The sequence below is a fragment of the Saccopteryx leptura genome, chromosome 6 (genome assembly GCF_036850995.1).
Source record: "Saccopteryx leptura isolate mSacLep1 chromosome 6, mSacLep1_pri_phased_curated, whole genome shotgun sequence".
Classification (NCBI taxonomy): Eukaryota; Metazoa; Chordata; class Mammalia; order Chiroptera; family Emballonuridae; genus Saccopteryx; species Saccopteryx leptura.
In genome coordinates, this window is record NC_089508.1 from 18,092,431 (window position 1) to 18,236,609 (window position 144,179).

Consider the following 144,179-nt stretch of genomic DNA (forward strand, 5'->3'; position numbering starts at 1 on the left):
TTTTTTGTTTTTTTACAGAGATAGAGAGTCAGAGAGAGGGATAGACAGGGCAGAGAGATGAGAAGCATCAGTCAGTTTTTCGTTGCGTGTTGCAACACCTTAGTTGTTCATTGATTGCTTTCTCATATATGCCTTGACCGTGGGCCCTCAACAGACCAAGCAACCCCTTGCTGGAGACAGCAACCTTGGGTCCAAGCTGGTGAGCTTTTGCTCAAACAAGATGAGCCCGTGCTCAAGCTGGCGACCTCAGGGTCTCGAACCTGGATCCTCGGCATCCCAGTCTGATGCTCTATCCACTGCGCCACCTCCTGGTCAAATAAGACAGTGTTGTTTTAAAATTCATAATCTACATAATTCTATTCTTGGCAAGGACGTATGTAGCATTGAGATAATTCCTGAAACAATGTGACTATGGGAATTTTCTTTATTTAGCTATAAACACAACTGAACTTGATAACATTCTGGCAGAATACAAACATTGAGAACAGAAAATATTTCACATTATTTTTTGCATTGATATACAAAGTCAAATGATCCAAATATGAATAGATGTGAAGAAATAAATCATATTGAATTAAGAAATACTATATATTACTCAATTATTATAGTCCCGATGTAAGTCACACAGAAAAGATAATTATTATATACATTCTACATATGAATATATTTAGAGAAATTTTGTTCATTACTTGACTGAAGAAAACATATACAAACTGTTATTATGTCATTAAGGCGAACTAAAGCCATACAAAATTAAATTCAAATAAGATATGGTTTTCCAACTCATTTTATGAGGCTTATAATATCTTGTTTTCCAAACCATATAAAGATTTCATGAGAAAGGAAAAAAATGGTAGACCAACCACATTCATAATATTATATGCATCCTAAACAAAATATTGGTAAAACAAATACAGAAATAAAAATATGATATAATGTATTATAAGCAGGTTAGTTTTCTGGTTTTTCTCCATTGTAATTATGACTGTGCAACATACTAATTATTCCATGTAAAGTATTTACATGTGGTGATTTTCTCTAACTACAATGTGAGCTCTTTTAAGGTATGTCTGTTTTGTTTGTTGCTAAACACCCATGTCTAGACCAGGACCATATAAAGAAAGGATAACTGCCTACCCCCAAATCAATAGTATGATATAGAGTAAGTTATCAATTAGTACATATTGAGTAAACTTATCCTAGAAATGAATGTGAATTAACTTCAAAAACTATTGTAGAAACATAATTCATCAAATTAAGTGATTAAAGGAGAAAACACATATAAGTCTTAATAGATGCAAATAAATTAGTTAAATTCTACATTTAAGTATTATAAAATGAAGAACTCTTTGAAAATTAAATTTATTAGAGTGACACAGGATAACCAAAATTATACAGGTTTCCGGTGTCCAATTCTATAACACATCTCTGTACACCACATTGTGTGTTCACCTTCCCCAAGTCAAGTCTTCACTGTCACCATTCATCTACCCCACCCTGGACCCTCCTCCAGCTCCCCACTCTCCCCAGCAATCACCACACTGTTGTCATCTTCATGAGTTTTCTTCTCTCTTTTGACCTTTTCTTTGCTCAATCCTGCCACCACCCCTCATTTAGCCCCTGAATCCTGACAGCTGTCAGCCTGCTCTCTACGAGTCTGTCTTCATTATACTTTCTAGTTCATTTTGTCCATTATATTCTACATATGAGTGAAATCATGTGGTACCTGTCTTTCTCTGTCTGCCTTGTTTCACTTAGCCTAATGCTCTCCAGGTTCATCCATGCTGCCACAGAAGGTATGATTTCTTTCTTCTTTATGGCAGCATAGTATTCATTGTGAAACTATACCACAGCATTTTTATTCACTCATCTAGAGGTGAGTATTTGGGTTGCTTCCAAATCTTGGCTATTGTAAATAATTTATCAGTGAACAAATGGCAGAACATATTTGTCAATACATAGGATAAGAGATTAATATTCAAATTGTATGAGGGACTTATAAAATTTAATACCCAAAAAACAAATAATCCAAATAAAAATTGGGCAAAGGACCTGAATAGACACTTCTACAAAAAGGACACAAAGAAGTCCAATAAACAAGAAAAGATACTTAACATCACTTATCATGAGAGAAATGCAAATTAAAACCATGATGAGATATCACTTCATACCTGTCAGATGGCTATTATCAATAAATCAGCAAACACCAAGTGTTGGTGAGGATGTGGATAAAAGAAATTTTGTTAACCAGACTATCTACCAACCCATATTCATACATAATGGTGAAATCATGGAATTTTCTCTTAAATTTAGAAAAAAGAAAAGTATGCTCACTATATATTCCTATTCAAAAATTTTACTCAACATTCTAATTATTGCAGAAACTATAACTGCCTACCCAAAAACCAATAATAATCTATACATAGTTTTATTTAGAATTAATGGCAGAATTTTTTATATTTTTGTATCCTGGCAACAAAAAGGAAAACTAATTTTACGAATTACCTTTAGCAAAATAAAAAAAAAGAATAGCATAATCTTTAATAAATTGATGCTCTAAGTATTATTAGAAGGTTTACAAGAATATGTATGTGTATATATTTATTAATACCTATGAATCTGCATATATATATATATATAATAAGTAACATTATAACATTTCCCAGGTTTTGTTATTAAAGTTCCCTCATGAAAAACAAGGTTTATAATGCATATATATATATATATATATATATATATATATATACACACACACACACACACACACACACACAAACATATTGAAATGAATAGAAAATAATACCATTATAATGGAAAGGAAGAATCAAAATGCAAAAGATGACAATTGTACAAAATTGACTTACAGAGTCTAAATTTTCAATATAAATAGCAACGAGATTCTTCACAGAATTTGACAGAAGTAAAATCTAACATATATGCAGAAGATTAAATGGGCTTATAAGAGCCAACACACTTATTAAAACAAACCAAGACAATGAGAGGATTTGGATAATTAGCTCTCAAATATTCTTATAAAACTATGATAATACAGTGTTTTTGGACACAGGCCAGAAACAGACCCTCACATGTAGAGAAACTCATAAATGATAGCAATGTCTCTGTAAAATTGTAGCAATAAACATTTCATAACAGTTGGCTAACTGGTGCTTGATGAGAGGAAGTATATTATATGCTATTTTAAAAATTACACCGTAAATGATTATAGCTAAGCTGTGTAGAGCATTTGCCTGCAGCCAGGAGTTGTGTTAAGCCCCTCGTCTCCTTTTATTTCCGGACGTACCCATTAGCTACTATTTAGGTTCCATTTAAAAAATTAGACCACTACTCACAGTTGCGAAGTTCAGGCGTGTCTGACCAGGATCTAAACATTGCTCTACTCTTTGACATCTATGCACTCAACCCCCTGCCTGATTTTACATTTTTCTCCATGAGGAGCATTAATATAAATATAATGAAAGAAAGAAACAACAATATGTGGCCACTACAAAATAAATGAAAACTAAAAAGGCAGCATGTTCAGAATTTCAACTCAATGCAAACACTAAAGACTCGTATTACAACTGAAACAAAATGTGGAAAACTAGCAAGATAAGGGATATTTTATAAAAACACTCATTTTTAAAAGATCTTGTAAACATCTCACCTGCATCAAAAGGATTTGTGTACTATCTCAATAAATGCTTTCCTGATGCCTATTGGGTGTATAGGCATCCTTTTAAATAGAGGTCTACCTTCCAAAAATACATAATCTAATATTTTGAAACTTGCAAAAAGAAACTAACAGTATAGAAACAAAAGAGGAATCATGTTTTATTGCAATGGAAAATTGGCCGAATTTTGACTTTTTATCTTATAAGCAAACTTTTCTTGGAGAAACTTTATAAAGCCTGTTTGCCATGAGGGGCGTTTAATAACAAAACCTGGAAAATGTTACCTCTGATTAGCGTAAATGATTGTTTGTACCTGTGATCCTTATAGCACTGCCAGGATAAAGAGTCTGTCTGTGTTTTCATTTCATTTAAGAATCAGCTATGACACTTTGCTCTGGGCTAAAACCTGGCATGTGAGTCTAAAGTCAGTTTTATTCTCCCTTAAATAAATTTTAAAATACTTTTCAGCTAAGCCATTTTAGTTAGAATAGAACATAAATAAATGTAACTGACTCCAGATGCTTCTGGTGCCCACAGAGAAACAACAGAAAGAATATCTGTTTTCTTAAAAAGTACAAAATAAATCTGAAAGCAATGGCCAAAGTGTGCCCTCACACCATATGAAGCATGCGTCTTAATTTAAATGTGTGCTTGCTTTTAAATTATTCTAAGAGGAACAGACATCCATCTCTCCCACTCTCCCAGCGTATTTATAGTAACTCACAAACTTTACTTTATGTAACATTTATTTCATTCTAGATTTTAAACAAAACAGATATATCTATAATTCTTGAACTGGGGTAATACAGCGTTATATATGCAGAAAAATGTAAGATCCTAAAGCCATTCTTGCCTAATAATCCTGATAGAACCCACCCCCATCCTCTCTTCTTTCTATATATCATGTAACCATTGCTGCATGCTGACTAAGCCCTGGAGAAAGGCGCCCAGCAGGTGGGCAGGATAAAAGCTTTCCTGTTTATTCAACATTGTGCCTCTGTAGGTTACATAGTGGTAATCGGACTGGCAGGCTGTACACAGTGCATAAATATTTCGTATTCCAAATCCATTGAACACATTTGGCAAAATGGAAAAACTGAGACAGACCACCAGCAGACCTCACACTCACCTTGAAGGGTTTTAGACATAACTGAGACTGTCTGCTCAGATGTCACCCAGCACTTTCACTGGTACGTTTTGCTGGCACTGTTGCAGTCCCCATGACTCCGTTTCCCTGCTAGCCATCTGAGCTGTGTCACAATATGCAGTTATTGGATATACGCATTTGAGCTCCCCTTATGTTTCATCAGCTAGGGGTGCAGTGTTGGGAGCTTGCTAAGAACCCTTATCTTCATGTTCTGTTCAGAATTCCATAGGAACCTGACCTGTGGTGGCACAGTGGATAAAGCCTCCACCTGGAACACTGAGGTCACCAGTTTAAAACGCTGGGTTTGGCCCTGGCCGGTTGGCTCAGTGGTAGAGCGTCGGCCTGGCGTGCAGGAGCCCCTGGTTCGATTCCCGGCCAGGGCACACAGAAGAAGCGCCCATTTGCTTCTCCACCCCCCCCCCCCCATTCCTCTCTGTCTCTCTCTTCCCCTCCCGCAGCCAAGGCTCCATTGGAGCAAAGATGGCCCGGGCGCAGGGGATGGCTCCTTGGCCTCTGCCCCAGGCGCTAGAGTGGCTCTGGTCGCGGCAGAGCATCGCCCCTGGTGGGCGTGCCGGGTGGATCCCAGTCGGGCGCATGCGGGAGTCTGTCTGACTGTCTCTCCCCGTTTCCAGCTTCAGAAAAATACCAAAAAATAAATAAATAAATAAATAAATAAAACGCTGGGCTTGCCTGGTCAAGGCACAAATGGGAGTTGATGCTTTCTGCTCCTCCCTACTCTCTCTCTCTTCTATCTGAAATGAATAAATAATAAAATAAATAAATAAAATAATAATAATAATAAAAGAATTCCATAGGAGTCACTGACACAACCAGCCTGGCATTGGAGCCCCAGAGCTGACTCAGCCTCCTAAACCGATCACTTTCCGGTTCAGAGAGAAAGCCTCACAGGGAAAGAGAGTAAAAGGATCGAACATAGAGTTCACTGCGGAGCTAGGCTGGTACAAGCATTGCATCGGAGTTTAGGTGGCAGAGACAGGTTCTGTCTGTCCTCTTCCTTTCCTTGGGCAGGCTCATCACCTTCTCTGCTCAACTTCTGCAACTACAAAATATGACTCACAAGTTCTTACTTTCATCATAATATTGTGTACTCCGAGTAAGATATCATAGCTCAAATATATTATAGAATTGTAAGACCTACACAAGGAAAAGTATTTTTTAATAGGAAAAAAAAAAACATTCCTTAGTTAATAGGCTTTAAGGAAACCACAGATATTGATATTGAATTGGTAAGGAAATGTGCTGAAGTAAGTGGGGCAAATAATGCCTCTACTGTGAATCATCTGTGGGATCAAGACAGACAGCACCTCCATGGGGCGTCTTAACTTCCTCATCAGGAAAAGTGGATTCCGTCACTTACTCCAATAGGGTCGTGGTGAGATATTGACCAGAGAAGTTGAAGAATTTTGTAGGAAAATGACATGACTCCTACATTAACTTTAATAATGTATTTATCAGTTAGGATTGGATTCAGCTGTCTGATGCTTAACCAAACAGTCAGTTACATTTCCTTACACAATAAGAAATCCAAAGGTAGGTACACCGCAGCTGTGATGGTGGTTTTATGTCACTGGGGTGACAGATTTCTGTGGCTTTTATTCTCCTTTTCGCAGGATGGCAGTTCTATTTTCAGCCATTGTATCCATACTCCAGAAAGGAAGAAGATAGAAGAGCAAATGGCAAAAAGCTGCTGCCAGCAGAATGCATCCCTTTCCATCATTGAAACAATACCTTTCATGGGTACCCATACGGGATCTTTCTGTTTATATCCCAGTGGCTAGACATGTGCCAAATGAGTACTCCCAGGTTTTAGGCCGTCTGAGAAAGTGTATATTTCTACAGGACATATCACTGCACAAAACAAAATTATGAGTCGTTCCAAAAGGCATGCGGGGAGGTCGGTTATTAAGAAGACCACTGTTAGGCATGTGCTTAAACGTTAGGAAAATGCTCCGTTATTTTGAATTTTCAGCTTTCTGTATGGCAGGCTTCCTAAATAAGTTGTTGACTCTCTGCAAGCCGGTCCAGCTTTATTATTTCCATTGAAAGTGTCACAGCATGCTACACAGTGTACACTATACACACAAAAAGCCTGGGTTAAAATGATAAAATACCTATGAATATAACCCTTGGTTAATCAGCCAACTTTCAAACTATTTATTTTCCTTTCTGTCTTCTCAACCCCATGAAAATCCTCCCTAGGTTGTTAAACTATATTCAGGGATAGCACTCAAAGTCAAGGTATGACACTTGTATCTTAGCAGAAACTTCTCCATGGAAGAATTCTTTTTTTTACTGAATAGTTCTCCAAACAGAAAATGGCATTTTAGTGTCACTTCTATAACTAGACCTTCCATGCATCAAAGTGTTTCTTTACAGCTCCCGAAAGGATAATTATTATGGATTTATTCCTGGCCTTTATGAATGTCTAAGAGAACATAGCCCTATTAAACTTCTTTCCATCCCTCAGAACTTTAGCGCAATGAACTAGAAAAATACCTGACCTAGAATATTACTTAGTGGAAATGCCCTCACTTCTTAGGTGGTTCCTATGACTTCTGACATTAATGTGACGTACAGGCAAGAGAATCATAAAGAAGATGTTTATAACGGACCTCCAGTTGTTAAGAGTCTAGGAAATAGGAAGGCATTGGAGCAATACATGAATGGGACTATTTACAATTGAGGTCATTAAGTAGGAATTTGTATAGTGTATGTAGGACATGCTCATATAACTTAGTGTAATGAATAAAGATTTTAAGTCTAATAATTTCCCCTTCCTTTGCCAAGTGACACTCATACAAACTCAGCTTTTTGGAACCAGTCAAGAAGTTGAGCTTTTTTCTTCTTTTGAAACTTTTAGAAAATCGTTTTTATAACTTTTATTTTCAGTCTTTTGCTATAGAAGCTTACAAGGTAGAAAAATTACTAGAGCTAACATTTTTCAGCGTGCTGTTTTTTGGATGAAATAGATAATAGCCTATGACTTGTTCACACACACACACACAGAGAGAGAGAGAGAGAGAGAGAGAGAGAGAGAGAAGAAGGAGAGATTTTGAGATCCTATAATTCAGGAGCTGGTGATATTACCTCAGTTGAGGCAAATTTTACTTCTTCAACATGATTCTTTTAATTTAAGGATTAGCCACCCACCCTACCCATTACCCCGTCAGGTTTCAAACTCATTTAGCACTGATTTCTACCCTCGATAAAATGTATTCACAAGGCATATATGACATCTTGGCTTATTATACATCTAAACTGATTAAATAGGTTTACGGAATGAGGGTTATAATTACAGAACATCATGCTTTTAAATCCAACTTCAAGGTTACTTTGCAGACTAATTCGTTTAGCCTCCTATCATCTCCTAAAATAGCATGTAACTCTTTCCCCCAATGATTTAACAAGGCTGCCCCATGCATGTCTTATGCAATCACATTTTATGCAGGTTAAATTTGTATGTCAGGTGGAGCCAAAGTTTACATCTTTGCCTGTGACATCACATTTAAATTGCATTCATAAATGTCCCAAACTCCAGTATTGCGTGCTTATACTCTCAATAGTGCCTTCTCATTTGATGTGCTATAAAGCCTACTGTGAATCCATTCACTCCTGTCCATCTCACTGCTATCTTATGGACCAGGTCTTCATCAGCCCCTTTTACACATCAGATGACAGTGCTAATCTGGGTTCCCTACTGTATTCTTACTCTACTCTAATCCATTCCCTATGTGGAAGTCAGAACAATCTTTTAAAAACATTAATCAAAAAGAGATCAGAAATCTCTCTAACCCTCAACTTTTGTTTTGTTTTTCTTTTAAGAAAATGACAAGTTCATTTCAAAACCAAGATAAAGCCATCTTCAAAAAAGGCAAAAAAAAAAAAAAAAAAAAAAAAAAAAAGTTGGACTACTGACAGACCTGATTTCAAGACTTATTATAAAGCCAGATGAAATAAAGTCAATAAGGAGATTAATAGAACAGAAAAATAGCCCAAAGATAGTTCCCATTATATATATAGTCATTTGATTTTCTGATATTTTAGAAGAGAATTTCCTCCACTTCTAGTTCCACTGAAAATCTTATTCTCTGAGGTTTCACACTTTCGTAGCTCTGGCTCCCTTCTTATTTATCTAATTCATAACAGTGGCACTTTTTATAAATTCTGAGCTACTCCTTCCATTAGTATGAAAAATTTTCTTCCTTTCTATCTACCAACCTGACTTGTCTCACATTCTTTTTATTTCCTCCTTTTGAAATTCCAAATACATATACGTCATTAAAAGGTTAACATCAGGCTCTGGCTGATAGAGACCTGCTTGATAATGGTCTCTTTGTCCCACAGCATTGCTACTTACAAACAAAAAAATTAACACAATGGTGAATGTTGTGATCCTGCATCTGAATTGAGAGAACTTCAGCATGAAAGTCAGGGGACTGGATGACTAGAATTATATGATATATAGGACTGATGGGAAATAGAGTGTGTAGTTGCTATGTGGTCCTCATGCAACCTTGGGTACTTGGATCGCTATGGTGCCTTATGATTAAACGAAGTTGCATACTTGCTGTACGCTTTACCTCATATCCTTCTATAAAATTAAGTAAACATAATACCAGATTAAAGTCTATGGTTTCTCTTGAGTGTGATCACAAATTCCAAACTAAAAAGTAGCTGTGTCCTTTAAATATATTTTAGAACTTCTCATTCTCATCAACCTCATTCTTAAAGTCTTTCTCATGCTTTTTTACTTTGAATTCCTATACTACATTCTAAATAAATTCTCCAATTCTATTTTCCTATCCATAAATTCCTTCTTCAGCCAAATCTAATGTTAATTTATTGAGTTATTTTCATATGCATCATTTCTATTTCAAAAAATATATTTTTATCTTTTGCACGTTTGATTAATTTTATAGTTATATACAATTTTTTGTTCAAAAAGTTTATTACAGTAGAATCAATGAAAACAAACATGTTAGCCTGAGCTGTGTTGGCACAGTGTATAAACTGTAGACCTAGAACACTGAGGTCGCTGGTTCAAAACCCTGGGCTTGCCTGGTCGAGGCGCATATGGGAGTTGATACTTCCTGCTCCTCCCTTCTTCTCTCTCTCTCCCTAAAATGAATAAATAAAATCTTTAAAAGTATATAAAAAGAAATAAAAACATGTTTATTTTATTAAATGTCATGTATATTGTTATAGTTCATACCTGATGATTTCAATATATAAAACTGATTTTTACTTTTTTAGCTCTCACTTGTGGTAACTAGTATCCTTGTGAGTTGTGTGATCCTCAGGGTGAGCTCATATATTTTGGATACTAATCTCTGACATTCCTGAGGGTCCCAGTGGTAGATGGAATATTTTCTTCATTTAACTCTGTTATCAGCCAAACTATACATTTTTTCTCTACTGATTTTCACATAATTGTCTGACTCTAAAATGGATATAGAAAGTATAATAATAATCTAAAGTACCACTTAGATTAGAGAGCATTACTCTCTTAGCAGACTGAATTTAAAGCCCATTTGTAAGGTGTTCAAAACTTGAAATGCATTGTACCTAGAATCACACGCTCAGAGTATACTGCATAACCTTATTTAAAACACCACATTATATAAAAGCAGTTTATTTGCAGTAATGTAAAAAGCAGTAGAATAATTCTGATTTAATCATTAACCAATAAGAATTGAATTCAACAAACACCTACTCTATACCAAGTTATGTACTAAACAATGGGGATCTCAGTACTGAACAAGGATCGTTATGCCATACATGACATACATGTTTATTCTTCTTTTCTTCCTTCTTTTCTATTTTTCTTCCTAACTATTCTTTCTTCTTTTTATATAACAGTGGCTGTCAATGTTGGTTTCTGTTAGCCATTTCCCATAACCTCAATACAAAAGAATACGAACAAATTTTCCCTTACATGGCAACTTTTTTTAGAAACCAAGCATAGAAACAATCATGCAAGAGTTCTGTAATGTTAAGACATCTATAGATCTATATTATTTGCTGTGTTCTACCCACTTGGCACTAGAGTTTCTTTTGAAGTATTTTTCACATTGGGACATAGTCAATGTTATAACCTGAATTAGAGTCCCTTAAGTTCCTAACAGAATACATGACTTAATAAGGATCACTTCTTAGACACCATTCCTACAGGTGAGAAATAAAATATTTAATAGTTCTAATTTTATACTTATGCAAATTTTTATAAATTATAGGCCAAATATATTTTGTAAACTCCAGTATCTAAAGAAAATAAGTTATATAAATACAGGAATTTTTAAATGCAATATCAAGCACCACAATTTTCATGTTAATTGATGTTTATAAAACTTTGGTGTAGATTAGCTACCATTAGAAATACATTGAAAATGCATCTGTAAAAGAAAAGCATATCAAAGAATATAGAAATGATATAAGAAGTAATTAGATATCTAAAAATGGAAGTATCAGAGTTCAGCAAGAAACCAGAAATTATGGAACACAGAGGATTGGTTAGCCAGGCCATAGAAAATCTTACAAGTCAACAGAAAATAATGCTGGAATAGTAGGAAGTTACCACTGGAAGGACAGAGGAAGGAGAAAGTGTCACCAGGACTGGGAGTTAAGTCCACCCCTTGGTCAGTCCACTAAGAATGGGAACTCTGGGGGAGAAGTATCCACTGGTAGAGTTGTCACCTGAGAAAAACAGGAAGGGAATACATACATACTCTGGTGTGCCCTCCCTCACTCACATCCCTGCACCACCTGGCCAGTCTCCTGCCTCTGCCTTCCATTGGCAGTTGTGGGAATAGTAGCTTGCTGAGAAGAATGAGGGCAAACAGATGCTGGGTTAGACACTCTAATACAGTGAATCCATGTTTCAGTAGGGAGGCTCCCTCGATGACCTAGCCCCTCCCCTACTCCAAAAGAACCATTGTTGTTTGAGATAAGCTTTAGAATGCTGATTTGTTTATTCTTTGTTTTTGTTTCTTTTTTGTTTTGTTCTGTTTTTGTTTTTTTACTGAAAACAGTAATAGTTGTCACAAGCAACAATTAGGAAACTTCTTTAGTCTCTAATTTCTGTTCTGAATTATGCTCCTATCAATGTTAGCACTAGCACTAGCACGATAAATACATTTCCTAGACCTTTCTGATTTGTAAGATGTTGTAGTACATGTCCAGCCTTGCCCACAAGTTACAATTTGAAGAAAACAGACCTTATCTTTCTTTCAAAATGTATAATCGTCTTTAAAAATTTTCATGTGTATACGTTTTCCCTAAGACTCAATGTACATTGGCCAAGGTGAGAGTCTGAGAAGATTTAACTCTCACTTAATTAAAAAATATAGATTTTTAGTACATAAAAATATAAAGTTTTCCAAATTGGAATTTGTGTATGTTAATTATGATGTTCAAAAGCAAAAGTTAGTACTTACAAAATGCTTAACTCTGCTCTAAAAAACTGGGGAAAACAAACACGAAAGATACAAATTTCCAAGATTCTCAAATCACTTTTATAATATTGAAATTATGTACTTGTCATCAAATGGAACTCAATGGAAATACGTAAATTAGCTATGAGTTTGAAATTAAGCATTAAAGCTTGGCCTTTCTCCAAAAAGATGTAAGTTTGGTTTCAAAGAATTAGATACTTAGTAAAACAACTGAAAATAGAAGGGAATTGTTGGTTGATTCTGTCTAGATTTATAGTAATCCTTTTAAGTATATATTACTAAACTATGTCTATAGTCTATGAAAACACTGCTCTCTATTCTGTGAATCACAAAATGGATTTTTCTTATCAAAAAAAAAAAAAGAATTTATAACTAAGGACACAAACATAATCCTTAGCTACTGCAAAAGTTTCATTTTCTGATTTATGTGATAACTAGAAAAATACTAAAATTTCTATACTAAAGTCTTAGAGCATCTATAAAAACAACACAACAAGACTAATTTAAAGTTTTATATGAAGAAAATCTTATATTTTAGTAATATGTGTTTTGCTCTACAATTCAGTAGATTTTAAACAGTAGATGAATCAGTCTGACCAAACAAAGAAGAGCTTGGAGATTTTGCTATCCATGATAGTTTGTTGGTCAACATTTTTATTTTGTTTTTAAAGAGATAAGAAGATGTGTTATCCTTAATTTACCTCTGAAAATGACCAATGGGTCCTTATCATAGTGGCTTAGTTGAATTTATCATAAGTTGTTGTAATTACTTTAAAATGCTTAGAAGTTCTATGCAAAAGACATTATAAACCTTATTCAACCAATCTTCAGATGATGCTACATAGATTTCTCTATAATCATTCGTGCAATACAAAGTTTGACTCTTGTAGAATTGACTTCATTGTCTACACTCTGCCAGATTATTCAATAAATCCCAATTTATGAGCATATTTAAAATACATAAGGAATCCAGATTCAAATAAAGCAAAAAAAGGAAGAAAATGTAAATATTATTATGGAAGCAGTCAGAAAAAAATAATTGAAACTCTGGGTGGTCTGTTAGAACCCATCAAAATTTAACAATACAGTGGACCACACAGAGGATGAGAAAAACTAAAGTATTTTATTATACTTTTAATAATTCTTTTCAATAAAATTTTTTCCCATTTGTTAAAATTTAATTGCCTTTCGTGTGTGTGTATCTTAGGACTTATGTGTCAGAAAGTTACTGTAATTCTTATTAGCAGAACAAAAAGAAAAAAAAACTCTCTGGAAAAGTTGAGGTTAGAAATGATAGTTTCATCTACCACAACTATTCTTGCTAGTTTGTTCTTTTTATTATTTCTATTAGATAACTTAGTATAGGCAACAGCTCAATATTTCATTTTTGATCTACTTCCCCATTGAGATACTGCAGTCTGGGATGCTCCTCTCTGCTATACCCCCCCTTACCTGTTTCTTTCCACATTTGTGCATCTTTTCCTAAGTCAGTTAATTCAATAAAGCCTATTTTGCCAGTGATCACTAGCTTATTTCCTTTTAACACAACACAAAAACCACCAGAAATTTGTATTCAAGCCTTCCAATAGAATGGCCTCAATGTATATTTCTACATGTTCTTCCATCACGCCCTTTTCTATCTCATGCCTGATCTCCTTTACCTACTATGCTCCCCACTGGGGAATTTCTTCCTCTGAAATAACCAGCCTGGTTTTGAATTTGTGTTATATGACTGAGCAACAGATTACAGCTTCAAATCTGATTCTTCACAAAACATAGCTTATTTAGTTCTCAGAGTAAGTCTATATGCTATAGTAATATGCTTGCAATTAGTTTTCATTTTGATTATGAGAAAACTGGGGCTCAATAAGATGAAAGATGCTTACCTATTGATAGCAAAATATATAGTTGTTATATTCTGCAGGGACAAGGAAGCTTGGTAATCCAAGTCAGATGCATGCATGTCCCAATACAGACTGTATACAACTAATTCCTCCTACTACTAGGAAGACTCAAAGGTCATGGTTTTCCCTTAATTGCTCTTTTCCTGCCAATGTTTATTGTAAATATATATGTTTTATAGGCCATTTAGTAAACAATAATGAAATGACAGGAACAATATCAAACATTCTTTACCTAGAATGTTCTGTTGAACCCTAAAAATAAACCATTCAATAAAAAGTTAACGCTTTAATATGTAATATATTATATTGTATTAAAGGTTTTTTTTTTTCACATAAACTACCGCAGTTAGAATTTTGCTTGAAAGTTTTTCTTTTCCTTTCTGACCACCTGTTTCAGTCCTCATTGCATTATGTGACATATATGTTTTTCTTTAGGTATTACCCGGTGATCAGAACGGTTGCTAATGATATATGGCAGAAGAAACCTAGGGCCTGGTTCTCATCTGGAACATGCTGGATTGCAGACCCTTATTTATCCTGATGAATTGACAGTAAAACTCTAGAGACTTGGTTCAATTTCCTGCCCTAGACAAGCCCTGGGATTATTAACCCCTCCTGAAATTGTTTTTCTGAAAGATGGTATATTCCAGGGCTTTACAAGATAAACAAAGTCATTCTCCATATCTATCTCTCTTTTTTTATTTTTTATTTTTGCATTTTATGAAGATAAACAATTATATTTTAACCTTTCTTTGTCTTCGCATTCATTAAAAGTCCACGGTTCATTAAAGTGTTGTACCAAGAAGCAGTCCTTGTCATCAGACATGACACCAGTCTGCACAGAGGTTGAGGAGGACCCCGGTGGCTGAATGACTGTGGACATCTGTTATCATATGCTTTATAAATTATAGAGAGGAAAAGTTCCCTGACAGAATGGCTGCAATTACAATTTTAATATGCTGCTTTAGGGTCTCCCAATGACCCCTAAGCTCATGATGACTTCGTGTTGATAGCAAATGAAGACACTAATTCAAACCAGGGGAGGGCCACATTCGGCATCCCTCAACAGCGCGCTAGGAACTGTCTGATGAAATTTGATTCCCAGCACATAGTTTGTGTGGTAGAAGCATTGTGCATTGCAGAGGGAGAGTGTAACAAAGCAATAAATGCAGATTGTATTTTCTATACAGTCCCCCAGACCTTAATCCTATTACATTATGTAGGCCATCACAGAAAATGCCACAAGCCTAAAAAGATAAAAGGTGAGCTGATTGTTTACAAAAAATCATCCAGGATCCAGGGCCTTACTTTAATCCAGTACTTTGTAAATATTCATTATGTCTGTAATGTGTTCCTTTGTAAAGGAAGAAAAACAAATGAGAACGTTTCACATCCAAAGGTTCATGGTAATATGGGCTGATCTGAGACGTAAGGACCCACTGAGCAAGTTAATAATTTGTGTTATGGAAAGCTAATAAGGTATCTGGAATTCAAAATTATGTTAACTATTTGGTTAACATTTTAGATGAGCAACTGAGTACTGTATGAGGGGGTTTATTGAATGTACCACGGCAAAAATTACTCTATGTGTTCAGTTCCAGCCCCCAAATGATCTGTTCACATACCATATCTATCCTCTAGCCTCCTCTGTTATTAACTTTAGGATTCTTATTTCTTTTTCAAGTGATTTAGCGGGAGTTTCACCTCAAATGAATACAATTTTTTCCCATAGGTATTCTGGTAAATACAATTTTCTCATTTTTATTTATTATTTTTTCCAGCAACACTTTTGTATTGAAATAATATTTCCCTTACATAATGAATCCTGAGAAGTTGATGCCACCACAACCACCTCCACCAAAACCACCACCACTACCAACATTATCACCAGGATACCACCCTCCTTGCCACCACCATCGAAATCACTGCCCTTATAAGTTAAACACAAAAATATTTAGTCCATGTTTCTCAAACTTCAATGAACGTGTGAGTAATAGAAGATCTTTTTAAATGATGAATTCTGCTTTATTAGGTCTTGAGTGTAAATAAAGATTCTGCTTTTTTAACAAGCTTCCAGGAAATGCTATTGCTACGGCATTATGAACCAGTCATGGAGAAACCAGGCTTGGGCTTGATGCTGTAAAGAGGTAATTGCAGGGACCGAATCCCTACCGATGACTAACCTACAATCACATTAGATATCAATCTTAAACACACCCAGTGTGTATAGTCTGAACTGACACACAAGATAAATTCCTGGTAACTTATCCTTCAAAAAGATTTACTGTAACATCCTGCTGAAGAGCAACTCAATTACCATCTTAAATATCATATAAGCTCCATAAAAATAATTAACATAAACCATTCATGGGCAAAGCTTTTTATGAAGGTGGTGTAGACTGAAACACAACAAGCAAATATCCCAACAAAGACACCCATATATAAGAAAGATTGGGGTAATAATAATAATAGAAAATATTGAATAAATGTAAGACAAATATATTGAAGAAATGAATAGAAAATAATCACGTGTGCTTCAGAAAGATCTCAAGGAAACTAGCTTGTTATTCCCACTGGTCTATCGGCAGTTCTATTGCCTTTAAATTTCAAATTCTTAATCCATGTTTCTTATCTTCTCTTTGAAGCAGATAGTTTTTACCCAGACGTTAAGTCTAGGAGAAAGCCTAAAATAGAATTGAGGGTTTTTGCCTCTGCTCCTCTAAGATGTACTTTTCATTCTGTGATGTTTTTTCCTACTCCTCTGATATGCAGAATGCAGAAATGTTTCTCATTGAATTCAGGAGTTAGAAGTCATTGCTATAATTGTGATGTAGTCGAGGACAGGCAAACGTGTTTGATTCTCTCTAGCCAGAGTAGGACATCTTATTCTTATTTGCCTCCCTAAGGTCCCTATTCATTTTTAACCCCACGTCATGGTTGTCTGTAATTTCCTTTTCCCTCTTTTTTTTTTCCTTTTCTGCACCAACTTTGAAAGCTCATTTATGCAAAAATGGAAATACATTATCTCTATTCCTTTATGAGCTATTGTTCCCAAATGGACATCTCTCAGATTTAGTGACTAAGCCTTTAGATTTTTGTATTTCACACATTTTTCTGTATTGGAAGCATGAACCTGAATGACAATTTCTGCATGGTGTGGAAGCTCCACTTCCTAGCTGCAGACAGAACAAATTTGCCAGTTTCCCAAAGGGGTAATCAGAAGTTATCCTCCTCCTGGGACAAAAGAAAATCAAGCAAGCTTATTTAGTTCTGTTTCAAGCACCAGTGTGCTGGTTTTGACAAGACAAGAATGCAGCCAGGTCTCTATCTAACTCTTCTAACAGATGTGTTCAATCCAAGTACATTTCAGCAGATTTAGATGTAAAAATGGGGACGGAGGGTTTTTTTTGTTTTGTTTTTTGTTTTTTAAGTAAACAATGCCTTGTAGTCTGTGAATAACAATTCAAATACAATTGTATATTTCAAGAGTATTGTGGGGTATTTTTTAATAATGAAAGTACACAAAGATTGCATCATTCAAATGGAAAAATTTTTTTTCATCTAATCTTATTTAATGTAATGGTGGCAGTCATTTACCAAAGAATAATTGTGAAAGTTAGGCAAGGTTGCAAGAAATTTTGTACCTTCCTTGGCATCTTTGCAAATATGACAGCTGCTACATTTATTAAATAAAAGGACACTACGGCATCAGAAATTATAGCTCTGCTTTAGGTGGAAGATTAATAAAAAGTGAGCTTATCATAATTGCCCAGCAATAATAAGTAGGTCTGTTATATTGTGATGTTATACGCTATTATCTTATTATGAGGATTATGTCCCTTATGTCTAGTTGTATAAGTGAAAAAATTCTAGTCTGATGTTAGGGTGTTATTTTGATTAATTTGTTATGTTGTGTATGCAAGTAGATGGCATTATATTTCAGTCAGGTTCTGTAGCTTGAATATATGGAATATTCTCCACGTCCTTGGACACTTTATATATAATAAAATTTTGAAGTAATTATTTTATTTTATTAAAGTTTTAAAGCATAGTTTACAGTCAGTATTATTTTTATATTAGTTTCAGGTGTAGAGCGTAGTGGTTAGACAATCATGTACTTTACAGTGTCCCCCCTGATATCTCCAGTACCCACCTGGCACCATGCATAGTCATTACCGTATTATTGACTACATTCCCTAGGCTGTACTTCACATCCCTGTGACTATTCTGTAACTACCAATGTGTACTTCTTAATCCCTTCACCTTTTCACCAGGTCCCCCAACACCCTCCTCTCTCCCAACCATCAGTCTGTTCTCTGTACCTGGGAGCAATGAAATTTTGATGACTTTGTTTGTTAATTATAACGACAGCAAAGCATCCCACTGAGTTTTAGGTGCTTCTTCAGTTACCAGAAGAAAGATTCGAACTCTTAGGACATATTCTATAACAAAACAAGGAAACAGTATGACCACTTTTTAGTTCTAATTGGAACTGTGCATGTGTCCATGCTACTACAATCAGATACTCATGAGACTTCTGTGTTGGATTTGTGGATGAACAAGTCACCCATTCAAGGCACAAATCCAGAAAAACTAAATCAAGCTTGTAATGTATTTACTTATTTACTAGTTTTGTTTACTGTTGCTGTAGTGAGAAGGAATCTCCTGGCCTTTCGATTGGTTTGCTGGCTTCGCCCTCCCTAGTTCTGCTTAGGCCTAATAGGTAAGACGTCCCAATCCAAGTGTTACTTACTAGTCATACTATTTTTCAGACCAATGCTCTCAAGTTTACTTGCTTACTTTTTTCTTGTCCTACAGAAAGTAGCAGAAGCAAGTTGTCCAACACAAACTTAACAGTGTGGACCTTTTACCTCTAACTTTCTCCTCAATACCATTCAGATTTATAAAACAGGCTTAGTCTAGTCTTCAGTTGCAATTAATCTCTGCAGGTCTAACAATTGCACCACTTCTAAAGCATACTGAGTAGGTGTAAGGACGCTAAGCTATAAGAGAGAAAAATAATCTTTCAAGTCCAGTTAAATACTGGTATGTGCTTGGAATGTACTGAAATATAAAAATGGACAACAGTTAATATGCCAAATCCCATTGAGATATACCAGTGACTTTCAACCTTTTTCATCTCATGGCACACATAAACTAATTACTAAAATTCTCCAGCACACCAAAACATGTATAATTTTGATTCATTCACACTGGACAGATAATGTTTTGTTGGCTGTTGTTATTTTTAAAAAATTAACAATCTAAAGAAAAAAAGAGGTCAGTGCCCCTGATTGGATAGTCAGGTATTACATGTTTTACAAATTCTTGTATCACACTAGTTGAAAATCACTAAGATATATTCACATAAAACCATGTATTTCATTAGTACAGTGGATAATTCTTTAAATAACTAGTGCTGTAGATCTTGGATTGGGATGAGTGGGATGAGTTTTACAGACGATGTTGGCATGAGCTAGATTTCTGAAAGTACCTATAAAATGATTAGCCTATGATAATCAATTGGGCATAGTGGATATTCCAAATAGATTGCAGAATGTGGCAGTTATATCACTAGTATATTTAACTTTGTATGGAAGGAATTTAGGTATCCTTAAATTAATATTAAAAGCATTATATCATTTTAACATTTACTTGAAAGTTTCTATTGATATCTATACTGTACATGGATATATATCTATATTAATATTATTTACTTCTCAGGATTTCACTGGATGTCAAATAACTTTTGAGAAATAGAAATAAAACACTAGAAATGGTTAGTATATTTACAGTCAAAACTTGCTAATCTCAATATCTTTAATGAAAGTAAAGTCTATGCAATCCCTAAATGAGAAAATTTAAAATATGTATAATTAAAAATAAAAAGAATTGCTTTGATATTTATAAAAACAACTTCTGTATTATACTGTTCTGGATTCTAAAATATGAAACAGAAAAATGTCTTGCTCATATATTAATCTTAAGTGTTCTTCACTGAGAGGCAGATTTCAGTTTAGCAATGTTTTGGAGACCCAGGTTCCTTCTAAATTGTGGCTCCCCAATCCCGTATAATTTCATTGTTTTGCACATCTATCCGGCAGAATCAGAAAGAGTATAGGAAGAGACATACCCTATCAATAAGAGTGTCTGGAAAATTAGTCTCACACTATGTCCAGGATGAAAAGAGAATGCATTTTGGTGATCAGGTAGCATGTTTTTATTCCTCAAAATTAATCCACTTCAGTAAACCCCATGACCTCTTTACTCAAATATAGATAGATAGATAGATGATAGATAGATAGATAGATAGATAGATAGATAGATAGATAGATAGATGATAGATAGATAATAGATTTGTCTTTGTTTTCTGAAAATGTATATTGCTTCTTTTTCTGGTTTATTTTCTATAGCTCCATTCCATATAAATTAGAACCTGCCCACCTCTTAACTACTAGTTTTCCCTTTACAGAACAGAGTTGTCACAATATCACACATTTATTTGAAACTGTTTTTTGTCTCTTCCCCCTTGAAGGTGAGTTCCATGAGTTCAGGGACTTTGTCCACTATATTTATTACTTTTTAACCATTGCACATATGCACATTCAATTATTTATTCAAAGAATACATGCCCATGTCTCTTTATTTCTTATTTCAACAAATATTTTTATGTACTTTCTACCAAATGGATATCATACAGGTAAAAAGTTTCAGAGAGAAAGAGAGGGAGAGATTCAATGCTAATCCCCTATCAAGTCTAAAGAGAGGGACAGATGAGTGAACAAGCATTGTGGGGTGTAATGTGATATGTGGTATTATAAAGAAAAACAGGATTCTTAATTCACAGGGGAGGCTTCTTACCTGTTAAAGCGGGGTTCAACGTGGAGTTGCTGGTGGACTCTAACACTGAAGAAAACTGAAGGATGAAGAAGAAAGGTGTTGAGAGTGAGGTATTTCAGACAGAGTAAACACATTTACAGGGATATAGAGATGAGATAAATACTTGTCTACTGAGAACATTTCGAGAAATTGGATATAGCTAGAACTTATCAGGCGTCCCCAAACTACAGCCTGCATGCGGCCCCCTGAGGCCATTTATCCTGCCGCAGCACTTCCGGAAGGGGCACCTCTTTCATTGGTGGTCAGTGAGAGGAGCACTGTATGTGGCGGCCCTCCAATGGTCTGAGGGACAGTGAATTGACCCCCTGTGTAAAAAGTTTGGGGACCCCTGACCTAGATAATGAGTGGGAAATATGGAGAGCTGAGTCTACCAGATAACTGAATTTCCTCTCAAGATATGTTGGAAAGGCTGAACTTTACTTGAGGGCAGAAAGGAAACATTAGAATGTGTAAATGAGAGGGCAGCTGGACCTTGGGCTCAGCAAGTTCCCAGTGTGCAGGGGGGGTGGAAGTCTTTCCATATATAAGGGACCACTGCAATGGCCATAGCAGTGAAGGGCCTTTGCTGGGACATTCAGTGCTCTTCTCAAAAGCTCCACAGATATAGTAAAAAGCCTTAAGTGTTCCTTATGCAGATATTTTCCAGATCATGGGAACAGAATGGCTTTAAATGAAATTAAAGGTCATTAAATGTACAACAAACCTAGAAACGATTGTTTCAGATGGAGTTTAGCTTACCTCTTCAAATTTCCTGCATTAGAAGGTCAGAGAATCAAATCTGATGCCTGGATAATTTAAAAGGCTGAGTAGTTTATTCCATTAATCATTAATAATGTTTATATATTTGTCTTAAGATAAGGGTAATCATTTATCATATTCCAGTGCAATAAATGAATTGCCACTGAAACTAAGAAAGAACTTCCTGCCCTCATTCCCTGATGCCATTGTTATTAAAAGGTAGCAAGTAATTGAGGCAATGATCTGGCTCTAGAAAATTTATTCACCTTCTGTCTCACTCTCAACTAAAAATAATATGCTGGTAAAGGTGTGTTTCTGTTTTTAATATTATTCCCCAGAATATGCTTTCTCTTTCCCTAGACCAGGTGTTTTTAGCAAAAGTAAGACATTTTCTCATAAGTGCTGCATGCTTGTCTGAGTGCATTTTTTTTGCCTTTCATCCTGCCTGGATCTTATTCATCTATTCATATAACATTGATTAAAGACCTACTAGATATCAGGCAATATATGCAGCAGGGAGGAATAGCTAAATTAATGATGTGATTCCAACCAGAAAAAAAGTGGAAAAACCATTGTATATTGTTTCCATGTCCAAAAATTTATAATACGTATTATTTTATTAATATCTCTGAGAAGGTTTCTAGAAAAGATATGGATGGAACTTTGTTTAACTCAGCATCCTCCATGCTTTACTATATCTTAAAATTATTTCCTATGTTTAACCCTTGTGTGATTCCAGTATTTGTCAACACAATTTGGGAAAATCTAGTCTGGTGGGGTACTACACCAGTCTTCATCTATTTTAAGAATTTTGTAGTATCATGAGAATGGAAATTAGAAGTCTGTATAGATGGTTCTTTCTTATTTGATGGGGGAAAAACATATTGTAATGTTAATTCCAGGCCCTGGCCGGTTGGCTCAGCAGTAGAGCGTCGGCCTGGCGTGCAGGAGTCCTGGCTTCAATTCCCAGCCAGGGCACACAGGAGAAGCGCCCATCTGCTTCTTCACCCCTCCCCCTCTTCTTCCTCTCTGTCTTTCTCTTCCCCTCCCGCAGGCAAGGCTCCATTGGAGCAAAGATGGCCCAGGCGCTGAGGATGGCTCTGTGGCCTCTGCCTCAGGCACTAGAATGGCTCTGGATGCAACAGAGCGACGCTCCAGAGGGGCAGAGCATCGCGCCCTGGTGGGCATACCGGGTGGATCCCGGTTGGGCGCATGCAGGAGTCTGTCTGATTGCCTCTCAGTTTCCAGCTTCAGAAAAATGAAAAAAAAAAAAAAAAAAAAAAGGAAATGTTAATTCCTTACATTCTAATTTACAGTATTCCTAGTTATGCATGGCTGGTGCATGAAAATTTGGGAAGAAAAATTTATTTATTTAAATCTATGTCAGTGACTAAAATAATATATTATTTTATTTTCAAAACAATGGCATCATTATACTTTCTCAGACTCATGGAACCATTTACTCCTTAATGTCTCCAACATGACCATGTTGCACCATTCCTGCATAGATCGATTTTAAGGTAAGAAATAGATCGAAGGATGACTCCTGCATGGAACTTCTATCACTCCCATGGAAAAAGCTAGTTAGTTGCCTCAAGGATTGGCCGTGACATTGCTCTCCATTTCCAACTTAGTAAGACCATTCAGATTGCAGTATTTTCATTTTTGTTTTTCAGCTGTTAGAATGTTGGCTATGTTTGGGGGGAATAAAATAAAAGACAAACAAGTTGATCAAAAAATGGGCAAATGAGGTGAATGAACGTTTTTCTAAAAAAAATATGCGAATGGTCAATAAGCAAATGACAAGGTTTTCAATACACTAATTAATAAGAAAATGTAAATCCAAACCAAAATGAGATACTGTTTCAACCTATTAAAATGACTATTATAAAAAATACAGATACCAACAAATGCTAGAGAGGCTGTAGAGTAATTGGAGTCCTTGTGAATATTGCAGGTCAGAATATCAAATGGCACAATGTGTAAATGGTACAGAAAATAAAATGGAATACAGGTGGTAGTTCCCCAGAAAGTTTAACATACAGTTACCATATGATCCAGTGATTCCATTTCTGGGTATTTTCCCAAAAGAACTGAAAGCAAAACTTAAATTTGTATACGCATGCTCATAGCAGTATTATTCATAACAGCTAAACTGTGGAAGCAACTCAAGTGTTTATCATTGGATGAATGGACAAAATGTGGCATATACATATAATAGAATCTATTCAGATTTAAAAAGGAAGGAAATTCTGACACATGTTATAAACATGAATGAACCTTGAAGACAGAATTGTAAGTGAAATGAGCCAGTCACTGAGGACAAAGAGAGTATGATTTCATTTCATGTGTGAACCAAGTTCTGGATATAAATGTTGGTCAACATTGCACGACAGTATGAATGTACTTACTGCCCCTGACTGTGAACTTAAAATGGTTCAGATGAATATTTTGTGTTCTGTGTTTTTTGCCACAATATGAAAACTGAATGAATATATGAGTAAATGAAAGAATGCAAGCATTATGACACCTATTTTGCTTTTAAGAGACAGGAAATTGAGCTCAAAATAGAAGTGAATACTCTACCATGATTTTGTTACCAGGCAACCAGAATCAGAGTGTCAGGAAATATACTCTCAGAAAAGTTTTAAATGCTGATGGACAACCTAAAAAATATGATGGAACTTATATAAATAATTGCAATAAATAAAAAGACAGTGTTATTTAATCATATTTAGATCAATGACACTTTGAACCTGAAGATTACCTTCCCTTTTAGACTGTCCAGGACCCAGCTGGGACATTTTGTGAGTTGTAATCAAAATATTGAAATACCTCTATCACGTGGTAATCCCAAAATTTTGAGTGACTCAGTGCTTAGCCAAGCACGATGTGAACTCATCTCTCTTACTCTGGTATAAGTAGTCTATGTATCAAAAATTGCCTTTGTCTAACTCTCCTCTTTTATAAACACTTGTATGAATTAATGAATCTAGGAACTGAGGCCAAAAGACTGTGGTAACTAAATTAACATTGTCTGGTCAGAAAATGGGAAAACCTAAGATTTTAATCTTGTTTCTCTGATTCTTAATGTAGTTTTGCTTTTTTTTTTTTACATCAGCAGACTGAGGCACACCATAAGCCATTGTCTTTGGCTGTAGAAATGTCATATTGCGTGATCACATAGATGCTTATCCTGCAGTTTCTGTGTTTCAAAATACATATTGAAGGAGTTTAAGTATACAGTATTAACTAATATCACTTTAGGGAAGGAGCATTTGTCTCATCTGCTTGCTTTTAAAGTGTTTAATATAGTTGAATGGCAGGTGAATTGGAACATTTTTAGTGTTAAAAGCAAATAGGGTTTCCTAAGATTCTATATTGCGAGACAAAGAATACAGCCAACACTTGTCTCTTTGTTCCACCAGGCTTCACAATGGGCTTATTCCTCTAACAACAATGAATCATTCAGTTTAGTGCAACAACATATAAGAAACCAAAAGATATTTAACAGTGATTGATTAAATCTATTGAAAACATTGTTATGTATGATGAAGTTGAGATCCCAGTATCTGACACGCAAATATCAATCTTGTCCAAGCAGAAATTTCAAAGGAGGCGTGAAGGCTGGTATCGATGTCTCTCAGGAGGTGAGCTTGCTGGTGTCTGCCCACAGTGCTAGAGAATCACGCTTTGAGGATATCCTTTCTGATTGACCCCTTCTTCTTTGTTTTTTCATTAGATGTCTCTTGTCGAAATTTTACTTTTTGTTTAGATTTCCCTCAGTATTTTTAGTCTGATTAATATACCATAAGCTGCTTTGCTTGTCAGTTTAGATTAGAGCATAATTCCTAGGTCCGCATAAGCATTGGTTTCATGTTTTTTGAGAAGTGATTCTTTCAGAGCAATATATGGACTATTTTCACAAGATCAATGGATCATTTACATAGAGAATAACGAAGGGTATGCTAGTAAATAACAAGAATTCCGAGACCAAAAAAAAGGGGGGGTTATTTGTGATGGTTTTCACTTTCCTTGTTGTAAATACTTCTACTTAGACAGATTTTAAGCAACCAGTTTTCCAGCCAACTCATAAAACTCCTGAGAATTTGAAAATTGGCAAGCTGGTATACACCAGCTCCATCACAGGCTGGACTGTATGTACTCCACTGGCAAAAGTGTTGATAAGAAAGGAACTTCAGCCTGACCTGTGGTGGCGCAGTGGATAAAGTGTCGACCTGGAAATGCTGAGGTTGCCGGTTCAAAACCCTGGGCTTGCCTGGTCAAGGCACATATGGGAGTTGATGCTTCCAGCTCCCCCCCCTTCTCTCTCTCTGTCTCTCCCTCTCCTCTCTAAAATTAATAAATAAATAAATTTTTTTAAAAAATAAAGGAACTTCAAAGGTTAGAAAAGCAAGATGGAGGAGCACTTGTTTGTGAGAAAAAAGCTGAAACTTATGCCCACTGACCTCCTCTCCTGGAATTCTGATATTCCTAGATTTTGAACAGCTTTAACTTTCATTTAGTTCTGTCTTCCCTATTGTTAAATTGAGAGATCTCTGGGACATGTCTAGACTTAAAAATAACTACACTTTTCTTGTTCTCTCATTCCTTTTCTCTTAATTTGTTTGTCTCCTGATCACTGCCCTGGTGCATACTTTACAAAGCCAGGAATGTACAGAATAATCACAATTATTGAGTGCTTATCATGTTCAAGGCCTTGCAATACCAGCTGGGCATGTATCATCCTGTTTAATTTTCACAATAATCTCATAAAATACGTCCTTTATCCCCATTTTCCAACTAGGTACCAAACTTGGTGGCATTAAAGAGATAAAGAGTGAAACTGAGTTAGACTCTTTAACACTGAAATCTGCTTTCTTATGTCAATTTGAGCCATAGGTATTACAATTATCATCATGATTTGCAAAGCATTTCTAGTCCACACAATGTGTCTATGTGCTGTATCTTCACAGAAACTCATAGAGGTGAGGCAGTACAGATATGGTATCCTTTCTGCAGAAAAGTTTAGCTGAGAATCTAGACCATATTTACAAAGGGCACCTCCAGTCTACCAAAAGGAACATGAATGGAATGTCTTAAAATGGTCACAGATTTCAAAGGGCTAAAAGAAAGTTAAGAAAGCATCTAGTGCAATGGTCTTATTTCACAGAAAAGTTCTTCTCAGTCTTGCAAAGAGAAACTAAGTCTCTATACTTTGCTTCCACAGAAATTAAACATTTTAACTTGATATCATTTTGTCTTGTTAGTGGTCTTTTTACATATAAAACTATATAGTAAGGGTTTCAGTATCTTAAGATTGTTATCTTGGGACTTGTGTACATAGAAATGAGAACATATCAGAATACAGGGTGGCTAATAATTATTGATCTTTATTGACTGATCTTACCCATCAGTCACATTTCATTTTGCTTATTAATCTTTTACATTAAGCTTAGTATTTAAGGCAAAATGAATGCATTTGGGGATGATCAAATCACCCTTTGTGGTCTTTTTTTTTTTCTGAAGAGCTGTGAAAAGACTATTTTTGCAAATTTTATCAGTGTTGAGACATTGAAAAATAAATAAGTGACAATTTGGACCACAGATTCATTGAAGCAACTGAAGAAAGTCTACACATTGTTGATGGGTTTAGAGAATCAAAATGATTTTGAATGACCAGTGGCCTCCTGAGTGTCATTGGCTGCTGAAATTAAAATTTTTACTAGAGCTCAATGTGAATAGTTTTTAAAAATCTTGCTGAGGCTTGAGGCTGTCTAGAGAGATACACCAGCTTATGAGCATTCGATTTTTTAATTATTTTTAAAAAGCCAATTAATTTTTATTAATTTGCTTGCATGGTCCCTTGCTGCCTTAGAAGTCATCTGCTTATACTTGTGAGTAGGGGATAATTTTTCCAGAATGAAATGTGAACATCTCTTCTCTTCTCCTGGGATGAAGCACCAGACCAAGTTATTTCCAAAGCCCCCAAAACCCCCCTTTTTATAGAAACCAGAACAGTAATTTGTATTGCTGGTGACTTTGTTTTATTATTATGAATAAACAGTCTCTTCTTGATATGCCATTTATGTATATTGAGATAAGAGTAAATTAATAATAATACTAATAATAATAAAAGAAGGAGAAAAAGAAGAAGGAGGAGTAGGAGAGGAGAGTGGCTCAGTGGAGAGGAATAAAAGGATGTGAGACACGCACTGAAAGAGAATGGGGAAGCAAGGGAAGAGCAGAGGGGGAGAGCTGGTGAACTCTCCAGGTGTGCTAATACCTGGGCAGTCTCAGGGATTAGGCTGATTGAAGGATTACTCTAAAGAAAATAGGACAATGTTTGGATGTCCAGAGTGCTTGCCATCTCTCTCCCAGGCTTTCTGGAAAGTGACAGTTTTCCATTTTTGCAGTCGCCATTCAGCCTTCTCGTGAGTGGAGACCCTATATGTGATCCAGCTAGCGGGGTGCTGGAAAATCGCTTGGTTACCCAGCTGGCTACTCTGCAACACTCTCCCTGCAGTATCTCCCAATGCAGGATAACTGTGAGACCAGAGGGAAAACCTGGACACCCAGCAGTGTCATGGAGTGAATGACTGCAGTTTGGGGGACAATGTGACCTCCAGAGCACCCTCAGCTGGGACAGGGCATAGGGAACTTCTCTATTTCATAGCGAAGCATGTTGATTCAGCTTTTGAAACCAATATGAACTATTTGAGTTCCTCATTCTTGAAAAATAGGACATGTGTTTGGTTGAAAATATTTTAACACCGCTGTCACCAATACAGGCTCATCTCCCCTTTGATATTTAGGACTACGGATGGCACTGGAGGGCTAGGGAGAGATGAAAGTGGAGAGAGCAGAATAAACCACAGTTTTGCTTCCAGAAGTTTCACTGCATGGCTGGCAGCATTCTACCCTAAAGGATTTCTAGAAAGCCACAGTGCCTTCCTAGAGGCAAAATGTCTGGGACCCAGCTGACAAAGGGCTAAGATCTCCTCACAAGGGGTTTAGTCGATGGATAAGGTTAGCCTATATGAACTTACTGGCTGACTGCTGATTCTTAACACAAATAAGACATTCTTAAATTGTTTGTTAATATTTTTTAAAATCAATGCAACTGGAAATTTTATCTATTGTGACACTTTCAATCCATTATGTTGTAGAGATTTGTGACATTTTCAATCCATTATGTTGTGGAGATTTGTGACACTTTCAATCCATTATGTTGTAGAGATTTGTGACACTTTCAATCCATTATGTTGTGGAGATTTGATATTTCCTTTTATGAATTCCAGACTTCGTTGTCTTCTGGTTTATTTTGTCTTCACTTTAAAAATAAATATACATTTAAAAATATTTTAGTGTAGTTTTTCTAAAATGAATCTCTAGATACATGAGAGATGATTTCCATCCTGTCTGGGATTTGGAGATTTCAAAGTAAGGACCTGAAACATATAATTGGCCCAAAGGAGTGTATTATCCAAGTTTTTTTTTATGAATCAGAAGTAACTGTCAGTACAGTTGATACCGTATATTATTTTGTGATGCTGTTTGTCCTAGAGGACTAACTAAGGTTTCCTTGAAGCAGTGAATGCCCTTCAGTGTTATAATATGGAGACCAGAAAACACAAACCATAGTCACAAATGGGAGAAAAAGAATGTGCTGTATCAAATGCTGAGCCCATCTTTTATACATATCTTACTTTTGACATGATCAAAGGAAAATTGCTATCATATGCTGGGTACAGCTTTCTCCCCTTCCTCCTCCCCTTCTGTAAGCACAAACTACAATCTTGAGCTGCACATGAGACAACGTATGCATAACTTCAAAAGGCATATTGATCGAGTAATTAAATTAAAGCTGATGTTTGACATTGTGTACAAGAATTATTCCTTGACAGACAGAATATTCTGTTTTCAGCTCACTGCCGTGAAGCTCCTAGAGAAAGTGAAATGAAATCTTAGCTCTGAAAACTCACAGGATGTTCAGAGCATTTTGAAAAGAAGTAAGGCTTAGGTGTTTTCTTGTTAATTGTGTTTAATGACGGTGACATTTTCCATTCTCTATTTGTCTTAGCTCATAATATTCAATATTCATTTACATTTAAAGAAATTACTGGGCCTTGTAAGTAAACTAAATGGGAATAAAAAACATAAAGCAATAATATTTGTTGTAAAATAAAACCCTCTTATAAGAGAATTTAAAAAGCATCAGGCAAATCTGCAGATTTGTCCATTTCCAAGTCTTCTACTCAAACTGTACCAGAAGGAGAAAGAGGAGGAAAACTCCAAACAGACATTAGTTTGTAATTAGCTCTGATCCTTTGTTAGTAGAAAAAAAGGCAGGTATGGTTTCTAAGGGACAAATAATATGGTATAAACTGTTAACAAGAGCAAGTACTTCCTAGAGCAGAAATGAATGTTTAAAATGTGTCACCTGGTGAAGAATTGAGGCTGTTAGTTGTCCAGCCCACAGTAGGTCAATGTCTTCCAAAGGATAAACAAGGGGAAGCCACAATGGTCATGCCACCATGCCTTGTGAAAATCATCAGATAAATCAGATAGCAGCCCAGGTAAAAGAAGTGTAAAAGCATCTTCAGGTGGCACCCTTGCCAGGAGAGCTACAAGAGGCGCCATGTGAATCTTCAACATTGGAGAATGGCCCAGGCACATGGAAAAACAATGGGTAGAGTGTAATCGAACTCAGAACTGGGGACATGTAGAAAGGAGGACATGTTGTTCCATGGAATAGAGTTTCCCCTCCTTTGAGCTGCAGGTTTAACCATTCTTCTAATGAGAACTGAGGCAGAGAAATATTACAAAGAACCCCTTCTGTATTATTTATTTATTTTTCTGTAAGGTAACAGTCACAAGCTACAGGAATTGAGAGGTTAAGATGTATCTTAATATCTCTGTGTGTTTGAATTTGTGCCTGTTATAATATGGACTTGTAACCATGGAAGAATAAGTTATAAAGACTAGGGACAAGAATGGAAGTGAGGAAACCGGTTGAGACCTCTGAAACACTCATGGGTGTGGAAGTAGATGATGATAGTGATGATGGGGAGAAATAAATGAATATATGACGTGATTCTAAGACAAAAACGAGATTTCTTCAGATGAGTTGGATATTGAGGGTGAAGATAGAAAAAAGAAAAAAATTTTGGCTTGTGCAATTTGGTTAGTGATGAGGCAATTTAGAGAATTTAGAGAGAAGCAGAACACAGCATCCAGGGAATATACCTAGAGTAAATGTACCAAGAATTATGTTTCAGTCATTTTAACTTTGAGGCACTGTTTGGAAATACAAATATAAAGGTTAAAGAGGCAGCTGGATATTCAGATCTGAACTTTCAGAGAAAACTGATATTTAAGTATATAAAAACCAAACATTATCAGAGTAAATGCAGCCTTTAAAAACCTAATGGTAATGGCATGTTTATAAATCTACCATAATACCTTGCACCTAGTAGAAACTCAATAAGCATTTCTTAAATGTATTTCCATGTGAAAGTTATATTGTTAAAGGTAAGACATGGAGAAAGTAAAAAAAAAAAAAAATGAATTTAGCCCTGGCCGGTTGGCTCAGTGGTAGAGCGTCGGCCTGGCGTGCAGAAGTCCCGGGTTCGATTCCCAGCCAGGGTACACAGGAGAAGCGCCCATCTGCTCCACCCCCCCCCTCCTTCCTCTCTGTCTCTCTCTTCCCCTCCCGCAGCCGAGGCTCCATTGGAGCAAAGATGGCCCGGGCACTGGGGATGGCTCCTTGGCCTCAGCCGCAGGCACTAGAGTGGCTCTGGTCGCAACAGAGGGACCCCCCCCCAGGGGCAGAGCATTGCCCCCTGGTGGGCAGAGTGTCGCCCCCTGGTGGGCGTGCCGGGTGGATCCCAGTCAGGCGCATGCGGGAATCTGTCTCTCTCCGTTTCCAGCTTCGGAAAAATACAAAAAAAAAAAAAAAAATTATGAATTTAATTTGACAGATAGCACGTTATTTTCCTATGGTCAGTGTAACAAAATACCGCAAACCAGTTGGGTCTCAACAACAGAAATGTATTGTCATAGTTCTAGAGTCCAGAAGTCTGAAGACGGTATTACTGGGATAAAACCAAACTGTTATTGGGATCACGCTCCCCTTGGAGACTCCAGGGGAGAGTCTTTCCTACCTCTTGCATTTTCTGGTGTCTGCTGTTATTCCTTGGATTAGGGCTACATTGTTCTAATCATGAAGATCAGTATTTTCAAAATCTCTGTCTATGCATCACCTACTTTATATCTTTTTCAGATTTCCTTCTGCCTCCCTTTTATAGGATGGATATGGTTGCATTTAGAGCTCACCTGATTAATCTAGGATAATCTTCTCACTTCAAGATTATTAGTCACATCTGCAAAGACCTCCTCCCCTTTTATTCATTTATTTATTTACTTACTTACTTATTTATTTTTCTTTAAGGTAACAGTCACACAGTTTAATTACTGTAAAGGTTAAGAGGTGACTTTTGGGGACCATTTTTTCATCTTCTACAGATAGCACTAAATTTGATAAATTTATAAATGTTAAAATTATAAGGAAATGTAATACTGCTAAGGTGGAGTACTGTGTAAAGCTTTTAGGAGCACCAAAGTAAAACAAATTAATTCTGGAAATGTCTAAGTAGAGATACTTCTATGCCCTGGGTCCTAGAGGAGGAGTAAGAGTCTGTAGAGTTGAAGATGTAGAGAAACACTCTAAGCCTAGATGACCATACACATAATGGCAAGGAATTATGATTGTGTGATATAATAAAAAGATATAAAGATATTTTCATCCCATCTCCTAAGTGAGAGTGTTTATAGAATCTTGACCATTGTCAAGTCTTTGGAGGATATATATTAATTTTAAGCAAGATAGCTGTGAAAGTCTGTACACTCAGATCATATTTGGGGAAATAAATATACATACATAGAAAAATACTAGTCAACATGTGATTATATGCTCATCTTTGTAATATTTACTAGGATTTCAGAAATAAAAAGAAATCACCAGAAAATTTATATTTGAGAAGATGGGTACACATCATAAATGATTGGCAGAATTTGAGGATATAGAGAAGCTAGAATGCTCAAGGTAGTTTAATCAGAAGAAAGAACATAAGTTAGAGAAGGACTGAGAGTTGAATGAGTGAACATGAGGCCAAGAGTACAGCCAGATCCACTGAAGGATATCAAGAAATGAGATTGTATAAACTAAGATGTGTCCTGCTATTGAAAGGTTTAAGAGCACAGAATAGGTAGCTCCTTGAAGCCTTTCTCACATAGTATGGACCACATTGACACATGCGTTTTCTCCATACATGGTGGACTGTGTGTTTAGTATCATATTCAAGCAAGCAATAATTAAAACAGTAAAATAGTTTTGGCATCCCATCAAATTGTGACTCCTTTGAAGCAGAATACATGATTCATACTTTTTAGATTTTCATCAATTCAGAGACAGGAAGTATAGTAGAACGCCATATTGAAAAAGAGATTGGTACAGAGATTGAGAGGGAGATAGAAGTTGTGTCTCTCTAGCATTACACAGAAAGAACACAATGTATGCAACCTGGCAGGAGCATCATTTAAGTGATTACTCCAGATCACTGCCTGATCATCTTGTCAGTGGTGTTCTTTATTTAAACTAGCTAGAAGCTGAGAGAGATAGACTGAGAGGGAGTTAGCATAGTGAGGGCTGATTTTCACCAAACATACATATACATTCCCTTGGCTTCACTTAACTGGAGCATAAATGTATTGTGCTTGGCTTGTCTACCTTAGTTCAGTTGATAAGTTAATATTTACAAATTGCTCTGAAAACCATGGAAGCTGTTCTGTTAATATAAAATATTTTCTCAACATGACATTTGATTTGAAAGTTTTGAGAAATGCCTACATACACTGTAGGGTTACAGTAAGCAAGTGATACAATTTGAGTGCTCAGGCGCTCAGAGGTATAGCTATATTTCTGTCTCCCTCCATATATTCTTTTTGTTGATTTTACAAATATTTCACGTTGATTACAAAACATGCAATATGCAAGGACACGGCATTGAATTTTGTTCTGTTTTTAATTATGGATAAATCCAGGTTACTATCTCTGTGCTTGCATTTATTCATTAAAATGTACACAAATTTTCCTGCTTGATGTTCTTTTTTAAAAAATTCCTTTAATTAATTTTAGAAAGTAAGAGGAAAGAGATAAACATGGATTTGTTCTTCCACTTATTTATGCATTCATTGTTTGATTTTTTAAATCTTTTCATTGATAGAGAGAGAGCAGAAGGGGGCTGTAGGGAAGGGTGAGAGAGAAGTATCAACTCATCTCACTTGGTTATTTCATTTAGTTGTGCACTCATTGATTGCTTCTCATACATGTTCTGACTGGGGGTTGACCTGTGACTACTGGTGCACCGGGTGGATGCTTTATCCATTGAACCACCCAGCCAGGTCTCATTGATTGATTCTTGTATGTACCTTAACCAGAGATGGAACCCACAACCTTGGTGTACCAGGAAAATGCTCCTAGAAACTGAGTACCCGATGCGCTAAACACAATTTTTGCAAGAGCATACCATGCTCCAGACACTATATTAGACTATGGGAATGCACAATTCAGAAGGCTGAGTATTCACTTTTTAGATCACAATATAATGTGAAAATAGATGCAAAGACTCAAAAATATTTCTACAACATATATTGTGTAACACAACAATATAGTACAATACAATAGTTAGTGGCAGTCATTATCAAACACTTCTGATTACTTAGGTTTACTAAGGGGATGAAGAAAGGCTTCACCGAGGACATATGAGTAAGTGTTGATGAAAAAGGAGACCCTTCTGGGAAAATGGAATGATAAGCAGATTTTGGATCAAAGACTAAATATGATAAAAAAAAAAACAACAACTCAGATTCATAGAGTAATAAGACATATTGGCAATCTTTATGTTTTTGATATGGTGAGTAGGTGGGTATAAATCAAGGTAAGAGGGTTATGAGATGAAGGGACTTGTAGAAATTTGAACCTTGTGTACATTGCTTAATGGGGAGCCTCTGAATAACTTTAAGCTTTGGAGAGTAACATGTTCAAATTTGCATTTAAAGGTAATTTGCTGAACAAAATGAACCACATACAACAAGATAATATTTGTCAATGACAACTTAGACAACAGTTTTGGAAAGCATAGATTGCAGTGTGGTAATTAGAACTCATAATTTCCTGCCATTCTTTACTTCAGTATCCAAGTATCGAGAGTTGGTAGAAGGGTAAGGGTTTAAGATTCTTGCTTCTTTTCTTTCTCCTATTTTGAAGGTTTATTCCTCTGGGTCTCCATGCATCACTATTTTTGTGTGTGGTTGTGTTATGTACCACTTTTGATCTGGAAATTTAGAACCAAGAGTGTTGGGTGAGTAGGTTAGGACTCAGTGAAGCTGGAAAATAGTACGTAAAGGAGGAGAAAGCAAGGGAAAAATGATTACTGTAATATAAGATGTCCAAAGAGGGAGCTTGACATTTGAGCACCCTCTGAGCCAAATTGACAGCTCCATATGTTGCCTGCAATAGTGAAGAGATGCATCTCCTCTACCATGCTCAATATCCTTTCAAACAGAACCCCCACTGAGGAATGAAAGGGGGATTTATGTCTTCTGAGTTCATGCAGGGCATGTAGCTGTTTGGGAATCCAGGACTGGATGCCAAGGAGGAGAAAGAGAATTCATAATCCTAAAGGGATCAAACATTTATTCAGATGTATATGACTGGCTAATACATAAGATACTCAAACTGAAATCTTTTGGGAAAGAAGAAATGCCATGAGTCTCTAAACAGAGCTAACAATGAACTTTAAGAATAATCATAGAAGTCCCATAACATTCCTTACCAAGTAAATTTCCTTATAATCATAAGGCTTCCTTCTGTCCCTCTAGGGCCCTCATTTCAATCTGCATTAGGGTCTTATGTGTGAAATTCAAGTCTATTTTTCCTACTATGGGGTTCAAAGCTAATGTTAGTTTCTGGTTTCTATGATAATTCACTGAGCTTACCACTGATCTAAGAGAGAGTAGGTTCTCAATATTAGTCAATAATAGTTACTATTTATAAAGGTCTTATTCTATAGCAGTCTGGTGATTGTCAGAATTTTAACATGCACAAAATCACCTGAAAATTTTACTGTAAGTTGGATTTGATTTAGTGATTTTTGCATGTTGGAGTTGTTAGCCACACTTTGAGGAACAAGGAGGTAGATACTTACGGTTGAACATCTGAGGTCTAGAGAACTTAGGGGTTTGTTTAGTTCATCCAGCAGGTTGGGGAGAGACCATGCATTCTAACGCAGATCAAGCTGACCTATAGTTCTCAAGCATGCTATTTGCTGTCTTAAACAACTCCAGCCATTACTCAATATGGCTACACAGAGTTTTGTCTACCAACCTGCCTCCCTACCCAAAGTACACAACAGAACGTATCTGCAGGGCTTTGTGAACAGGAGGTTGTTGCCTTCTGAGACAGCATGCTTCAGGAAGATGTTCATTACTCTAGACTCAAGCTAAATAAACTAAAGAGCTCCACCAGTCATGAATTATAGTTGGCCTCTCTGAATGCAAAACGGGTCCTTACAAGGTAATAAAGGCGGAGCTCCCTTTTATTACCTTGTAAGGACCCGTTTTGCATTCAGAGAGGCCAACTATAGCTCGCAACTATAACGCCCATAAGTGATAATGTACCTGGAGAAATGATGAGACCAGAGATAAAAGAGTTCAAAAATGAGATTGAAGAAATGGCCAGAAAGGGCTGATTACTTTCAAGTCTCTAGCTTTTCTTGGATGCCAATTATGCTTTGATTCCTAAGAAATTAGTAAAAAGCACTGGAAAAAAATTAACAAATTAACCTGATCAGAAGTTAACCCGTTATTCCTGAAGCAGTTTGTGAGACCGTATACACGCCTGTGCGTGTGCCTCCTCTCAGAACGTGGCCTTGATAATATACCATATCGCGTTTGGCTTCTACTGGGTGGGATTTACAAGAAGAAAGAGGCAGAGTTTCATTTTTTCCCAGTTGTGGAGATGCAAAAATTTTAAATTAAAATAACCTTTTAGCTGATTCCTTGCATAATTGCTATCGTGTTTTACTAATACTGCGGCTGAATTATAATTTGCTGAAGCCTTGGGGATTTGCATGTCGGTTTATCCTCTAAATTTGCATTGACATGGTTTTCAGTCAAGTGCAGAACTAAATCCCGTGGCCAGCCGCTAGCAAGGGCTGGCTGTATTTGCATAGAAAATCAGCAGGCGATTAGGGGAAGAATGACTCTGGGCAGCCTCCCTAAAGAGATCCAATGATGAAAATTTTCGGTCTTTCAAAATGCTGTTCCCTTCCATCAAGTGTTTGTGGCTGCTGAGACCTTTGAAAGACAAGAACAAAAACAGACACGTGGGAAAAATATACAGACAGCTACCACTATGACACATATTTGTGAAATGACCATTTACCACTGTCTTTTTGTATGGATTTTGGGAGAGGAACTTTGAAGATATTCTTGCTGAAAATAAACTATCTGATGCAAAACAAAACAAAGCAAAACAATAACCCAAAACATGAGTTTGTTCTGGTCAGAGGCAAATGTATACAGCCAGTGTTGAGAGTTATAGTCCTTCATGAGGTTGTCAAACTGGCCTTTAAAATATTTTAAGGGCCATTCTACACATAGAAAGAAGTAGGGTAGGCTTGGCTTGGCTTTTCTCATTTTATTCGTTGCTTATCTATTGATATTTGCATCTAGTGTGATTAGACATCTAGTGATAAAGAAGAAAAAAAATTTGGACCTCAAACCAAGTTATTTTTTAAATTCCAATTGTAATGGTAATGGCTTTTATGTGGCACCACAGACTCTTCTTGTTTGAAAGTTGAAAGCTTTTGAGAGAGCACTCCGATCCTGCCACTGAAGGAAACTCAGTCTCTGAGAGGGGAAGATACAGATTCAAAGCTTTATATTAGCCACTGGTGAGAGTATGTAAGCCAACCTTCTGCCAAAAGCAGAGGAAGTCAACATGGAACAGAGGTATTCATTTAAAAAAGGAGAGAGATGGTATAAAATTGTACCATGCTATTGATGATGTACACATTTTCTTCTTGAACTTAGTCTCTTGGTGAGTATTGATATTGTTGTCAGAACTGAGTTAGAAGCCCAGGTCTCAGAAAATCACCCTACTACAGTCCTGGGACTGAAGTTTGGGTACAGTTCAAGAGCAAACACCAAGAAAGGGGTAGCTCTTGCTCTCATCTGGAGAAAGAAGTTTACATGGGTTCATGGACCAGATATGAAAGCACATCCTTTTTTTTTTTCTCTAAACATAATGCCTAGTTTTGATGTTCCAGGTAAAGAAGCAGCAATAATGGCTGGGTGACTAGGGTAAAGCCCTCTGGGAACTGTTTTAGGAGATTCCAGCTATAAAGAGGAAAAGACACAACCCTTCAGGCTTTAATAAGTTTGTAACAGAAATAGTTTGGAGAGCAAGGAATGCCCCAGCAAGTCTAGAGAAATAAGTGTTTGCATGAGTGAACAATGGAGAGCTTTTGCAAGAAGTTACATCATTATAATATAAACTGTGTTTGGTTACAAAGTGGTGTGTTGGGCAAATAAGTTTGCAAAATGTGATTTTTATGTTTGATCACTTTGTTAAAAATGGTGCTGCCTTCGTGAATGGTGCTGTCCATGTGAAACTGCTAATTACCTTTCTGCTTAGAAAGGGGCTTTGTTATGCTAATATAGTGATGGAGGAGTGGTCTTTTGGGGCCCAGGTGGTTTATTAGAAGGAAGAAGAAGGAGGAGGAAGAAGAATCTAAGACAAAAGGGAAGGAGAGAGAAGCCAGTTTTGCAGAGTAAGAAGTCATGTTGGCAGATGGGGAACCAGAGTTGGCTAAGACTGGTGGGGGCCTTTGATTCTAGGAAAACCCAGATGTGTCAGTAGCTTTGTGAGCTCTGAATGAATGGGTTTTGGAGCCCTGTGTGTTTTTACTCGCCTGCCAGGTGCGAGGCTAGAATAAAGGAATGACTAAACCGTTTTTGGCTCCGCTGTTTCTTTACCATCTGTCCAAATCTAATGGGAACCTGCATGTGCCTGGCTGTGATGGCCACAGCTACTGGCCATACATGGTGACACACAGAAATAAAAGTTATGAGGGAGAAAATAAGGTGACTATGTAAAATTACTGAAGCACCTCAGTAACCTACAAACAAGGAAAAGAAAGAGTCCTCATGACTTAATAAGGCTGAGTGAGATTTGGAAAACTCTACAGTAAGATCAAACTGCTATAAACACAAGTATATTTCCTATTTACATTTCTTCTTCCAATTTCTTGGTTCCTACTTAGTTTTCTGAGCAAGCAAAAAGAAGAAACAAAAAATGCTATTTCTTCAAATAAAAGGAAGCACATTCTCCTTTCTGAATGATTAACTTGATCATTTCATATTTCTGTTCTCTCTTTTGCAGCAGGTTCCAACATCAAATGGATCATATAAAACTGTGGTTCTCAGACTGTGGTCCTTGGACAAGCAGCGTCAGCATTACCAGGGAACTTGTAAACAGCCTGTGATTGGCCCTATCCCAAACAACTGAATCAGAAATTCTAGGGGTGGAGCCCCGCAGTGTGATTTATAAAACCGTCCAGGTGATTTCTGTGCATTCCTAAAGTTTAAGAACCATTGTTAATGAAAATTTGTGTCCTTAAGTTTTTTTTTTTTTTTTTTTGTTTTTTTTTTTTTTGTTTTTTTTTTTTTTTTCATTTTTCTGAAGCTGGAAACAGGGAGAGACAGTCAGACAGACTCCCGCATGCGCCCGACCGGGATCCACCCGGCACGCCCACCATGGGGCGGCGCTCTGCCCACCAGGGGGCGATGCTCTGCCCATCCTGGGCGTCGCCATATTGCGACCAGAGCCACTCTAGCGCCTGGGGCAGAGGCCGAGGAGCCATCCCCAGCGCCCGGGCCATCTTTGCTCCAATGGAGCCTTGGCTGCGGGAGGGGAAGAGAGAGACAGAGAGGAAAGCGCGGCGGAGGGGTGGAGAAGCAAATGGGCGCTTCTCCTGTGTGCCCTGGCCGGGAATCGAACCCGGGTCCTCCGCACGCTAGGCCGACGCTCTACCGCTGAGCCACCGGCCAGGGCCTTGTGTCCTTAAGTTTTTATAACTTGTTTCCATTTAATCTATCTAAGCACGGAAGTGCTCAACTTAATTATTTGTTTATAACAAGGATTTTTTTGTATGCAATAAAGTACGTGAAAGTCCATGTTCTAAAACCGATGTTATGAGTTGTTCCCTCATAAAGAATAGGCATACTATTTAATAGTTACAAATACTTGTTCTTTCTGTGAATTAAATAGCCACTGAGCTAGCTTTCTATTTATTCTTTATAAAGATTTAAAAGTGTTTGCCTTACTTTTTTTCTTTTTTTTTTTCTTTTTTTTTTTTTGTATTTTTCCGAAGCTGGAAACGGGGAGGCAGTCAGACAGACTCCCGCATGCGCCCGACCGGGATCCACCCGGCATGCCTACCAGGGGCGATGCTCTGCCCATCTTGGGGCGTCGCTCTGCCACAATCAGAGCCATTCTAGCACCTGAGGCAGAGGCCACAGAGCCATCCTCAGCACCCGGGCAAACTTTGCTCCAGTGGAGCCTTGGCTGCGGGAGGGGAAGAGAGAGACAGAGAGGAAGGAAAGGGGGAGAGGTGGAGAAGCAGATGGGCACTTCTCCTGTGTGCCCTGGCCGGGAATCGAACCTGGGACTCCTGCACGCCAGGCCAACGCTCTACCACTGAGCCAACCGGCCAGGGCCGTTTGCCTTACTTTTGAAAGAATTAGACATTTTTTACTAAATACTTTCATTTTATGCAGAATAATCTCAATAAAAAGAAATTTAATAAAATAAAAATTGTTTTAAGAGTTAGTCTTCAAAATTTAAATTAACTTACAATATATAAACAAATCATAGTTCTCTTTATAAATATTATTTGCCTGGCACCAATGATATATTATTAACTATTTTTAAAGATGTCATAAAGTATCAAAACCTTTGAAGTTTTGATGTGGAAATATTAAATAAAAAGAATTTTGTTTGCTTTCTTTATTTCACCAATATTTTTTTGCATGTTTTATTATTTCTTTAGAAGATAGATATATGTGTTGTACACATATTTACCTATATTTCTCAGTATACTAAATACTGGAAATGTATAAAAATAAATTTAACTGAATAGTAATCTAAACCTGATTCTAGCCAAAAACATCACATGGAATAAAAGAGTGTCTAAGCTAGTATCTGTAGAATAAAATCTCCAACCTTAGCTATATGATTTTTAAGGTTCATTGGTTGAAAGGGTCATTTTGCCCTTTCTCTTTCAGCTTTCAGCCTGCCCCTGTGGGATTCTGTGTGAGACCCCATCCTGAAGGCACTGTGAGGAAGGAAGCATTTAGTATGATTTCATGTACCCCAAGTCATCAATATGTTCAGGTCACTTCAATAAATTATCTTTGCTATCATAACTTCTATGCTATTTAGCAAACCTAACAGGTCAAACTGGTTTCAATTTACATTGATTCAGTTTCTCTTACATTCAATCAACACAACCATCTATTGATGTCAAAATGATGAAGTCAGGGGACCATGTTGGATGTAGATGTGGAAATATATCCATTTATTGGGGAATAAAAGCAAGAAAAGTTATATTAAAAATAATTAAATATATATTTTTTCATGTGTGCATATGTCTCTCTGTGTGTAAAATACACACACACACATATATATGTATATATATACATATATATATATGTTTTAAAAATTAAATTACTTTTGCTTTGCCTGACCTGTGATGGTGCAGTGGATAAAACACTGACCTAGGACACTGAGGTCGCTGGTTCGAAACCCTGCACTTGTCTGGTCAAGGCACATATGGGAGTTGATATTTCCTGCTCCTCCCCCCTTCTCTCTCTCTAATAATGAAGAAATAAAATCTAAAAAAGAATTTTTAAAAATTACTTTTGCTTTACAAGAGCTTCGGAAAGACTTTTCTATTAACAGTCAAAGCAGATGGGTTTCATTAAATTTCCCAGACCATTCTTTCTCTAATCTTCTGCCTGGCCAAATCTAAGGGGAAAGGGGCAGACATATGAGGAATCTGCTCTTCCTTGACCCTCTGCAAGGCATCTGCTGGGACCTCATTCATCACAGTGAGAGCTGTGAATGGATCACCACGCAATGCCCCCAGGTCTCATTGGGAGCCATGGGGGAATGCCTCACTGTTCTTCTAGTACAACAAAAGCAACATGTCCTTTTGTCAACCTGTCAGCAAACACTTCCCTCTTGATACAGTTTGCTCAACCCAACCTTCTGCAATGTCAACTGGCCACAAATGTTTCACTTTGAAGAATACCTCCAACCTTTGCCTTGATGTGGTTCTCACAAATGAGTACATTTACCTCTGTGGTGGCTAAAAGTTGGCAGGATTTTGTTTGCATTCAGAGGGATCTAAACTATTTAGAGAGCAACACGGCTTTCAAATTTGATTGTCAAATAAAATGATGAGGCTATGAAGGCGACATAACTCTTTAATCAGATTAATCCAAAATATCTCCTTCATCAAACCGTGTTCAAAATGCTAGGAGATCATTCAATCTTCCATAATATAGACCTACTGCTCTCCTGGCAAACTTGAGGAGTAAGGGAAGATTGTTGTAAAAGCAACCGACACCAGCTCCTCACGCCCATGCCCACACCTCAACTGGGGACTGAATGCTAATGCGGTATTTATTATGTATTAGGCCCACATTGACTTTAAATCATGAATGCTTAACTTTTTAACCAAATGAAATTAAGTCTGAAATCGTCATCCACTTGTTAATTCCAGTGTGAAATATCTTAATCACTTTGTTTTTAGAGGTGCCATGAGAATTATGAAAGACAGATAGTGGCCTTTGTTATGCAGGGTGTGAAGTGGTCCATTAAGCCTTGGAAACTTCTTCCTTGGAACAATATTTATCTTGACTCTCCTTAGAATTCCAGTTCCTAGCTGTCCAAAAACTAAGCCACTTGAGAAATCAACATGATAATGTTAAAACCTCAACCTTTCCTTAGTTTTCATGGAATGTCTTTAACCATATAGAAGATTTTTTAGTAAACAATTTCTTCACTTCTAAACTGTTAAATAATTATCAAATATTGCAAGGGGTATTTTTATTTATAGTGAATTCAGATCACCTACCGAATGTCGATATGAGTTTTCATGTCATCAGGAGTAGTTTTCTGTTCATAATATTTTGACTTAAATATTCCATATTAAATTTATTGGTATTATATGTATTGATAGGGTTTTTTAAAATTAATTTTTAATCGTTCTTAATATGTACAGCAAATGATAGCAATCATTTTTAACCACCTTAAGAAATGATTTTTTTCCTATTGAGAAACATGTAAATATACTATACAAACATTTTAAATTGTATTTATAGAATAATTATATTTTCTTTAGAAAATACTTAAATTATTCAATAAACAATAAGTTGCCACAAATATTCAACTAAATCTTATAAATTAAATAAATAAAAATATATGGTACTCTCTTAAATCATTCAATAATGTGTATAAATTTTACTAGACCGTGGCCCTGGCTGGTTGGCTCAGTGATAGAACATTGGCCCAGCGTACAGATGTCCCAGGTTTGATTTCCAGTCAGGGCACACAGGAAAAATGACCATCTGTTTCTCCACCCTTCCCTCTTTCTCTCTCTCTCTCTCTCTCTCTCTCTCTCTCTCTTTCCCTCCTACAGCCATGGCTCTGCTCAATTGGTTAAAGTGCATTACTCCAGGTGCTGAGAATAGCTCTGTGGACCCTCTGCCTCAGGCACTAAAAATAATTCTGTTACCAGCATGGTCCCAGATGGGCAGAGCATCATCCCCAGATGGGGGTTGCTGGGTGGATCCCAGTTGGAGCACATGTGAGAGTCTGTATCTCTATCTCTTCTCCTCTTACTTGGAAAAGAAGAAAAAGAAGTTATTAGAACTTAATATAAAAGTGCAAGCCTAGATTTATTACTCAACATATTTAAAAATGGAATTACAATTTTGACCTTGATTGACTAAATTTTCAATCTGCCAAATACATACGGCATATTCTGAAATAAAAATATTAATAGTTCAGGTTAGATTGTTTTAAACATTGCTCTACTTAAGTACAATCTTCTTAAGGTTAATAACATAACTTGATTAGATATTTTAAGCCACTCTAAAATCCTCAGCTTTTCCTGTTCTGAAGCCTGTAAATGAATAATGAGCAGGAACATAAATTCGGATTCAAAAGACACACTGAATGCGTTTTAATGGTGACTTGTAACTTAAGGGAGTAACCGGGATAAAAATATCCATGCTATATCATTACACACCTGACAATTTATACAAGTTTGCAAATATCACCAATGCACTATATCATTTAATGAGATTCTGCATTATTTGTCATTCAAGTAGAAGCTCATCTAGGTATACTAAGTAGTTGAATTGGCCTCTATAATTTTTTATAATAAAGTGAAATCTGACTGAATTTTAATTTTTCTAATAGTTCAAGAGGTCTGCCAATGTCATTTATCCTGAAATGATGAATAAAAATGTTTTTATTTTTTTCCCCGAAGCTGGAAATGGGGAGGCAGTCAGACAGACTCCCGCATGCGCCCGACTGGGATCCACCTGGCATGCCCACCAGGGGGTGATGCTCTTCCCCTCTGGGGCATAGCTCTGTTGCATCCAGAGCCATCCTAGCGCCTGAGGCAGAGGCCACAGAGCCATCCCCAGCACCCGGGCCATCTTTGCTCCAATGGAGCCTCGGCTGCGGGAGGGGAAGAGAGAGACAGAGAGGAAGGAGAGGGGGAGGAGTGGAGAAGCAGATGTGCGCTTCTCCTGTGTGCCCTGGCTGGGAATCGAACCCAGGACTTCTGCATGCCAGGCCGACGCTCTACCACTGAGCCAACCGGCCAGGGCCAAAAATCTTGAAATGTGGTGACCATCCATATCCCTGTGAGAAAAAAATTTCACATGAGCCTGTTTTGAGGACAAATCAGCCTCCTCCCTTTGACTTAATTGTTTTTAGCTCTTTTCTTCTCTTGTGAGAACCCCATAAGGCATGATGTCACATCCAAGCCTTTTATCATCACACAGCATCTCTTTTGTCATGATTTCTCAATTCAGATGCTTTTGTTCTGTTAAATGGCTTTTCTTTGCTAATCATCCCCACACAAGAAATTACATTTCCATGTAGAATCAGTGAATTCCTACTTACACTTTAAGACTAAAATAAAATCCTTCTATATCTGTAAACCCTTTCCCATGTCATGTCACTCAGATGTAACCAAAGGCACCATGCCCTACACTCCATATCAGTGGTCTCATGCCATGCTGGTCAGAACTTCACATAACTTCTCCTCTTGATTGGAAAGAGGCTGCAGTTCTAAATCTATCTTATCTCCTTCAACCAGAGTGAAAACCCTTTTTATTTTTCCCCTTGTTCAAATGAAGCTTACATCTATATAAGAATACCATTGCTTTAAAAAAGAAATAATAAAATAATTCAAAAAATATTAATACTTTCTCTTCCTGCTAGATTATAAACAGCAAGGGAGTATCATTTCCTGAGTTCCCTTGATTTATCCAGCATCACTTTGTGTAGAATTTGGTAAATGGATGAGTAAAATTAAAATGGTATTGTAGGGGCTGACATTGTGCTAGATATTAGAAAAAGTAAAGCATTTCTTTTCTTTTTTTTTTTTTTTTTTTTTTTTTTTTTTGGATTTTTCTGAAGCTGGAAACGGGGAGAGACAGTCAGACAGACTCCCACATGCGCCCAACCGGGATCCACCCGGCATGCCCACCAGGGGCGATGCTCTGCCCATCCTGGGCGTTGCTATGTTGCGTCCAGAGCCACTCTAGCACCTGAGGCAGAGGCCACAGAGCCATCCCCAGCACCTGGGCCATCTTTGCTCCAATGGAGCCTTAGCTGCGGGAGGGGAAGAGAGAGACAGAGAGGAAGGAGAGGGGGAGGGGTGGAGAAGCAGATGGGCGCTTCTCCTGTGTGCCCTGGCCGGGAATCAAACCCGGGACTCCTGCACGCCAGGCCGACGCTCTACCGCTGAGCCAACCGGCCAGGGCCAAAGCATTTCTTTAGAGAGATATGTGAAATGATTGAAAAAAAGTTAGCTGAAAGTTAGGAAAGGTAGTTCAAGACTATAACTAGCTTGCTCTACTAGTATAGAGCAAGTGAGATACCTTCTCAATTATAAAGTTCCAATTAAATTAAATAATAATTACTATAAACCCAAAGTCAAGTGCTGCTGCAGGGAGGCTGGTAATAATTATAGTTAAGAACTTGGGCTTTGAAACTAAACTGCTCAAGTTCAAATATTGGCTGTGATTTATGCTATTGAACTCATATAAGTTACTTAAGCCTCAGTGTTTCTGACTGTGAGATGGAAATTCCATATGTCGTTGTTATTGGATGATTTAATTCATGTATCTTGTATTATATAACACGATCAGCAAGAGTACACCCGGAAATACTCTGAAAGACATAAAGCCCTAGGGAGTGAGGATATAACTCAAGTTATTTCAATGTTTATCATTTCTAGCACCTAGAATATACAGTTAAGGAAAACAATGCAGATTTTTAAACTATTCAGCATTTCAGAATTCAATCAAGGGTACCATAATTATCATATATCCTATGACATTTTGCAGTAAAACAAGAAATAGCCAAAACCATGACTATTATCAGTAGTAACAAAAACTAGTGTAGCAGCATCGTTTGTGGCCACTCACCCAGAAACAATACATATCTATTTGTATTGCTAGCCCATCTTATAAAAGTTGCTATTATAGCATGTATTTCTTATTTATTGTCTTTTTCCTCTTAAAGTAACCTTCCAAAAAAACCCAGAAATTTGGTAGCATGAAAACTATGCCCTGGGACTCACACAGTTTTAGCAATAAAATTCCCATACCAAGCAAGATACTCCCAGTTGATCAATCACTCCAGCACTTCTTTATTTCCTGAAATGTTTAGCATGTTTTTTTTTACATGTTAACAGTGTTAAATTACCATTTATTGAAATAGAATAAATTCAGTTGGTCACTGTCAAAATCCACCCATCAATTCACTATACACCAGACATAGTTTTTGACTGTACAATCCTGGAAAAGGTCTTGCACTTATACAATTAAGCAATTACCAGGTAAGTGGATGTAGGTCCAGGAAAGTCAAAGAAGATTAAAAGAGACAGTGAATGCACTAGTGCAATAAAAGTAAACTACCTAGAAAATTTTAATATACAGTAATTAAAATTTTCATTCCTCTATTAAAAAATATGAGAGAGGTCGATATTAACTAACCAAAGTAGTCATATATTAAATTAAGTGTCTTCTATTGATATTAACTTTTATTTTAATGAGGTGGTAATTGTATGTTTAATAAATACTAACAGCATATTTAAATGCAGGGATGGGTCCCTATGGTAAGGGTTTATAAAATAGCTCTTTTTTTAAGTATTCAAAATCTATTAATAAATGATACTTGTTGAAGATCATATACCATTAAATGAAAACTTTAAATATTTCTGCTTTAAGAAAATCATGAGTAATGCCCTCTACTAATTATTAGTGATCGTGTATACTCAAGGAGCCTGCTTGGTTATCTGTCTCTTGAATTCCCCATCAATGACTCCTTGATCTGGAAGTCCCTTGTGAGCTATTGCAAGCCTGATACATTCATGCTTTGCACTCTCAGCTCTAGTGATAGTGCATCAAAGGGATAGAGGTTCATAAGTCATACTTTCTGCTTCAGTCTCTGTTAGAAATATCAACAGAGCATGCTTTCTGAAAAGTTTTAAGTACTTCCAACCGCTGTTGGAAACAGGAAGGGCAAAGGTAAAAACACAAAATAAAAATTAAATAGTAAAGGAAACAAAATTGAACCTCGAAAAAAGAAAAAAAGGAAAGAAAGGAACATGCTTGCTTTGCATTTGAACTAAGGTTAAGATATATTTATATATTTTTTTCTTTTTTTGCTTACTAATTCATCCACCTCATGATCCCAATAAGGGCAGAGAGTCAAACGGCCTTGTCCTTGCGCACCTCTGGACTCTGGGTGACTTCTCTAAGTTCAGAGCTCCCACTGACTTCAAAGAGGGGAAAGGCCAGCGAAGAAATCCACAGGGTGCTTGTGGGGAAGAGGCCAGGGACAAAGCTGCAGTTAAGTCATCTGAAGGGTAGCATTGTTTCTTTATTATCATCTGATGGGTTCAATTAAATTCCATCTTCAATATTACATAGCAGATTTTTTTTTTCTGTAGGTGAAATGGAAACATCTGTATGTTCTCATCAGTCTAAGCTCCCACACAAAAAACATAATAATTCTGAATGACTTTATAAGAATAAATGTCAAACCAGGCAGACATCAGGACTATGGTCCATTTTCTGTTTTATGTGTCCATATAACTCAGAACTGTCCTTGCAACATTCATAATGCCGGTAGTAACTTAATTAAGCTTAATGAGAAGTCTGTAAGGTTTTCACAACCACTTGACCAATATGATCTGCATGGAGGTCAGGCTTGGTGAAAAGAGGAAGAAGCCCCAGAAATGGAGAGACAAGACAGGGTGGAGTAAAGCAAGAGACTGATATTATGCAGAATTTTAGTCACATGCACATTTTACAGTGTAAATTTCATGTGCCAGTAATCTCATTGGTCTTCCTCTCCTATCACCAAGTTTTTTATTCTTGACCAGCTATATTTTGAAACAATCAGATATATGCATTTTTCTAAAGTGTTTCATTTGAAAAAAAATTCAAAATGTTTATCTTATTAATATAAAACTATATTTTTATGTTCAAATCCCTTTTTAAAAAATTGTTACTGTTCTTAACTTACTGTTTTATATCCCAGGTCTTACATCAACTGTTTTTACTTTCTGGCTGTATTTGGGTCATTTCAAAGCCTTGCTGTCAGACACCATTTCACAGTCTAATTTCTAATATTTCCACTAAACTTTCTACATCTCCATGTGGAATTCTTTCCTTAAACATCACATTCATGTTATCCTTCTTTCAAAAATCTAATAATGAGCTTTGCAACTGTGTGACTAATTTCTTCCAGAACCTGTCAGTACCAAGTGCTCACACCGAATGTTATGTTTAGTATACAAGAAGCTTTACATTTAGCAAAGTTCTCCATCCCAATCTTCCCCTAACTGGCCAATAACGGATACCTGTTTTCATCACCAAAGCAGAAACCTTGTTGCCATGGCCTGGTCTCTGCTGATAGTAATAGAGATTCCTTAGGAAGCCTTTAGTCTTGATAAAGCATATGAATAAATGATGACTGAGCATCTTAGAAGAGTAGAATAGGCTTAAAATCATGACTTTCCTCCTGTGCATCCTCCTTTTTCCTGATTACAACACCTATGCTCCCATAAAGTACAGGATAAGGCAAAAGTAGGTTTATAGTTATATCCACTCTTGAACACAATAATTAATAATACAACAATAAACTCTGTGTTTCAGAAGTAGGTTTACAATTGTGAGTATGCAGAATACAATTTATTCTTGTAGTATTAACTATTGCATTTGAAAGTGAATACAACTATAAACCTACTTTTGCCCCGCCCCCTACAGTATGTTGGAAGTTCTAGCCTGGAGGTCAGCCATGCGAACCACAGCACATCACATAGGGCAACACCCATTCATTTACTCTGCTCCACAGCTGCTTTTGCCTACAACTGTGTACTTGAGTAGTTGCAATACAGACCATAGTATGGTCTGCAAATCCAAAAATATTTACTCTGTAGCTTGAGAAAAAGTTTTCTCATATTTTGTCCACTAAAGAACAAAGATAATTCCTAAGATAAAGCTTCTGTCCTGGTTTCTAATTTACCTCTTGTCCCATTGAAATGTGATGGCAACCCTGAAGAAATCCCAAGATCTTCTTCTGTTTTCTCTTTAAATTAGAGCAGAGGTTCTTAACCTGTGATTTATAAAGAAGATTTCTTTTTTTAAAAAATTTAATGTTGATTGATTTGAGAGAGAGGGAGAAACATCAATTTCTTGTTGCACTAATTTTTGGATTTATTGGTTTTTCTTGTTTGTGTGCCAATGGAGGAGTCGAACTCACAGCCTTGCCCTATAAGGATAATACTCACCAACTAAGTACCCTGTCAGGGTGAGATTTCTTTCTGAGGCTGTGTGTATGTGTGTTTTCTGGAGCATTATATATTCAGTGGCTAAGAATATAGTTCAGATTCAAATGATTCTTGTCTTTGAATACAAGTGTTAGTAGTTTATGAATACATATAACTCTTCATTTTTTCACCTGGAAAAAAATAGAATTATTACCACCTACCTGAAAAGAATTTGCGAAAACAAAAATAAATTTGACATCGTCTATGAAAATCTGATCAAGTGCTCACCGACAGCTCGTAGCCACTAGATAGGAAACAGGTTGAAGACTCAAAGCCAGAAACAGTTCAATTGCCACTCTTGTGTCTAAATCAAACTCAAGCTAAGAAAATTTAGCCATCATAATGACACCAAATAAAGGCTTACTAAGGCTTGCTAACTTATTTAAGAGTGAAATGAACTGTGTCCCTGCTCTCATAGACAGCAGAATAATGAGATGCTATGGAATGGGCTTAATGGAAACAGCTTGAGAGAACATGTTTTAACACAAGTCTCCAGCTTATTTCTAAACGTAGCCACAAGTAAATATATTTGTGGACATATAAATCTGTTTCAAAGCTTGCATTTTTAAAATTTTACTTGCATATTGATATTACTATTTTGCTTCTACAGAAAATGGAGAGAACAAAATAGTTCATTTGCTTAAAGGTGACTCAAAGAAAATCAATCAAGTAAAGTTTCTAGGAATCTGATAAATTTTCTTGAGGATTATACAGCATAACTATATAGTGAATAGCTAAAGATTTAAATATTATGTTGGCTAAATAGTGACTTTTTTTAACCCAGGGAGTAAAACAGAAATGATAAGCTGAGTTTTAGGAAACCTATTTGCCTTTAAACATCCTCTCCAATCTGAAGTGGTACCAGCAGTGTTGAGAATGACAGTACATATGTTATGACTGTTTGAATTTCAGAAAGCCTTTGGTTAAATTCTGCATAATTGGTTCCTGCTTAAGACTGAGCATGCAAGAATCCAGGAGGAGACATGAGAGTAGATAAAAAATGAGTGAAAGAAACAAAAAACAGACACTCCTGGTAAGAGGAACCATGTCCACTCTGGGGGGAAGTATTAAGAGGGTCCCACATGGAGCAGGGCTTAGATCTTGGCTGCCTTTTATCTGAGTAACTGATTCGGACAATGGGATCAGATTTAAGTGGTTACATTTGCAGATGCTGATGGGAGGACAGTGAACATGGAGATAGTTGCCAGAGAAATTCGGAAGGCATGGATGTACTTTATTATAGCACAGAAGATCAACACATGGCATTTAATAACTACACACACATTAGGCTCAGAATGCAGTTTCATAAAAATGCAGGGGAAAGGGGCAGAGAGTAGCACTTGAAAATGTAGACATAAATGACTCAACATAAAATAAAATTCCATAGAGCTTGGATATGAAAGTTTTTATGTTTAATACTTTAAGGCCTTCAATGCAAGGACTAATTGGATTAAACTATTTACATTACAATTTCATTGCTTTGAGTAGAACACATTTGCTTGGGGAATTATGATAGATTTGGAGATCTTTTACATCTTACAGGCAAGCTGAAATTTTAAGTCATTAAACAATAAGCAAGAAAAATATTACAGACTTTGAAGCAAATAGCAAAACAGTCCCGATCTTGTGAATGGCCCACTACAAGTTAATTTGCAAAAAACAAAAATAAAAGAGAGAGAGCAAACTTGATGCGGATGCATTATCTCTTCCACCAGCATGGTGAATTTAAATATGGCGGGATAACATGGGCTTGAACGACCTGAAAAGAAGACTGACTTGAATGAATGAATAAATGTTGACATGGAACTACAATGTTCTTGTCTCCACTTCACCAACTTAGAAGTAAACTAACAAAATTACTCTGTCTTCAAAATCAGTTGCACATGCAAGTGTTATCATTCTAACACCAATTCCAAGAAATCAAGTTAGTTATTACCATGACCAGCTTTCAGAATGAATGGGAAAATACAAGCACAGGAAGTGAATAATTTTGTCAAAATATGCAGACTTATTATTTGAACAATCAGATGATTCACATTAACTTTAAGAAGAGAACACAAGTGTGTAGTATACCACACTGCTCATGCTGTTGTTTAATTGATTGCACACAATACTCCAGAGTGATGACAGATCCTTGCTTGTCATTGTGATTGATCAGCTCAGTGGAAAGGACAGAATGTGAAAGTCAGCAAACAAACATTTTAAAATAAAAAATACTCAAGACAGGGGATTTAATTTTCAAGCCGATCAGCTGATACTCATAAAAATAAACCAGAACTGATAAGAGAAAAGGAAACTTGAGATCAGGTTTGGAATTAACAAACATTAGTTTTTTCTAGAAAAGGTCCTATGTATTCTGGCTGGAAGTTAAAGATCTATTCTGCTTAATTGTAAGCAAACAAAAATACAGAAAGCAATCACATCCCCTAGAATCTCTAGTTGGAGAAATAAGGCTAGATATAGCAAACATGTGGTTTCTTTGTGTGGGCAATCAGGAATGTGCTTGAAGGATTTTAAAAGCCATTTCTAGACTCCTTAAGAAATGTCTTTGAAAAATTATCACTATTTCTTGGTGAGAAATTCAAGTAAGGTGTTTGTTATTTTGGAATTAAATGCACAACTTTGAAATTTCCAAAACCTTGTTTTATTATGATTTATTAAGGAGGACAGGACAATACTATTATTTCTCTGTAAAAGTATGGATTTGTATTCACTTAAAATTACTTGTTCCAACATTTTGAATAGTTGAGTATATACTTAGACTAGTTTTCACTGGAAAATTAGAAAGTGTGTTAATAAATTTTCATGGAAAAGATTATACTTACTTTAAAGATTATATTTACTTTCATTATTTTACTTTTTATTTTATTTCCAGAAAACAAATGTTGACCTGTGTCTGATAATCTCTATAACACAGAGTTGATTGGTGACACAATGTTAAAAAGGTACTATAATACCACTCTGTTTCTCATGTCCTATGGGAATGTTCTATGCCCTTTGACTTATCTATATAAGAGTTTTAGGAGACTAAGTTTATTATGACTGTTTTACTTATGAGGCAATGGAATCTTAGTGAAGTTAATTAGCCTGCCCAAGTAATGTCAAATTTAGAAATGTATTCTTTTAGTGTCCAATTATGAAAGATTATAAAACTTATGTATAACTTTGAAAATGTTTTCAATGCCTACTATAATCTTGGAGTTATATGGTTTCTCAGAGAAACATTGATGGACAGAAAAACTATAACATGCAACATATTTTTTACTTTAAATAATACAGTGTGTTTAAGTCTGAGCTATTAGACTACTATTGGTAGTCAAAATGACTAACCAAGGAGAATAAGAATAGCTACCATATGGGTTTTTATTTATTTGTTTTTTTGTTATACATACTTCTGTGAAATGAGGTGAAAATATACCAAATAATCCTGTACCAAGTAGAGATTTTCTGACATATTTCTTTATGATGTATCAAATATTAGATTGAATAGATTATATAGAATAACTACTACACTACTACCTGTTATATGTTACACATACATTATATATACTGTCTGCAACAACCTTCTAGAAAGGGTTGCATGATTTTCAACTTGAAATTCAAAAAATCTATGCACTCTGAAGTTGACCTACTTCCTAAAGCAGCTCATGGAGTCTCTGATTATCAAATAAAATACTTTCTGGCTCCAAATAATGCCTCCATTACACTATAATAAAATTAAAGCACACAAATTTGAATCACACCTCCTGTAATATTAGAGAAGCCTCAGATATACTACTGTGGATAAGAGACTTCACAAACCCATTGCAAATCCATAATGGACAATCTAAGTAAGTGAGAAACCCAGATGATAAGCATTAGTTCATATATCTTTCAGTAAAAGAAGAGTGAGGCCTGACCAATAAAAAATAATTATTTCATCTTTTTAAATTATTGTTTACATAAATAAAATTATAAAATCACTATATTTATAATGTGTATGCATATACATACATACATTATATATAGATACACTAAGTATATATATGTACTTACACTATCTATATATATTAATATGTATGTATAAAATCTATAAATAGAAGATGGCAGCGGAGTAGGCAGATGCACAGACTCCCAGCTCACACCACCAAATTGGACTATAAATTAATTTAGGAACAATCAGCATGAAAAACAAACTCTGGATTACAAGACCAGCTCTCAAAAACCAAGGAGAAAAGAAGAAGTCACACTGACCTGGTAGGGAGCGCCAAGGAGTCGTGAGTCTCCCCTGCTTACGGGAATAAAGGAGGTGTGAGGCTGAGAGCCCAGAAGGGCTCTCATTTCAAGGAAAAGAATAGTAAATATCACTCACAGCCACTTGCCTGGGGACCTGGGAATGAGGTGTGTTGAAAGGGCTGGCTAATCTTCCAAAAGGAAATCGGGGAGAGAGAGAAAGACGGTGACTCCTCCTGGCAGAGGAATGCATGGGAGGACCTGAGAAGCTCACTCATCCAGTGCTGGTGGCGGCCATAGCTGGGGGAGGGGTTGATCCTTCCACATAACACAAGACTAAAGTGCTTCCAGATCATACATCTCCAGACATCTCTCCAGCTCCAATCAGCACAACAAGACACAGCTGAAAACAAGAAGTGGGGAAGAAGGGCAGTAACTCAGGTCTCCATAGGGATCTGAGATACACTTCCCCCTACTGAAGCAGAGAAAGCACCCCACCTCCAGAGAGAGTACCTGGCAGATAAGGCCTTCAGAGTCTCAGGTTACATCCACCACATTCCTGGTTACAGTTTCAAATAAGTCTCCTGCTGAGATCAGTAAACAAGACAAAAGTGAGAAAAAAAAATCAAGACTTCAAAGCAGTTCAAATCCAAAAGTGGATTACAAGTAACAGCTGATGCCAACCCAAGAAGACCTAGAAATAACACAACTGAAAATTTGAGGCAGACAACACCAAACTTAGACTCAACCAGCCCTAAAAACAACACACCCAAATACACAGACATAATGGGAAGACAGAGAAGTGCAATCCAAATGAAGCCATAAGAGAAATCTCCAGAAAAGGAACTGAGTGATATGGAAATAACAAAACTACTGGATGCAGAGTTTACAATAATAATTGTTAGGATGCTTAGGGATCTTAGAACAACAATGGATGGTCATTATGAACACCTAAATAAAGAGAAAGCAAGTATTAAAAAAGGACATTGAAATATTAAAAAAGAATCAGTCGGAGGTGACAAATACAATATCAGAAATGAAGACCACAATGGAAGGAATTAAAAGCAAGATGGATGAAGCTGAGGATCGAATCAGCGAGTTGGAGGACAAAATGAATAAAGGCACGAAAGCAGAGAAGAAAAAAGAAAAGAGACTCAAAAAGTCTGAGGAAACTCTGAGAGAGAGAGAGCTCTGTGACAACATGAAGAGAAATAACATCTGCATCATAGGGGTTCCTGAAGAAGAAGAAAAAGAACAAGGTATAGAAACTTTATTCAATCAAATCATAGCTGAAAACTTTCCTAAATTGATGCAGGGAAGGGTCTCACAAGTTCAAAAAGCACAGAGAACTCCATTAAAGAGAAACCCAAAAAGACCTACACCAAGACACATCATAATTAAAATACCAAAGCTAAGTGATAAAGAGAAAATATTAAAAGCTTCTAGAGAAAAGAAGGCTATAGCCTACAAAGGAGCCCCAATAAAGATGACATCTGGCTTCTCAACAGAAACACTTGAGGTCAGAAGGGAATGGCAAAAAATATGCAAAGTAATGCAGAACAAGAGCCTACAACCAAGACTACTTTATCCAGCAAGGCTATCATTTAAAATTGAAGGAGAAATAAAAAGCTTCCCAGAAAAAAAAAAAAAAACCTCAAGGAATTTATTACAACCAAACCAATGCTGCAGGAAATGTTAAGGGGCCTGTTGTAAACAGATCAAAGTGGGAAAAGAATATACCAAAAGAGGAATACAGCTTTAAAGAAAAAAAATGGCAATAAACAACTACATATCAATAATAACTTTAAATGTAAATGGATTCAATGATCCAATCAAAAGACACAGGGTAGCTGCTTGCATAAGAAAATGGAACCCATACATATGCTGTCTACAAGAGACACGCCTTAAAACAAACGATGCACATAGACTGAAGGTAAAAGGATGGAAAAAATATTTCATGCAAATAAAAATTTGTAAAAAGCTGGGGTAGCAATACTTATATCAGACAAAATGGACTTTAAAACAAAGACTATAGTAAGAGATAAAGATGGTGACTACATAATGATAAAGGGAGCAATCCAACAGGAAGATATAATCATCATAAATATCTATGCACCTAATGTACCCAAATATATAAAGCAGACTTTGATGGATATAAAGTGTGAGATCAACAGCAATACTATAATAGTAGGAGATTTCAATACCCCACTAACATCACTAGATAGTTCCTCGAGAAAGAAAATTAACAAAGAAACAGCAGACTTAAAGGACACACTAGATCAACTTGATTTAATAGATATCTTTAGAACCTTTCACCCTAAGGCAGCAGAATATACATTCTTTTCAAGTGCTCATGATTCATTCTCTAAGATAGACCATGTTAGGACACAAAAGCAGTCTCAACAAATTTAAGAAGATTGAAATCATATCAAGCATTATCTCTGATCACAATGGCTTAAAACTAGAAGTCAACCACAACAGAAAAACTAAAAAATACTCAAACACATGGAAACTAAAATGCATGTTATTAAATAATGAATGCGTTAACAATGAAATCAAAGACAAAATAAAAAAATTCCTAGAAACAAATGATAATGAGCAAACAACAACCAAAAATTTATGGGACACAGCAAAAGCAGTCTTGAGAGGAAGTTCATAGCACTACAGGCATGCCTTAAGAAGCTTGAAAAAGTTTAAATAAACAACCTAACCCTTCATCTAAAAGAACTAGAAAAAGAACAACAAGTAAGGCCCAAAGGTAGTAGAAGGAAGGAAATAATAAAGATCAGAGCAGAAATAAATGACATGGAAGCTAAAGAAACAATTTGGAGGATCAATGAAACCAGGAGCTGGTTCTTTGAAAGGGTAAACAAGATTAATAAACCTTTAACAAGACTCACCAAGAAAAGAAGAGAGAGGATTCAAATAAATAAAATTAGAAATGAGGGTGGAGAAATAACAATCGACACAACAGAAGTACAAAATATTGTAAGAAAATACTATAAATAACTGTATGCCAAAAAATTAAACAACCTAGGTAAAATGGACAAATTCCTTGTAACATATCATCTTCCAAAAATCAATCTGGAAGAATCAGAAAAGCTAAACATACTGATTACAACAAAAGAAATCGAAACAGTTATCAAAAAGCTCTCAAAAAACAAAACTCCTGGGCCTGATGGCTTCACTGGTGAATTCTACCAAACATTCAAAGAACTAACTCCTATCCTTCTCAAGCTATTTCAAAAAATTTAGGAGGAAGAAACACTTCCAAGTTCCTTTTATGAGGCAAGCATAATTCTGGTTCCAAAACCAGGCAAAGACAACACAAAGAAAGAAAATTATAGGCCAATATCCCTGATGAATTTAGATGCTAAAATCCTCAACAAAATATTAGCAAACTGGATCCAGCAATACATGAAAAAAATCATACATCATGATCAAGAGGGATTTATTCTGGGGAGGCAAGGATTTTACAACATTCGTAAATCAATTAATGTGATTCATCACATAAACAAAAGGAAGGAGTAAAACCACATGATAATTTCAATAGATGCAGAAAAAGCATTTGATAAAATCCAATACCCATTTATGATCAAAACTCTTAGCAAAGTGGGAATACAGGGAACATACCTCAACATGATAAAGGCCATCTATGACAAACCCACAGGCAACATTATAATTAATGGACAAAAATTAAAAACAATTCCCCTAAAATCAGGAGCAAGGCAGGGGTGCCCCATTTCACCACTCTTGTTCAACATAGTACTGGAAATCCTAGCTACAGCAATCAGAAAAGAAAAAGAAATAAAAGGCCTCCAAACTGGAAAAGAAGAAGTAAAGCTATCATTATTTGCAGATGATATGATTTTGTATATAGAAAACCCTAAAGTCTCAGTCAAAAAACTACTGGACCTAATAAACAAATTCAGCAAGGTGGCAGGATATAAAATTAATACACTGAAATTAGAGGCATTTTTATACACAAACAATGAACTGTCAGAAAAAGAAATTAAGGAAACAATCCACTTCACTATTGCAACAACAACAAAAAAAAAGTACCTAGGAGTAAATTTAACCAAGGAAGTTAAAGACTTGTACTCAGAAAATTATAAAACATTGATAAAAATCTAGGAAGACACAAACAAGTGGAGGCATATACCGTGCTTATGGTTAGGAAGAATAAACATCATTAAAATGTCTATTTACCCAAAGCAATTTATAAATTAACGCAATACCAATTAAAATACCAATGACATAGCTCAAAGATATAGAACATATATTCCAAAAATTTATATGGAACCAAAAAAGAACACAAATAGCCTCAGCAATCTTGAAAAAGAAAAATAAAGTGGGAGGTATCACACTTCCTGATATCAAGTTATACTACAAGGCCATTGTACTCAAGACAGCTTGGTACTGGCATAAGGACAGACATATAGATCAATGGAACAGAACAGAGAATGCAGAAATAAACCCACATCTTTATGGACAACTGATATTTGACAAAGGAGGTAACAGCATAGAGTGGAGTAAAGACAGTCTCTTTAACAAATGGTGTTGGGAAAACTGGACAGCTACCTGCAAAAAAATGAAACTAGACCACCAACTTACACCATGCACAAAAATAAACTCAAAATGGATAAAGACTTAAATGTAAATCGTGAAACTATAAATATCCTATAAGAAAACTTAGGCAGTAAGCTCACTGACATCTATCACAGCAATATCTTTGCTGCATTATTTCCACAGGCAAATGAAATAAAAGACAGGATAAACAAATGGGACTATATCAAACTAAAAAGCTTTTGGACAGCTAAAGACAATATGAATAGAATAAAAATACAAACCACACAATGGGAGAACATATTTGACAATACATCTGATAAGGGATTAATAACTAAATTTATAAAGAATTTATAAAACTCAACACCAGGAAGGCAAACAATCCAATCAAAAAAATGGTCACAAGAAGTGAATAACTTCTTGAAAGAGGACATACAGATGGCCAATAGACAAATGAAAAAATGTTCGACATCACTAATCATTAGAGAAATGCAAATTAAAACCACAATGAGATACTACCTCACACCAGTCAGAATGGCACTCATTGACAAAACAATACACAATAAGTGCTGATGAGGATGTGGAGAAAGGGGAACCCTCCTGCACTGCTGGTGGGAATGCAGACTGGTGCAGCCAATGTGGAAAACAGTATGGAGATACCTCAAACAATTAGAAATGGAACTGCCCTTTGATCCAGCCATCCCACTTATAGGAATATATCCCAAGGACACCGTATCACCAACTGAAAAAAAGAAATGCACCCCCACATTTATGGCAGCATTGCTCATAATAGCGAAGATCTGGAAACAGCCCAAGTGTCCATCAGTGGACGAGTGGATTAAAAATCAGTGGTACATATACAAATGGAATACTATGGGGCTATGAAAAAGAAGGAAATCTTACCTTTTGCAGCAATATGGAGGGACCTGAAAACTATTATGTTGAGTGAAATAAGCCAGGCAGAGAATGAAAAATGTCATATGACCTCACTCACTTGAGGAATCCAAGGAATAATGAGAACTGAAGAACAAAATTGAGACAGAGGAGTGATCAAAAGGACCAGAGGAAAAGAGGACAGAGGGAAAGGGAATGATAGGATGGGATAAATCTAAAGGAAGGGGGGAGAGTGCTGTAGGGAGGGGGACAAGGGAGATTTTGAAGGGAATAGGGAGGAGACATTCAAGCTGACCCTAGAATCTATGTATACACAATTAATCAAATAAAAAATGTTAAGAAAAATAAAATCTATAAATAATAGTATATTTTATCCTATGTTGTCTTTAAAATACCTCTAACTTGTACCTATTCCTTTTTCACTTAGCTATTTGCATTCAGAAATCTCCTTCCGGGGAGCTAAAGAGTTTATGTATTAAAACAGCACTTGTTGGATTACTGGGTGATCTGAGAGTGTCTGCATGTTTCTCCAATCCTTGCTCTACTCTTTGGAATGCTTCTTGTGGTTTTTACAGTGATAAAGTGAAGAACATTTGCAAATATTTCTTCAGAGACTACTGATTTACAATGAACAAAACAAATAAAAAATAACAAAAATAAAAAAACAATACAAAACTCTTGCATTTGTTTCAGACAGAAATACTTTTTTGGAGTTAGTTGTTTTTCCATGAAGAAAGTTGAATCTTCCGTATTGATAGGATCTAGAGTGGAATTGGTCTGATAGTTTTCTTTTTTTCTTCCTTTAGCTCTTCTGCTTTGCAGTCATACCTTTCCAATTTGCCCAACAGAATCTGTACTTAGTTGAAAATTGAAGGGACTAGAGTTAAAAAAAAAAAGATGTTTTGTTTCTTGGGTCTTTTTCTGATTTAATTCAATAAATTTGGTCCTTGACCTGTTACCTACACAGAGCATGCAGGTAAAAAAAAAGTACTGTACATAGATTATTTCATAGAATGCTAAAAACAATCCTATGAGCAAACTTGAGCCAAACACCACAACTAGTGAGTGACAGAGGAAAAGTGTCAACCAAAGATCTCTGTCATTGCTGAGCTTCTACCCTGACTACACCAATCCTCAAATTCTACTAGTCAACGGAATTTCACACCTTGACTTTTCTTAGCTACATGCAGATCCAGGGAAGGAAAAGAGGCTTGTCAATGTTCTCAGATTAAAAATGCTGAGTCTGTATTTTCTCTGATGCCAGGTAATGCATCAGTATTGTTTACAAATGGCAGTGGGGTAGGAGAGATAAAGCAGTGAACTACCACAAAGACAGTCCTAGTGCTCTGATCTGGTTTGCATTAGAACCTTTTAATTCATTGATACATTAACAGAAAATACTAAAATATCAGTTGTTGGAGTTCTAAACTGGTCAAACAGTTCAAAATAGTGTTTACTGTCAATCTGTGTATTTAGGTTGTAGAATTTCAGAAATGAAATCTGTATGAGATTGTTCTGTTCTGATTCCTTTATGTAAATATTAGAGGGTCAGAGACTGAGAGATGCACATCGCTGATCAATGGTATAAACATCCCTACCCAACACAGGCTTCTTTACTCTGAATAGGATGTGCTTCTCATATACCAGGCTTTCCTTCTCTGTCCTTCCCTGTAATATGAACAAATATGTGTACACACACACATCCAAACATGAACACATACATCACACTATTCTTCATACTTGCATATCTTTAAAACACTGACACTACAAGCATGAACATTTAAGTAGTACTGTTTTTTAAATGGTTTATAAAGATCAAGGAGGTTTTGTAAAATCGTAAAGAAACCACAGTAAAGAGCTGATTGTTCTGTGGAATAAAAAAGTATTCCTATGAGAGTTTCCATGGGGCTTCTCTGCCTACTTTAGGTTTTTCTTTGACTCAACTTTGATAAAAACATAGACCTGTGGGCATCTCCTTTGATCTGGAGCTTTGCATGTTTCTTTGAGGGGTGACTTTCTGGTGTCTACTCAAAGCAGCCTAATGCTTGTTGATTTTATGTGAATTACTTATTAGTTGGGAAGTAAAATGGCATTCAGGTGGAGTGAAGACAGTGAGTTTGTAAAACAGGATGAGGACCATTTGATAAACACCAGGAATCAGAAAATGTATTTGCACTTACTCATTGACAAAGTCTCCCATCTTTTTCACCATACTTCCCATTGCTTTGGTGCTATGTTTCTGGCACTCCATAGTGTTTGATAGTAGAGATACCTTCTTACTTTAATTCAAAATAATTATAATTAAAAACACAAAAGACTAATGGATTCTTATTTGAAATTAAGGGATCAGGGAACATGCAGATATTCTAATACTTGCAGTCTTTTGTATAGTGCATTTTCACCAATGAAATAAAAATTAGTTTTGCATCTCATTTGCATAATCAAACAACTTTCTTTGACTTGTTGTTTGCTTTTCTGATGTTCTTGTTTAATAAAAATAAATCAAATGCTGCTTTTCTTTATCACTTCATATTAATTTTAAAATATCCTCTAATTTTTGTGAGCAATATATTTGGATTCTACTTATTTTATTTATGTACAAGTTTTAATTTTGGGAGAAACAGTAATATTCCGAGAGAACAAGCATAACTTTCAAAACTTGGGAAATGACAGGATTTTAGGAAATTGTTATGTAATCAAACCTAACTCCTAGACATATATTAATTAGTATTCATATAAAGAAATGGAAACTGCATTTTAAAATTGGTCATTATGGAAATCTCAAGTCTTTAACATTTGTGTTATAAAATTTTTAGATTAAAGCAGAAACAGATGTACAATAAGTGTATATGCCTATGTACATATTTGCATATGTATGCCATTTTGGCAACAAAGTTTGAAATAAGAAAAGATATGAGAAAGATATTGCTTACCCAATATAGTACATTCTATGAGAAATGTAAGATTTTATTGCAGAATATTTAAACACTATTCTGGAGCTACTTTAAGTTTTATTTAAATACTCTCTATTGAAACCATAGCTATAGATTTAAATTTGTGTTCATGAGAAATTAAATTTTAAGCCTGACCTGGCTATGGCGCAGTGGATAGAGCATTGGACTGAGACTCAGAGGACCCAGGTTCAAAACCCCAAGGTCACCAGCTTGAGTGCAAGCTCATCGGGTTTGAGTAAGGCATACCAGCTTAAGCCTATAGGTCCCTGGCTTGAAGCCCAGGTGCTGGCATAATCCAAGGTCACTGGCTTGAGCAAGAGGTCACTTGCTCTGCTATAGCCCTCCGGTCAAGGCACATATGAGAAAGTAATCAGTGAACAACTAAGGTGCTGCAGCTAAGAATTGATGCTTCACATCTCTCTCCTTTTCTGTTTATCCCTATCTGTCCTTCTCTCTGTCTTTGTCCCCCCCCCAAAAAAAAAGAAATTAAATTTTAACATATATGTACCTAACTACCAACCTGTCTATGCTACTTATCTGTCTTGGTCGCTATCTCTCCTGTTTCTCCAACTATGGTGAAGGAGATGTCTTGAATCTCTACCACTCAGATACAGGAAAAATATTTCTTTGTTCTGAAGCAAAATCAAAGATGCTTTAATAAGAGCTGATTATCTTGTTTGCATTGAAAAGATTATCTTCACCTCAAAGGATTCACATCATTTGACTATATACCTTGCATATTATTTGGAAAATAGAACTTTTAATAAGGCCCCAAAGCAGAAAAGTAAGCATCGTATTGTGGTCCTCTCCTAGTTAATAGTTCTACACATGTAGCCCCATGTTCATTGCAGCACTGTTTACAGTGGCCAAGACATGGAAACAACCAAAAAGCCCTTCAATAGAAGACTGAATAAAGAAGATGTGGCACATATACACTATGGAATACTACTCAGCCATAAGAAATGATGACATCAGATCATTTACAGCAAAATGGTGGGATCTTGATAACATTATACAGAGTGAAATAAGTAAATCAGAAAAAAACAAGAACTACATGATTCCATACATTTGTGGAATATAAAAACGAGACTAAGAGACATGGACAAGAGTGTGGTGGTTACCAGGGGTGGGGGGAGGGAGGACATGGGAGGGAGGGAGGGAGAGAGTTAGGGGGAGGGGGAGGGGCACAGAGAACTAGATAGAGGGAGGCGGAGGACAATCTGACTTTGGGCGAGGGGTATGCAACATAATTTAATGACAAAATAACCTAGACATGTTTTCTTTGAATATATGTACCCTGATTTATTAATGTCATCCCATTATCATTAATAAAAATTTATTAAAAAAAAATAGTTCTACACATGGTGGTGGCTTTGCATAGCATTGAAGGTCATTTAGGAAAGAAACTTCTTTTAGAGTAAAAAGGGAAACTGAGGTGTGTGTGTGTGTGTGTGTGTGTGTGTGTGTGTGTGTGCATTTCCATTTAATGAAAACCAATATTCTCTCTTACCTACCAGGTATATTGTTAGGTATTAATAAATATTTCAAAGAATTCTTACTGTATGATAACTATAAGACCTATTACTTTAAACATTAAATTTCTGGGTTTCTTGTACATCATCAATTTGTAAGTAAAATAGGAAAAATTTGAACATAAATTTGGATCATTGTACTCACTTCCATTAATAGCATTTGTTCTGAAAGATCATTGATCTCTTAGAAAATTTAAGAAAAATATTACTAAATGCGATATACCAAACATAAATTTTAACTATGAAGCAAAAAAAATTACAATAATTTTCCATATTGATATATATATATACACACACATTGGAGAAAGGTTATCACATAATAGAAAATTATAGAACATATACATATGTATTCTCACAAAATTATATAAAGTTATACAACATGTATACATATATATGTCAGTAATCAGATTGTTGTGTAGTTTTCTCTTCTATATATATTATTTCTCTTTTGATCTTGCCTCTTTGGTTCTCTATTAGAGCTAATGGAATGCCTTCTGTGATAGGTTTTCTGTTTCTCTCCACTCTTTTACGTGTTTACACACATTTAATTCTTAGCTGTGTTCATTTACTTGAAATGGAGAAGAGAAGATTGTTCAAACAGGTCCCAACAAATTAAGATAAGCAAGTTTACATTATTCACTCATTTGTGCACAAGTGTCTCTCTTTGGATTTAAATTAGCCAGGAAGGAAGGTAAATTGGACACGTTGATTAGTCCCTGTCAGAGCTGGAAATGGAGGGTGTACCTGTCAGTGAGGAGGCTTGGCTTATGTTTAGTTCACAGCAGGAGTGAAATATCCTCTTTCTGAATGAAATAGCATGGCCTGAATTTTATATAGCCCTCATTCCTTTTGTGCCACAGACCAGGAATACCATAATTCCCTAAACATTTTTCATTCATGAGATTCAAAACCTCATTTTCATCTCACCATTGAGACGATGCAAACATTTATCCATAATGAAAGTAGATCTACTACTCACTAAATAATTAGAGACACTAGTAATGGAAGAGGTCAAGACCACAGAGACAGCATGAGGTAAACTACTCACTCTCAGGAGATAATGTCACATTCTAAATTTATCTTTCTTGCTCTATATGACTATCACTGCCTGTTGCTATTGCCAATTTACCCTTTCTAAGATAACACTGCAGCTAGCTTTGTTAAATTCCACCAGAAAACAATGATCTCACTGAGAGTTATGACTAGTATTTGTTGTTATTTAACTTTTATTCTACAAATCTGTATGACCTACAATCAATTGAGCATCATAAGTTACTGGATGTTGATATATAAGGTCTACCAGAAAGTTCTGTTCGTTTTTGGAATAAAACAAAATACAAATTTTTCTTACCATCAATAAACTTTATTAAATAATATAATTGCCATATTATTAATGATTTCTTGCCAGCGTGAGGGCAATTTGTATATCCCATTTTTGAAAACTGTTTTATCTTTTGATGCGAAAAATTGAACCAGTGCTTGTTTGATATCTTCTTCATTTTGAATTTTTTGCCCTTCAAAAAATTTTGTAAGGACAAAAACAAGTGATAGTTGGAGGGTGCTAAGTCCGGGGAATATGGTGGATGTCACAGACATGCTTCTGTAGCATTTCTTCCTTGTTGAAATTCATAAAAATTACAGTGGCGTAAATGAACTTTATCAGTAGCCATGGGTACACTATCACTTCACACATAAGACTAACGTGAATCAACTTTGTTTTAGTTAATTTGCTACATCAGTATGTATAAATTAAGTGATAAAAATAGAGAGGCACACATGCACCAAATAAACGTGTTTATGTGTCAAAACTTGTGATATAAACGGACAGAACTTTCCGGTAGACCTTATATTTGTGTTTTCTGAATGGATGTGTGACTCACAGATTCAGTCAATGAATCTGATTTATTATTTAGCATAATGTTATGGTCTTCTGGAATATGGTGTGATATGCTGAGAACAGCACCACTAAATATTCAAGTTAGATTCTTGAGATAAAGTGATTATAACTGAAATTAACCATTGCCTTTTGAGTGAAGGTCTTCTTAGTTTGGAGAATGAAACATATAGATGGTGTGGTTAGAAAACATGATAAATACTGAACAGGGACATGTTAGATATTTGAGATACATTATAGATCTTTCTTGATTTCTGTACTATGAGACACATCCCATTTATTATATGGGTATTTCTTTCTTCTCCTCTTTAACTTTTTGGAAGCTATGCTCTCCAGAGAGCAGTATTTTAATTCTAAAATACATTTTAGTTCCGGTATGGTATTAACAATTAACATTATGATAAGAAAATTTAAAACTACATTGACAGCTTTAAAGAGTAAAATTGACACTGAAATAATTAAAACGACAATGTATAATCATGAGATAATTTCTTAGAATGAAGCTAAATGTAACTTCAAATTATAGCTATGCTGTAAAGAAGAGATATTTCTAGATTAGTAATTCTACATGAGCTTAAAGGAAAATTCTGAACACAAGGCACTAATTATAGCTAAAGATAACAATAATGAAATACCTGAAAACCAAATTTTAAAACTGTGCTATATTTCAGACTAACATACTAAAAAGAGACTCACCTATGACCAGCTTTGGAAAATATATGTGATTTAATAAGCCAAATAAAGTTGCATAAGAATTCAGGTACATAAACACTGTAATGACTTATATAACATAACTAGTCTCTCATAGCTTTGACTATAACACTGGATTCTGAAAGACAATAGGAAAAACCCATGCTGTTTAAGGAGTACCTTTTTTTTTTTTAAACCCTGTTGCCATTTTTTTTTATTTATTCATTTTAGAGAGGAGAGAGAGAGAGAGAGAGAGAGAGCAGAGACTGAGAGAGAGAAGGGGGGAGGAGCTGGAAGCATCAACTCCCATATGTGCCTTGACCAGGCAAGCCCAGGGTTTCGAACCGGTGACCTCAGCATTTCCAGTTCTATGCTTTATCCACTGCGCCACCACAGGTCAGGCAGTACCTTTTTAAACTATACGATTCAACCTAAAAACTCTCACGGAAAACTAATAAAGCTGTACATTTCCAAACTTAAAATATATCCAGAAATAAGACAAGGGTATATTGAATTCTCTGGGACTCCTATCAGCTTTTATTCTTCTTTATCTGTTCCAGTCAGTTTTCATTTCATAGTTGTAGTTTTTGTTTTTCAACAAGTTTAAAGTAAATGTTACTTGGCCTTCCCATGGCTTTGACCTGGTATGGCAGCTAACTACAATAGCTACCCACAATTTTTGTCTCTTCAAGTGTTAGAGAGAAAATGTGATTGGTCACTGGCCAGCTGAGAGCTAATATTCCCCTCATTAAGGTTCTCAGGCAAGAGGACAGGGGAATTCTACAATACCTCTCTGTAGAAGTGGGAGGTAAGATAGTCTAAAAGATATAGAGTAAATATTTATATTATATGCATAAATAGCATGTTGAGCTCAATTTACATTCCATGAAACTATAAAGATAATATTTGTTCAAAAATAAAAGGCTTCAGCAAACACATCATCTCCAAAATCCCTTTAAAAATGTGGGATTCCTACTCTAGGTTGCTTAGTGAGAACTACACATACTAACACAAAAGTGGGAAAATTATGAAATAGAAAGACTGTTTGTTGGCATTTACATCACTTATACACCAAGATAAGTAATAAAAAAAAACCTGGGAATACAAGTCACTTTGGAAATGCTCATGATAATTCCTTTTAAGAAAGAATATACAGAACAGTAATAAATATTAAAAAAAAAACCATACACACACAAGGTCTCAAACCATAGGTTTTAATAATAAAGACAAATTGTGAGGAAAGTTTATCATGTTGCCTGCAAGTTAAAGCATTTCATCTCATTAAAATATTTTTGACAATACTAAACATACATCTGCAAAAATATGAACATCCATGTTTCTGCCTATCCCCAATCCTCGTGAGAGCACAATGATTCCATCTAAAGGGTTCATCCCCTTTAATACCTCCTTACTCTCTCCCAAAACTTGTCTCTTAGGAAGGCTAGGGGACCTGTATTAATTCAGTAAAACTCAGCCTTTTATCTTGTTTTCATCAAGTCTGTTAGGTATAGAAGTTTTCTTTCTTTTGGACTTGAAGCCAATAGGCTGAATGTCTGAAGTTTGGTTGGATCAACATGTGGTATTACTATCTGGAAACAAGAGCTGGAAAGAAATGACTCCAACTAATGCAGTTTAGCCCTTGAATTGAGCCACACTTGTCAATAAATTCTGATTTTTTTAAACACATTTCATTTGTATTTCACATGCAGCAATATCACTTCTAAGTATTATAAGAACATTTTTCTTAACCATAAACAAATTTTTATAGATATACCTTTTCTTTTTTTCTCACTAGTTCTGCCTAAATAGGACATCCTTGTTCTTCTTATTTAGCTTAGTTTTAATTCCTTTCAATCCCTTTAAATTGTGAGGTCTTTTTAATGGGCTTCTGTTGGATATAGTAATTTTTCCAAGGGTTCTACTGTTTTGAGAGACCTCAGAGATCCTGCTGGGATTATCTGGAGTAGCAAAGGAGTTGCTGGGATATCTGCAGTAGTGAAGGAGTTGTGGCTTGTGAGGGAGTGATGACCTTTTAATAGACTAACAGGAAACTTGCTGTAGAACTAGAATTCCACAAGGAAGTGTGTGAGGTTACCTCCCTTTGTTATGAAACAAAAGGGAGCATGTTTTCTCTTTCCAAACACATTGGGAACAGTTTGCCCGTCAATGCTGCCTTCTTTCAGGAATCCTTGCATCAGTCAGGAAGAACACTCTCTTGAGGAGTACACGGTAAATGAACAGGAAGGTTTGGTCCCACATTTATCTGGTGGGACTCTCAGATAAATGTTACCTCTGTTCCAGTGTGCCTAGGGGAAACACCTGCCATTGGACATAATGAAGACCCAATTACTTTGGACATCACACAGCCTCAGAAGACTATGGAATCCCACCCCCCAATCTACACCTGTAACTTAGTCTAATGAATGGTGTTTTCACACAGGGAGGCAGGAGGGGAAAGGAGAGTCAGAAACTTACCATGAGCATGACTTTTCCTATTCTTATTTATAGTATTGAATTTGGATAGGATTCTTTGAATCAACTGTTAATTTAGCATCAAAGAGAACAGAGTACATAGATGAGACTGTAGAAGCAAAAGGAGCAAAGCTATATATGATGCGATTCACAAAGCAAGGTGACAGGGAAGTGCAAACTTATCTGTTATGACTAAAAAATGATCATGGCTATTAATATAAGACTTCTGTTTCGATTAACAAGCAAAAGTCAAGTATATGCTTTTTACAAAAGAAAAAAAAGTGTAACAAAATATCAAAGAAAATTAAAAGGACAGTAAACATATTAGGCAAAGACATAATTGGTGTGGGCAGGAAAGGGTGGTGAAGTAGTAATTCCATACAAAGTAGAAATCAAAGCAGAAAGCATTAAACAAACAAAAGAAAAGCTTATTTTTTACTCTTATATTAGATAACCTACAATGAATATTTAACTGCTGTAAGCCTTTATGAGTCAAGTATAGTCTCAACATGTTATAATTTAGTTTTAAAGTAAAAAATGAAATAAATGGAGACTATAAATTAAAATAATAATAATAATAATAGCCTTGGCTGGGTAGCTCTGTTGGTTAGAGCACAGTCCTGACATGCCGAGTTGTGGGTTTGATCCCCGGTCAGGGCGCAAACAGGAATCAAGCAATGATGGCATGATGGATGGGACAAGCCCTTGCTTCTCTCTGTCTCTTTCCTTTGTTCTCTCTCTAGAGTGAATAAACATTCAAAAAAGATTATAAAAAATAACCAGTAAGAGACAGTAACATATAACTCCTACTCATGACACATTGTGTGTTTGTGAAATGTGTACATAGAAAGCTGTTTTTCAAATAGCTTTCATAATTGATACATAAATTTATTTAAAGAAAAAAAAATGCAGACGTCCAGCATTTCTCACATTGGTTTTATTATATTATTTAAATATGTAGTAGAGACACAGAACTAGACATAAATTTCTTTTTTAATTAATTAAGAGAGAGAAGGAGAAAGAGAAACATGGCTCTGTTGTTCTACTTTATTCTTGCATTCATTGGTGATTCTTGCACGTGCCCTGACCAGGGATCGAACCCACAACCTTGGCATATCGGGAAGATGCTCTAACCAACTGAGCTACCTGTTTAGAGTCAATATAAATTTCTTATATTCTTACCAAACTATAAATCAAAAGTACAAATTAAATATGAATAAAATTGTAAAAATCAATAAAATTCTAATTGCATCTCCCTTTGGATTTAATTGTAGAAGCATGTTGTATATTTTAAGTTTCACTTGTTATCAGTTCTTTTGATTTTGAATATAATAGCCCATCATTTTTGATATTATCTTTGTCACTGGGCAGTGGTTAGAGCACAATGACTAAAAGCATGGACTCCGAACCCAGCCAGCTGGAAAGTGCTTCTTTACAACTTTCTCAGAAATCTTGGAAGGTTTTTATTTAATTTTCCTCTGCCTCAGCTTTGTTGTTTAGGAAATGGGTACAAGGACAGTTGTTCCCTCAGGGAGTGTTATAAATATACTTCTAATAGTATCTGTCTCAGAGCAAATAGCACGTATGTTCATGTTTAAAATAATCTTGCTTTTATTTATTTTCTTTCATGTTTGTAAGTCAGTCATTTGAATTAACTTTAGGCAAATACATTGCTTTGTAATTTAGGCAAATTACATAATGACAGTTTTCTGCAAGGCCTGTGCTTATTTACTACTATATTTTCAGCTAAAGAACTTTTCCAAATTTGTGAATACAGTTTATTAATAAATCATAAAATTTCAAAGAAGTGTTTTGCTTGATGTAGAATTTTGAGGTGTATATATTTTACACCTCATGGGGTGTATATATTTTAATTTTCTTCTCTGTTAAGGGTACCTCTGTGAAACTTTTTAAAAAAATAGAATTTAAATAGTGATGTTAGAAAACTTACAAATTTTTTTTCCAATTAATGTCACTATTTATTTGATTTAATAAAAATACAAAATATTTAAGTTTATTTATACAATACTCATGGATTTTTTTAGTTGATTTTATTTAGGTAACATAGTGGGAGCTACTGGAAAAAAAGACACAATGTCTTTAAAGTACGTTCTCAAGGCTTAAATGACTAAAGGAAAATATATCCTTTAGAAAACAAACAAACAAAAAAAAAGGTAAGGAAAACTTAAACTTGGCATATTTTAGAGTGCAACCATCCAGCTAATGTAACAAAGGTAAGCTTTATAAATGGTTTAATTGTGACAATTAGAAATATGGTAGCATGAGATAGGCAGACCAATCTCTTTTATTAATTTGTTATGTCACTCAACTAAGTTTTAATATATGACTAAATAAAGCACACATAATTTCATTCAACCTAAAGAAAGAGAACATCAAGTGAAATATTGTGGGTGACTTTTTAAAAAGGCTTGCTAATTTCATAGAGTTGCTTACGGCATTAGTGCTTATGGACCATCCAACCTCACCTCTCATTTGGTCTGTGGAGACCATGAGATTTTCCCTGGATGACTATCATGATCCTATCTGAGGTGCTGTGCTTCTTCTTTCCTCTAACCTACCTTAAAAGCATCCTCTGTAGATCACCAGCAGTGAGAAACACCACAAGGACTTCTGATGGGGTCATACTGACCATGAGTGCCTCCTTGTCTTTGCATGGGCCATGGTAAAGAATGTGTGGTTTATGTTAGAAGCAACACAAGGCACTGGTAATGCAGGCTGTGAAACAAGACGCAGAGAGGACAAGCGGCCATCAGGAGGGATGCTACACCACATTCTTATAATCCATAATTTACTGCCACTCATGCTGAACCAAACATGGAAGCACAATGTGGTTCCTTTATGGCCACAAGTGCCCAAACAAGGCACAGAAGGGGACCAGCACTGGCTTTGCATTACGTAAACCACCTCTTACTGTGTTCTCTCTGCCTTTTTCTTTTGCCACTTGATTTGCAGCCACAAGTTGGAACAATGTTTTTGCTTCCCTTGGTTTGAGGGTTTTCCTTAACCATATATGGCAGTCAGGGTAAAGAATTATGTCTTTGTTTGTTTTTCTAAATCTCAATGGAAAACACATCTTTTCCCAAACGTGTTCTTAAAATATTTACTTTGGAAGATAAAACTATCATTTGGGGAAGCAGATTCAGATTTTGTGCCAACTGTAAACTCAGCCCTGTGTTTTGTCACAATTAGATTTTTTTCTTGCTTCTTTGTTTTAAGAATGTTACACACAAAATGACTATTTTGATTAAAATTAAAATGTTTTTAATATTATCTTGCCATTTTATAAATTGAATGGTGAGAAACAAATAGAAGTGAAATTATTCCTAATCACAAAATAAGAATATGCTGATGCAAATTCTTACAAGAATCCCAAAATCAAGATTAATATTGAAGGCAAAAAAGCCCCTATGGGACATGAATGGCAGTGTGTTGAATGCCAGGAGGGGAATGGTGGAAGAAGGTAAGGGGAATAAATGGTGATGGATGAAGCCTTGACTTAGGGTGGTGAACACACAATTCAGTGTACAGGAAAGTATTGTAGAATTGGGCACCTGAAACCTGTATAATTATATTAACTAGTGTCACCCTAATAGATTCAATAAAAAATGAATTAGAAATGAAAGAATGATTTCACTACCAACAGTTTTCTAAGAAGGGAGTTTTAGGAGCATGATATGTAGTATTTTATATAATATCTAAATAATGAAGGGGAAATAATTGGTAAATTCTTAGTACAACATTAAAATTTTTATTTACTACCACTCAAATTTATAAGATGCTTTCATTTATATTCAGTATTAAATCAATACCATGGGATGGTGATCGTGTCTCTCCATACTTCACAGGTGAGAAAAAAGAAATTCCTAGAAACCTGCTGATGATTTTATATTCACACAGTTCATAAATCATAAATCTAAGACTTGGATCCTTTGTCTTATAATTTCTAAACCAGGTTCTTTCAACTATATCACATGCATGTCTCTTTTAGTCTTCATTTTTATCATACATATGTATATATAAGGAAAATTAATCTCTGCTTAGAAAGAAAAAAAAAGGTGCTCCCAATTTTAATTAAATGTATATTTCTCCATTAAAACCAGAAGGTAGAAATTGAATAAGTAATGGCCATAATGTTTAAAGAGTTCCATTGGAGGCCCTGGCCAGTTGGCTAAGTTGTAGAGTGTTGGCCTGGTATGTGAAAGTCCTGGGTTTGATTTCCAGTCAGGGCACACATAAAAAGTGATCATCTGTTTTTCCTGACCCCTCATCATCCTCTCTCCTCTCTCTCTCTCTCTCTCTCTCTCTCTCTCTCTCTCTCTCTCTCTCTCTCTCTCCCTCTCTCTCTCTCTATTTCCCTCCTGCCATGGCTAGATTGGTTTGAGAATATCATCCCAGCACTGAGGATGGCTCGTGGAACCTCTCCCTCAGGTGCAAAAAAAGCTCAGCTGTGAGCTTGGCCTGACCAGGTAGAGTATCGGACCCAGATGGGGGTTGCCAGGTAAATACTGGTCTGGGCACATGTAGTAATCTTTCTCTCTATCTCCCCTTCTTTTTGGAAAAGAAGAAGGAGGAAAAAAAATTTCCACTGGAAGGAAGTAGAGGATATTTTGTGATTCAGGAAAGTAGGAATAAAGTATGTGTAAACATATATGAGTTTATTTTAGGGATCTTAAGAGCCCCATCTGACTGAATATAGCTGCATAGGTCATTAATTCTTATCTTTAATTATTAGAGAATATGATAATACTTTGTTAAAACAAATGTACAGGTAATATCAAATTAATAATCTCTTTTGATGATGATACTGTCAATACTAATAAAAATTTATTTTGAAATGACCTATATAGAAATGAACTGGCCTAGATATTTTATATGTATAACATTTAATATTCACAACAATCATGCAGAAGTTGTGTAGTTATCCATCTTGTAATACAGAGAAGGCTTTAGACATGAAATCAATTGTCAAAATCTCAAAATAGGGAAACCATAATGTGAAATCCACTTTGCTGTTGTTGCTGCTGCTATTGTTCAGTCTCTGCCCTTGTTTCAGTACCTGGCGGCCACTTCATAGATCTTAAATAAGATAATCAATGTTCTACTGAGATCCTGATAAATTGGGGAATTATAGAACTGTGTTTTGTTAAGGTAAAGAGTAGAAATGGGGCAAAACAGAGTCGGGCACAGTGGTTCTGGGAACTAGTAGAAAAAAAGACCCTGGGGAAAAGAAGAAAATAAAAAGAAAATGTTTTATTCTTAATTCTACATATAGGTGAATCTAGCTAAGACTTAAGAAGGGGGATAGTGGACGACTCTACTCTCATGAAAGGAAGTCGTTAAATATTAGTATAAAAACCTGTGCACCTACTGATAAAGATAGTTGGCATTTCAAATTATATGAAAAGCAGGTATTTATTTATTTTTTTCTATTTTCACTAGCTATTGACTACATGAGCACTGACTATGTGAAGACAACTTGGTAAGTGGTAGTGGTACAGGCAAAGTCTATAGACAAGGAGACTGCCTTCTCTAAACTTGTATTCTATCTGTGGCTGTTCTCTCTGGGGATACCTGTATGAAAACGGCTCTTATAATCAGTGGAGCATGGGTTTTGATGGAGGATTTCAAGGTATATCAATCCTGCTAGCCGGTGAAGACCTTATGAAAAAAGTGATAATGCATAGGATATCTAAAAGATAAGTGAGAGTTGGCCTGTCGTGGGACAGGAGAGAGAATGATTGATGAATGTTCTGAGTGAAGGACAGGGAGCTTGCCAAGGACAAAAGGAAGGGAATATATAATATACTGATAGATATAAAAGTATTTTCCAGGAATCAACAAGATCTGTGTTCCACAAAAGCATCAAATTCAATAAGACATGTTCAAGTCAAATTTAAATTTTTTTCTATAAGTTTCTGCACTATTGTATAAGCAATTTTAATCCTCCCATTAAAAAAACAAACAGTTTTGATCCTTCTTAAATGGCAACTGTACTTTAAGAGTTTAAGTCTAACTTGAGGTTTTAGAACTTTCAACCAAATATAGATTTTGTTAAAGGGGAAGGGAGGAAATGAATTATAATAAAAACATAAAAGACATTTTATGACTATAAGTAAGCTAAAAGAGGATAGTTTTGATGGTAGAATAAAAAAATCAATGAAAAGCACTAACAAAACTAATCCTTTCCATTTTTATGGTCCATGGTGAATCAATTAAAAATGATCAAGTAACAACTATAAACAGAATATAAAAGGACAATTCATTAGCTGTTTTTTCCAGCCCACATGAGAACACCAAAGTAAAGATATATAAGTAGTAGTATGCTTTTTCAAGATAACTGCCCTAATATTGCCCATTTGATTTCCACTCTTTTACTGTAGTTAAACTAGTGCATACATGATTTTAACCCTGAATTTTGCAAGACTATCTAAAACTGGAATGAATCAGGATAAAAGTGCTGAATAAGCCCTGGATGGTTAGCCCAGTCAGTTAAAAACATCATCCTGAAACAACAAGGTTGCAGATTTGAACCCAGGACAGGGAACACATGGGAAACAACCAAAAAAATACAAGACTGAATGGAAAAACAAATGCTTTCCTTCTCCCTCTCCTTTCTCTCCCTTCCTCTCTCTGTCTCAGTAAAGGAAAACAATAAAAATTAAGCCCTAGACAGATAACTCAGTTGGTTAGAACGTCATCCCACAGTGCAAAGATTGCTTGTTCAAATCCTTGATCAGGGCACATACAAGAACAGCTCGATGTTCCTGTCTCTCTCTCTCAAAAAAATAGTACTTAATAAAAACATTAAAATAGATGTATGTATGTTTTTATTAAGTAAATATGTGTTTAGAAAAGAAGACACTAATCCACTGGGGTTTAGTTTTAAATTATATGGGTTTAAATTATCCTATTGAACTACTATATATGTTATTTAACTTTTTACTTGAAAACTTTTTACTTTTAACTTCCTAGCTCAAGTAGAATTACTTGCTATTCAGTGACTGTTTCAACATTTATCATATGCCAACTCTGTGTCAGTTGCTCCTAATTGACAACAAGGACTATGTCTTAGTCATCCATGTAGCTGCCCCAGTGCAGAGTTTAAGGTTTTTAGTACAGTATAAGTTCTAGGAATATGTGAATAGATATGCTGAATCATAATGAAGTACCTTTTCATATTCTTTGCAAAAAGAAGATAGATTCAGTAGGATAGGAATAGTCCATGAAAAGTTGCAATGAGACATGGAAAAGAAGTGAGACTAGAAAAGGTCATCTTTCAGCTTTAATATCTCTATACCTAGCCCCATCTACCTCAATTACAACCATGGGAAAATGAAGAGATATGATATTGCAACTGTGAAAATCCATGACCTAGGCCTACAGGTGAGTCACTGATGAGGCACTGTCACAGAGCAGTAGCAGAAATTGCTAGCTTCTCTTGGAATAAATAAGTAGTTAAGCTAGTCACTCCTATTCACCACTGAACTGAACCAGCAGGAATTATTCTTAAAAGGTATGTCAGAGAAAAGAAAAGGAGAATGGGACAAAAATAGCCAAACCAAACCAAACAAACACCAAAAAAAACCCCCAAAAAATCCCACTGTTTATTTGTAGACACAAGTTTACAAATAAATTTATAAAAAAAAATTAGTGGCTTTAGAAATGTATGATCTCTAATCAAAGGAAGAGAAGGGAAAAAGCAAAACCAAAAAACTTTTTTCATGAACATTACAGGTAGAATTCAAACACAAATAACATCTACTCTGGTCCAGGGAAGCTGTTGAGATTCTGTCTTAAGAGTTATCATCAATAAACAGAGTTCTCTGAGAATATCAGGGAATGGGATGACCTTGTATTCTGAGTCAGAGAAGTTTCCCTAAGAAGGTCATAACAGAAATGAATGTTGAGGGACCTGAAGATGGCAGCGGAGTAGGCAGACACAGAGACACCCAACTCTCACCACCAAACTGGAATACAAATCAATTTAGAAAAAATAAGTGTGAAAAACCAACTCTGGACTACAAGAACAGCTCTAAAAAACCAAGGAGCAAAGAAGAAGCCACAAGAAACCTGGTAGGGAACACCTGAATCTCCCCTGCTTACAGGATCAGAAGGGGGGCAGTGAGGCTGAGAGCCCAGAGAGGATCTCACCCCAGGGAAAAGAGCAGAAAATACTGCTCACAGCCACTTGCCTGGCGACCAGGGAGTGAGGTGTGTTGAAAAGACCAGCTTATCTCCCAAGTTGAAAGGAAAGAGAGAGGGACAGACTTTGAGGGGCTAAGGAATGCAGGAGGCAACCTAAAAAGAAGCTGACTCATTCATGCTGGAGGCGGTCATAGCTGGGGGAGGGACTGATCCTTCCCCACAAAACAGTACTGAATTGCTTCTGGATCAGAGATCTCCAGACATCTCTCCAGCTCCAATCACCACAACAAGACACAGCTGAAAACAAGAAGTGGGGAGGAGGGGCAGTAACTCAGGTCTCCATGGAGATCTGAGATACACCTCCCCCTACTGAAGCTGAGAAAACCCCCTGCCCCCAGAGAGATTAGTTGGTGGAAGAGGCCTTCAGAGTGTCAGGTTACACCCATCGCATTCCTGGATACAGTTTCAAGGAAGACCCCTGCTGAGATCAGTAAACAAGACTATCACCAGTTAAGAAAACAAACAAATCAAGACTTCAAAGCTGCCCAAATCCAAAAGTGGATTACAAATAATAGCTGATACCAACCCAAGAAGACCTAGAAATAACACAACTGAAAACTGGAGGCAGACAACACCAAGCCTAGACTCAACCAGCTCTATAAGCAAAACACCCAAATATAGACATAATGAGAAGACAAAAAACTGCAATCCAAATGAAACCACAAGAGACACCTTCAGGAGATGAACTGAGTGATATGGAAATAATCAAACTTCCAGATGTGGAGTTCAAAATAATGATTGTAGGGATGCATAGGGATCTTAGAACAACAATGGATGGTCATTATGAACACCTAAATAAAGAAATAGCAAGTATAAAAAAGAATCAGTCGGAGATGACAAATACAATATCAGAAATAAAGACCACAATGGAAGGAATTAAAAACAGGATATATAGAGCTGAGGATCAAATGAGCGACTTGGAGGACAACTGGAATGAAAATAAAAAGCAGAGAAGAAAAAAGAAAAGGGACTTAAAAAGTCTGAGGAAACTCTTAGAGAGCTCTGTGACAACATGAAGAGAAATAACATCCGCATCATAAGGGTTCCTGAAGAAGAAGAAAAAGAACAAGGGATAAAGAATTTGTTCAATCATATCATAGCTGAAAACTTTCCTAAATTAATGCAGGAGAAACTCTCACAAGTTCAAGAAGCACAGAGGACTCCATTAAAGAGAAATCCAAAGAAACCTACACTAAGACACATCATAATTAAAATACGAAAGCTAAGTGATAAAGAGAAAATATTAAAAGCTGCAAGGGAAAAAAAAGTTATCACCTACAAAGGAGCCCACATAAGGATGACATCTGACTTCTCAACAGAAACACTTGAGGCCAGAAGGGAATGGCAAGAAATATTCAAAGTAATGTAGAACAAGAACCTACAACCAAGACTACTTTATCCAGCAAGGCTATCGTTTAAAATCGAAGGAGAAATAAAGAGCTTCCCAGACAAAAAACAACTCAAGGAATTCATTACAACTAAACCAGTGCTGCAGGAAATGTTAAGGGGCCTGTTGTAAACAGATCAAAGTGGGAAAAGAATACAGCAAAAAAGGAATACAGCTTTAAAGAAAAAAATGACAATAAACAACTACATATCAATAACAACCTTAAATGTAAATGGATTAAATGATGCAATCAAAAGACATAGGGTAGTTCAGTGGATAAGAAAACAGGACCCATACATATGCTGTCTACAAGAGACACACCTTAGAACAAAAGATACACAATAGATTGAAGGTAAAAGGATGGAAAGAAACATTTCATGCAAATGGAAATGAAAAAAAAGCTGGGTAGCAATACTTATATCAGACAAAGTGGACTTTAAAACAAAGGATATAGTAAGAGATAAAGAAGGCCACTACATAATGATAAAGGGAGTAATCCAACAGGAAGATATAACTATTATAAATATCTATGCACCTAATATAGGAGCACCTAAATATATAAAGTAGACTTTGATGGATTTAAAGGGCAAGATCAACAGCAATACTATAATAGTAGGGGATTTCAATACCCCACTAACATCACTAGATAGATCCTCAAGAAAGAAAATTAACAAAGAAACAACAGACTTATTGGACACACTAGATCAACTCGATTTAATAGATATCTTCAGAACCTTTCACCCTAAAGCAGCAGAATATACATTCTTTTCAAGTGCTCATGGTACATTCTCTAGGATAGACTACATGTTAGGGCACAAAAGTGGTCTCAACAAATTTAAGAAGATTGAAATCATATCAAGCACTTTCTCCGATCACAACGGAATGAAACTAGAAATGAACCACAACAGAAAAGCTCAAAAATTCTCAAACACATGGAAACTAAATAGCAGGTTGTTAAATAACGAATGGATTAAGAATGAGATCAAAGAAGAAATAAAAAAAATTCCTAGAAATGAATGACAATGAGCATACAATAACTCAAAATTTATGGGACACAGCAAAAGCAGTACTGAGAGGGAAGTTCATAGCACTACAGGCACACTTTAAGAAGCTAGAAACGCTCAAATAAACAACTTAACCCTGCATCTAAAAGAACTAGAAAAAGAACAGCAAGTAAAGCCCAAATGTAGTAGAAGGAAGGAAATAATAAAGATCAGAGAAGAAATAAATGACATAGAGCAGTGGTTCTCAACCTTTCTAATGCCGTACCCCGCAATACAGTGCCTCATGTTGCGGTGACCCCAAACCAAAAAATAATTTTGGTGGCTACTTCATAACTGTAATTTTGCTACAGTTATGACTCGGAATGTAAATACCTGATATGCATTATGTATTTTCCGATGGCTTTAGGTGACCCCACCGGGGTCGTGACCCACAGGTTGAGAACCACTGACATAGAGGCTAAAGAAACAATACAGAGGATCAATGAAACTAGGAGCTGGGTCTTTGAAAAGGTAAACAAGATTGAACCTTTAACTAGAATCACCAAGAAAAAGAGAGAGAGGACTCAAATAAATAAAATTAGAAATGAGAATGTAGAAATAACAACTGACAGAACAGAAATACAAAATATTATAAGAAAATACTATGAAGAACTGTATGCCAAAAAACTAGACAACCTAGATGAAATGGAAAAATTCCTTGAAACATATAATCTTCCAAAAATCAATCTGGAAGAATCAGAAAACCTGAACAGACCAATTATACCAAATGAGATTGAAACAGTTACCAAAAAATTCCCAACAAAGAAAAGTCTGGGGCGTGATGGCTTCACAACTGAATTCTATCAAATATTCAAAGAGGAACTAACTCCCATCCTTCTCAAACTATTTCAAAAAATTGAAGAGGAAGGAAGACTTCCAAGCTCCTTTTATGAGGCGAGCATAATTCTGATTCCAAAACCAGGCAAAGACAACACAAAGAAAGAAAATTATAGGCCAATATCTCTAATGAATATAGATGCTAAAATCCTCAACAAAATATTAGCAAACTGGATCCAACAATATATGAAAAAAATCATACACCATGATCAAGTGGGATTTATTCTGGGGAGGGAAGGCTGGTACAACATTCGTAAATCAATCAATGTGATTCATCACATAAACAAAAAGAAGAAGAAAAACCATATGATAATTTCAATAGATGCAGAAAAAGCATTTGATAAAATCCCACGCCCATTCATGATCAAAACTCTCAGCAAAGTGGGAATACAGGGAACATACCTCAACATGATAAAAGCCACCTATGATAAACCCACAGCCAACATCATACTCAACTGGCAAAAATTAAAAGCAATACCCTTAAGATCAGGAACAAGGCAGGGGTGCCCCCTTTTACCACTTATTTAACATAGTCTTGGAAGCCCTAGCAATCAGACAAGAAGAAGAAATAAAAGGCATTCAAGTTGGAAAAGAAGAAGTAAAATTATCATTGTTTGCAGATGATATGATATTGTATATAGAAAACCCTAAAGTCTCAGTCAAAAACTGCTGGACCTGATAAATGAATTCAGCAAAGTGGCAGGATATACAATCAATAGTCAGAAATCAGAGGCATTTTTATACGCCAACAATGAACAGTCAGAAAGAGAAATTAAGGAAACAATTCCCTTCACTATTACAACCAAAAAAATAAAATACTTAGAAGTAAACTTAACCAAGGAGACTAAAGACTTTTACTCGGAAAATTACAAAGCATTGATAGAAGAAATCAAGGAAGATACAAACAAGTGGAAGCATATACCATGCTCATGGTTAGGAAGAATAAACATCATTAAAATGTCTATATTACCCAAAGCAATCTATAAATTCAATGCAATACCAATTAAAATACAAATGACATACTTCAAAGATATAGATCACATATTCCAAAAATTTATATGGAACCAAAAAAGAACACGAATAGCCTCAGCAATCTTAAAAAAGAAGAATAAAGTGGGAGGTATCACACTTCCTGATATCAAGTTTTACTACAAGGCCATTGTACTCAAAACAGCCTGGTACTGGCATAAGAACAGGCACGTAGATCAATAGAACAGAACAGAGAACCCAGAAATAAACCCACAGCTCTATGGACAACTGATATTTGACAAATGAGGTAAGGAAATACAATGGAGTAAAGATAGCCTCTTTAACAAATGGTGTTGGGAAAATTGGACAGCTACCTGCAAAAAAATGAAACTAGATCACCAGCTAACACCACTCACAAAAATAAACTCAAAATGGATAAAAGACTTAAATGTAGGCTGTGAAACCATAAGCATCTTAGAAGCAAACATAGGCAATAAGCTCTCGGACATCTCTCGGAGCAATATATTTGCTGATTTATCTCCACGAGCAAGGAAAATAAAAGACAGGATAAACAAATGGGACTATATTAAACTAAAAAGTTTTTTCACAGCTAAAGACAATAAGACCAGAATAAAAAGAGAAACTACACAATGGGAGAACATATTTGACAATACGTCTGATAAGGGGTTAATAACCAAAATTTTTAAAGAACTTGTAAATCTCAACACCAGAAAGACAAACAATACAATCAAAAAATGGGAAAAAGAAATGAATAGACACTCCTCCAAAGAGGACATACAGATGGCCAATAGGCATATGAAAAAATGCTCAACATCACTAATCATTAGAGAAATGCGAATTCAAACCAAAATGAAATATCACCTCACACCTGTTAGAATGGTGCTCATCAACAAAACAACACAGAATAAGTGCTGGCGAGAATGTGGAGAAAAGGGAACCCTCCTGCATTGCTGGTGGGAATGCAGACTGGTGCAACCACTGTGGAAAACAGTATGGAGATTCCTCAAAAAACTGAAAATCGAACTGCTTTTGACCCAGCTATCCCACTTTTAGGAATATATCCCAAGAACACCATAGAACGGCTCCAAAAGGAGAAATGCACCCCCATGTTTGTGGCAGCATTGTTCACAATAGCGAAGATCTGGAAACAGCCCTAGTGTCCGTCAGAGGACGAGTGGCTTAAAAAGCCTTGGTACATATATACTATGGAATACTACTCAGCCATAAGAAATGATGACATCGGATCATTTACAATAACATGGATGGGCCTTGATAACATTATATGGAGTCAAATAAGTAAATCAGAAAAAACTAAGAACTATATGAATCCATACATAAATGGGACATAAAAATGAGACTCAGAGACATGAACAAGAATGTGATGGCAACGGGGGTGGAAGGGTGGGGGGAGAGGGGATGGGGCAAGGAAGGAGAGAGGGGGTGGGGGAGGGAAGGGGCACAAAGAAAACCCGATAGAAGGTGACAGAGACAATTTGACTTTGGGGGAGGGGTATACAGCACAATCAAATGTCAAAATAATCTGGAGATGTTTTCTCTCAACATATGTACCCTGATTTATCAATGTCACTGCATTAAATTTAATAATAAAAAAAGAAAAAAAAGAAATGAATGTTAAGTGTTGGTACAATAGCCAAGTGGAGAACTAATAGATGCAGTTCCAGAAAGAGAAATGTAAGCAAAGCAATATACATAAGGGATTCCATGGAAACCAGGAATGTAATGTTGAAGGATAAGTAAGAGGGGGAGAATAATGAAGATATGGGTGGCAAGTTTCTCTAGAATCATTGTCACAATGTTAATGAATAGTAGTTCTCTCTGGACCTTTCTCTTTCATACTCACACAAACCTTGATTTCCTCTCTCATCTTTAAAAGTTGTATTGATTTATATTCTAATTTTTTTTTTTTGTATTCATCCCTTCCTCTTAATTCTCAGGCCATCTCTCTGGGTCAGAAAATGTTAGACACTGTTAAGCCATGCCGCCATATAGCTTCTTGGCACCATTCTTCTCTTCCTTGAGCCATATCCATCATAATGTATTAGGCTCACTATTCAGTCCACCAAGACCTGACAGCCTGTGGCTGTCTTGCTCACCAGAATACCCTTATTGACAAGAAGGATGATGAAAAAATCTCAGTTGGATGATGTAAACACTCACTTGAACCATTGCAATTGCATCCTATCTACTTCCCTGCCTTCAGTTTCTCTTCATTCCTTCTACTCACCATTCTGCAACATCAGTGCCTGAAAAATTAGATTCCTGCCTTGTGAATAAATATACTGTTTTCAGATAAAATTGGCGTGTTTATTCATAAATATTTACTTAAGAAAAATTTCTGAGCAGACTCCCACAGAACAAGATGTTCTGAGATGATTGCTAAGTTTTTAGCTACATTTCATAGATTTGCATTTCTGATTTCTACATTTCTCCTTGCTAAGAAAGTGTTGAAGTATCCCCCCCCCTCAATTTTTGAATGGAATCAAGTACATTTTTATGTTCCTTTAACACAATTTATGGTGATTTGAATTTTTTTTAAAAAATGACAATCAGGTGTTGAATGTCCTCTTAAATGTACTTAAGTTTTCAAAGATTTCTGGCTATGAGAATTGTTTTTTTCTTTCTGCTTTGAGAAAAAGAAAAAAGAAAACACCCACATATTCCTTCTGTCTTTTTCAAAGACAGATGTCAACAAATAAATTCCCTGATGAAAACAAAAGGAGTTATTTTTGTTCTAGTATACTTTTCCAAGAGCAACACATTGTAACGTGTTTGACGCGGGGGATCCTACAGCAAGCACATTTTGGATTTAAATCTTGACCTCGTCATTGACTTAAATATGGGTCTTATTTCTCATGTGCCTTAATATCCCTGGCTGTAAAATGAGAATAACAATTTTTCCCTTTCACATAGTGCTTTGAAAATCTAATAAAGCATCACAAGAAGATGCTTCCAAGTGTACAAGATCTCATGATGGAAAAACAGTATTTGAACAAATAATGTGGAGGCATCCTTGATATGGATTTTGTTGACACAAAGAGGTACCAAATATTAGTTGTTATGTGCTACATGCAGTGACTGTGTTAGGTGAAGAGGTTGAGGTGTAAATAAGCCATCATCTTTCCAATTCCATCACGAAAGAGCTCATGGTTTAGTTGAGGAAACAGAAATACAGATGGATCGTCTCTAATTCAATAAGCATTTGTAGAGTATGTGTTGTGTTAATCATACTGTGCTGGCTGTGAAGATGTAGCAGTCTGAGAAACAGATACGGGGTATTTCCGCTCTCAGTAAAACTTGAATTGTAATGGGTAAAACAGAAGGCAATCAAGATTATTAGGTAAAAAAATCATATATACATATGTTTTTGTGTATGTGTGTACATGCATATGATTCATACCTAGGAAGAAAAAAAATACATAATATTGATTGGAAATATGGAAACTATACATAAGTGGCCAGGGAAGGACTCATTTATGTGTCTTTTTAACAAATATCCAAAGAAAGTGAGGGAACTAGTGGCACAGCTCTTTGAAGGAAAGGAAGTTGAAAGCAGAAATGACAGCAAGTGCCAAAGCCCTGAGGATAGGGGTGCCTTATTTGAGAATATGGAGGAAGCTATTGCATCTGAAGTCTAGGACTAAAATAGTGGTATCTGAAAAGTTGTTGGGTTTTTTTATTCCCCACAAGGAAAGAAGATGGTCGAAATAGAGCAGATTTCAATAAGGGCATTGGTGAGGACACACGCTCGAATTTAGCATCTTTATATTTCACATGCCCTGAGCTCACCAGCCAGGAATAATAAAATATGCCCCTGTTTTGCATTTTTAGTAAAGTTACATGGTGCTACTGGCCTTGGTCTGCATCAGTTTGATCACTAGATATTCACCTCTTTCAGGCTGCACATTGGTCATTTCCAGTTGCCCCCAGAACATTCCTTACAGGTCCCATCACACTCGTCACTTAGAGTCACACTGATTTACGTATTCTGTTTTGAACTTCCTTTCCAACCTTTTCTCAACTTTTCACCTGGTGAACGTTCACTGCTGAACTTGACCCAGGGGAAACAAATGCTCCTGCTAAAATATCCACAACATCAGCGAGCTCTGGTTACTCATAGGTGAGAATGATCATCTCTCTCTCAGCTGCCATTTCCCTCTGGGACTTAGGATCGAAGCCTGTGTTTATACCAACTGCCTTACAAATGTTCTCAGGACTAATTCAATTGAATATGACCTTAACTTTCCTTTACTGTATGTGCTCAGAACTAGGACCCGAGAAGGGTGGGGTTGAGTCACCATTTTGCAGCTTTTGTTTACTGGTCTAGCCCCATTCAATCCACCTTCATCGGTTGTAAAACAAAAACTCTCAAGTATATTATTATAAGTGTCAAGGGAAGGGGCCATGGGCTAGTAGAAGAAAAGGGATTTTTATTACACTGATGATATGAGTCAACCCCAAAAACCCTGAAAGACCAAGGAGGTTAGGAGATGACTAGACTGCCTTCCAGGCAAAAACAACAGCATGAATAAAGACATTTTGATATGGAGAGGTAACATTTTTCGTGCTTGGGCTGTGACCAAAATATAAGGGATACAGAATGAATCACAAGAATGAAAGCCATAAAGGGAGTCTGGGATCTTATTATGGGTATATTTACGGGATTTGGGTTCTTCCTGTAGGTATTAAATGGTTCTAAGCAAGAAAGAGAGTTGAACACATTGTGTGTGTGTGTGTGTATGTGTGTGTATTTTTAAAATGCTGCTTCCGCAGAATGTGAAGTAAAAGGAACAGGAGAGAAATTAAAGTAAAAGGAACAGATGGGAGACTATTGTAATGACTTAGGTAAGAGCTCCATTTATTTAATCAATATTTATTTGTTACCCATTTTGTATGAGGAACTGTACTTGCCACCAATACCAGGGTGAACAAAACAGACCCTTACAGGGTTTGATGAAACTCCCAGCACACCTAGTAAGGTAGGATTGTAATGACTCAAGGGACAGAAAGATATTATGAGGACATATGGTGTCATAGTGTCACAATGTCTAATAATAGCTTGTACAAAAACATTTACTTGAAATTTGGAAGGAAATACATGAAAAGGAATAATTTTAAGAGATTTTTGAATGTAATATAAACACAATTTCTAGAAAAGAGAGACAAATGATGAGAAAAAACGCAACCAATTCTGCTGCATCTTTCTTCATTTAATTGCAGAATGCTTCTATTCTCATTTTTAGATGCTTAAGAGCACAAAGAGATGTCTGCTAAAACCAGAAAACTTTTGACACAAAAATGTGTTCAGACTTCTTTTCCAACACTTCCTTTACTAAAAGCAAGTTCTACACAGAAGCCTAAGAGTTGGAATGATGTCATGTGAGCAAAAAGTGTATTTGAACACTTACTGTTGTACGACTGGGCACACAGGGAAACATATAGATATAAATCTGTTCTTATGAGTATTACATTCCAGTAGGAAGAGATGGACAATAACAACAAGGATTGATTGGTACGTTTTTTATGATTATAAATATGGCAAAAGCAGAGATGGAGAATGGAAAAACAGTGACATGAGGGTCACATTTTAAACAGAGTAGTTGTGTCATTGAGACGTTGGCATTAGAGAAAATGTTGAAAGAAGTAAAGGAGCGATTCCCCTGGATGTCTGAGGAGTGCTGTCCACACTGATGGAGGAGCTCATGGACTCACACCTCCTCGGTCCAGAGAATGGCAGCAAGGCCAGGAAGTCTACAGCTGTACGGCTGATGGAAGACCTGTAGGAGAGAAAGCTGAGGGCGATGGAGGGGGCTGATCATGTAGAATATTATAAGCTAAAGGTAGGTTTTGGGTTCATTTTTGAAATTGGAAGACATTTTAGAATTGTTAGAAGAAAAATGACACAATGGTTTCAGCTTTAAGGGCATTGCTAAGGTTGCTCTGTTGAGTCTGGACTTCAGGGTCAAGAGTGGAAAGAGCAGATTCATTAGGGAAAACTGTAATTATCTAAGGTCATTGTATTTTTTAGACGTCCACACACCTGGGTTCAAAAGTCTGACTATTATAGACTTTTCATGTACATTGCAATCATTATTAATATCAATCTTATGAAGTCTAGGATAAAGGCTAAAATACACAAGAAGAAAGTGATACCTCTTAAGTAGCTAGGCATCCAAGAAAACAAGCCAGACTAAATGAGTCAAGTAGAGATCACTAAAACTGTAAAAATGTCAAAAATATTATTTATTGCCAAGTTGCCTAGATGCTTCTATATTAATTTTCAACTCTAACTTTTTATACAGTAAGAGAAAATGTAAAGTGAAGTCATCTAAATTTTTTGATCCAGTGCTAAACCATCATTTAGAGGACATTTAAACCCACTTCTAGGAATATAGCCTAAGAATCCTGAAACACTAATATGAAAGATTATATGCACCCCTATGTACATTGCAGTATTACTTGCAATAGCCAAGATCTGGAAAGAGCCCAAGGGTCCATCAAGTAGAGTTGGATAAAAAAGCTGTGGTATATTTACACAATGGATTACCATGTGGCCATAAAAAAGAAGGGAATTTTATCTTTTGTGTCAGCATGAATAGACCTGGAGAGCATTATGCTAAGTGAAATAAGCCAGTTGAAAAAAAGATAACATATGATTTTATTTATATGCTAAGTTTGATGAACAAAATGAACTAACACGCAAAATAGAGACAGACTCATACATGAAGGCAGGATGACAGCTGTCTATGGGGGCTGGGTTAAGGGGTGGAGGGATTGAACAAAAAAGAGCAAAAAAAAAAAAGGAAAGAAAAAATTCAGGGACAAAGATGCAGTGAATACAAGGGGGGAAAGGTGGAGGTGGTTTTGGGGGGTAGATGATGATGGACAAAAACTTGACTTGAGGGTAAACACACAATACAGTGCACAGAGACGTGTTGTAGAATTGGGCACCTGAAACCTGTATAATTTTATTATCTAGTGTCACCCCAATGAATTCAATTGAAACTATGTTTTATTTGCTCAACGTAGTGTTCTCCAAATGTAATTGCTCCAGGACACTTTCTTTTTTTTCTTCCTCTTCCTTTTTCTACCCCTTTTTTTAATATGACACTTATTACCATTCCAAAAAACTACTATTCCTTGAAATAAAATTAGATGAAAATATAGTGATAAGGGATATTTAGAAATTAATATCTCGGGGCCTTGGTGACTCTCCATGTATTGAAAAGAGTTTGATGAACAATAGTGATGATGCCACTTATAAAAACTTAGAACACAAAAAGCAAATTTGGATGATGGGGCAATGGGAAGACTATTTTTAACACACTGAATTTAAGAAGTTTGAGGGACAACCAATTGGATATACCTATGTCTATTAGGTATTTAATATATTTTATTTCAATTTCAATAACTAATTTAATAAAATCTATATTTTACACATTTACATATGCATTTATCGAGGTACATAGAGAATGTAAGAACGAGAGGTTATTCAGCATGCATATATAAAGGCATAGCTCTTTCAATAAACCATTTTCTTGATGCTATGTATATACACACACATAACACACAACACAAACACACAATCTTGACAAAAATAGTGTTTTAAGAATTTTAAACTTTAATAAATTAAGACACTTCATATAGTCAACAAGTTAAATTTTCAATAATATATACAATGAACTTACTTCTCCAAAATGAAATATTGAGGAAGCATTTTGTAGTAGTAAAAATAAAATACACTATTTATCCTAGTTCATGTCACTAAGAAGAACTCAGTTGTTTGGCAGAGTGACGTCAACCATAAGAAATTCCAATTTAAAATAGCAATCCTTGAGAAAGATAAAAGTAATGGAAATATTGGCTCAAAATTGAAGTGTCCCTAAATTCTGTAACATTAATGGGATATATATCATAGAAAAAAAGGTTTCACCTGAGCAATCCCAAGCGAGCAGGTCAAATTGCTTATACAGACTAAAAGTAACTTTAGAGCTTTTCTTGAAACAAAATTAAATATTTGTTTAGGAACCTATCTAACTGGGTAATATAAATCAGTCTATAATCACATATTTTGAAGTATGGAAGATAGGGAAGAATAAGAAAAACATAGTGAAATTGTGCACTTAGAATAAATTTCATTGGTAATCAAGGATAAAGGAACTCTTTAAAATGATAGGCTTAGTAGTTGAAGTTTTATGTATTTGATGCTATTGAAAAGCCCCCCATTGCCTCCTTCCTGTCTTTTTGGGGTTCCTCCAAGGTTGGTGCATGGGCTCAGGTTAGAGGAAGAGTTGAATAACTATGAAAGGAATCTTTAAAGTCATTAGCACATTAATGAAGCTTTCTCAATGATATATTCAGAAGAACTGAAAAAAATAAATTTGAAATAGGAGCTATTTGGAAAGTAAACTAGGCAGTTAAGTAAAACACTTGAAATTTGGATAAAGTTCTGTAATATTTGTCCTTATTTTCCATTAACAAAGATGCTTTACTTATTATAAAAGCTAAAAGCATTAGGTTAAAAGCTATTTTATTGGTTATTAAAGTAATATTAGCTACTTTATCAAATTTTATATTTCTTCATATAATTACATTTATAAAAGAGTAGCTTTTCTTTACAGCATTTTAATAAAAATGCCTAGATTGGGGTAAGTGCATAGACTTAATCACAGTGACATACCATAAAGCACACTGTATCTACAGACAGCGACATGGATTCTAACCACACCTTTGTCACTCACTCGCATGTGCTACAGAGCCAGACAGTGAATCACTCCGGGCTGTTTTCTCACCCACAAAACCAGGAGTGTGGGCTGGAGCAGAGGGTTTCCAGAAACAGCTAAGGCGGTTTAGAAACAAACAAACAAAAAAGACTTCCAGACACTTCCTTCAGTGATTCAGGTCAGCTTGAAAATCTGGTTTTTAAATAACCCCATATGGCTTATTGAATAACCCAATGGAAAGAATATTAGATGAGAAGAGTTGTCAAATTTCTACTTTCAGAAAAATCTATTAACATTTTAAAAAAGGAAGAGAGTAAACAAAAAATTTTTTTCTAACTTACATATTTGAGTCTTTCTTCAAAATGAGTTGGCCTTGCTTTAAAATTCAATCCGTTTTTTTATTATTATTATTTTACTGCTAGTTTCAGGGGTAAAAAGTTCTAACTGATTTAAAGATGAAAGTCTTACTCTTGACCTGTTCTGGAAGCGCAATGCCACCAAGGGAAGCATATCCAAATAAATATCTTGCATTAATTACCTTTGATTCTGACAACCAGTGCCTAGTGGTAAAAATTGGGCATTAATACAGCCTGATTAAGAATACTTTGGCAATATATGCCAGAAGATTTTAAATGTGCATATTCTGGAAGCAAGAAATTTTACCTTTTTGAATTTATTTATTTTTATTTTTATTTATTTGTTTATTTGTATTTTTCTGAAGTGAGAAGGGGGAGATAGAGAGACAGATTGCTGCATGCACCTGACTGGGATCCACCCAGCATGCCCACCAGGGGTTGATGCTTTGCCCATCTGGAGCATTATTCTGTTGCAACTGGAGCCATTCTAGTGCGTGAGGTGAGGCCATGGATCCATCCTCAGCACCCGGGTCAACTTTGATCCAATGGAGCCTTGGTTGTGGGAGGGAAAGAGAGAGACAAAGAGAAAGGAGAAGGGGAAGGGTGGAGAAGCAGATGGGCACTTCTCCTGTGTGTCCTGGCCAGGAATCGAACCTGGGACTCCTGACAAACCTAGGACTCTGACATACCTGGCCAATGCTCTACTGCTGAGCCAATTGACCAGGGCCAGTATCTTTATAAATTTAAACTAAGAAAATAATCAGGCTTAAACATAATAAATAAATACAATAAATTATCAGAAAGTTTTTATCAATGGAAATTAATTAAAACATGACTTAAATCGGTATTTCCCAAATAGGTTAGAGAGTTTGTTAGAAATGTAGATTCTTTAGTCCCTTTCCTGGAAATTGTAATGCAGTATATTCAGGATAAGACTATAACTCTGTTTTTTAAAGCCATCCTCTAGATCAGTGGTAGTCAACCTGGTCCCTATCGTCCACTAGTGGGCATTCTAGCTTTCATGGTGGGCGGTAAGCAGAGCAACCAAAGTATAAATAAAAAGATAGATTTAACTATAGTAAGTTGTTTTATAAAGATTTATTCTGCCAAACTTAGAGAAAATCCGACACAAAGTACTTGGTAAAAAATTATGATTATATGCTTTAACTTGTTGTAACTCTGCTTTATAAATTTTATAAAGTAAAGTTACTTTCCTGCTTTATAAATCACCATTACTGTGGAACCGGTGGGTGGTTAGAAAATTACTACTAACAGAGATACAAAAGTGGGCAGTAGGTATAAAAAGGTTGACTACCCCTGGTCTAGATGATTTTTATGATATTGTATATTTAGGCATCATTACAGTTAGTAAATAACATTAAGAATGTAAAATGTCATGCTAGATTAGAAAAATAGTATATATACTTTATATTATTATGAAAACTTATAAAGCTGTAAACTGTATGTTAAAAATGTTAAATTCTACCGAGAACCTGTTTTTATAAAGGTCATATATATTTATTGGAAATATTTGGGAGAATTTAGTACTGTTATCTGTGATGAGGTTGAAGATTTTTTTCCCTTTCTTTTTTTTCATATTTAAGTCTCTAAATTTAATTGTTCAACAATTAACATTCCTTACTTATGTAATTTTTTAAAAATATAAAGAAAGAAAGGAGCAAAGGAAGAGGAATGCTAGACAGGTTTCTCATGTCGCTGCCCAGTTTGCTGGAGAGCTGCTAACTCTGGGTCTCCTTCAACTCAGGGAGATGAGACAGAAAGCGGAAGTTCAGGGCACTTGACTTCCCCAGAGTCGGCTGCAGACTCCCAAGCTCTCATTTTTCCAGTTCACACTAGTGTCTTCTCCTGTAAGGTCAGCTCTGAATATTTATTTGAAAGTTGTTTTCCATAAGCTATAAGAAGGTTTCAACTCTATCAAAATAAGGTTCAAATCAGTTCCACTAAAGTAATGCTTTTAGTCAAGATTTTCATTTTAGCTGAATTTAATTATTGCACAGCAGTGAGTTTCTAAAACTATATTTACTCAGTCCTTTGTGATTTAAGCCTATGTCCATTTGTTTGGACTTAACTGGAGACACAGAGCCATCGAACCCCAGTCCTACACAAAATAACCCAGCCGTCAAACCCCAGTCCTACACAAAATGACCCTTATTACATAGGTTCAACAGAGTTCTTCTTAGAGTCATTTTCAACTGAATATTTCTTTTCTCTAGAAAGAATAGAAAGAAGTTTATTTGCATTAAAAAGAATGACTTTGAAGGGTTTTATTTTATATAGTCTTTTTAAAAAAACATTCTTATGCCCAAGAAAATGTAAATAGTGAACTCCTTCTCAAATGTATATGTTGTAAAACAAAATATTTTGGCAAGTTGCATTTAAGGTGCAGATTAACTACAGACACATTTGTGAAATGCTTTGAAGATGAAAAGCATTTTCTAAAAGCTTAGTATTATTTTTATTCTATTGAATAATTATTATTATTCATTTTAAGCTTTCATTAAAAACCTCTCTACATATTAACCAGCTTAGTACCAAACATCATCATTCTTCTTCTTCTTCTCCTTCTTCTTCTTTTTCTTCTTCCTTCTCCTTCCTCTACTCTTCCTCCTCCTCCTCCTCCTCCTCCTCTTCTTCTTCTTCTTCTTCTTCTTCTTCTTCTTCTTCTTCTTCTTCTTCTATTTTTTCTTCTCTTTCTTCTTCCTCCTCTTCTTCTCCTCCTCTTCCTCTTCCTGCCCTCCTCCTCCCTCTTCTTCTTCTTCTTCTTCTTCTTCTTCTTCTTCTTCTTCTTCTTCTTCTTCTTCTTCTTCTTCTTCTTCTTCTTCTTCTTCTTCTTCTTCTTCTTCTTCTTCTTCTTCTTCTTCTTCAACACAAACAGCGGGTGATTCAGTCTGGGAGCAAATCCTTGCTTTCCACATGATATTCTTAAAAATTGCTTAAAATTTTATATGATGTGTAGGCATTACATCATGGCTGAGAACAAAGCTGATTTCAGCTTCTGTTTTAAATTTACAGTTTGTGACTCATCAAATGTGTTGAAGTATCTCAACTCGTACTCTTTGGAAATTTCATACTTTCAAAATTAATTAGAGTTAGAAGTCAGTATTCACTTGAAAAAAGTTTATCCCTTTGATCTGTTTCTGATTATACAGATCAAAAATATTTACCTATGACAGATTAATCAAAGGCCAAAGACACTACTTTTGATGGAAATAGGGAGAGTTGATATGAATCAAATATTTTCTTTCTCTCATGTGGTCAAGAGAGAAAACACATAGCTTTCTTCAAACATCTCTTCTCTTTTCAGTTGAGGTCATCCCTAAGTAATTATTTCAAGGCTCAAACATAATAAAGTGAACATTATCAACTAAAATTAATATGGCCAATATGATTATTGGTCCTAAGATCACCAAATAAACATAAACACAATAAGCATTATCAGGATTAATCATAGCCATGAATCACTGCGGGGAATGTTGACAAGTTAAATCCATACTAGAATTTTTCCATAGAATGTTACACTAACATCCACTGAAGTACTCATACCAAATAACTGGGCAAGGCTTTCTTTTTAAGACACAATAATTTCACCTTCCAGATTAAATTAGATGTAACAAATTCTTTTGCTGAGGGTCTACACCTAAAACAAATCCATCTCAAAACAAAACTTAACAATATTTCTAGTGACCAAGGATTTTTCCAGTTACCCTGCCTTTAAAATTGTTATACACAGGAACCTTACAATTCTCTCTATCAGTCCTTTTATTTCAAGACTCCTCAGCTAGGATGCAGCTCTGTGCATCATGTGACCAGGACATGTTCCATACTATAGATAATTAGATTCATGTTATTTGCACTCAAATAAAGAATCAATATGGGAGGAGGGAGTTGTTTTGATAATGTAGCATGAGATTTGTTCAAGCTTGAAAAGGATGATCAGGGGTGAAATTCCAGGGGAAAGAACCCAATGCCTAGTAACTCTACACACTTTCTTTTAATGTGTTCCTTTATTATATGGTGGTTGGGATGAGGCATGCATGCTCTTGCAGAGTTTCAACAATTGGTAGTGTAGCTGCTCTATTTTCAGTCAGGGAAGTGAGGGAGTCATAGAGACATGCATGAATGAGTATAATCAAGTATGATAAGTTTTACCATTGAGGCATGGTCACATGCATTAAAGGAGGAGTGACCATTCTCTAGGAAGCTGTGTAAGGCTTCAGATGTTTTAACGTTTTAAATGGGTTATAAATGCTGGACAATTTATTTTTTTAGTGTTCATTTCAAATCTTTTCTTGCATATAGATTACTTGACAAATGTAATTTGTGTGAAAAAAATTTACACACTCATATAAACAGTACTATGATCAGGGGATTGAATATTACCACCAACCTATGACTCTCAAGAATCTCATGCAAATCTTTCCTTTCCCCTCAGAATAGAAGCCCTGTTTTGACTTCAACATATACCAGGTGGAGGATATAAGAATCTAGGCAGATAAAAAATGCCTTGTTCCAGTATCAGGATTTGAATAAAGCTAACACATATTGTGAATAACAGACATCTTATGTGTATGTATGGGTGGACTAATTCATGGACTTGAGAACAGTTTAAGGAAAGACTGAATATAATGTGATTTTAATATTTAAAATTTTATAATACAGTAAAATTTACTTTAATTTTGGCATGTTATTCTATGAATTTTCATCCATGTATAAATTCATATAACTACCATCATAATTGGGATTCAAAACAGTTTCATCACCTCCCCAAACTTCCCTTGTGCTATCTTTTTGTAATTATATCTTCTCCACACTTCCTAACCCAAAGAGCCAATGAGGAGCTCTTCATTACTTACACTGTGATGTCTTCAAGAATGACATAGAAGAGGAATCCTGCAGTGTGTACCAATTCACACATAATGCATTTGACATTCATCCCAATTGTTTGTATCAACAACTCATCCATTTTGGCTGCTGATTGATGTTTCACTTTATGGATATGTCACAGTCTGTTCATTTTTTCACTAGAGGAAGAACATTTGGGTTGATTCCAGTTTTTGATAATTATGAATAGAACTGATATAAACATTCTTGTATAGATTTGCATGTGAACACAAGTTTTATTTCTCTAGGACCAAGACTCAAGAGTGACATTGCTGGTCATCACGTGTTTGTTCAACTTTATAAGAAACTGTCAAACTGTGGCCCAGTGGTTCTGTCAGATGTGCTATATGTGTTTTGAACTTCTGTTGTTAGGTGCCTATATGTTTCTAATTTGTTATTTTTGTGCCTTTTTGTGAATTGACCCTTTTCTCATTATGCAGTAATCCCACTTTGCCACTAATAATAATCCTTGTTCTGAGACCCATATAATTGTATTAATGTAGCCATTCAAGATTTTTTTCTGGGTCTATTCTTTACTACCCTTTTTTTATTATACATATAACTGTACCTAAGGTTTTTTTAATACAACATATAATGAAACCATTTTCATCTATCTTGTTACCTCTGTATTTTAATTGGTTTGTTTATATCATTTATATTTAATGTAAGTTTGCTTGGTTTGGTTTTAGGTCTGCTATTTTATGTTTGTGATATGTTTTTCATCATCATGCCTTTTTTGGAATTATTTGAACTTTTTGTATCTTGTTTTAGCTTTCTGATAAATTTTTATTGCATCTCTTTTTATATTTATATTTGTGATGTTCCATAAAAATAAATCTGTACTATTTTTTAAAATTACACTTTTCACATTACAATTAGAATCAATATTTTACCCTTTCAAGTAAAATATAAAAATCTTAACTATAGTTTGAAATTTTACTCTCTCCCCTCTATGTTATAGTAGTCTTGTATATTAAAAACATGAACATTAAAATCTCAATGAGGAAGTGTTTTAACTTTGCTTTCAACTGTCAAATATATTTTAGAGAACTCAAGAGAAAATGACTAGTTTATTATACTTATTCAGATAATTTCTGTCACTCTTTTTTTATTTCTGACATCTCAAGATTCATGCTGGAATCACTACCTTTTTTTTTTTTTTGAAGAACTTCCTGTAGCAATTCTTTTATAGTAGGTCTATTGGCAATGGATTTTCTCAGTTTCCTTTATTTCACCTTTATTTCTGAAGGCTATTTTTGCAGTATATTGAATTCCAGCTTGACAGTTCCTTTATTTCATGTTAGCACTTTATAAATGCCCTGCCATTTCCTTCTGACTCATGGTTTCTGAAGAGAAATCCGCAGTCATTCTGATCTTTGTCCCTTTCAGATGATGTCTTCTTTCTCTTGTTGCTTTCAAGGTTTCATCCTTTGTCTTAAATATTCAGCAGTTTGGTTATGATGTAATGAAAAACTTTTCTCATAATGGGACACTGTCCCACACATTTTACCTCTTGATTACTGACTTCTATTGTTCTTTAGTTGTTTCCTTAACAAAAATTTAGTCTTTTTTTAGCTATATTTTAAATACTTGAGGACAAAAACTAAGACTTTGTTATTCTTTATGTCCCACAACACATAGTAGGTAAAACATATCTTTATTGGAAATGGATTAAAAAAATGTATCTTGGTCAGTAAAATGCACTAACAGAATGTAATGTATCAAAATGTATCCTGGACCAGAAAGCAGTGAGGATATGCTTTTAACTGAAGCCAGGATGATCTGGAGAAAATACCCAACATTAAGTCAGGCAGCCAAGTATCGATGGCAGGGAGAGATAACAAAGCTTAAGTGTGAACTAAGCTGAAATAGATGTAGAACATTGCCTTTGGGATAGGACTTTTCTTTGGCTATTAAAGAAAATTAGTCATTGCTACAAACATCAAAAGAACCCAAGACTGTGACTACAGATACTAAACAGAAAACACACTGACCACTTATGTTTCAATTTTCAAAGCGTTTATCCGGACAAATCCATCTCTCTTTACTTATTCTCGGACATTATAGTGGTACCATTAACTAGGTCATATTCAACCAGAAAAAAAAAGAGTATGTATGCACATACCAGAAACCAAAGCTCCAATTTTTACTTGTCAGACAAACACAAATATCCATCAACATTTTGTGTTTCCTAGTATTTTAAATTTATCATCTCAATTTTACTATATGGCACTATTTTCATATTCCAATGTCATAGTGTCAGAAACTCCACTTCATTTTGTCTTTTAAATTTTAGCATATAGCACATATAGCACAGTACTTAGTATTGAGGTAATAATCAATTAATTAACATATGTTTATTTAACAAATATTTATTGAGCATCCAAAATTCTTTCAGTAACTTTGCTAAACATTGATAATTCAATAGTTAAAAAGGCATACAATGAGATTTGGATGAAATGAACTTTATTTCAGAATACACCTGTCTGTAAAGAATAAATAAATAAATAGGAAAATGGAAGTAAACTATATATATCAGAGTACTTATCAAATAACTATGATATATTTTCTACTGGTTAGGTACTCAATAAAATAGAATAGATTATATCAAATGAATTACATCTTTGCTTATATTTAAAAAAATAAGTAACTAATAATGAACTAGGCTAAAGCAGTTGGTGGGAAAATTTGTCTTTTGAAAAGCAGCTGTGATTAAAAACAGCAAGCATAGTTTCTAGAAGTATAGACTCTGGAGTCAGACTGCATGAGTTCAGTTTCTGACCCTGCCACATACTAATAGGATGACTGTGAATGGGCCATAACAAAAGAAAAGCACTTCCTGTTTTGCTCACTATATACTTTATATCCTCTATATTACTGGCCACCAATTGTATGGCATTTTTTTCCCCACACAAAACAACTCCCTGATTCTCTGCAGACACCAATTGAGTGTCCTATGATTTCATTCAATTTGACAGTATCTACTTGTTAGATCTCAAGGCTAAGACATCAGTTTCACAAGACATCTGCCCACCTCAGCCTCAGATACCAATCACAAATAGTGGTTCTTTTGGTTAACTAAGAATCTGCTCAACTTGGCTGCAAATTGGAGTTTCCTACAACTCTCTCCTTGGGTTCCATAATTGGTTAGAATAGCTCACAGAACTCAGGTGGCTCACCAAACTCAGGAAAACAATTTCTCTATTATGTTACCAATTTATTATCATATAAAAGGATAGAAGCCAGTAACTGCCAGATGGATGAAATACATAAGCTATGAGACAAAGAGCTTCCATGCCTTCTTCAGACATGCCTCTTAACCCACACCTTCACATGTCCACCAAACCAGAAGTCCCCCAGACACTGTCACTTAAGATTTTTTTTTTGCATTTTTCTGAAGTTGGAAATAGGGAGGCAGTCAGACAGACTCCTGCATGGACCCAACCGGGATCCACCCAGCATGCCCACCAGGGGGTGATGCTCTGCCCATCTGGGGCATTGCTCTGTTACAACCAGAGCCATTCTAGCGCCTGAGGCAGAGGCCACAGAGCCATCCTCAGCAGCCAGGTCAACTTTGCTCCAATGGATCCTTGGCTGCAGGAGGGGAAAAGAGAGACAGAGAGGAAGGAGAGGGGGAGGGGTGGAGAAGCAGATGGATGCTTCTCCTGTGTGTCCTGGCCAGGAATCGAACCCGGGACTCCTGCACGTCAGAATGATGCTCTACCACTGAGCCAACCGGCCAGGGCCTTTCACTTCAGATTTTCACAGAAGCTTCATTACATAGCCATGTTTGGTTAAACCATTGGTTACTGGTGATTAATCGAAACTACAGGACTTTATAATTCCTGGTAGTTGGGGAGTGGAGCTGGAAGGTCCAACCATTTAATCACTGGTGAGTTTCCCTGGCAAGCAGCCCCCTTCCTGAGGCTATCCAACCACCACCAGTCATACAAAAAGTAACATTAGTCTTAAGATAGCAAGGGTTTTAGAAACTGTGTGCTAAGAAATGGAGGCAGAGACTAACTATTGTATTATCAAAAACTAGGGCGAGAGACCAAATATATTTTTTGTACTTCACACATACACTCTATGCTGCTTAAATTTTTCATTTGTAGAATGGGGATAGTGATACTAGTACTTAGCTCATAAGCTTATTATGTTGTGGTAAGGGTTGAAATGATAATTTACAAAGAGTGTTTAAAATAATTTCATTCATATAGTAAACTCTTTAAAAATTAACTATTTTTTAATCTTTAATCTTCATTTCTGAGTAAGTGAAAGGAAGAGATAAAAGATGAAAAAATTACAAATCATCCTTTTATTTTTAGAATGTCTCAATAGAAAGAATTTAAGTTTCAATGAAGGAAAACATAAATGAGATTGTAAAAAGAATTCCCTGATTAAGGAACAGAGATTGGTATATGATTCAGTTTTTGCCACACCTGGTGCATATTTGAATTAATTATTTCATACAGAGTCATAGATGCCTCCTAGTAAAGGAACTCAAAGAATGCAAATGATTGAGTTTCTAAATACTCAGATACTACTCAGGATTTGAATCTTAATTGATTTAGGAGGAATTTCCCAAAAGGGGATTATATCAGTAGATCCCTCTGAAACGATCTGTTTTAGAAAACTAATCCAACACAAGTTGAAACCAACCACAGAACTTAAAGGTCACAGTAGGATAATGGTTTTGAGTACAGTTTGCTCATTATTACTTGGACAAACTCATTCTAATATTGTACAGATTGTGCACAATCTAGGAGGAAAAAGTAAATTGCATCTGCAAGCTAAGAGTTTTAAACCTCAATATCTAGACACCTGTTATTTAAAAGCTTTATGCAAAGAGAAGGTAATTGTTTCCAAACTTATTTAAGGGGGTTGTAGCAAGGAGGGTAAGCAGTGGCCACCAATGGAGCATCAGTTAAAATGGAGCAAAGAGAGATCGGCTGGGAGCAAAATGTCCCACAGCTACAAATTGGGAGTCTAGCAATACAGGTGGCAGCTTGAGTGGTGCTGTGGGAGCATGGCCCTGAGGTGACAGATGGCGGCCATATGGATGGTGGCCAAGGGAGTATGGAGTGATGATTTAAAGCTGCTTCTGGCAAAAGGAACAAGTGAAGGAACCATGCCCTGGTGCAGCCTAATGACAAAAACGTTGACATTAAGGGATTATGGAACATCAGGACAGAAGGACGTTAAGGTAGTTTTGTATCCACTTGCAGGAGAAGGTAATATGCTTGCTCATAAATACACTGGGATCCCCCTGGGAGTGTCTCCAATTACCTCAAATGGAGAAGAAATCTGGAAGAAAGTGAGTGTGTATTTGTGCAGGACACTAAGATTCTACATCCAAAAATACCCAAAACTGGGCATACTGTTAATATTTCATTATTTCTGCCTAAAGTCTGGGAGTAAATGATGGGGATTTTTATATTTTTGCCAGTGGATGACAAGAACGATAAGGAGTAACAGCAATGGTATAATACACATTTATTAGATTTCCACTCAGCCTTTGCCTCTCCTTCTGATTGGGAAGATATCTTATCATATGTTCTGTCCCTGCGCTATCGGTGTTGATGGAAACGATGGACAGACACATTCCTCCCCAGCAGTCTGGGGACTACTGAGACTTGTGGTCCAAGCACAAGTGTTTAGATGCACTGTGTGGGCCTTCAATCTTGACACTTGGTTGGAGACTGTTCCTCCTGCGGCACGGAGGATGCGGAGGAGCAGCACCCTTCATCCACAAACTCTGTGTTGGGGTCCTCATGGGTGAGAGCTCCAAAGCAGTGCCTCATGGATGAGTCCTGTGGCCAGGGCTCCAGCGCAGCTAGCTCAGTGTCTCTGGTCCCTCGCGAGCTTTTCCTCCGAGCTGTCTTTGGATTCAGGGACTCTTTACTTATCCAACAACTTCTTTTGACTTAAAGATGATTTTAAGTTCATCAAAGTGGTCTTATTTTATTTACAACAAAGAAGTAGAAACGGATAAAGTTATTTATCAGGTATTTGGACAATTATAAAGGGGGGGAAAAGTGTGTTCTTTCTTTGTTCTTACTGACTATCTTAAAGGAAAAGTCTAGTCATATATTCTTGGTTGTTAAAAATAGCTCAAACATGAAACAGAGGGCACAGTTCAGTGCAGAAGTCAGCAATATTTTCAGCACAGGGCCAGGTAGTAAATATTTGAAGCCTTGCCAGCCACATGGTCTAGATTGGGACAGCCAGACTCTGCTGCTGTCATGTGAAAGCGTCATAGGCCATATGTATACGAATGATCATGGCCGTGCTCCAATCAAACATATTCACAAAAATAGGCAGTACGCCAAATTTGGCCTGAATTTGCCTGACCCCTGGTTTAGTGGAGAGAATGTGGGCCTTGGAAGTAGATAGGCCTGTGGGATCCTGGAACAGTTACTAACTATTTTGACATTGTTTCCTCCTTCATAATTAACACCTTACAAATTTCCACTGAGAATCCAATTTGAAGAGCACACACATTTTAAAATCATCCTGCAGTTTGGTTTACACACATTGTTTCCTGAAATGTAACTGTATCACAAGTTAGAAGCTCAATGAGTAAGTTATAATTAAAATGTTTTTGAAAAGTCAGCATTACTGCACACAGGATTCCAGCACAAACACTCACTCAAGCATTCACATAAGTTCAGAAGAATACTGTTCTTAGTTCGAAATGTCTTCCAAATAAGTCACTTTGCCTAACTAAGTGAGTAGGGCTATGATGTTTTTGTTGCCACACCCATAAAAAACTGCAGTCTGAAAATATTCCCAGAGATTGTATCTCAAAATGTTGGCAACACAGTTTGCTAGACCTTCTAGCTAATCCAATACTGATTCTCTTTGATACAAATTTTAATTTGAAACATGAGGGAAGTTGCTATTAATTTATAACACAGCTGTGATAAGGGCGGGAGGAGTCTTAAAATATGTTCACGGAAAAGGATGGCAATTTTATCTCAGGAATTCAACAGATTTTTGCTGGGCTATTATGGTGTCTATTTTATGTCAACTACAGAACTGAATAAAAAATGCAGGCAATGGACCTATGTTACTGAGTTTATTGAAAATTTTTTTTTCCTAGCCAGTACCTCACTTGTAATGTCAAATCATGAGTTTGTTATTCCAAAGTCAACAATGTCTGCTAATTACATAGTGTTACGTTTAAGTTCTACCTAAATGCTAGGATGTACATTTAACTCAAGAACTTCTTTCTTTATTTTTAATTTCATGACATTGCCCATGTTAACCTAATCGTGAAAATTCTATATTGGCTTTGATCAGGAATCTTATCACATAAACGGTTCTTGCAGGTTTGAAATGGTGAACAGCAAGTTCCTGAGCTCACGTGCTACATTTGCTACAGTGTAACTGGGCACATCAAGTTTTCTGTACATGTTTTATGAGATTATTCCTGGTAAGCAAGCTTCCCTTTCAGTTACTTCTGTCAATATTATAAAATCTCAAATGTCAGTGCTTTTTTCTCTTTTCTTTTTCCTTTCCTTTTAATTCTAATCATAGAGTCTCACCTCTTATCTTTTTCTAAACCCAGCCTTCTTTTTCCTCCTTACTTAAATAAATTAATAATTCCAATGGCCTTCTAATGACCTTCTCCTGCTGGCCAGGACATTCATCTACCTAGAGCAGAGTAACTTGAAAGAACTTTCAGAATTTATTTAGTATGTATGATGTTGATGTTATGTGTCAACTCAGAAGGTGTTTTTGGATGAGATTAACATTGATATCAGTGGTCTTTGAGTAAGCACATTGCCCTCCATAATGTGGATGGGTCTCATCCAATCAGTTGAAGGTCTGATTAGAACAAAAACAATCTGTCTCTCCAAACAATAAAGAGTGCTCCAGCAGGCCATCTTTGTGTTTCGTCTGCAAAATCAGTTCTCCTGGGCTTCCACCTGCTAGCCTCTGGACTAGAACTGCCTCATTGGCTCTCCTGGATCACCAGCGTGAAAGACCATGCTTGCTTTTTTTTCTTGTTGTCTGTTTGTCAGTTTTGAGAGTGTGATATGCACTTGGTTTCACAAAGTCGAACAGGGGTGATGGTGGGGTGCATGCCGTTTCCAGGGTCCCCACCCAGGAAAAGAGAAGGAGAAGAAGGTGTCACTGGCTGCCTCACCACCTGCTGTGTGCTCCTGGTGTGGGTGACAATGCCCTGACTGGCTTGCTCATTATGTAGACCCACCTGAGCCAACCTCACATAACTAACATCAAGGGTTCCAATATCTCAGGCACTGGCTGCTCCCATGTTGCCCTGTAGCAGTCTGAACCCCAGACACCTTAGGCCTGGGAGGAGCTGGAGTCAGGAAACCATTTTGCTCTGAGAGCTCTTAGAGAGAGAGTGAAGGAATGTTTGGATCCAGAGCTAAGAGAAAGGTCAGAAGTGGTGGACAGATGCTGGGGGCTGTGGGAAAGGCACCAGGAGCCCTGACCAGTTGGCTCAGTGAATAGAGCATCGGCCTAGCATGCAGATGTCCCAGGATTGCTACCCTGTCAGGGCACACAAGAGAAGGGCCATCTGTTCCTCTCCCCTCTCTCTTCCTCTTCCCCTCCCACAGTCAGTGGCTCAACTGATTTAAATGTCGGCCCCAGACAGTGGTTGCCAGGTAGATCTTGATATAGGCACATGTGGAAGTCTGTCTAACTGTCTCCCCTCCATTTCACTTAAAAAAAGAAAGAAAGAAAGAAAGAAAGAAAGAAAGAAAGAAAGAAAGAAAGAAAGAAAGAAAGAAAGAAGTTGACCAAAAGGATAAAACTCCCAGTTTCTGCTCTACAAGTGAGGCTGTAGAGTATGCTCATCACTCTTATTCTCAAAGGCCAACAGATTTGCACCTGAAACCTCCATGATTGCTTGAGCCAAATAATAAATGCTTCTTTATATATATGCACATTTTATTAGGTCTGCGAACACACTATGTTACATAGAGATTCTCTTCTATGTGATCTATTCAATTTTATATATATAATTTTATATAAAATATATATATAATTTTTTTTTCCTGAAGTGAAAAGCAGGGAGGCAGAGAGACAGACTCCCGCATGCGCCTGCCTGACTGGGATCCACCCCACAAGCCGACTGTGGGCAATGCTCTGCCCATCTGGGGCATTGCTCTGTTGCAACCGGAGTCATTCTAGCACCTGAGGCAAGGGCCATGGAGCCATCCTCAGTGCCTGGCCTACTTTGCTCCAATGGGGCCTTGTCTGTGGGAGGGGAAGAAAGAAATAGAGAGGAAGGAGACGGTGAAGGGAAGAGAAGCAGATGGGCGCTTCTCCTGTGTGCCCTGGTCAGAAATCGAACCCTGGACTTCCACATGCCGGGCCGACACTCTACCACTGAGCCAACCAGTCAGAGCCTAAATTTAACTTTTATAGCAAACATATACAATAAACATTAGTCATCCTCATTTTTATTATCAATTTATTTTTGGAAACGTGTAAACTGAAGCACCCATTGGACAAATATCTGGGAAGTACTACTGATATGCTTTGGACCTAGCATGGCTTTGGATCTAGGATCCCATGAAGTAGATACAGTATTATTTTCCTAACTTTACAAAAAAGAGAGAGAAAATGAGGAGACAGAAGTAATGTGTTCATCGTCAAACAGCTAGTAACTATAAATCCACTGCCTCTCTGATTTCAGATTTTATATTAACTATGGAAACAGATTGCAAACTGCCGCTTTAAAATGTAGAATTTTTTCACCAGAGCAAAGTACAGAAACTTTTATATGCTATTAAGTAAAACCATATTAAGTCCAGTGCTAATAACATTACATACATATGATTCAATTCTGATAGTAACATAAAATTACAAGTAAAATTGTTTTTATTGCTAAGAGGTTTCCAGGAGTCTATATCACTTTAGGCAAAAAAAAAATTGCAGAAACATTTGCATCCCATTGGGAAGCCTGCACTGTATCTATTTTTAATCTTTATTGAGATGAATTGTGACCTGGTTTTACATTAGGAAAGAAGCCAACGTCTATCAACAATGCCTTCTGGATGTCTCAATTGTTATACTTCTGACATGGAAGTGAAGACAAATAGTTCAGAAAATATTTCCCTTACAGCTTCTTAATATCTTTAATGGAAAGGTTTTCCTGCCTCTTGGGTTGATTTGACTTGTCTTTGGAAGCATCATTAATTAATCAATGATGAGAGATACTCAGGGATAATAGATTTCCAATAATTCTCAGGAATGGTCTTTAAGCTGAGGTCTGGAGCCAAGGTCTTAGCATGTCTGTGTCCTGGAATTGGATGGTAACATCGGTCTGGTAGATGTTGCAAGTTGAATTGTGTTTCCTCAAAACGAATAGGAAGTGTTACCCCTTCATACCTGAGATTGTGAGCTTGTTTGGAAATAGGTTCTTTACAGAGGTAATCAATTTAACATGAGGAATTTAGCTGGGCTCCAATCCACTATGACTGTTGTCCTTATAAAAAAGGGGAAATTTGGACACAGATGCACACAGAAGGAGAGAGACACGAGAAGAGACAAGATGGTGGAGAGAGTTGCCTGTGAAGATGGAAGATTGGAGTGTTGCCTCTATGGGCCTAGAAAAGCCAAAGACTGTGGGCAGATATCAGAAGCTGGAAGAGGCAAAGAAGGATTCCCCTACACATATTTGGGTAAGATGGCGCTGTTGACACCTGGACTTCAGCCTTCTTTCTTTCCCCCAGAACTGTGAGATAATAAAGTTCTGCTGTTTAAGTCACTCAGCATGTGGTACTATGTTATGGCTGCCCTCAGAAATTCACACAAGGGGACAGTTATTTATTTCTCAAGAGAGAATATCATCCCATTAGTCAAATTCTTCAGGGACACTTGGTTTAAAAAAGAACAAGGAACTGCTCTTTTTGATCTGCCTGGAGAACCACCTCTGCCTATATTTACAGCAGAATATTTCTATTTTAGAAAGTCTTTCTGGGGGGCTTCATTTCAAACATCTGTGTCTATCAGAAAGAGCTAAATTATTTTTTTCCACAAATTAGAAATTATTAATCTGAGAATAAGTACTTTTTAAATTTTTTTAATTTTTACTAATTTTAATTTATTGTGTTAAGATGGATTTAAGTGTCCCACTGAATATAACACCCTCACCTCCTACCCACATGTTCTTATTTACACCCCTTTGCCCCCTTCCCCTTAACTCACTCCTCTCTTCCCTCTGGGATTTGCTGTCCTGTGATCTGTATCTATGTGTTAAGTATATATAGTTTCACTAATCCCTTCACCTTCTCTCATCTCATCCCCTCGTCCTCCTTCCCTCTGACAGCTGTCCCTCTGGTCTCTGTAACCCCACCTCTGCCTCTATTCCATTCCTCAGTTCACTGTGTTCATTAGATTCCACATACAAGTGAGATCATATGATATTTGTCTTTCTTTGCCTCGCTTACTTCATTTAGCATAATAATTTCCAGGTCCAGACCTGGCCTGTTGACTCAGCAGTAGAGTGTCAGTCCAGCACGTAGAAGTCCTAGGTTTGATTCTGGCCAGGGCACATAGGAGAAGTGTCCATCTGCTTCTTCAGTCTTCCCCCTTTCTTTTCTCTCTGTCTCTCTCTTCCACTCCCACAACCAAGGCTCCATTGGAGCAAAGTTGGCCCGGGCATTGAGGATGACTACATGGCCTCTGCCTCAGATGCTAGAATGGCTCTGGTTGCAATGGAGCAATGGCCCAGATGGGCAAGAGCATCGCCCCTTAGCAGGCATGCTGGGTGTATCCCGGTCAGGCACATGTGGGAGTCTGTTTCTCTGCCTCCCTGCTTCTCACTTCAGGAAAATACAAAATTAATAATAATAATAATAATAATAATAATACCCTGGCCAGTTGGCTCAGTGGTAGAGCATCGGCCTGGCGTGCAGAAGTCCCAGGTGCGATTCCCAGCCAGGGCACACAGGAGAAGCGTCCATCTGCTTCTCCACCCCTCCCCCTCTCCTTCCTCTCTGTCTCTCTCTTCCCCTCCCGCAGCCAAGGCTCCACTGGAGCAAAGATGGCCCGGGCTCTGGGGATGGCTCCTTGGCCTCTGCCCCAGGTGCTAGAGTGGCTCTGGTCGCAACAGAGCGATGCCCCGGAGGGGCAGAGCATCGCCCCCTGGTGGGCAGAGCGTTGCCCCCTGGTGGGCGTGCCGGGTGGATCCCGGTCGGGCGCATGTGGGAGTCTGTCTGTCTCTCCCCGATTCCAGCTTCAGAAAAATAGAAAATAATAATAATAATAATAAACTCTAGGTCCAAACATGTCATTTCAAAAGGTAAGATTTCCCTTTGCATGGCCTTGAAATATTCCATTGTGTATATGTACCACAGCTTCTCAATCCCATTGTTGACTGATGGACACTCTGTGTGTGTCCAGATCTTGGCTACTGTAAACAATGCTGCAATGAATATGGGGGTGCTTATCTTCTTTTGAATCAGTGATTTGATATTCTTAAAATATATTCCTAAGAGTGGGATAACTGGGTCTAAAGGCAGTTTGATTTTTAATTTTTTGAGGAAACTCCATGCTGTTTTTTATAGTGGTTGCATGAGTCTGAATTCTCACCAGCAGTGCAAGAGGGTTCCCTTTTCTCCACACCCTCACCAGCACTTATTTTGTGTTGATTTGTTAACGAGCATTATTCTGACTGGTTTGAGGTGGTATCTCATTGTGGTTTCAATTTGCATTTGTCTGATAATTAGTGACATTGAACATTTTTTCATATGCCTATTGGCCATCTGTATGTCTATTCATTTCTTTTGCTCATTTTTTGATTGGAATGTTTATCTTCCTGGTCTTGAGTTTTAGAAGTTCTTTATAAATTTTGGTTACTAACCCGTTATCAGACTTATTGGTGAATATGTTCTCCCATTTTGTGAGTTGTCTTTTTATTTTGTTCATGGTGTCTTTTGCTGTGCAAAAGCTTTTTAGTTTGATACAGTTTCATTTACTTATTTTGTCTTTTATTTCACTTGCCTGTGGAGATAAATTGGCAAAAATATTGCTACGAAAGATATTGGAGTGTTTACTGCCTATGTTTTCTTCCAAGATATTTATGATTTCACCACTTACATTTAAGTCTTTTATCCATTTTGAGTTTATTTTTATGAATGGTGTAAGTTGGTGGTCTAGTTTCATTTTTTTGCATATACCTGCTCAGTTTTCCCAAAGCCATTTATTAAAGAGACCGTCTTTACTCCATTTTATGCTTTTGCCTTTTTTGTCAAATATCAATTAACTATAAAGGCGTATATTTATTTCTGGGTTCTCTGTTATGTTCCATTGATCTGTATGCCTGTTCTTATGCCAGTACCAAGCTGTTTTGAGTATAACGGCCTTGTAGTATAACTTGATATCAGGAAGTATGATACCTCCCTCTTTATTCTTCATTTTTAAGATTGCTGAGGGTATGTGTGTTTTGTTTTGTTTTTTTGGTTCCATATAAATTTTTAGCATATTTGTTCTATATCTTTGAAGTATGTTATTGGTATTTGAATAAGAATTGCATTGAATTTATAGATTGCTTTGGGTAATATAGACAATAAGTACTTTCACAAGCTATAGAAAGCAGTGGGCCCCTGAAGAGGATGGCAAATATTTAACTACTTAGCCATTTGGGGTTTTTTTTAGATCATAAAGTCGACATACATAAATTTCAGAATAGTTGGTAAAATAAAGAAAAATAAACACTATGGTCAAAAAAGCTTTTAACTACTGTTTACATGTTTATATCTTGTATTATTTACTTTAAGATAAAGCTAGTCATTTTACTCAACAAAACTGACCTGCTGGGGTTGATTTTCTAGAAAGAATTAGACAAGAAAAGTCTATTCTCCAGGGTATTGAGATGGGAATGTCTCTCTGGTGACTGATGGTATGACAAGGCCACAATAGCTCTCAAGGGACTGTGTGGATAACAGAAGAAAAGAAATTAGAAACTCTGGGTGGGAGGGAGGCGGAGTGAGAGAGAGGAATGCAGGAGATTATTTACATTTTATTTTCATGATGTGAACGTAGCAATCATTTATGCTACTTCTTAAGGGAACTAAAGATAATTTTATACACAGTCTTGCCCTCATTACTGCTTGTTTACTTAATATAAGCCTATAAAAGGAGATCCACTGAGTCAAAGGTATTACCATTATGTGCTTGATAACTATTTTCAACCTAATTTCCAGAAAGATCATTCCAAATTATACATTAGCATTGCGTTAAAGGGCTGCTCTCACGGTGCTTTAATCAGCATTAAGAATAATCTTTAATATGTTCCAGTCTAAAAAGTAAAAGAAATGAATTTCATTGCTTGAATTTGCATCTTTAATTATAACTGTTGCAGAATCTTTTATTCTTGTTAGCCACTTTAATATATTTTTTACAAGGAATGCCTATTCATGTTCATTTCCTGTTCGTCTTTCTTAGTCTACACTTTTTTTTCTCTCTGTCACATTTCTTGAAAGGACAAAATCAAGCATGCTCTCATGCAACCACCAAATGCTATGGAAATACATAAATATAGCATTTCTCCCTTCCAATCTCACTCCTCAAAGTAACATTTGAATGTGCACATTCTTGCTCATAACTCCTGTGCTCACAAAAACAGATATGACTTTTAAACAGGTCTAGACTCTGTTGGGGCTATTTTGCTTAGCAATTTTACTACATGCATTACCTGTAGCTTCCTTTTTTACCTTAACCATTTCATGGCTTTTTTTTTAGGTTAATTACTATGCACATTTTAAAAAGAATAATTGCTGCCTGACCTGCGGTGGTGCAGTGGATAAAGCGTCAACCTGGAAACACTGAGGTTGCTGATTCAAAACCCTGGGCTTGCCTGGTTAAGGCACATATGGGAGTTGATGCTTTCTGTTCCTCCCCCCTTCTTTCTCTCTCTCTCTCTCTCCCCTCTCTATAGTGAATAAATAAAATCTTTAAAAAAATTTAAAATAAAAAAAGAAATAAAAAAGAATAATTGCCAATTATTTTATGCAGTGAATACTCTAATATGATCATGTAAGATCTCTCTTCATAGATTGTTTAAGTAGTTCTAGTATCTTTGTTCATTTATTTGTATATTTTCAATCATGATAGAGACTTTTGGAAAAAATGACCTTGTAGAGCCACATGTGCATGTCGCACACATGCACACTCACGTGCACTTACATACCCTTGTACACTGTTGCTTCTAGTTCTGTGGAAGGAATTTCCTCAAAGATCAATTCTAAATAAATTATGGGTACTCACCTCATCAAAAAGTCAATGAATTGCATTAGTAATTAAAAACACCAGAGGAGATTTTTATTCTACATACAAATGACAATGTACTTACAGATTTGCAGAAATGGGGGCATTTGTTATTTTCACTAAAATACATTGCTGGAGTTCTGCAGAAAGCTTTTAAAAGGCTAAATTACTCAATTCAATTATGTTGTAGATGCTGATCTCTAGCTCTGACCTTGGCATCTAATATAAAGAAGACCGTGTGTGTTTGTTTGTTTGTTTGTTTGGAAATAAAACGTTCAAAAAATGGCAGGAAGTAGGAAGAAGGGAATGCATTTTTTTTTTTTTTTTCAGTTTGGAGAAGTCTGGGTTTTTGGCTTTCTGTAGAATTTTGATAGCCTGGAAAGTAAAGTAAATACTGTAACTGAAGTGTACGTAGGAAGTCAATTGACTTCCATCTCCAGTTACTTACTATTTAAATTACAGTGTTAGGCAAACTTTCAAATTACAGAAATGCACTTCTGATCTGAGGATTAAGAAAGGGCAGTATTTTAACTATTGATTTTCAAATAAGTCTGCGTAGCCATAGTCTGAGTAATTTTGACTTGAATAATTTTAAACATAGAAAGTGGCAATTGAGAGGAAATACGTTGATGTCACAGAGATCTATATGGAGGTGGCCACCTCAACAACACAGCTGAATCAATCACCCTTGAGTTCCGCGGTTCTGCATTCTTAACTAAAAGTGTGCTTAAATATCATTTGGGGATCTTGTGCAAATACATGTTGACTGAAAATCTGATTTAGCAGGTCTGAGGTGGTACCTAGCATGTGTATTTTTTTTAAAAGCTTCTCAAATGATGGTATGAGTCACCCTGAATTAAGAACCACAGCCTAAAATATGTTTCCCCACACCTTCTCTATCTTTCTCTTCTCCTGCAGCCATTGCTCGAATGGCTCCAGCAATTTGCCCCCCAGCCCTGAGAATGGCTCCATGGTCTCACCTCAGGCACTGAAATGGCTCCATTCAGAGCAAGGCAACAGCGGCTCCAGATGGATAAAGCATCCCCTGGTAGGGGTCTTGCCTGGTAGACTTCAGTTGGGGTGCATGCAGGAGTCTGTCTCTCTGCTTTCCCACCTACCTGCCTCTCACTTAATAAAAAAAAAAGAAAGAAAAGAAATATGGTTTTGGGGAAGACCACACTTGGTAGTCTCTAAAGGTTGAGGATTAAGTTTGATTTATGACCTAAGAATTTGGAAGAAATAATGGTGATAAAGCTCAAAACAGTGTGATCAAAATGAATACTACACACTTACAAATGCACTCGTACGCACTGATAATCACAACTTATGTAACACAAGCATGGACTTGTTTCAAGGATATCTGCCTCTAAGTGACTTACAAACCTTCTTTACCAGGTGCCTAGAAGCCCAGATAGTGAGATCAGGGCCTTTGTCTCTATTGTGATTTTGATGGTGATAGTGTCCCTAACATGAAACCAAATGCTTTTTAAATGCCCTGAAGGTGGAGATTTAATCTTGCTTAACAGGAGTAACTACTATAATGCCCAGCACATAGTATAGAATTAAAAATAAATTGTTGAATGACATGGTTAAGGGGGCTTCCAAATTTTATCTAAAACTCTTTTAGATAAATTTTATCTAAAACTCTTTTAGATAAATTTTATCTAAAACCCCTTCCCCTCAACAATTTTTTTCTTACTTGGTGGGAAGAAATATCTACTGTCAAAATGTGTCCTGAGGAAAGCACGCCTTATTCTTTTCTTTTCTTTTTCTTTTTTTGTATTTTTCAAAGTTGAAGCGGGAGGCAGTCAGACAGACTCGCATGCACCCGACCGAGATTCTGCCATCTTCCCCCCAGCATGCCCACCAGGGGGCTATGCTCTGCCCATCTGGGGCGTTGCTCCATTGTGGCTGGAGCCATTCTAGTGCCTGAGGTGGAGGCTGTGGAGCCATCCTCAGTGCTGAGCCAACTTTTTTCCAATAAAGCCTTGGCTGTGGGAGGGGAAGAGAGAGATAGAGAGGAAGGAGAGGGGGAAGGGTGGAGAAGCAGATAGGTGCTTCTCCTGTGTGCCCTGGCTGGGAATCATACCCGGAACTTCCATACACCAGGCTCTACCGCTGAGCCAACCACCAGGGCCAGGAAGTTACTGCCTTTTGATAAAATAACTTTACCTCTGTCGGTTGTCCCATATCTTCCTCTTAGGTACCTGAGACTAAAAGGCATCGAATGTGTTAATTGTGTAGAGTGCAGACTACCTCTGCTTGGACCATCACAGTAATGAAACACTCCTCAATCTAACTATCTTATGAACTTCACAGCTGCACAGAAAGGTAACGTGAAGCACAGAAGACTGCTTTTCAGCTGTGCTGTTGAGACACTGTGTGCTAAAGAGAAGTGTTAATAGGCATAAAGGACACCAAACTTTGTAGTTTATTTTTTAAATGATTATAGTAGATTCTAGTTTAGGATCTCACTATATAATGATGTCATGCCAATTTATTTACTCATTTGTTTTCTAAAGTTTTTTTTTTTTTTAAGAATTGAGAAAGAATGAAATTTTGTCTTGGACTCTAGGAGCATGGACATATGATTATTGTTTGTCTGCTTTTCTGTTGCATAGCATTATATATAACCACTGTTCCACACTCACCAAGCAAGTTGATTTTCGTCCTTAAAATTTCAAGCTGTTTAGGTTTGATTTGTGAAATCTAGTCTCCATATGCTTATACAACCCAAAAGAGAAAGTCATTTATTGGTTTCCATAAGTCAACCCTTTACATTTTGGGGACATTGTCCAAGGTAGGTTTCCTATAATTCGAGCCTTCTCTATATAACACAACCGGTACCAGGCGTGCACGCTTCCTTCTCCTTCAATCAGATCTGCATCTGATCTTGAAGTCTATGTCAGGCTCTGTTTACTCCCAGGTCTCCTTTTGCATTTTCACAATATGAAACCACTGTGACCTCTCCTATCACTGAACTTCGTACAGTCCTTTTAAACAACACTACCAGGCAGATGCCCAATTGTTCTCTACTTCTGCTGCCTTTGTTAATCTTATTTTTCCAAATAGATTCTAAATACACTAAGGATTTAAATAATCAAGTAATGGGTGTATTTCTATTGTGCAAGGCTCAGAACTAAATCCTGCTAGAAACTACACAGTCTATTATTTATTTTATGAATATAAAATGATTAAAATTTCATCTTTGTAAATAAATAAAGAGGATACAGTTTATTTTTCAACACAAGATTTGTTAATTAGAAATAAAATTAACATGTATGTGACACTTTACCCAGGGCCTTGTTCACAGTCTATTCTAAATTCAAGTTAAAGAATTTTCTTTAGAATGTTCCTTTTCTTTGGTAAGGAGTGAAATCATTTGACTCTATTGATTTTAAGAATTTCTAAAGTCATTTTTCTGACTCCTGGCAAAGCAAGGAATTCAATAATGTAAAAATGTGCCTGCAGCTTCTACCCAACATTTTTTTCTCTTTCCCTTGAAGGTGACAGGTAAGATAAAATTGGGTGGGGTTTTGTGTGTATGTTAACAGAAACTAAGTATCCTTTATCAGTTCATTTTTCTTCACTGATTAAAGATAATACATAAAGAAAAAATAAAAATGCAGAACTTCTCAATATGTGGAAAGATATGTGTACTTTCACTTATGGAACTCCGAATCTCAACTGACTCCCCAGAAGTGGTTTCATGGTTATACAACAATGAGATATCTTTCAAAGAAAACATAAGTGTGTTAAGCTTAAAAGAGAGAAACACAGTTGCTTCTTAATGAAAAATGTCACACTCATGACTTCTAAGATGGTCACCTGTTATACCAGAGAAGGAGGATTTTAAATGTCTTTCATTTTGCCTTTTTTCTCCTACTTCTTCTTCTTCTTCTTCTTGTCCTCCTACTCCTTTTTTTGGTTTAGTTTTGCTCCTTGGGTGAAGCAGTGCAAATCAAACTTGATTGAAAGTGACTGTTGGCACAGGGTAAAAGACTATGTTTTACCCTGTGTCTGTACAAAAATTGAGCACAATGCACCATAGCAGAATTGAAGAAACTTTCAACCACGTTCCTAGCACATACCCAACTACCCTCAGAAGAGAGGAGATTTGCAATGGTGTTTATTTAAACATTAAGCAGGATGTATCATTTAATTGAAGATTTCGCTGTAAGTAGGGTGTGTCTTTTGAGTTGGACTTGAAGGAAACCAGGCTCCCTGGTAGGAGTGTGGCTAAGGGATGATCAACTCAGCAGTCTGCAAACGCTTAAGCTATCAAAACATGAACTTCCAACAGAGGTTGAGTGTCTTGAATCACTGTTTGTTTTCTACATGACAGAATATTTTAATTAACTTGAGGTTTGTATATCTGTATAAAGATATTGTCACTCAAACTAACACTCTTTAAGTTCACAAAAATCTGCTTATTGGTTAGATAGAGAAGGCTAGCAGCAGAGATGGACTACCACAGACAACAGATGCTACATGTTTTCTTTTATGGAAAGATTCTTTACTTCTAACCAAAGATACATGATATCCTTCTTTGTAATTAATTCTTTTGTAAGATAAATTTCTAGATGGTTGTTTGTTCTTTTGTTTGTTTTTCCTTCTACAAATTCATATGTAAGTAAGAAGTTGAACTCTGTAGGAATGAGAGTTTCATGTTATATGAATTTTAAAGTATAGATAATGTGAATAAAAAGAGTGAATTAGCGTGCGTGTGTATGCACGTGCAGACATTAGTATGTGATTCAGAGTAAAATGAAAGACCCCCATTCCTAAATGCTACTGGGAATGGTAACGGGACTCATTTCTCTCCAAATGTTGCATCTCTTTTTTGCATGATCCTTATATCTTATTAGAAATTTTTTACATCTGATTTCACTTGGTATAATTTTCAGACAATATAAGGATTTTGATTCTAAAATTAAAAAATTATTCTTTTATGCAATTTGCTCCATATTCATTATTCCTTTTAATTCTTTCTTTAGCTTTGCAAAATAAGCCTTCTCTCTGTTTTACAAATTTAAAAATTAGGATTAATAAACATTTAATAAACACTTTTAAGAAGTTATTTGTATATTTAGACATGACAAACAAAGAATAAGACAAATGACATAGAAGACTTCAGTCTTTATAATAGCGTATTAACAAACATATACATATCTTGACAACTTTCTTTTATTTTAGGACTAGCTGTACCTGGTCACAGGTTGCTGTGGCTCAGTCTGTTCAAATGAAAAAGAAAGAAAAGAGAAAGCACACATTTCTAATATGTTTAATTTCACAATGCTTGTGGGTATACAATATTTTTTGTTGTTCCATTGTCTGTGCAAATAGATTGTCTGGTTTGCTGACTGTAGAACACGCAACATATAATTTTCCATGTGAGAAGCAATCCGTGTCTAGATCTAAACCACACAGTTCTAAAGATGGGCCCTGAGTTTTGTTGATAGTAATTGCAAACACCAATCAAATTGGGAATTGCAATCTCTTAATTGAAATGGCATATCCATTGGAATCATAGGAATGTGAGGAATGAGGACATCTTCACCTTTGAAAAGTCCTGTCAAGATTGTTGCTACTATGACGTTGCTCATTAATTATTTTACGGCAAGGCACGTGCCGTTGCAAAGCTTTGGCTGATTGCTATTTTGCAACATGATAATTGGCACGCTGATTTTCAATTGCAGTACATGCGATGGCATCCCTGGCAGATCGAGTGATTAAAAAATTCTGTTGGTTAATTAACTGCTTCATCTGCTTCCACAACAGTGTCGAAGGACTTGTATGTGATTGCTTCGCTTTAAATGGTAGACTGAATAATATTGTTAAGTTTGTGGATGTCTTTGTTCTTGGCCACAAGAATAGCTTGTTCACTCAGCCAATCGTGATTCTGATAATTGATTTGAAAATTGGGAAATACTTTATCAACCAATTCTTCTTTTGACGTCCAGGTTGTCTGTCGACTCACTCTCTTCGTTTATGTTGTTCAAATGGTTTTCTACTCGCATTTCATATGTAATACATAGTCACTTCCAAATACAGCAGTGTTTTCGCAAATGTGTTATTTTGACATAACATGAAGAAAGCAGTTAATGTTGTAGCCGGTGGATTCAGGGCTATTTGTTGCACATTTGCAGCAGTGAAATAAATGCATTGTCCATTTTCTAGATGTACTGCTAAGTGAACAACAGCTGGACTTCGTTCATGTATAGGAAATGAAAGAATTTGCCATACAGCTTCATTGCTGCTTATGTGTCTTCCAGCCTGATACTGTGTGATTTCATCGATATGTATGACTGCATTCCTATCACTTCTTTCTGGTTGCACACCAAAACCTGCCATGTCGCTGCCTTTATTCACGTACTTACAAATGTATTTGATCGATTTAAAGGAGTTACAGTATTCCACGTTTATGTGAGCTTTGTATGTTTTTGATAGCAAAGGCAAATATGGAACAACCCACCAGTTATCTACTTCCATGTGACCATTTCCCATTTGTATGGTTCCTAATTTACCGCCATCTTCTGCTGCTCTTCTTCTGTATAAAGGATATCCATCATTTCCTGTAACTGTGTTGGATACTAATGCTCAAGGATATTGCTTAGAGCATTTTCCATCTATCATGCATGGTGAATTTGGATTCAGTGTACCACAGGGTCCATGTATCATATTTTTCATCACAACTTCATGCAAAACCTTATCGACGTCAGCATCAGGTATTTCAGTGCGTAATACATTGTCGATTTTGTTATAGAGCCAGATTAGTACATGTGAGTGTGACAATCCTCTCATTTGCCATTGCACTGAGTACATCCAGCAGCACACAGACCCAAACACTTTATGTTTTACCATGAAATCTTTTAGCCATTTCAGTTTCTGTCTGAAAACACATGCTCTGATGTCATGCCTATCCACCGGTGATTGCCCAGGAAGTAAGATTGGAAACATTGAAATGGAATCGTAAAATATTTAGTATAGCGTGTATTGCTTTTACGTCCATCATTTGGTGCTGTTTTTCAAAAAAAGCATGTTTTTACCTTTTTACCTGTCACAGGTGTGACATCTATATAATAGTAAGCATATAAAAACACATGCATATTTGAATGCAACGTTGTATCAAAATTTTAAAGCAATCGGAGATTTAAGATTTTGAACAAATGAACATTTACATTTTTTTTGTTTTTGTTTTTTTCTTTTTTTGTATTTTTCTGAAGCCGGAAACGGGGAGAGACAGTCAGACAGACTCCCGCATGCGCCCTACCAGGATCCACCCGGCACGCCCACCAGGGGGCGATGCTCTGCCCCTCCAGGGCGTCGCTCTGCTGCGACCAGAGCCACTCTAGCACCTGGGGCAGAGGCCAAGGAGCCATCCCCAGCGCCCGGGCCATCTTTGCTCCAATGGAGCCTTGGCTGCGGGAGGGGAAGAGAGAGACAGAGAGGAAGGAGAGGGGGGTGGAGAAGCAAATGGGCACTTCTCCTATGTGCCTTGGCCGGGAATCGAACCCGGGTCCCCCGCACGCCAGGCCGACGCTCTACCACTGAGCAAACCGGCCAGGGCCGAACATTTACATTTTTATTTATATAGATTAGTATGTTCCTTGAACCAGTGCTTACTAAGATGAGTTGAATGCCAAATAACAAATCTGGTTATAACTCCTCTTTTCTTACAGTATTAAAGAGCCATGTTGGGGACTCAAGGATTAAGATGACTTATTTTAATATCTCACAAGTGGAAAACACTTCTTAAATAATTAACCATCAAGGTATTAATGTATATCTTTTAAAGTTTTTTTTATAAGTAGTCTTTTATATTTTTTTCTGTATTTTCCTAATCTCTAATGAAGGTTTTAAAAAGGTAGGAAGATAAATGTACTCCTTGCAAAAAAATCTTCCCTTTTATGTACATAGAAAATAGAAATGAAAGTAGGAGTCAAATGAAAAATATAATAAGTAATACATCTAGGTCTTCTTACCTGCAGTACACTAAGCACTTTACATATTACTGTTAGTACTTTAATTTGTCAGGTAAAAAATTAGGACACAGAGAGTAAGAACATTTAGCCAAATGTCTCAGAGCTGGTAAGTAACAAGAGAGTTATGTTTCAAACCTAGGCAATCTGACACCAGAATCTGTGCTTTCGGTATCTTATGACATGAAGCTTCTCTAAATACACAAGTGTCATCACCTCCACCTCAATGGCCATGGCTTCTTGTAATGTTAAAATATCTGTTTTATTTAATTATATATATGAAAAAGAGAATGAGAAAATTTTCAACAGATGAGAAATAGTAAAGTACTTTAGTTTGTAATCATTTGGTTTAAAGCAAAAAATATATATTCTACTTTGTATTATATTTCATTATGCTACTTCTAAAAAGGACCAACTCTTCTTCAATTTGTTATTTTATTTAACCTAGATTCATTTAAAAGTTTATATAATTTTAGCAAACTAATGATCAACCTACCTGTTGCATTTCTTGAACACATTTTGTTTGGAAGTTATATGGATGTACAGAAAAGTTAGAACAGAAAAGGATGGTTTACCAAAAAAGTTCAAAACTGTAAAATCATTGACAATAATCTGATGTTTTTACATAAAAAAACCCAAGGTAATATATCTGCCTAATGTCAAAGAACAAAGAACAACAATCAAAACCTAGAAAATAAAAACAAGAGCCTCTTCAGACTAGAATAGCTACATGCTAATAAATCAGGTGAAGACTGGGAGAGATGCCTGGGCTGTGGTGAGGAAACAGGAAAATCAGTGGGAGTGAGTACCTCACATCTGATGATTCATTTAAAGCCTTAAAAAAAGGTTATCAAAATTAAACAAATAAGCAAAAAAAACTTTTTTAACTGAATGATAGAAGATATATCATGAAATCAAGAAAGTTGAGTGATTCAACAATCATAACTATCATCAAACCAGGCAATCACAGTCATCCAGTTATGCAATTTGAATTAGTAACTTATCAATCACATGTCCATATAAAACTACGTTACAATTGCTAGTAACTGTAGATAGTTTTTTTTTTTAATTTTTAAAAAGTATTATTCTCCTCATTATATTCATGTGGTTTACTCTAGAGAAAACTTTCTATTGCTTTACGTGTATCTCTATCATCTCACTGGTTAACAGAAGCCTGTTAGCTAAACATTTATCCAGTTAGCCTCATTCCCTGCAAGGTAAGTCAGAGGCATTTGAACTGGATAGGGTCCTCCTCACTGGAAACAAAGGAAAACTTTTCATGGAACCAGCGAACCTGGCAAAATCAGGGTGGTGCTCTTTCCTAAACACATTGGTGCTCATTCCTATATACACAGTGAAATGCCTTTAAAATTAATGGACTAGATCAGATTTAGTACTAGAATAAACAGCTATCTTTGTTTGCTGGGACAAGATACATTCAGGGCTAAAACTAAGAAAACCTCTGACGAACAGGGATAGGCCATCACCCTATGAGTAGTATGTTCAAGGTGGTCCACCAAACCTGTGTTTCATCAAAGCACCCATGCTAGGTGCATAAAGCTTAGATCTTTCTTTAGCCAAGAGCCACAATTTCCTTCCTATCCTCTCAGGACTGTTCAGGCATTGGGCTTTGTCATCACATGGAATTAGGGAGAAAAGAAGACATTCTGTGTGTTCATGGACTTGATTATCTAGAAGTGAGGATACCAGAAAGGGAGATGTAAATGATCAAGGTTTGGCTGATAAGCAACACTAACCAACATATATTTTTACTACTTCTGGCTCCTTGGGAACATCTTTTAGAATATGAGAACTTACAATAATATATAGGAAGCAGAATATGAATAATGATAAGCCTCTAATATTCTTTTTTTTTTATTAATTTTACTAGAGTGACATCAATAAATCAGGGTACATATGTTAAAGAAAACATGTCCAGGTTATCTTGTCAATCAATTATGTTGCATACCTATCACCCAAAGTCAGATTGTCCTCCGTCACCTTCTATCTAGTTTTCTTTGTGCCCCTCCCCCTCCCCCTTTTCCTCTCCCTCCCCCCACCCCGTAACCACCACACTCTTATCAATGTCTCTTAGTCTCACTTTTATGTCCCACCTACGTATGGAATAATGCAGTTCCAGGTTTTTTCTGATTTACTTATTTCACTTTGTATAATGTTTTCAAGATCCCACCATTTTGTTGTAAATGATCCAATGTCATCATTTCTTATGGCTGAGTAGTATTCCATAGTGTATATGTGCCACATCTTCTTTATCCAGTCATCTATTGAAGGGCTTTTTGGTTGTTTCCATGTCTTGGCCACTGTGAACAATGCTGCAATGAACATGGGGCTGCATGTGTCTTTACGTATCAATGTTTATGAGTTTTGGGGGGTATATACCCAGTAGAGGGACTGCTGGGTCATAAGGTAGTTCTATTTTCAGTTTTTTGAGGAACCACCATAGTCTCTTCCATAATGGTTGTACTACTTTATATTCCCACCAACAGTGAATGAGGGTTCCTTTTTCTCCACAGCCTCTCCAACATTTGCTATTACCTGTCCTGTTAATAATACCTAATCTAACAGGTGTGAGGAGGTATCTCATTGCAGTTTTGATTTGCATTTCACTAATAACTAATGAATGAGCATCTTTTCATATATCTGTTGGCCATTTGTATTTCTTCCTGAAAGAAGTGTCTGTTCATGTCCTCTTCCCATTTGCTATTGGATTGTTTGTTTGTTGTTGAGTTTTATAAGTTCTTTGTATATTTTGGATATTAGGCCCTTATCTGTGCTGTTGTTTGAAAATATCATTTCCCATTTAGTTGGCTGTCTGTTTATTTTGTTGTCAGTTTCTCTTGCTGAGCAAAAACTTCTTAGTCTGATGTAGTCCCATTTATTTATTTTTGCCTTCACTTCCCTTGCTTTTAGAGTCAAATTCATAAAATGCTCTTTAAAACCAAGGTCCATGAGTTTAGAACCTATGTCTTCTTCTATGTACTTTATTGTTTCAGGTCTTATATTTAGGTCTTTGATCCATTTTGAATTAATTTTAGTACAGGGGGACAAACTGTAGTCCAGTTTCATTCTTCTGCATGTGGCTTTCCAGTTTTCCCAACACCATTTGTTGAAAAGGCTTTCTTTTCTCCATTGTGTGTTGTTGGCCCCTTTATCAAAAATTATTTGACTATATATATGTGATTTTATTTATGGGTTTTCTATTCTGTTCCATTGGTCTGAATGTCTATTTTTCTGCCAATACCATGCTGTTTTGATTGTCATGGTTCTATAATATAGTTTGAAGTCAGGTATTGTAATGCCCCCAGCTTCGTTCTTTTTCTTTAGGATTGCTTTGGCTAGTCAGGGTTTTTTATAGTTCCATATAAATCTGATTATTTTTTCTTCCATTTCTTTTAAAAATGTCATTGGAATTTTGATAGGAATTGCATTAAATTTGTATATTGCTTTGGGTAATATGGCCATCTTGATTATATTTATTCTTTCTATCCAAGAGCAAGGAATATTCTTCCATCTCATTGTATATTTTTCGATTTCCCTTAACAATGGTTTGTAGTTTTCATTATATAAGTCCTTTACATTCTTTGTTATGTTTATTCCTAGGTATTTTTGTTGTTGTTGCAATCGTGAAGGGGATTATTTTTTTGAGTTCATTCTCAAATGTTTCATTGTTGGCATATAGAAAGGCTATGGACTTTTGTGTGTTAATTTTTTTATTCTGCGACCTTACTGTATTGGCTTATTTTTTCTAGTAGTCTTTTGGTAGATTCTTTGGGGTTTTCGATGTATAGGATCATATCATCTGCCTCTAACATTCTTAAAAGCTCATATCCATGATTGGTGGATTTTTTTAATAAAAAGGTGTCCAAGGATTAAGACCTGATTCAAAGTAAGGCAAATTATCTGATGTGTCATATGGCATAAACGTGGTTCTGGACTCCACTGAGATGGGAGTGTGTACAGTGACTTTATGTCAGTTGAGTAGCTATATAAACTTGTCATTGGCAATAAATGTCAAATTAGGAATCTGATTTCTTAAACTTTATAAATGTATCTCCTTCAAGGTAAATTATTTTGTTACCACCAGAGAGTCCAATCAATCCAATGTAATGATGTGTTAATATATGTTGCTGATATCAGTACTGTTAGCATAGTATGTGAGGCTAGTATTCATATGTTGAGAGTCATCATGTTTAATTCCCCCAAGTACTTCTCACTACTGCAAAGAAGAGATGGGCCCATCTCCCAAAATGGTCAGTGCTCATTAGAAATTACCACATTCAAATGCTTCATATTATTTTTTCAAGGTCAGTGCTTACAACTCACACAGAGTAAAATGGGACTAAATAGTAGTTTAGGAAAAGCTGGGTATTGTAAGGTTTCATAGGCAAGTTTATAAAAATCACTTGATTATCTCCCTTTGATAGAAAACATCTTTTCCGTGAGATCAGTGACAATGGGTGGTAGAGCATATTTTAGTCTGCGATTCTGAGGTTCTAGGAAATGAAGCTACATTCAAGGTTGCATGCTTCAGTAGAGTTACTAGATGTCATATTATTTGAATATATAAGTAGAGTAATTTATTATGTAGTAAATATTTACACTTTGGTCTTGTCTGTATCCAACTTTTTAGTAACCTCAATTCCACATCCAAATTTATTATTATTATTCATATACTTCTATGTAAAAGTACTGACTATAAAATTAAGTGGGTCATTACTAAGAGTATTTGACAGCCTTTTGCTAAATTCAAAAACACCACATGGCAATATACTTCCTGCTAGACAGCTGTCCCCATAAAAAATCTGCTCTCATAAGAAGCATCCTTGTTGACCAGCTGAATGACCCACTTGTGTCTGGGCAGAAATCCATTTATTCTGGGGCTGATGTATTGCTGCTAGGAGACAAGAGGAAAAGTGTTTTATACTACCCATGCTTTATAAATAATTTAAGAAAAGGTATAAAAACTGGACTTCATTCATTTAAATCTGACATCCTTACTAATCAACATAAAAACATAAACAATACAAAAACGTAAACAAAAAGCAAGTTACCAGCATTTCCCTGAACATTTTATGTGATAGCTTCGGTTTCTCTAGTGTATTTCTCCATGCAACTGATGTGGGAAGGGCTGTGCTTTTGCAGGTGTCTTTGTGAAATAGAAAAGCTACATGGAATCCTTTTCAATTCTTGTAGATTAGGTCTCGTTCTCACAGAACATCAGGTATCTTTGCTCTCAAGGTAAATTAACCTTGAGTAGAAACGATGACGAATAAATGGATAAAAAGGGGAAATGTCAGCTTTTTTTTTTTCCTGTGAAACCAGGAAATGCACACTTCGGAAGAAGACAGACCAGGCTAAAAGCCACTGTCAAAAATCTTCCCTCGCCTACAGCGACTGTGCTGTGTGCTGCTTGCCCTTGACAATTGAGTGAGATGTCCCTAATTCAGAGAGTGATAGCAGTCCTGCTCAATAAAGCCTCTTAATAGGAGAGAAAATATGTGAAAAATAACTATTATATTTTCAAGATATACGCCATTGGCCTTTTGCCTTCTGTGTATTTTATTTTACATATCAGGTTTTTTTCCTAGGCAGACAATGTTACTTCAGTTCAAAAAGCCTAGATGTAGAAAAACAAATATCATAATGAGGTTGGGTAAAAAGACAGTGAATAGTACTGACTTCATTTTGATATCAGTTTTTAGGAGCTGACACTTCATTTGTTAGTTGTCTCCTTTGCCTAGTCTTCATATATATAAAATTAGTTTGTCTTACATCATAGGGTCGCTAATGACTTGTAATCAGAATATGGATCAGAACTAGTACAGTACCTGATTCAATAAATGTTTGTTTCCCTTTGACACCTCACAGTTCAAATTATTTAGGAAATTTCTTTTTCTTCTTGATTTATTGAACCTGTCTGAGTATTCTAACTCTTTGGCACATTTTCTCGTATTACCTAAACAGGAAACTATTTCTTTTTTATAAATGCCTATTCACAAATCTAGTTAAACTTAAAAGATATTTATCGCAACCTGTTACAGTTTTGGAAATTCTCTTCCCACAAGATGACACGTATGTTAGAGTACAAGAGCATTTTTCATTTAAAAGAAACCTTGCTCATCCTTCACTTGGTGTAATACTATTTTGTCTGTAGTTTCAAAATGTTTGTTGAGTGAAGAGCAGAACCAGCATCATGGTTGGCTCCAAGCTTTAGCACAAGGTGCAGAGAGGAATAGATGTGGAGGTTTTCAGGTGTCGTTTTATTTTATACTCTCAAAATAATGTATGATTTACGCCTTCTGAAATGCAAAACATTAAATTAACCTAAAGTCAGTGTAACAGTACACTTACATACTTACAGAAGGAATTATAGAGGGTTCTGGAATACCGTGTAAGTCAGATAAGTGACAAAGAGAAGGTTAAAGTGTGACCCAAGAGGACCGCCAAACAAAGACTGTAGAATGCAGGGTAAATGAATGCCTTTGGGAGGTTTTATTTTTCTCTTTCTTAGAAGGAGATATAGGCAGGAGCCATCATCAACATAATTTTTTTTCCAAGTGAAAAAGAGAGAAGATACAGGGGTGAAGGAGAGGTTGTCCAGGTCTGAGGAAAATTATTTCAACTGCGGGTTCAGCTCTGTGGTTTCCTGAGCAAATGCTTAAGCAAGTAGCTTTTGGTTAGGCCCTCGACATCACTGCAATGAAGTAACTGTCTTCGTCTCCTGGGAGGTTTGTTGAGTGCTCCGTGGAAAAAGCAATGCGTATAAAGTAGTAAATATAGCTTAGCATGAGAATCGCACATGCCAGCTACTCCCCTGGGCATGCATCCTAACTGAAGCATGTCCCGTCAGAGGTATTAGGAACTCAACCTTTTGGTACTTATCCTCCCTGGAGCTGTCGCAAGTCCTTGCTGCTTTTGCTGTCCAGCAAGAGCGGAATGCGCACTAAATTATATTATCTCCCTAAGCCAACTTCTTGTGGTTCTCTAAACTTCCCATTAGGCTTGCAGGCGGGGCCATGTAAATAAAGGGACAGAGGGAAGTAGGTACACACAGAGCGCAGACTCCACCTGGCCAGATAGCAGAGGAGCTCCTGCTGGCCTTTCTGAGGACATTTACAAGGTGGCCCTAACTATGTTGATTGCCATTTAGCATTTTCATTGAGATATTTTGGAAAACCCTCAACAGAAACCAGAAAGCAGCTAGTATTCTTATGACTTTTTCCCTTCATTTTTTTTTATTTCCTTTTACACTCCCATCCTCCAAACTCCCTCTGACTTTCTGCATGCTTTTTTTTTTTGTATTTTTCTGAAGCTGGAAACGGGGAGGGATCCACCCAGCACGCCCACCAGGGGCGACTCTCTGCCCCTCCGAGGCGTCGCTCTGTTGCTACCAGAGCCACTCCAGCACCTGGGGCAGAGGCCAAGGAGCCATCCCCAGCGCCCAGGCCATCCTTGCTCCAATGGAGCCTCGGCTGCGGGAGGGGAAGAGAGAGACAGAGAGGAAGCGGGGGGGGGGGGTGGAGAAGCAAATGGGCGCTTCTCCTATGTGCCCTGGCCGGGAATCGAACCCGGGTCCTCCGCACGCCAGGCCGACGCTCTACCGCTGAGCCAACCGGCCAGGGCCACTTTCTGCATGCTTTTATTTGACTCTGGTAACTTAAAACATTTCATCAGATTTTATAAAAGGCAATACATTGGTTCTCTAGTCTGTGATCTTTGCCAGCTATTACAACAGCATTGAATATAAGCCTTCTTACCTAAAATTGATGTTTGGACATGTGATATTTTTCTCTCTGTACTTGGACATTCATTTTGCAATATTAATGCTATTACACCAAAAATGTCCTTATGTATCAGTCACAAATACTTTCTGACAGACTTGGGTATCTAACCTGAATATAAGCTGCAAGTGTTGACCCAGATGCTGAAGGTATATTTGTTCCGTTTTCGATCTCTAGCACAATATCTGACGAAGACAACTGTATTTATAATATTAAGTGTTCTGTCATTCTTTGGGTAATATTAGGATCCCTGAGTAATAAAACAGACCTTTCTTTTCTTTTTTCAACTCAATAGATATTTTGTAGGTATTGAGTAGACCTTTAAAAGACTATTTGAAATCTTGATTTTATTTTTAAAGTGAATCTTCAGTTTGTGTGTGTGTTATGAAATAAAGCATAGTTGAGTTTGCATGTGAACTTGGACTTGCATGTACCCATACTTGTGGGGATTGAGATGGTTAGTTACATGACAGATTATTCGTTTAATGTCAGGATGGCTCAAATCATCCAATTGTTCATTTATTGATTCTGTCTTCTTACATTTCCTGGAGGATTATGCTATATTCCTTGGTGATTGTTTTAGAGTTACTGGGATTGTAGAGACTAAATAGCAGAATGAAACTCATTTACTCCCTGGGCTAACCATTTCCAACATTGCAAAGCTAGGCAATTTAACACAAACAACACTAATCAACACAACCAGTATAAACAAGCAACACTAACGCTGGAGAATCCAACACAAACATCACTAATCATAACCACTAATACTGAGTGAGCGTCTCCTGTGGACCAGTGCTGTTTTCAAAATGTTACATAATGAAACCTACTCAGTTCTCCCAATTATTGGGTCCTGGGTACCATCATTTTGCATAACCCTACAATTTTTGGAAGCTTCATATTTACAAGTCACCATATAATTTAGAAGCTGAGGCATTCTAAGTTTAGTTTACACTTTTCACCGTACCTTATCAATGATTGTTAGTCTAGTAATTCCTGGTTTCAACATTTGTGAAAGCGAGAGAGGTAAGGAGGAATTACTCATGCCTCCTCAATAATTGATGTGAATTTTTACACTTCCTACATTTTTCCACAAAGGAATATTTAACACGTTGGTGAGGGGGAGGACTGGCACGAGAGAAGATTGGACCAGTGAACATGCGTCATGGTACAATGGGAAAAAATGTCATATTGTAACTTCTACGCTCAAATCCAACAAGCAAGTCTCACTTTTAACTTCCTGAGACAATCTGCATGTTTCAACCTGCTTGCTGTGCCATGTACCTGTTACTGGAAAAAAATCACTTTGGAATTATGCCAAGGAATCATTAGAGGAGCATTCAAGGTGATTTGTACCTTCTGCCTTTATAGGAAAAATTTGTTCCTTATTGGAAACTTTTGAGAAAATCCTTGAGTAATTTTGAACTCAATCTTCCAGACCTGAGAGTCTGATTAAACTTCCAAAATGTGATCCTTCCTCTGAACACCGCTGAGAACTGGTTTTGGTCAACAGTATTAGGGGGTGCCATGCAAGTACAGTCACGTGGCAATGCAGTGTTTTTCACAAGTCTCTCTGTTCTCTCTGTTAGATGCATCCAAGGCCCACTGTTTTATATTATCCTCTCTGGGTTTTTTTGGAATAGACTCTAGCAGTTATCAGAATGTATAGGGTTCAGTGATGTTCGGAATTGCTTTATGGCCAAATGCCAAAGAGAGTGATCCTAAACCTGGATACACTGATGATTCTGGACTCCTGAATGGAAAATGAGGACCCTAATTTTTTTAACATATCCCTTCTGTTTTACTCCCGACACACATGCGATTGGGGATTTGAAAATAGTGGCATCTATTTTGAGTGGATACATGTTTGTTGATATTTACTCCTCTCTTCAAAAAGGTGCGCACGAGCATGTGTTTGGAAGATATTGGAAATTTGGGGCACCTGTTGCATACTTTGGGGACAAATTGAAATGTCAAACTGGAGGCTTACAGTTTGGAACTGGAGAGCGATAGTGTTGGAGAAACAATCTTATTAGTAATTAAAAAGAAACTTTTCAGAGAGATATTACTATTATTGGACTGTAGTTAGTGTACATTAAAATAAAGCTATTGTTGCCCTGGCTGGTTGACTCAGCGGTAGAGCGTCGACCTGGCGTGCGGGGGACCCGGGTTCGATTCCCGGCCAGGGCACACAGGAGAAGCGCCCATTTGCTTCTCCACACCCCCCTCCTTCCTCTCTGTCTCTCTCTTCCCCTCCCACAGCCGAGGCTCCAGTGGAGCAAAGATGGCCCGGGCGCTGTGGATGGCTCCTTGGCCTCTGCCCCAGGCGCTAGAGTGGCTCTGGTAGGGGCAGAGCATCGCCCCCTGGTGGGCAGAGCTTCGCCCCTGATGGGCGTGCCGGGTGGATCCTGGTCGGGCGCATGCGGGAGTCTGTCTGACTGTCTCTCCCCGTTTCCAGCTTCAGAAAAAAAATAAATAAATAATAAATAAATAAATAAATAAATAAATAAATAAATAAATAAATAAAGCTATTGTTATATTTTTATTTTAGAGTATTATAACTACATGATATTACAGGTTATTTTCTAACACTTCTTAAAATATATCTCAATCGATAGATTCAGAACATGTATTATCAATAGCATTTTATTTACTAGAATTTCCTGAAGACATTTAAAATAATATATATATTTTTTTATTAAATTTTATTTAAACAGTTAATTTTAACAGGGTGGCATTGATCAACTAGAGTACATAGATTCAGAGAAAACATCTCCAGATCATTTTGACATTTGATTATGTTGCATACCCATCACCCAAAATCAAATTGCCCTCTGTCACCTTTTATTTGGTTTTCTTTATGCCCCTCCCCTTCCACCCCCCTCCGTCTCTTGTCTTTCCCTCCCCTTGGTAACCACTGCACTCTTATCTATGTCCATGAGTCTCAATTTTGTATCTCACCTATGTATGGAATAGTACAGTTCTTAGTATTTTCTGATTTACTTATTTCACTCAGTATAATGTTATCAAGGTCCATCCATGTTGTCTTAAATGATCCTATGTCATCATTTCTTATGACTGAGTAGTATTCCATAGTGTATATGTGCCACATCTTCTTTATCCAATCATCTATTGAGGGTTTTTTTAATTGTTTCCATGTCTTGGCCACCGTGAATAATGCTACAATGAACATGGGATTGCATGTGTCTTTATGTACGGATGTTTTTGAGTTTGGGGTGTATATACCCAGTAGAGGGATTGCTGGGTCATATGGTAGCAATGTAATATTTTTTATATAAAATATTGTCACTTAGTTTCACACTTTCAGTAAAATTTTAATATAACTTTTGTTTGCCTAAAACACAAAATGCATATGATGCAAAGTTATCCAGAAAAAGAATTAATCAGATCATACTGGCAGCAATAAACCTATGAAGGCAGCACTGCTTTGAGGAGCTCAAGTAAAGTATTAAGTGAAGATCTGCAATAGCATTTGCAATATTGGAGCAAAAATCAAACTACTTTCTAATATTTCTCTGTGGAGAGCTACAGGCTTTGTCTTAGAAAAAAAGGTAACTCAATTACTAGTTTACTTCAAAATTGCTGCATATAAATACATTCACATACATAAAATATGTGTATATGTACATATGTGTACATATGTACATATACACATATATTAATTACATAAGTATAAATATGTTTAGAAAAATATCTGGGAAATACCACCAAATATTTTTATCAAATGTGATGTCACTTTTGGAAACTTTTTCACAGTTTTATGTATTATTTTCAAGTTCTATAATGATTATATGTTACTCTTATAGTAACACTGATATTAGATTTTAAAGTCAGTTAAAATACAAGTCAATCTCTCATTTTTATTATTGAAATAAAAAAAGAAAGATTTTTAGTCCAGTTGAATATGTTAACATTTAAGAAAGTCAATGAAACAGTCAACTGTTCATTCATAACATTTATCTGTTAGTAATAAATATAAAATTTTGTATTATATAATGTAATTTGGAAACAATGATCGTGAAACAATATTTTTTTACTTTATTTATTTACTTATGTTAATTTTCCATTGGTTTGAGAGAAAAAGAAAGAAGAAGGGAGAGTGGGGAGGAGAGAGAGAGAAACATCAACTTGTTGTTTCACTTAGTTGTTTCATTTAATTCTATACTCATTGATTTGCTTCTCTTACATGTCCTTAATGGAGGGGTTGAATCCATGACTTCTGGTGCAGAGTTGATGCTTTATCCATTAAGCCACCTGATCAAAGACTATTTTTAACATCTTAATATGAATCCTGAACATTAGTATCTTCATCAACACTGGTGCTTCTTCCTAATTTCATTAGCACAGTTGTTTTAAGTGTATTCCATTTCATCCTATTTTATTTTTTTCCAGAGATGCAAAACTTTTAAAACTGTATGATATCACTGCTCACAATGTGTGTTCAAGTATACACATTCTCATCAGCAGGATATTCTGACATTTTGCTCACTTGTATATTTGTGATCAACACAATGAAAGCCCTTATTGTATTTCTTTTGAAGCTAGTAAAAAGAGGCATAATTAAATGGACATATCTTATGGAAATCACTCCCCAAGAATTGTTACTAAAAATGAAAATAGCTTTCAATGATTCACCTATATAGGTGTATATGCATGTGTCTATGTGTGTGTATACTGTAATATTATGATTTATAAAAATATATATATATTTGGTCTTTGTCCTGTCCAGATTTCTGGCACAGAGGTCCTAAAATCCTTGAAATTTCTTAGCTGAAAAGAGAAACAAATGTGTATTTTTTATGTTAATGAAGAGAAATTTGGATTTCACTTAAAGATGGGTGCTGGTTGCCTGGAAAATCAACCTTATGATTACCAAACCCAAGGAAGAAGTTGTAGGAAACTATAATTAATACAGAAGTACAGGTAAAAAGCTGAACTTGCAACTGGTGTTTAAAGTCTAAAGGGGGGTCACTGGAACCTCAGATCTATAGACCAGGTCAGGCAAAAACTCAGGTGATAACCTAAGCTTGGGACTGGCATTTAAACTTGGAGGGAGGGAAGGAGAACGACCCTGTGGGACTGAACTCTTAACCTGTGGAATCTGATGTTGCTTCATGGTAGATAGTGTCACAATCAAGTTAAATTGTAGCACTCCAAGCTGGTGTCCCAGAATTGATTGCTGTTGTGTAAAAAGACCCCCACTTATGCACAAGCTGAAATTGGGTCCAGAAATCCAAACAATTTATAAATAAATGTGTATATATAGAGATATCTTTGTTTGTATGAATTGTTCGGACAAATGGCATACATTTACCAAATAATATTAGTGCATTTCCTGGCAATTATTTTTTTCAAATTACAAAAGCTAATTCCAAGAGAAAGATGTTGTTATAAAGTTTTGCATTAATGTGTATGATACCAGATTTGTAACATTATTAGTATTATAGAAATAATTATTTTTCTTTTATTTTAAAACACCCTTATGGTTTTAATTTTTGTGTTTTTAAAAGGAGACGGCATCATCAAATGAGATATGAAATTTAAACTTTTATACCAATACAGTGTATAAAACTTGATTTTATATAGAAAATTTTATAAACTTGAAATTCTTGGAAGATCACTGACATTTTTGATATGCTTTGTTTTTTCAATGAAATAAAGAATGCTCCAAGGAAAATTTAATTATTACTGTTCACTTTCTGGTGCAAGATATTTTAACAGAAATTTAGTCTTTAAAAAATGATGAGCCATTAACAAGCTAATAAAAAAATATCACATTTTGAGCCCCCTAATCATTAATGCTTAAACAATAAAAGTGATGTTTCAAAGAAAAATGTTAAAATCATTGTTTAGGAAAAAGGAAGAACTTTGCTATAAAACTATAAGATGACTCCCCTCTATTTTAAGGGTACCTTTAAGTAAAAGTAGACTTTTTGTTTTACATTTTGGCATAGAGTAATGCAAATATTATTTTCAATCTGCAAAGCACATATGTTGTATTGCTTCAGATTATTCACATTTGTTATCGAAGACAAAGAAAGTGGTTGGGCTTGATGGAACGCTGGAATGGATACGCAGATGTTGAGCAGTGCATATGTGTGAACGCAGAAGAAGTGAAAGGCCAAAATGGCACATAATGTATATGTACCACCCAAGACACTTAATATACATGAGAATCCAAACGCAAAAGACACTAAAGGTTCATCAGACGTTAAATATATAGGTAACATCTGAGTCATTGAATATTTATGATACATTAAATATACATAAGGCATGTGAGACACATAATAACCAGCATGTCTAAGTAAACCTAGTGACAGTCTTTCTGTTGTTAAGTGTTCTTTCCCCAGGAACCACATAAAATCCATAGCTTCTCATTCAGGAATGAGTCACACTGTAGCCAGGAAGACTCACTCACCTTGCAACTTTCAGATAGAACATATGCATACCATTGGTCCCACGCACTTCCACACAGTAAGAGAGAAAGAACATTTAAACTGTACAACAATTTACATGATTTTTCTGCTGTGCTTATATCGTATCCTATGTGTGCTAACTTAGCTATCTGTTTTTTTGTTTATTTTACAGAGAGAGAGAGAGAGAGAGTCAGAAAGAGGGATAGATAGGGGCAGATATACAGGAACAGAGAGAGATGAGAAGCATCAATCATTAGTTTTTCATTGTGACACCTTAGTTATTCATTCATTGCTCTCTCATATGTGCCTTGACCGTGCGGCTACAGCAGACTGAGTAACCCCTTGCTCAAGCCAGCGACCTTGGGTCCAAGCTGGTGAGCTTTGCTCGAACCAGATGAGCCTACGCTTAAGCTAGTGACCTCGGGGTCTCGAACCTGGGTCCTCCGCATCCCAGTCCGATGCTCTATCCACTGCGCCACCGCCTGGTCAGGCTAGCTATCTGTTTTTTTAAAATAATTTTGCATCATGTATTTTAAATGGACTTAATTTTTTTTTAATTTAATATTTTTAGAAAGGGTGAGAAATAGATTTATTGTTTGTCTTATTTATGCATTAATTGGTTAAGTTTTGTATGTGCCCTGATTGGAGATTGAACCTCCAAATTTAGAGTATCAGGATGACACTCTAACCAACTGAGTGAGCTACCCAGTTAGGACTTTAAATGGATTTAATAAACATACAGTGCAAGCATGTCAATTCAGTCTATTGAAAGTTTCTGTCCGGTACCTCTCAAATAGCTTTCTATAGATAGTGCACATGGACAGTACCATTATCAAGGTAATTTTCTCCATGACAAAATTAATTGCACCCCAGCCTACTCTACACTTTAAAAAAAAAGCACTTATTTTATAAAACAAATACCAAAGGTGACATTTCACTGCAATATTTCTTTACACTTGAAAATAATGGGGAAGTTTGCTTTAAAAGATTTTTTTTTCATTGAAATGTAGATATTAGAGTTAAGAAAATTTAAGCTGTCTGGCATCTGTCCACTGTGGGTGTGTTTTTGAAGGTGAAGCCTAAATAGAAAAGATGATCCTAAGGTAGTCAGCTTTAAAAATGTTCATAGAAATGCAACTAACTCCGGAAGACCTTCGTACGTTTGCGACGTGAACTTGAAGACTGAGATTGTGATAGACCCTAAAACTGGAGGAAACACCTCTTCTATTTGAAAGGCCTGTCATTAGGATTTAAATTTACAATTAGAGAATTTTTCTTTGACTTTTATTAGGGTTTTCTGAGAAGACTAATTGAGACCTTCTTGGGGAAATTGTATTCACTGAGTGTCCCCACTTCAGCGGCACCACACATCAAAGGTATCACCTTTTGCACTCTGAGCTGACCGACTAAGGGCCTCTGTTGTCTGTAAACTGAGGTGGTGAACTTCGAATGTCAACCTTCCAGGAAGTACAAGAATGCAAAGTTCCAGTTCCTTTTCTACTAAAAATGTAATTAAGCTTAACACATTCACCCACGCTGACCTGACAACATGTCAGGATAAGGGATTAAAAAAAAAATTAAAGACTGATGACTTCCTATAGACTTTGGATTCCAACGATTTTCCTGGAGGTTTTAAGAAAAACCTCACAAACCTTTATTACAAGGTTATATATCTAGATTTTCAAATCTAGATTCTTCTGTAAGTTAACCCACACAAAAAAAATTTACAATAATCTTTCCCACCTACACCTTTAATTTCATTCCAACTGATATTGTCTTAATTCCATATATATTATCTTTAACGTAAATAAAGGGAAAATACAATATTTTGATTGTTAATGCCTTCCTTACTACTAACTGTTTTTTTAGTTTTTAAATTTGAGAAATCTAATATGAAGAAAATTTATATGTAAAAGTACAGAAGAAAAAGATAAACATAGATCTACCATCCAAATATTTTTTAAAGAGTTACTTGTATCTATTTACAGACTTTAATACTGGAAATCATTGTGTGTGTATTTTATTTTTGTGTATTTTTCTTGAGTATGTATATATGATCTTGTAAGCTGGGTTTTTTTTCATTTAACTTATCATTAATATGCTTACATATTAAGAATATTTTCAGTGTCTAAATGTATTTTATTTAATTTTAGTTTTTAAGTGCACTTCAATTTTTGTATAAATATATTATTTCAATAATTTATACAAATAGAATTGTAATTAAAATCATCACTCTGAAAAATTCCAAGGCTATCTATTTGTATCATAGTTTAGGTGAATTGCTGTTTTCCGCAAGGTTACATTTGATGACCCTGGACTATCTGTGATCAATTCTGCATAATTCCAAGTTTTCATATTATAAAGCAATATAGTAAACATCTTTAAAGATAATATCCTTGGGCACAATGATAATAACTTTTTTAGAACACTATTTCTATTTAATATTGCTTGAAATAAGAGGAAATATTAAGACATTTGATATATGTTAATCAATTTTTCTTTCATAAAGGACAAATTCTCACTTTCCAACATGTGGACATGGCCTTTTCCTTGGACCTTCCTTGGATTATGATATTGTCATTAAAATGATACTTTAACAGCTTAAAAAGTTGAGAATTATACTGCTCTTTTTTTTTTTTTTTTTCCGAAGTTAGAAGCAGGGAGGCAATCAGACAGACTCCCATATGCACCTGACCAGGATCCACCTGGCATGCCCACCAGGGGGTGATGCTCTGCCCATCTGGGGCTTTGCTCCGTTGCTACAGGAGCCATTCTAAAGGCTGAGGTGAAGGCCATGAAGCAGTCTTCAGCAACTGGGCCAACTTTTCTCCGATGGAGCCTTGGCTGCGAAAGGGGCAGAGAGAGACAGAGAGGAAGGAGGGGGGGAAGGGTGGAGAAGCAGATGGGCACTTCTCCTGTGTGCTCTGACCAGGAATCAAACTTGGGACACTCTACCGCTGAGCCAACTAACTGGCCAGGGCTGAGAATTATATTGCTTTAACTTATTTTATTTTTATTCTGTTGGTTGAAGTTTTCATGTGGTTATTTGCTAAGAATTGAATTGATAATGGACTAATAACATCTGTTTTTCTTTTGAGGGAGATCCCTTTAATTACAGAAGCTATTCCATTAATGCTTTAATTATGTCTAAATTTATTTCTTCTGGTATTTCTATTTAGTAACTGTTTATATTAAATAATTTTTTTCTTACAATTTTATAAGCAGTGATGTTAGAAACTTTATCATTATATGTTTTATACTCTGTTATTTAAAAAAGAATACACTTTGCTAAATCCACTCATAATTTTAAGAAAAAATAAAAGAATACATTTAAAAATTAGATTTAGCCCCCAAAATAATTATCAGATAATTTAAATAATAAATAGAATTACTAAATAATGAATGAGCTTTTGATGCATTCTTTAAAACAGTTAATACTACTTATTGCATATGTTATTCTTTTGTTCTTTGCATCCTATGCTAACTATTTCTGCCATTTAAGATTTAGGTTTCTGCATTAATTTATTCATAGAACATACAATAATATAGTTATATACTCTCTGGAAACATCCACCAAATAATTTTAAAATAGAGTAAATGTTAGTAATAATAAAATAGCGTTTTTTTATGGTATGTTTAATTACCCCACACCAAGTACTTCTTTGTAAGCATTTCCTTTTTTACTAATGTTTATTTTTATTGATTTGAGAGTGAGAAAGAAGGGAGAGGAACAGGAACATAGATGTGTTTCTATATGTGCCCTGACTGGTATTTGAACTGGCAACTTCTGTTGCTTCTGGATGATGCTCTAACCAACTGAGCCATCTGGCCAGGACATTTAAGATAAATATTATTATTCTTGTTTTTCAGATTAGTAATTTAATGATCACAAAAAAGTAAATGATTTGCTTTACAGAACCAGGACTCCAATTCCAATGACTGCATTTTTTTTCCTGTACAGAACCTCCATTCTTGGTTCACCTTTATTTATGTTGTTGAAGAGGTTTGACTTGTATAAAATATTATAATCTAAATTTTCCATTCATTTGAATATATTTTGAGGGCTTTGGTGGTGAGTCTTACTCTAGAAATTATCTCAAACAACTATAGTGAAATAAAGCTGTATATAAAGAACTTATGAATTTAGATCCATTCACAAAGAATTTAGATACATCAGTGTAAAATATCATGATAATGAACTGTTTCACTGAGAATGAACCTTATTTTCTTTTCTGATGGCATCACAGTTCACTTTGCCCTGAATAAATACAGTCTCAGAGAGTAACTGAACGTATAGCTGTCACTGTGGTGTTAAGTCACTCATTGGTATTTCAGTGATTAAAGGGGGATAAGTGAAACCTTCCAACAGCCATCCACCTGAAATGACCTGCTTTTGATAGCTCCAAATATTGCACTTTCCCAATTGGAAATCCATTAAACTAAGATGAAGGTAAATGCATGTTGTGTGAAAATGATATGAATGCTAACAAGATAATAAAGAAAATCGGAAGGGTCCTGTGGCCTGTTGGAATGCCATTTGGAGTGGCTGAATTTGTTGTTGATTGCATTAGCATTCATCTGATATACTAGAAGGAATGGCGTTTATTATTGAGCATTCTTTCATTTTTCAATGAATATATTAATGACCTCATGCTAGAGTTTCGAGATGTAAATTGTCATCACTTCTCCATTTCCTATTGTTAATGCAAGCAGTTCTCAAAACTGATTGGTCAACAGAAATATTTGTAATGGTTCATCAAAAGGAGGTAGATTTCCATTCTTGCTCACTAAACCTTGAGACAAAATAAATGGATCTTTAGCATCAGCATTGAAATTTATGTATATATAGTGGCAGCTCTAATGTGATCAACCATTTTCTATAGTCTATAGCTTACAGATATAACAATACCTTTTTTTAATTTCAAGAACTATAATATGTTGTGCCTGCAAACATCAATATAAACTAGACATATTAATGAGAGGAACTTCAAAATGAAATAATTTTACTTGAAAGTGTACACATACATAAAGAAGGTAACCCAGAGAAATATATGAATTTCCCCCCTCCGTTTGCTTATTGTTTAATTCCGTTCATGTAACTTCTATTCAAATCCCACTAATTTTATCGCCTACGCTAATGCTTCAGAATCTTTTGACCCAATCTACATAAGAATAAACCTGTACATTAAAATGAATGGGATTTCTCAGTTAGGATCAGGCAGGAGCAAAACCTATTAAATCCTGAGCGTTGTGACAGTGAGGGCTAAAGAAGATTTCTAGAGACTGCTGGAAAAGAGAGTTGACAGGGAGTGGGTGGCCCAACTGTGATTTATTATTAGTAATAAACTTGGCCAAGAGGCCAGCAAGTCCAAGAATTAATCTCATCCAAGAGATCACAGTGACAGTTCTCTCAGAGCTGATTTCAAGCAAAGCCAAATATATACTTCCTGAAGAGCCATGGCGAGCAATGTTCCATACATGACATGTCCACAGAAAAGAAGCTCAGTAGATCACATGCTGAATTTTGATGAATTGAGGCAATGATAAGAAAGATATTTAGCTTGAATGAATAACTGTTTCTATGCATCGTGATTAAGCAGCATCTATAATATTTGCAGAAATGAGCATCAGCATGAGAATGCCTTTCAGTGGCGTACCCCTGAATGTAAAGAAAGCATTTGTAGAGTGCATGCTCTGTGCCTACCCATGTTGGAGGTGGCAACATCTTTTTTGTCACTCTTCCCAGTGTCTGACTTTGTCTGTGATCGGCCTCACATTTAAGACCAACCTGGAAAAGACTGAGAAGCTGAGTTCATGTAAACAAACACTGACACATGTTGGAACTTAGAATGACAATTTGTTCCCTGTCAGCACTTCGCTGGCAACTTCAAGTTTCTTTTCTGTTGGTCTTGGCAAAGAGTGAGCCAACAAAAGCTCAAACAATAGACCAAAATGGGTAATGCATTATCCTTCATTGTGTCTCTATATTTGTTTTTCCCTTGAGGTAGCCAAAGCTGCTGCAAAGGCAGGAGATTGCTGGGCACTTGGTAAGCTGTCTACACAATGCCCAAACAGTTGTTGAAAAGCTAAACAAAATGATGTATTCAACTAGTTTCTGCCTCAGGACAAACTAATGTTTAGCTAATCTTTACTATCAGATTACTCCTGGAGTAAAATCAAATCAATTGAAAAAAACTAAGAGTGCAATATACACACATTCCCCCAACTCATTTAAAACAAGGTTTATAACTGATTTGGAATTGTATAGACATCAGTTTTACCCTATATACTGAGCAAAGCTTCCTTAGAGAGTAAGAGAAACAATTTATAAATAAATTAAGTCTTTATTTGTTTGAAAAGCTCCCCCACCCAATTCAGTCATTTTTATTTTGAAAATCATCAGTCAGATGAATGCTTATTCTATACGGTTATTTCCTAAACTTAATTAAATACCTTAATCCCTTCTTAAGGCTAATTATTGAGTAAAATGAATAGCACATTCAATATTTTAAACACAAGTATGGTTGAGACTGTGTTTTTCTATTTTTGAAAAAAAAATGTTTTTCACTTATATTTTCCTTGGCATGCGATTTATAAAAATTAAATTGATGTTGCAATAGGTTCTTTATACTGTGTATGGATTTCAAAATAGAAGGAGAGTTTATAAAAATAGAAGCTCAGTATATTCCTTTTAATTTAGTTAGAAAAATTATTTTTAATAACAAATTGAGTCCTTAGGTACTTTATTAAAAACCTCCACTGACTTCTATGAGGTATGAACTTATCCAGACTGTCAGCTATGTTAATAATAAAATGCTAAAAATTATACTGAATCAAAGTTATGATTTAATAGGTATGTAGATCAAGAAAATGCAAATCATAAGAGCAAGGATTTTATACTCGAGGTTACTTATGAATGACCTTAAGTTCAAAGTTACCTTTTTTTCCTTTTCTGGCAGTTATCATAATTAACTAACAAGTCACAAGAAACACTTTTGGCAGTGGCTTAAGTCCATTTTTTTCATATATTCATCACACATAATGAGCAGAGGGATTTTTCTCAAACGTTGCGATTAATATTCACCTCTGCATGAACCTTAGGCTTAGACAAATATCAAAAAAGAAAAATTTCAGGAAATTACAAAGACAAAACAATATGTTTTTTTAAAGTCCCTGGCTGTGGGGATCTTAACTGTATCAACAATGTGATCATCAGTGACATTATTCCTCCAGGGACACTCAAGCTGTCTAACTGACGACAAGAAAGCTTTCAAAGAGCCAAACCTACTTAGCACGGAGAGTATCTTACTGGGAATTCTTGCTTAATAGACATAGCTTTCTCCTTTACCAGGAACTTGATTTTCAACACATCATTCTAACCCATAATGCCTCCCAAAGCATCTAGGTGGGTCCCATTGTGGAGGGTCAAGAAGATTAAGTGTAAAATGCCTTTCTCAAGTGCCATTGCGCCTGAAATGTGCCATTTAGTAAACATCACTTACATTAGGCTAAGCATTACCCTTCCTAGGCCTGCATGTAAACCTATTGAAAACCTTTTCTTTCATTCAACTAAAGGGCCTAGGAAGCCTGGTGCCACTGAAGAGAGAATAAGAGCAGGTTTTTTGGAAAAAGAAAGTTAAAATGTGCTGAAAATAGGGAAGGGTGGCTTTATAGGTACACTTCTTATATTGCGTAATTTTGCAAACAGCAAATTCATCATAGAAAGACCAAATACTGTGCACCTGTATCAAGATCCTATGTGAGAGGCAATACACAGTTGTAGCAAGGTGGCATGGTAAAAGCAAGGTGAGATAATGAATAGCAAGATGACATAATAAAAAAAAATCACCAACTGTTAACTCTCATCAGTTTCACTTCTTTTAAGGGGTAATCTGGTTAGAATTGAACAAATTAAAAATTTGTGGGACCAGATAATTTTTTGCTAAAATGCATGATGATGATATACTATTTTTTTCTTTGTATTTTCACCCTTGCTCTGATCCTGTTTAAACAGAGAAGCATGGTTGAGTGAAAATTACAAAGTTACTAAAACAGTCTTACCTTTGCACCTGTGCTATTTTCAATGTGTAAACTAATGGAAAAAAGGCATGTCAAGTTTATTAGAAGTAAAATACCTTTGACTGGATAGCTCAGTTGGTTAGAACATCATCCAGATGCACAGAGGTTGCTGGTTTGATCCCTGGTCAAGGTACATACAGAAGGAGCTTGATCTTCCTCTCTCTCTCCCTCACTGAAATTAATAAATAAAAATTCTTTTAAAAAAGAATTAAAATAAAGAATAATAATGAAAGGGAAAGACACTAAAAGAGATTCAACCAAGCTAAGGAAAGAAAGCACTGAAGTTATAGTACATGGTATAGACCCGTCCCTTTTTTCCTGGCATTTCTTTAAATAGTTAACAAGTCCACAAGAAAGAATATTGGATAAGCAGCTGACTTCTACTGTGCTTTAGCTGCTGCATGTGAATGCTTCCTCGACACCCAGCTCAGTCTACAGTGGTGTTCCTCTGATTTGCGAGTTGACTATGAAGCATAATAAATTGGGTCTGGTGTACAGACTCTATTATGTGGCATGCTGCCAATAAGTCCAATGGCTCCTGAAGTGTTGCAGCACTCTTTACGTTTGCTCCTGCAAGACAATGGGGAGACAGATTCTTTCAGTTGGCAGACATCAAACAGAATGTTTCACTGTCCATTTGTTTTGTATGGAGATATAAACAGACGTATGGATTTACATAAGCACAGAAGCAAGCAGTGGCTGACTGTCTGGATGGATGTTTTGGACAAGGAAGAAAAAATTAGAAGGCTCAAAGAGAATGGGCTTAGAATACAAGTTTCAAAATTGTGTTACAGTTGAATGTTAAACACACACAGACAGAATCTCACTACAGGTAATGTATTTCATAAACTTATGGACAAGATGAATCTTTATGAATTTCAATTAATTTCCTCTAGCAAAACAACTGCTTGTTCAAAGGCCTCATGAACAAAGTATCTCTAGTAGCAACAATGGAATTTATTCATAGTTTCAAAAGCATGGATTTCCCGTTGTTATGATTGACTTACTAGGTCGCCCTGCTTGGTGCAAAATGCCACTAGCAATAAACAATTCTGAGACCCCAGTATCATACAATGTTCTGGGATGACCAACCAGCCACTTGGTAGCAAATTGATTTCAGTAGAATACTGGAAGGGGGAGATACTTTCCTCACCAGGTTTTTTTCTTTTCTGCCTTACTTCTATCATCACCACCGTTTGTACAGGTGAAATGTGTTCAGCTGTTGCTATGATATCACACACAATATTACTACAGATCAAGGAACTCAGTTTAATAAACTGGGTTAGTCAAAGGGCCAAATAAAATTTACTAGTTTAATCACGCACTCTTTCATCAGAAGCAGTTGATCTTATAGAATGAAGTCATTCTATATAGAAGATGATTTTAGAGTTGACATCTATAGTCACAATGTCAACTCTAAAAGATAATGTTGGAGGGTGAGGTGCTTCCCATCAATAAACAATATGTATATTTAAACTAGCTCCAGTTGTGACCAGAGTTTATGAATCTAACACTCATAGAGTGGAAATGGAATTGAGCAATACTGATGTATGTAATGATCAACATGCAAAATATATGATCCCTATCTCCACAATTATGATTTCCATTGTATCAGTATTCCAAGAAAAAATATTTCCACTAGAAGAATAATTCATTCAGAATGTTACACAGCCATTCTTTACACTGGTTGTACACACAAACAAAAAAGTTTACAGTGTCAACAAAGGTGCGTGAGTCTAAATGTGAAGGGAAAATAATGATAAGCTGTGGTTCACACGTATTTAATCACCTAAAATGCAAAATAATCATTTTCATAATTTTACTTTTCATACTTTGTTTCTACTTCTATTTTAAGATTAAAATTTTATTTATTTTTGAGAGAAACTTTGTTCTTTGGAGATTCTAATCGTGAAAGAAAAGAAAACGAGAGCTTGAATAGGAGGATTGTCATAAAGGGTATTATTCTGCAAGATCTTAACATTTTTCAGCGATATTATGTTTGTAATTGAAAAGCAAAATTGTTATCTATTTAAAGTGTACATCGTGGTGATTCAATTGTATTCCAGTTATTATCCCCATAGCACTATTAACCTGTAGCTCTGAGAGCAATCACCCTTGCTGTATTTCCTTGTCTACTCTTTAGGGGGTAGTTTTGCCTCATGATTTCAGCAGGACCCCCCACAGTATATCAGAATACTAGACCATAGTCCTATTGAACATGAAATATCAGAGACATCCAACATCTTTTAAAAATACTTTTAAGAATTTGCATTCTATGAATGATAACAATGCCACGTTAGCCATAAGCTATAGGATGCAAAGAGCTTCTACGTTTATCTTTGGGATGTGTATGTGGAACACTATTTTTCCCTTGGATTCATCAAATTTCCTGTTTTTTCTCCATTTACCTTCTAACATCAAAGCTCTGTTTATAAACTCTTTACCATGAAATTGTAGAAATATTTGTTCATATTTTTCATTTAATACATTGCTAAACCATTCCATTTCAGATTGTTTTTTTTTTAATCACCAGGTAATGCATAAAGCAGACATCATGTCACACCTCTCACCACACTCCAGCTTCACTGCATGAGACAAACTGAGAAAAGTGAGAGTGTAAGCATTAACGTGGGACTGTTTGGAATCAGGTTTTTGTTGAATCACAGCGAGAAAGACCCTCCCAATCAAAAAGCTGGTCATCCAGTTGTCTGAGTCAAAATATACAATTTCCTCACTTTCTCCTGTAAAAAAAAAGTATAAAAATCCAAATTTTCTTCCTTATATGATATAGAGAGTCCTTTGTACTTTGGTGGACTTGAATT